General features: G+C 31.3%; 10 protein-coding genes, 1 long non-coding RNA gene and 1 pseudogene across 15 annotated transcripts; 4 read left to right on the top strand and 8 right to left on the bottom strand.

Annotated features, from left to right (window-relative positions):
• Positions 1–3,956: 3,956 nt before the first annotated feature.
• On the bottom strand, positions 3,957–6,609 carry LOC108469160 (type IV inositol polyphosphate 5-phosphatase 6-like). The gene is made up of 9 exons (XM_017770048.2): positions 6,548–6,609; positions 6,357–6,461; positions 5,748–6,231; positions 5,480–5,673; positions 5,275–5,383; positions 5,013–5,161; positions 4,629–4,907; positions 4,410–4,517; positions 3,957–4,322 (listed from the first exon to the last, which is right to left on the bottom strand). Exons 1-7 carry the CDS (start codon positions 6,607–6,609, stop codon positions 4,712–4,714), a joined length of 1,299 nt encoding a protein of 432 aa, XP_017625537.2. The 3' UTR covers positions 3,957–4,322; positions 4,410–4,517; positions 4,629–4,711.
• Positions 6,602–7,414, bottom strand: LOC128279389 (uncharacterized). Its single transcript, XM_053018092.1, has 3 exons — positions 7,100–7,414; positions 6,897–6,984; positions 6,602–6,773 (listed from the first exon to the last, which is right to left on the bottom strand). The coding sequence occupies exons 1-3, from the start codon at positions 7,313–7,315 to the stop codon at positions 6,694–6,696; spliced, it is 384 nt and encodes a 127-aa protein (XP_052874052.1). The 5' UTR covers positions 7,316–7,414; the 3' UTR covers positions 6,602–6,693.
• A 23,112-nt stretch (positions 7,415–30,526) lies between these two features.
• Positions 30,527–37,166, top strand: LOC108470241 (protein NETWORKED 1D-like). Of its 2 annotated transcripts, none has more exons than XM_053018154.1 (4): positions 30,527–30,773; positions 31,416–31,555; positions 31,875–35,182; positions 35,821–37,166. In XM_053018154.1, the coding sequence occupies exons 2-4, from the start codon at positions 31,453–31,455 to the stop codon at positions 36,949–36,951; spliced, it is 4,542 nt and encodes a 1,513-aa protein (XP_052874114.1). In that variant the 5' UTR covers positions 30,527–30,773; positions 31,416–31,452; the 3' UTR covers positions 36,952–37,166. The 2 variants fall into 2 exon arrangements, with proteins under 2 accessions (XP_052874114.1, XP_017627016.1); XM_017771527.2 differs by having other exon boundaries at positions 31,267–31,555.
• Positions 37,167–37,545: 379 nt separating this feature from the next.
• Positions 37,546–39,795, bottom strand: LOC108468033 (protein ANTAGONIST OF LIKE HETEROCHROMATIN PROTEIN 1). The gene is made up of 2 exons (XM_017768884.2): positions 39,536–39,795; positions 37,546–38,828 (listed from the first exon to the last, which is right to left on the bottom strand). Exons 1-2 carry the CDS (start codon positions 39,681–39,683, stop codon positions 37,777–37,779), a joined length of 1,200 nt encoding a protein of 399 aa, XP_017624373.1. The 5' UTR covers positions 39,684–39,795; the 3' UTR covers positions 37,546–37,776.
• Positions 39,796–41,950: 2,155 nt separating this feature from the next.
• On the bottom strand, positions 41,951–44,052 carry LOC108468005 (protein LIFEGUARD 2-like). Its single transcript, XM_017768850.2, has 4 exons — positions 43,518–44,052; positions 43,308–43,421; positions 42,440–42,597; positions 41,951–42,330 (listed from the first exon to the last, which is right to left on the bottom strand). Exons 1-4 carry the CDS (start codon positions 43,768–43,770, stop codon positions 42,124–42,126), a joined length of 732 nt encoding a protein of 243 aa, XP_017624339.1. The 5' UTR covers positions 43,771–44,052; the 3' UTR covers positions 41,951–42,123.
• A 14,910-nt stretch (positions 44,053–58,962) lies between these two features.
• On the top strand, positions 58,963–60,958 carry LOC108469438 (chlorophyllase-1). Its single transcript, XM_017770321.2, has 2 exons — positions 58,963–59,334; positions 59,961–60,958. The coding sequence occupies exons 1-2, from the start codon at positions 59,062–59,064 to the stop codon at positions 60,633–60,635; spliced, it is 948 nt and encodes a 315-aa protein (XP_017625810.1). The 5' UTR covers positions 58,963–59,061; the 3' UTR covers positions 60,636–60,958.
• A 666-nt stretch (positions 60,959–61,624) lies between these two features.
• Positions 61,625–62,544, bottom strand: LOC128296263 (uncharacterized). Its single transcript, XR_008286809.1, has 2 exons — positions 62,245–62,544; positions 61,625–61,967 (listed from the first exon to the last, which is right to left on the bottom strand). It is a non-coding gene; the product is annotated as an uncharacterized LOC128296263 (long non-coding RNA).
• Positions 62,545–66,611: 4,067 nt separating this feature from the next.
• On the top strand, positions 66,612–84,840 carry LOC108470058 (protein SPIRRIG-like). Its single transcript, XM_017771245.2, is given in 21 exon segments — positions 66,612–67,371; positions 69,035–69,104; positions 69,187–69,272; positions 70,204–70,339; positions 70,441–70,497; positions 70,792–70,965; positions 71,081–71,272; positions 71,374–71,439; positions 72,787–72,901; positions 73,072–74,234; positions 74,466–75,144; positions 75,227–75,329; positions 75,433–76,547; positions 76,628–78,263; positions 78,406–81,402; positions 81,660–81,968; positions 82,122–82,428; positions 82,558–82,704; positions 82,815–83,161; positions 83,163–83,975; positions 84,469–84,840. Coding segments are annotated over 20 exon segments (10,707 nt in total). The 5' UTR covers positions 66,612–67,159; the 3' UTR covers positions 83,959–83,975; positions 84,469–84,840.
• Positions 84,841–85,769: 929 nt separating this feature from the next.
• Positions 85,770–87,635, bottom strand: LOC108470057 (uncharacterized). 2 transcript variants are annotated; one of them, XM_017771244.2, is made up of 2 exons: positions 87,507–87,635; positions 85,770–86,647 (listed from the first exon to the last, which is right to left on the bottom strand). In XM_017771244.2, exon 2 carries the CDS (start codon positions 86,629–86,631, stop codon positions 86,026–86,028), a length of 606 nt encoding a protein of 201 aa, XP_017626733.1. In that variant the 5' UTR covers positions 86,632–86,647; positions 87,507–87,635; the 3' UTR covers positions 85,770–86,025. The 2 variants fall into 2 exon arrangements, with proteins under 2 accessions (XP_017626733.1, XP_052874404.1); XM_053018444.1 differs by having other exon boundaries at positions 85,770–86,678; positions 87,507–87,627.
• Positions 87,636–98,324: 10,689 nt separating this feature from the next.
• LOC108469695 (peptidyl-prolyl cis-trans isomerase CYP63) lies at positions 98,325–103,755 on the top strand. The gene is made up of 14 exons (XM_017770688.2): positions 98,325–98,466; positions 99,153–99,241; positions 99,376–99,430; positions 99,758–99,846; positions 100,484–100,508; positions 100,633–100,671; positions 100,755–100,872; positions 100,977–101,137; positions 101,226–101,565; positions 101,659–101,798; positions 101,995–102,148; positions 102,237–102,581; positions 102,961–103,041; positions 103,122–103,755. Exons 2-14 carry the CDS (start codon positions 99,164–99,166, stop codon positions 103,474–103,476), a joined length of 1,980 nt encoding a protein of 659 aa, XP_017626177.1. The 5' UTR covers positions 98,325–98,466; positions 99,153–99,163; the 3' UTR covers positions 103,477–103,755.
• A 1,736-nt stretch (positions 103,756–105,491) lies between these two features.
• Positions 105,492–107,664, bottom strand: LOC108469696 (histone H2A variant 1). Of its 3 annotated transcripts, none has more exons than XM_017770689.2 (3): positions 107,541–107,664; positions 107,249–107,372; positions 105,492–106,294 (listed from the first exon to the last, which is right to left on the bottom strand). In XM_017770689.2, exons 2-3 carry the CDS (start codon positions 107,360–107,362, stop codon positions 105,998–106,000), a joined length of 411 nt encoding a protein of 136 aa, XP_017626178.1. In that variant the 5' UTR covers positions 107,363–107,372; positions 107,541–107,664; the 3' UTR covers positions 105,492–105,997. The 3 variants fall into 3 exon arrangements, with proteins under 3 accessions (XP_017626178.1, XP_017626179.1, XP_052887636.1); XM_017770690.2 differs by having other exon boundaries at positions 107,249–107,362; positions 107,541–107,655; XM_053031676.1 differs by lacking the exon at positions 107,541–107,664 and adding an exon at positions 107,509–107,530.
• A 20,384-nt stretch (positions 107,665–128,048) lies between these two features.
• Positions 128,049–131,380, bottom strand: LOC128296524 (uncharacterized; annotated as a pseudogene).
• Positions 131,381–144,179: the final 12,799 nt, after the last annotated feature.

The following is a 144,179-nucleotide window of genomic DNA, read 5'->3' as shown; positions in this document are numbered from 1 at the left end:
TAGCTTAATAAACGAACATAAATGAATGTTATACAAACGCTTCACGAACAATTCATCGAACGTTCTATTCATTTATACCCCTAATGTTAGATCAAAGAGTAAACTAGTATTTCCATTAAAATGTTCATCAATTTTTACTGTTAAAAACAAGCCTATGTATGTCAATATGAAGTACATATGACACGCCATGTGTCAATGTCTAATTATCTATTAGCTACACCAATTTTTAACAATACAAATAAACAAAAAATTTTAACAAAAATAATAAATTAACTTTTTAATCTAACAATAAAGGATTAAATTACTATTTTTAGGTATACCGAAAGAATTTACCCTTTCTACTTCTAGTCTCTCAATTGGCTGACATCATGTGTCCATCACGTGCCAGAGATAACATTATTATTAGAGCATGGGTAAATAAGCAAAACCGGTACGGGTTGACTCAGAAGTGCTTTCATGTCCCTCCAAAGTTGACGTTTGAAATAAATTATAATTTTTATTTTAATAAAACGTGAAGGTGTCAAGCTTTGTAAGGTGCCATCTGTTCCCCTATATCCAGCAAAATATAAAGATGTTTGGTCTAATAGTGATTTTAGTCCCTATACTATTCTAAAATTTGAGATTTATTTCCTTTTAAGATAAATTAACATTTAATCCCTAAACTTATCAACTTTTCTAACCGTGGTTCGTTTACATTTTTTTTTACCACATTAGTCTTAGAATTAAAGTCTTGTTCAAAGATCAAGTTTTGGGGCTAATATGGACAAAATAAATTCAAGCGCCAGGTTAAAAAAAGTTACCAAGTTCAAGGAATAAATGTTGCTTTGTCTCTTTTTTGTTTTTTTGTCTAAGATCCCTCGGTATCAAATAGCAACATTAGGTCTTGATTAGCGGCGAAGTCGAAAATTTTGTTTAAGGGGCTGAGATAAAATTATAAATTTTAGGGGGCAAAGCTAAAAATATTGTGTTATAAAATACTTATATTAAATTATTTATTTTCTAAAAGGGATAAAAATTTGAATTTTTTTTCATTTAACTAAAGGTTTAAAATGCTTAAATTTAATGTTTGACTTTTTTGAAGGCCTAAAATAGCAATTATACCATTTGGCTAAGGGGCTAAGGCCCTTGTCCCCTCTAGCTAGCCACTACCCCTGACTAAATCTGAAGTTGAGCTAGGTCGGATCTCTAAACAAGGGACAAATTCTCTTACTATTGTTTTCTCAATCTGCAAAACTCGAATCTAAGATTTTATTTAAATAACATTTAGTAATCTTTACCACTCACCCCGATAGACCTCGGTTCTCTTCTAGTTTATTTTAGCATAATTTGATCATTCTATTTTTATTTGTTATTAGTGTGTATGAATTTATAACACTTATGATGAACAAATCTTTTACTGTTATTCAATCGTGCAATGATGATCATGTGAGATCCAATTAACAATGTTCAATTAATAATAAATTTATATGTCATCCTAATATTTAAGTCTATTTTCAAAAAAAAATGGTGGCACTTCATATTGTTATTGATTTGTTCCTATTAACAATATGATAAAAATTGAGGACTAAATTATGCAAAATTCAAGAGAGATGTTCCACAATTTATCAAAGGTTACTTTTGAAAAATTTGAAATGTTGTTTTATTTTCAGTAATTTATGTTCAATTGCTAATATTTTTTTAAATTTATTACTATGATATTTTGAAATAAATAAAAAAACTCACTTAATAGTCATATAATTAAAAATGAAGTTATAATTAACCTAAATTTAACTAAAAATAATAATGTTAATAATTTAACTTAAATTTTAAAATTTAAAAAATAAAATAATTAAATTCTAAAATTTTTAAAATTAGAGAGATTTACGGCATATTTTAACCTATATAAAATGTACCTAAAAATAATATAATCCAAAAACAATGTTGACCGTCAATTATCAAATGGATTGGCATGGAATTCAAGTATCTAAGACGGTGAAAAGATGTTTTAAAGACAAATTAATCATCAATATTTGAATTCAACGTCAAATTAATTTTGATTACCAATAATTTAATCAGAAAAAATTAAAATATTTTTTTAAATGGAAATAAAAAGGTGAAAATGACAATTTTAGGTGAATAAACTAAAGAAAAAAAAATCTGCAAATGGTGAGAATTGTTGGTCCCTAAGTATAGCATTCCATGTGAATCCTCGTAAATATATAATTATTTTAACATTTTTTAATTTTAAAATTTTAATCAAAGTTTTCGGCTGTTAATGGGGAACACTGTTAAGCTAATTAACATGACAACATGAGCTTTAAAAAAAAAAAACAACATTAAAAAATGGAAAGTTTTTAAGGAACCATTAAATCCATGTCCAAATGTTCCAATAATATATGAGACATGTTCAAGTTGCCTATACCGTCCAAATTAATAATGGTGGCTAGTGAAATAATTTAAGGCATAATTAGGGAAAATTTAATGATGAATTACTGCTTAATTCATGCACTAATTTTTTGGTTTTTTTTTTCAAGGTTGATTGATTTGATAGTAAAATGTTAGAAATATTTTAGTGAAGATGAAAACAACTTTTGAAAACAATACAATGTATATAGCGGTTTAGGGTTTAGACCCTAAAACAAATTTATTGGAAATAATTTGGTTAAATCTACAACTTGATGGGTTTAAGATTTGCATATTAGTCCAACGAGAAAATACCTAACCTAACCTAACACTTGCAACAAAAATAATCATTGAAACTACATTATTGGAGAGGTAACTCAACTGTTATATACGAAAGGTTTAAATTATTATTTAGGGTTTGAATTTGATAGTTATTTTTTATTGGGGCTGGAATTGTTTTTTTGTTCAAATTAGATCCTAAATTATGGGTGAAACTAGAAAACTTTTATTGGGAGGGTTAAAATTAAATTGTATATTTTTACTATAGTAAAAATATAATTTTATCATTTTAATAGTCTATACTTTATAATTTTAAAAGATTAAATCAAAATTATTATTTTAAGGGGTCAAAGTGTAATTTTATCATTATCAATTTAAAATTTTATAAATTATAAAATGATTTGAATAAAAAAAAATTCATTTTAGGGGTAGGACCCCTACCAGCTCCTCTGGTTTTACCACTATCCTAAACTTGACAATTATTCTCACATTAAGAGCATAAATTAAAGAATTATTTTCGTTATTGGTACTTGTTAATCCCCGAATTAACTTATTTTACATTTCAACTTTATTGTCCATTATTTTTATTTAATTTTATCTTTCGGTTTTTATTTCACTTTAGTGTTAATGCTATGCACGTTAAGAGAACCGTGGCCTCGAAAGCTTCGACTCTAGGGTTTCAACTTTTCATACATCCTTTTGTTTTATAAAATTTTAAAAATCAGCCCTGATTTTTCGAACATCTTTTAACTAAATTATAAGAAGATGAAAAAACCCTAATAATAACAATATTTAAAAAATTACTTTAATTATTAATAATTTTATGTAGAATATACACATGATTTATGAAAGGTGTGAGTACTCGAAATATGGACAACTATGCTTTAAAACCATGATAACCAACATATGAAGACGCCACTTGGCTGAATTTGAACACGACTTCATTTTTCATTAACGAAATTGAAAAATATCTTTCCACTTTTGTCCGTCCCCAAAATAGGAACTCTTCAGTATTTCATCACTCTCCTTTAGAATGCGTTTAGAACACGATAAAAATTAATTCCAAGAGTGAAACCCACGAGCACTTAATGCTATTACGACAGATCAGAACAAAGAAAGGCACTGTGGTTCAGAAAAACTGGAGAGCAGATTAAGATTTGACAAAACTCACAAAAAGCAGTTGCCTTACGAGCGTTTCACTTTCGGTTTTTTGTTAGGTTTAACTTCGTTCTCAGTCCCTGTACTCTTTAAACCTTTTTAATTTAATCCTTATGCTTTTTTAATAAAAGTCATCCTTCTCTTAATTCCAATAAACTTAGAATTAAAATTTATCCATTGAACATAAAAATTTAAATGTTTACAATCAAATCCCCAGGCATTTTATACATCTTCCCAAAAATGGAAAAAAATTACAATTGAATCCATTCTCTTTCTCTCTTTTTTTCCCCTCTTCAAGAAAAAAAGAAAAGATACATTAAAAAGCCCTCTGATTCTTCTTCTTATTTTGCTGCTGTAAGTTGTTTCAATGGAATTTCGACAAGAAACAGACACGTCTTTGTGAATTATTGTTCTGCCATGGATGGCTTTTCGAAAAAGCTGTATTTTACAATTTTGGCTGTTGGGAAATACAAACTTTTTGTTGTTGTGAAGCCAATTTTACCCTGAAAAACAATTTTTTTTTTGCAGATGTAAGTTTATTGACAAAAATATACAACCTTGTACCTAAATGAAATTTTGGAAGAACCAACCTTGTTTTTCTTCGAACAATAATCGATATGACAATATATGTCTTTATCGCCACCATTGTCTGGTTTTCATGCACCACTACCCCACATGTAAAAAAATGGGGGACCAATCTGTAAAAATTAAGAATACGAACAATAAAGAGATTTTTCTCAATTTGAAAGAAAAAAGATTCTAACAGGGGAAAAGAACAGCAACAGTTTCCGAAATGATTTGAATTTTACCTGATAGATCGAGAGAAATCAGGGCTCGATTCCGAAATGAATTACAGGTCCTTGATGAGAGCTTTAGTGTGCTATAAACCGATTTACTGTGGTAACAGCTCTTCAACCTCGACCCTGGTTCCGGAACAACTCGTACTTTTCCGAATTCGACTACGATTAATTGATTCGACCTTGGCGGAAAATACACTGTAAACAGGCCTATGATCGGAGAATTTGGACTCCCCTCGAACATAGGATAACTGATACAGACCTGTTCCGTACCATAGTATCCTATCACACCTTCACAAATATCGGTTAATTAGCTTTTTGTATGAAAGCAAAATCATTCGACAATGTATCGGAAACTCGATTATTACAAAGTACTAGGTAACCATAGAGATTTACCATGCCGGGGTTCTTCGTTTCTCCTTCGGGTGCCTATCTTCCACGGCGTACCTGTCGGAATTGTATGAATACTTGTATGTGGGAGGGAAATATATTTTTCCTTCACTCCATCCCTCGAAAACTCGGCCTTGCTTCTGCTCGATCCGAAGCTGAAAAACAACCAAGGCGTTTCAGATTCTCATGTAGGCACTTTAAGAACAAAAGATATATATATATATATATATGTATATACGGAATCAATCAAGAAAGGGTATGAACATGCCTGATCATTCTCTAACAGTGCTTTCCAATCGCGCATCTCGACTAGAGCCTTTGCATATCCGTATGAAAGAGCAATCCGATAATTCAAATCCCCAAGCCATATAATACGACTGTGCCAAGACATCGAAAAGTTAAGAGTTTTATGGTTATCTTAATCCGACAAGAATGAACAAGAGTCAAAATTAAACATATATACGAAGGCTTACTCATGGTCTAGAATCGTTTGTGGAGATTTCTCATCTTTCACGCCATGAACCCTGGGAAACCTCGTCTTTTTAAGGATCTCCATAACATCGGAGTTTCTTCGAAGCTCATCACCGTCCTTTTGTCCTGAGGTTAAGTGACTACACACGAAGCAAAAGCTGGTTTGATGCAAAGACATGCTAATTGAAATGGAGCCCTGAAAAAAACCCAAGAAAGATGAGTATATGGCTACTTATTTTGGAACCTAATGTTTCATAGGCAAAATTATACCTTGTTTCCGAGATAACCCATCAATCCTCGCCCGACACACGACACTTTCATGTCCCGAACATTGTCTCGAAGATCATTCTTCACCCATACGGTAAGAAATATGCCTACCATTTGCTTGCTAGCAGCCAAACAATACCTCGAATGCCCGTTCTGGTTATCGGTTTCCTCCATGGCAAAAGATTCACCGAAAGACTGCATGTTCACTGGTGAATCTGTTTTCGGTGAATCTGTCTCGTCATCGGATTCAGAGGAACCCCATCTGGAATTAGTGTCACAATCACTAGGACTCATGGATTGAAACGAAGTTTTCCGCCTCATTGATCCTTCAAAGTCCGCATCAAGTTCCACGAGCGGGTCAGTGACCGGTCTGGTACCCGGATTACTATTCAAAGTCTTCCTAATGAGAGCTAACCATTTCTTTGCTGGACCGTTGTCTTCGGTCCCCAAAACATTACCAGCATTCAAAGGAACAATCTCTTGAAACCTTTAAAAACATATAAACCAAATAGATCAAACAACAATCAATCAACGTCGTCGTCATCATCATTCGAATTTTACTAGAAAAATTCAAGTAATATTGAACAAAATCCAGGTTAATTTCAGACAAACCCGAGAACATAAATATCAGCTGGTGGAGATGTATGAAGCCAATCTTCAAGATCCAAACAACTTGGAGGAGATTTACCAGCTACATTCCATGTTGCAACAAATACCCTACACACCACACATATACAAATAATAATAAAAAAGCACTGAAAAATCAAATCAAAATCAACAAAATTTCAAACACATATACATACCTATAATCATGTATGTCTTTAAACTGAGAATCTGAATATTTCTTGTTCAATCTCTCTACCATGATCCAAATAAACAAATTTAGAGTTATATATATGAAAATATGGTCCAAAATGAAGCAAATTAATAAAAATGGAATCTTTAAATCCTAACCTGTTTTGCTTTTCTTTATATTAAAAGTCTCCCTCTTTGAGAATTTGTGTTTATGCTTCCAATCTTCATCAACACCTAAAAGAAAAAGAAAATTTATAAAGTTGTTAAATAGAACAATGCAATCTAAAATCTGGGTTTTTCTTTTTATAATAAAAAACTCAAGAAAATAACAGAAAAAAGTTTTTTTTTTTTTTTTACCTCTATAAAGAACATCATCAGCATGAAAGTCCTGAGCTTTAGTCTTGGTATTGAACCATTTCTTGACCAATGTTTTGGGCCATGGAAGCTTTTCATTCAAAAGGAAAATAAAACACTTTTAATTAAATCAACAATCCTAAAAAAAATCTAATAATTTACATAAAATGAGTGGCTTGTTTTAGATTAAAAACAAAAAAAGAAACCTTGTTCTTCTTGGAGTTTTCAAGTCTCATTGTTTCAGAGCTTTCATATAAAAGCTTAAACCCAGATTTGGAAGCAATTTTTTTGAAGGAAAAAAACAGAGGGAGAATTGAAAAAGGAAGCAGAGAAGAAGAAGAAGTGAAGCGTGGAAGTAATGGTAGGAAATACAGAGGTTTGTAGGACATATAAAAGAGAGACAGTGACAGTGACAGAGACATACAGAGAGAGAGAGAGAGAGGGAAAAAAAAGGATTTATTTTTTATTTTTATTTTTATTTTTTAAAATCTTTGAGTTGGGTCTCCATTGAAACAAAAACCTCGTTCAGGGTACAGGAGAAAAAGTATCGAATCTGAAGAGAAAAAAAGTTGGGTTAAATTATTATTTGGGTCTGAATTAGTAATTAATTTTATATTGGGGTCTGAACTCTTTTTAGATTCAAATTAGTACTTGTATTGGGATATTGTTTCCACGTTAGAGCTTAAACTAGGCAATTGTTCTTAGGTTAGGGCTTGAACATTTTTTTATTCAAGTTAGTTATTGAACTTGACAATTATTTTTACATTGAAGTTTGAACTTTATGGTTTTAAAGAAAATATCAAAGTTTAACTTTGATAGAAAAAGTTTAGGTTTTAATATGAGAACAATTGTTATGTTTAGGGACTAATTTGAACAAAAATAGTTCAAGCCTTAAAGTGAGAATAATTGTAAAATTTAGAGACAAGCTTGAAAAAAAATAAATCTAGATCTCAATGTAAAAGTAATTACCAAGTTCAAATTTACACCTCAAAACGTTATTTAACCCTAAAAGCATTACCTACTTACCCTCTAAAAACCCAAGACCTATGTGAAAACTAAATGGAGCAAAAGCTTTAATAGAAATATTCGTGGGTCACTCGTATAATCTAAGCTTTAATCAAGTTGAGTCAATTTGGATCGAGTTAAATTTAAAGTTTTAAAATATTTAAATAATTTTAGATTGAATAAGTTTCAAGTTTGAATTACTTTGAATTCTATTCCTCTTGAATTCAAGTTTATTTGAATTTAATTTATTGACTTCTTATAATTAAATCATTAAGTTTTGATTCGAATAAGATTTAATAAACAAACAATGAAAAATATAAATGACACACCACGAGTGTAGCAAAAGTATCATAAAGGTGTGACTAATGGAAATTTCAATGAGCAAATCAATTTTTTTTTGAAAATTTTATCTATTTTTATTATTAAAAATAGGTGTGACTGATGAAATAACTAGATAGTTATACTTTGTGAGCCACGTGTACTTCCTGTTAATGTACAAAAATCAATTTTGAACAGTATAAATGGATAAAATTTTTAACAAGAGAACCAATTTGCTTTTTGATCTAACATATAGGTTCTAATTTGACCATTTTCTGAGTAGAGGGGCAAAATACAATTTGACTCATAGTATAAAGGTCTCCATTGTATTTTTACCCACCAAATGTTAGGAACCAAATTCAAACTTTAGAAATGAGTCTGTAAAAAGAGGCAATCACAACTTTTAAAAAAATTAGTCCCTGTGGACCTTAAAAAAATTTAACCAGAACCACAAATTTACTAATTTCATCAAAGAATTAATCAAATTTAATCGTTTAAAATGGGATTTTCTTAGCTTTCCTAGTATTTAAAGGGAATTTTGTTGGCAATGAAAGCTGCCATCTCCAAAATGTCCAAAAATGTTGGGTGTCTATAACTTTAGGACCATTGAAACTCCCTCAAAACCTTCATCTTTGTTGCATTTTTGTAGTCAACATATTAAATTGTAAATGCATGTTAACCAATTTGGAAGCTCTTTTTGACTCAATCTAGACTTATGTCCATTACAAAACAAAGCAATATTGTGCTTATTTTTATTAGCTACTTGGTGCCATAAAAGCATGTTTCAAGCATAGATTAATGTGATTCCTATTTGGTGCTTGGAGAGAGCTCCCAAAACTTAACTTTTTTTACTTGTAAATAGGATCTTGTTAGGCCATTAAGGGTCCCTAAAAAAAGACTAATCTAACATGCTTTCGGATAACCCATGCGATATCTTCTAGGGTTTTGTGCAACTTAAAATGAATAATTTAATTTTCTTTTTAATTTAGTCCCTAAATTTAGATTATGTTAAATTTGATGATATGGCAATTTAAAGTGATACGTATAATCATTTGAAAATTTAAAATATATAAACTCTAAAAAGTACAAAAAAATAAAGAAAGAAATTATATATATTTTTTAGTTTTAGGAAATTTACAGTGCATGTTTTGTTTAATTGAATAATCATAAAACCCACATGCTACATGTGGGAGACCGTGTCTTATTTCCCTAATCAAAGCCCCTTCATTTCCCATTTCTCTAGGCTCTTACAATCTCTTTAAGTGTGTGTTTATTTATTTGGTTAATTGAGTAGCTTAGGAAAGTATTATTAAACTAATTAAGTTGAGGGTAAAACACTCCAAAAGAACACTTGACTTGTTCCTCCAAAATAGGGACCATACAAAAGGTCCAATTCTGGTTTTAGACCCCCTATTATGACGAAATATGTGATTTTTAATATTTTACTTTATTTTAGCATAATTTGGTCCCTCTTCAAAATGATAAGACCGTTACTTGCTACGTAGAATTTTTTTAAGACAATCTTAATTAGTATTCATATGACATATAAATTTATTATCGGTTGAATATGATTAATTAAATTTAAACATACACTAATTATGTGATTGAATAGTAAAAGAATATTTACGTTGACACTTTAATGACAACAACAATGTTTATCAACTTGTATCTATTAGACATTATTAAATAAAAGGACTAAATCTTAAATTTGACTATAGTGGAAGGATTACAACTATAGCAAAGGGCTTGTTCCCCCATCAAACATTTAAAGGTGTCGAAGATCTGGCCGTCAAGTCATAGTTGTCGAGCCCTACGACGTGGCAACCATTAAGTATTCATGTTTCCCATCTAATCATCCATTTGTGGAAAGCTCTTTTTTTCCATCGTTTGTCCTCTTTTATTATTATCATCTTACCAAACTAAATTATTTTTTTTATAGAAATATAAAAGATGTGGAGTTTTATAAGTGTTTAAATGGGCGATATATTTATTTGCAGTTAATGTAAAAATAGTGGTGACAATGAGATTAGATATTATAATCATATTATAACATAAGACAAAAAATAAACTAAACGAATTACACCACACCCTATCACTATCACTTACCCAAACCGACCTTGAATTTATATTGTGAGGGATGCGAAGTGCCATTGCAATTAGAGTAGCTCATTAATAAAGAGGGGATAAATTTGAAGTAATGATGGCAACGAAGGGAAGCAGGGGTACTTGTACCATTGCAATTACAGTACCTCATTAATAAATTTTAATTTGCTTAATTCATATATATTTATGGGAAGAAATTCATTCACACTTATATAAAATTAAAGTGATTTTATATATTTTGTAATTCTTTATATTATTATTATTTTAATAATTTAATCGTTAAATTTATCAATATATTTGTATTTGATATACACATAATTTTTAATCAATCCAATATTTCTATCTTATCTATTTAAAATATTGTTTATATCTTATACATATATATATTACAAGGTCTAAGATCTCGACTAGTGTGGACATTTGTTTTCTTTTTGACTTGTGACATTTTCATTTTGTTAACATTTGGTAATTTTTATACAACCAATTTTAACCTTACATCAACTAAAGAACACTCCCATATAACTTACATTTATCATATAAATAAGTGTCAATTTAATCACTATTTGCATAAACTTTTAAAGTTTATCCCTTTAAATAAATTTATGAAAAAGAACTCATAATTTAAAAATATTTATATATTATTTATAGTCATATATATATATATATATATATATATATATATATATATATGTATATGCATATTTGAAAGAGAGAAATAACAACATTTGTTCTTAAACAACTTAAAACTACATCTTATTTTTTAAAGTGATGATTTTATTTTAATACTAATTAGAGAATACACATATAACTTACTTTTTCATTATTTTTATTAAAAGTTAATTATAATCACACATTGATTAGAAAATGTTTTCATACTTCACTTCTTTACTATTTTAATTAAAATTAATTTTAACCTTTTAAATTCAACTAGTTAGAGGATACTCTCATGCTCAGACTTATCCTATAAATAAGTGTCAATTTTTCACTATTTTCAATAAAAGTTAATTTTAATCTCACATTGTTTAGAGAATACTAATATATAGCACATTTATCTTATAAATAAATGAAATTTTTCACTATTTTCGTTAAAAATTTAATTTTAATCCTATATTGACTAGAGAATACCTTCATAGCTCACTTCTTCACTATTTTTATAAAAAGTTAATTTTAATCCCACATTCACATGGAATATAACGATTGAATTGTTAAAATATTAAAATATTGATCGTATAAAAATTACAAAATAATATAAAACCATTTCAATTTACACCAATATAAATAAATCTCTCTTATCTTTTATATATAATATATGCATTAGACCATTAGTTTTTTGCTATCAGAACTTTTAGTTGAGCAAGTAATAGTTATATAATTTAGGATAGTTCTAGAATTAAAATAATTTAGGGTTAAATTTAAATAATAAATATAAAAAGGAGTAATTTCGTAAATATTCAAGGCAATGTGGATAAATATAACTTTCACTATTTTTCAAATTTAATTCGATCCCATCCATTTTAATTTTAATTTTAAAAAAATATCAATTATATCAGATCGAATAAAATCGAAATTTATTAGTTCTTAAAATTTTAAGGTTAATTTCTATCATTATATCTTATCCACTGCCAGGTTGCCAGGTGGAATTTTTTTTTGGTTAAATGCCAGGTGGAAATTTAGGTGCTGCTTCTGTGTCAGAATTATTCATTTTATTTTAAAATTTTGGAATATTAGGACAACCATTTGTTATTTACTTATAACTGTGCTTTACTGTCACACTTAATGTACTTAAATGTGAAAATTAATCAACAATGTCATCAATTTTTGAAACAAAGCCAAAATATTTCTTTTATTTATTCATAAACCTGCAAAAAGCCCAGTAATTTAAATTAGTGCAGGAAATTTATTTAAATATTCAGACCGACCAGTCACATGAAGCTTGCAATCACCATTCTTTAATTAATTAAATAAATATATAAAAATTGTTTAAAAGAAATTATTTCAATCATTGTCGATAAGATGTTTTAAACTTTTTAATAAATAATAACACGTATTACTTAAAATATAGTTAAAAATAAAAATTAATTAAAAATTAAATATATGATAATTTTTTAATAAATATTTGTTATACACTAATAATCACCAACTCAAAACCTAAATAAGATCTAGGTTGCCTACCCACAACCCGATCAAGCACCACCAGATGGATATGTGCAGGCATACAGTGAGAGGACAGCCAGGGGAGCTCGTGATATTTGCTCGCACGAGCCAAGGGGAATTCACAATCCTAGATCTCCTATACCCGAGGAGTTCGCATGTAAGAGGTCGCAAGGTCTAGCAGGCGATCCAGAATGGTACACGTGTTCAACATACCGAAGGCCTACTCAGAATGTCAGTCCAATGAATAGTGGGGTTAAATCCATGAACTGTGGAATCAAATCATGAATATAAATATTTGAATATTCTCTTTAATAATACACACAAAAAATTACTCAAAACTAAGTTCTTTTTTTAATCACTTTATTAGACCACTATAAAATGGAAACCCTCTTAAGTCTTAACAACTATTATTATTACAAATGATGTCTTAACCACTATATTAATTAATTAAACTAAATTCTGATTTTTAAACATGTTTATCATTGAAATTATATTTCAACACATAAAAAAAAAAAGAAAAGGAAATAAGCACTTTTGTTAATAGTTAGATGAGACATATAATATTAGAGAATGATTATGCATTTTAACTCATTCGAGCTAAGTTGATGTGTTTATGTTATCCTTTAATTATAAATAAAATTACTTACATTTTTTTTAATTGGAAATTTTTTTTCAACTAATTAGAGACGGATACTTTTGGGTATCATTTGGGAAGTAACATCCTTGCCTAAGAAAAATGTAGTGATAATCTATGTTTATTGGGTTGAGCAGTAAAAATTTTGAAAATTTTTAATTGAGGTATCGAATTTGTTATTTGTGAATGAAAAGTAGAATATGTTTTCTGTGTAGGGGTTTGATTCGGTTTGACTTCAAATTTTATCGGGACTTAATAGATAAAAATATCACGGAGATCCTTGTAGTTCAATAGGATTTTGTCAATTTACTTTAAAAATAAACAAATTAATCATTGTATGTTAAATCAAATAGTATAATAGTCATTTCTGTTAAAAATTTTATCTATATATACTGTTAAAAAATGATGTGGTTGTTGAAATAACTAAACATTTACGCATGAAGTGTCATGTACACCTCATATTGATGTATATGGATAGTGGCATATCTAGGAGGCTGGCAGGGGTTCCGGTCCCGCTAAAATAAAAAATTGTTTATTTATTCCCTTTAGAAATTTTAAAATTTTAAATTAGTAAGGTGAAATTACATTTTGTCCCCCAAAATGATAAAATTTTGATTTAATTATTTAAAATTATAAAGATTTAGGCTATTAAAAGTACAATTTAATTTTAGTCCCTAAAAATTATCTAGCTTAGCCCTTATATATAGATTAATTTTAATAATAAAAATAGATGAAATTTTTATCTAACTTATAATAATTAATTTATTTATTTTCTAAATAAAAATAAAATACATTTCGATTCCTAATACAAAAAGTATCGAGATTAATATTGACAACTGAATATTATTATTAGCATATATCTTTCAATATCAATTAACTAAAACTCAACAGGACTTCATATGCATCCACACGGAGAACACAAGGTTGGGAATTGATGTCTTTAGTGGCAAAACGAATACAGCAATGAAAAAGGCAACAAACGAAGATGTTTTTCAATAGGAAGTTACCAAAAATAATACAACCTTTTTTCTTTTCTCGTACACCTTAATACCTTGCAAGAGAAAAGAACATTCAAAGAAAGTGACATCATTTTCTTTTTCACATTGATGTGAACCCTTCAAGGTTAAAAGAATTGTAGTTTTTTAAAAATTCAGAATTTAGTTTTCGTGCTTTTATTTTTATAAATTTAATTTTTTTTATTTTTATTTTAAAAATTAGATTTAATTGTTAACATTGTTAAGATTTTTTTGTTAATTTGTTGATGTAATATTTTAAAATTAAAAAAAGTTATTTGATAGTTATGTAATTAAAAAATAACATTATAATAAACCTTAATTTAATAAAATAATTTTAACAATGTTAATAGTTAGACCTAAATTTTAAATTTTAAAAGACTAATTTATTATAAATAAACGTATAAAAACTAAATTATAAAATTATAAAATGTTTGATGAACTTGTTACATATTTTAACGTAGAAGAAAATGTAGTTAATGTTTGTCATTGTCATTGATGCCATTATCTTTTACCCCATTTCTATAGGTTTTCCCTGACCCTGGAATTTGATGTATGTGCCCCCACATGAAATCATGAGTGCCACCTCATTTGTAATTTGTGAACTAAAACACCTCCATCTGGCATTCTTCTAAAGTTTACATTCAAGTTTCTAAATCATGTATTGTTGGTTCTTGTTGTTGTTTCAAGTCAAATGATGTATAATTTAATTTTAAAATTCAAGGAAGAATGAAAAGAGATTTTAATTTTAAGATTGACAATCTTGTCTTCACCAAACTCATCATTAAAGATTAAGGTGGGTCTAGATAGTTCGGGTTTAAATGGGCGATGCATTTATTTACAATTAATATAAAAATAACAATAATAATAAAATTAAATATTATAATAATACTATAATATAAGACAAAGAGTAATCTAAACATATCGCACCCATTATATCTAAACTCATCGTAAGATATCAAAGGCAAACTTAATTCTAAAATTGAATGGAATGTGCTGGCAACCATTAAACTCCACAAAAACTAATGAAAACCATTAAAAGAATGTCTTATTTTTTACAATAAAAATATAAAAAAAATTGTGTTGAGAGTTTGAAATGAATTAAAAAGTTTGGTGGTAAAATACAAAATTATCATTATATTATTTTGGATTTAACAAAATTTCAAAAAATTAAATAATAATTTTATTTTTTTTGGAGGGTCAAGACTTCTGCATATCTTTTCTCTGCGTCCTTGTTTGAAAATTTTAATATTTTAAGGATAAACGGTGGAGCGTAGCAGAGATCCATAGGATTATGGTCTCCCTTAAAATAGTAAATTTTTAATTTAAGTCTTTTATAATTTATAAAATTTTAAGTTAGTAATGACAAAGTTATACTTTGCCTGCTTTTAAGAATGATAAAATTTTGATTTAACCCTTTAAAAATTATAAAATATAAGCTAATCGCAAGCTATGCATGAATTTTTTTTATTTTCCGTTCATTATACTTTATATTGGTTTAATTCTACGGTGTAGCTAGACTTGATCACGAGTCGAGAACTCGGGCTGAAGGCCCACCTAAAAAGTGGGAGAGTTTGAGCAAAAATATAGGCTCAAAAAATAAGACTTGTTTCTTAAACAGGCCGATTCTCGAGTAAGTTTTTTACCCGGGCTATGTTTGGCCCGAATTTGAAAAAGGAAATTGTTGTTGTTTGCTGCTATTTTGCCACTGTTTTGCTGTCATTTTACTATTATATTGTTACTATTTTGTTGTTATTTGGATATTGTATAACTATTGTTTTATTGTTAATGTTGTTGTTATTTTAGAGACATTTGCTTGCTGGGTTGGTGTTATTTAAGTATAAAGATTTTTTTAATTCATTTTTAATTTGTTGGGAAATATTTATTTTAATATTTTTAGTATATTTTTATATAAAAATAATTTTTTTTTAATACAAGTGAGTTAGGCCGAGCTCGAGTTCTAGCATTTTTTATCTGAGTTGAACTTTAATAAGATTTTAGACTGGATCGGATCTATGCCTAAAAAATGAACCTAAAATTTTATCTTGATCCAACTTGAACTCGACTCAGCCCATCAGCCCATGATGAATTCTAAATGTAACTGATTTGACACATATTTATACTAATGAATTTACTATTTGTAACAATAAAACACTAAAATCTACAAGGTGGCAAGAGATGGATGGTTGAAGGAGAAACTTTTTATCTGCAATGAAAGTTTAATACTTATCCTCATTTCAGAGATTCCATTTTAGTTTTATCCATATTATAATTGTTGCTATCTTTGATTACAATTACAAAAACTTGCCCTATTTTAAAAGAAAAGTTTTATCATTTTATTTTTATAACTTAAACTTCTGTTAATTTTTTTAATTATTATAAACTAGAGGGAAGTAGATGGATTTTTTTGGACGAAATTAAATTTTAAAATTTAGGTTTAATTTTTAACATCATAATATTTTTTACTAAATTTGTTTGGTTTGACATCAGTGCTGGAGTCAAGGGGTTGGCAGGGACCCCGACCCCCTAAAATGAAAAAAATTTTATTTACGTCTTTTATAGTTTAAAAGAAAAGAGGCAAATTCTCAAAAATAAAAGTATATAGACTAAATTCTTAATTTATAAGTAATGCAATGACTTATGACATATTTTAATCTAAAATAAAACTCAAAAATATTTATTTATTTTTTCTAATTTTAAAATTAACTAGTCAATAAAAATAACTCACATTACTACTTTTTTTTAGCAATTAATCACTTGTTTTATTTTTATTTATTTTTTGAATTTTTTAAGTTCTTATCCTAAAATAATTGAAATTTAGGCATATAATTTTATAAATTAAAGATTTTGGGCTCCTTTGAAGGATTGAAGTGGGCTGAAATGAACTTTGTAAGCTTCTGGAAATGGCTAAGGAATGGGTCATCTTTGGGCTTTAGTAAAACCCGTGAAATTACTTTTTTTATTGGTGTTAATTTTAATTAAAGATATTTTTAAAAGGTAAATTTTTAAGAAAAAGTAAAGAAAATTAAATAATAAAATTAATGAAACACGTCACAATTTTTAATGCAGCTTGCAAAATTAAAACAATTACACTTGCTAATGTATTAAAACCAACTTTTTTAAAAGGATATTTATATATATAAATTACAACAAACTGCTAGAAAATATACTGAACTTAGTTATTTTTATACAATATATAATTTTATCTATATTTTTATTTTTAATATTTTAATTGGAAAAAATTATTTTTAAATACATTCAATTCACATTCTTATTAAGGCTCAAATTGCTTTTAGAATTGAATTTTCACATGAAAATATTAAAGGCGTGATAACCAATTTACACCTTAATGTTTATATCTTTTGTTAATTTAGTCCTTTTTCTTTTTTTAATTAAATAAGACCTTTAATTTTTAAAAAATTAAATTTTATCATTAATCTTTGCGAAATTGAATGAATTGATTCTTTTTTTTTTATAAAATATTAATTAAAACGTTAAATTTTAAATATGATAACTCACATGTGTTTTATACTATTTTTTTGAATTTTTATGAACTTTATAATTTTTGCAAAATTTAACTTTTTAATTTTAAAATTAGTCATTGACGTAACATATGAAACAAATAGTATCATGTTAGTATAAAGTACATGTGGATTGTTACATGAATAGTCACGTCAACATTGTTAAAAATTATTTTAATCAAGTATTTCATTGAAAAACAATTTTAACTCTTTTTAAAAAGTTAATTTTAAATTTAACTAAAAATATAAAAAATTAATTGAAAGTTAAAAAGGATCAATGCTATTTTTATGGCTTATATAACAAATAAATTATAAATATAATAAATAATAATTTTAAGAAAAACAACAAAAGCTTTGTAAACTCTAAGACTCCTTTTGGTTTTAAGAAATAAATGTAGTAAACATTGAAAAAACGTGTTTGGCTCAAATTTTTAAAAATGAAAACATATGAAAAATAAGACAAAATTATATAAATGTAAAATTTTTAATTTTATTTCAAACATTTTGTTACATAAAATAATTACCAAACATGTTTTTAGGTATTAAATTTTTAAAAATATATTTTTTTATTGAATTCATTTTTAATTTTTCAAAGTAAAAAATAAAAAGTATTTTTAAAATGAAAATAAAAATATTTTCATAAACAAACCAACCTAAATTTCATACTAAATATTCAAAAAAAAAAAAAAAAAAACAAGTTCATTGCTCTCAACAACCATTAAACACTTGCTTATACTTCATCTAACAATAGCATCATAGTAATCATATCATATATATTACACTTAATATAATATTTGGTATCTAAATTTGTCATTTTTTTTAATTTGGTACCTAAATTTTTTGGATCAAGATCAGTACTTGAACTTGACATTTTTTACTAACTTGGTACCTAAACTTTTTTTTAGATTCAATTCGGTACCTAAAATTATTAAATATTATAAAAATTACGCAAAACAATAGCGGTGTTGAATTTTTTTTATTATGCTACATAAATGTGGTCAATTTTAGAGAAAATTCATGTTAAAAATAAGTATTGAGCTATGCTTAACGAATTAATATTAAAAAAAAAGATTGATACCAAATTAGGAAAAAGAGTCAAGTTCAGGTACCAAATTGGACTTCAAAAAGTTGAAATACCAACTTAAAAAAAATGTCAAATTTAAATACCAAATTAAAAAAAAATATCAAGTTTAAATACCAAATTGAGCTAAAAAAATTTTAGTTAGTAAATTAAAAAAAAATCAATTTCAAGTACGAAATGTTATATTCAACTTGTATAATACAACCCAAGCTCATTGGGCGGGGTTGAGTGAGTGCATGCATGCATTATGAATTATACAATTTTTAGAGATTTGAAATTAATATTTAATGTATAATTTTATATATTATTGATAAATTAGATTATGTTTATCTGAAATAAGATTATTTTAATTTTAAAATTAAATATTAAAACAAAATTTTAAGTAAATTTAAATGCAAAAAAAAAATAGAAAACCCAAAATATAAAGTGTCATTCATGCACTCTTGTGCCCATTTCTATAGGATGTCCTCAACCGTGAGTTTGATGTACATCAAATCATGAGTGCCACCACCATTTTTCATCATTTTGTAATTTGTGAACCAAAACACCTCCATCTGGCATTCTTAGAAAGGTATACTTTCAAGTTTCTAATCATATGATGTTGTTGTTGGTTGAATTAAAAAAAAGAAGTACAATTTAATTTTAAAACTTAATGAAGAATGAAAAATATTTTAATTTTGACAATATTCTCTTCGCCAAAAAATTAAAAACAATTTAACCGAAATTTAAGAAATAAAAATTGAATGATAAATTTGAAGGGTAAAGTACAATTTATGTTACCAAATTTTAAGAGATTAAATAACAATTTTACCATTTTTAAGAGGTAAGGCCCTTGACTAATATCGAATTCAACTAAATACATGCCAGTATAAAAATTCAGAAAAATTTAAAATTTAAAAAGGGTTTCTAAAATCTTAATTGTTAAGCCACCAATTTAAAATTTTTAAAAATATGGGGAGGGCCTAATTTTCTTAAATTTGAAATCAACAAGGACATAGGAGGTATATAAACAAAAAAGTGGGAGCCAGGTTTCAATTTGTATAATTCAAAATTAGCAGGAACCTAATAGGCATTTAAACTAAAAAGGTTCGGGGGATGGGGAACAACGCTCGATTTGTTTAATTCTAAATTAGCAGGGACCTAAGAAACAATTGAACCCAATAATGGGGGTGAGGGGGAGGAGACCCCTCTCACCCTTCATTTAGTTTGGTCTTTAGGTGAAAGTTAAAAAAATTTGTGTTGAAATGATTTAAATAGAGTTATTATTTTTTAGGAGCCAAAGATGTTTTTTTTAATTTGTATATTTAAAGAAATAAATGTATCGATTTATTTTTATATTAAATAAATATAATTATTTGTATACGCGATATATAAATTTAAAATGAAACTATATCGATGATTATATTAATCATTGGTGAAATTTAAATCAAATAAAAATTTATATATAAAATTACACAAAATTAATATATACATGGAATAACTTACATTAGTATGATTCTAAAACTAATGTTTATTTTGCCACATTATCAAAATTTTAAAACATGAAATTATTATTATACACTCATCCATAGAGAAATTATTTTATAAACCCTTCCTACCACATTATTTATGGTCTCTTTTCGATTATTTAATAGCGTTTCAAAAAAAATTTCCATGCTATTGACACATAATTTTGGTAATTTTTTTACCCTGAACTCGAAACACATAATCCTGAACCTTTGAATATTGAACCTCAAACTTATAACTCGTAACCTTAAACACTTGAACCCTAAACTCAAAGCCTAAACCTTAAATCCCAAACCTCGTGGCTCAAGGTTTAAGATTTGGAGTTCAAATTCAAGCTTCGATTTTCTGAGTAAAAAAAAAATTATCAAAATTATGTGTTGATGACACGAAAAAATTGCACAAAAAGTACTAATTTTTTTTTAAAATTGGTTTCACAAAATAAAAAAAATATTAACTTATGAAGAAAAAACAAAATGATTAAAATCTCTAAAAGAAGAAAATATGTGTATTTATAATTTTAAAAATAATTATTTTAAGTAATTTAATTAAAGATAATTAAAATGGAAAAATATTAAATATAAATGAATATATAATAATAAATTGTTATTTTTAAAATTTAACGACGTGACACTATTTTATTAATGTCTAAAAATAATACTTTTAAAATAATTCTAATATAATTTATTTCCATTCACATTAAATTAAAACTTCTATAAAATTTAAAATTTTAACCTTTCTTTTTACGATTCTTTGAACTAAAATCTACCTATGATAAGAAATGGGCGGCTAAAGGAGAAATTGATTACTTTATCTTTTATCTGCACTGAAAGTTTATACTTATCAATTTGGCGTTATCCATATTATTAGCATTAATGCTATTTTTAAAATATATATAATTTATAGTTTTTTATTCTTCACAAATTTTAAAGTTAATCTATTTACTTTTATTTTTAGGAATTTAATTATTCTATTTTTAAATTTTAAGACTTAAAATTACTTTTTTTGTTGTACTTATCGATGTGACATTTTGAAATAAAAAATATAACTAAAAAATAATGTTGTAATAAACATGAATTTAATAAAATAATTTTAATAGGATTAACAGTTGGACCGAATTTTAAAATCTAAAAAGTAAAAAATTAAATTCAGAAAATAAAAGTATATAGACTAAATTTTAAATTTATAAAAATACAACCCAAATAAAAACCTACGAAGTGCTCCATATTATTAATATCTTGACAAACCTTCCAAAACTTTCACTATCTTAAAATAATTAATTAATTTTAAACTCTAAATTTTAAATCTTATCATTTTGTTTTTTAATCTAAATTTAATATTTTTATTAATTTTATTATAGATTTTTATCATATTTTTCTTTTTATATTATGTTTAGAACTATCCATAGTCCCTTCCCAACCCTTAATAAGAGGATAATGCGTTTTAGCACACTTGAACTCACATTTTCCTACATTGACCAATTAGTAAATTTAATATATTTTAAACATTACTAAATTGAGGAAAGAAATTAAGTTATATAATTCGATAACTTTGATTTATGATGATAATTAAACAATAATTTATCATTCTATGATTTTATTGGCACCTAAATTTAAATTAATAATAAAATAAAACTAAAAATATTTAAATCTTTTAATTTTAAAATTAACTAGTCAGTAAAATTACTCACATTACTATTTTTATTATTTAAAAAATATATATTTAAGTTCTTATCCTAAATTAATTGAAATTGAGGTATATAATTTTATAAATTAAAGATTTTGGGTTCCTTTGTAAGTATTGAAATGGGCTTAAATGATTTTATAAGGTTCTAGAAATGGTTAATGGATGTACCATGTTTGGGCTTTACTAGTTCATACAACCCATGAAATTACTAGTTCATACAACCTTCGGTGGATGGACCGAGTAGGAGTGCATGCATCATGAATTATATAGGGTTCAAAGATTTTCGACTGAAGGCCTTTAAGTGTTTTATGTTTGGAGTTGATGGATTATTTAATGTGTTTAGTATCATCTTCGATGATAATTTTGTTTCCTGACTCAGTGGATAGTGGCATGCAGATTTATTCATGGGTTAAATTATTTGTCAAAATTTGAAGGCTCGTTAAAATTTGAGAGGGTTTGAATAAAAATATTATACCCGAAAAATTAATTTGGATAAAAAAATTAGACCCATTTAAAATATGAATTGGGATCAAGCATTGAATGTGTATGGTCCGTTTTTAAAAGTTTGTAATATTTTATATTATGTTATTTTATATATTATGTAATTTATAACACAAAACTTTAAAGACGACTATAAAATTTTTATATATTATGTAATTTATAACATATAAACATTAAAAAAATCTTATGATTATATATAAATTTTAATAAATAAAATAATATAAATATATTTTTAATTTTTTAATATGAGAGGACCTAAAATGGGTTTGGGCTAACCATTTACAAATATAAGTGGGCTTGAACAAAATTTTAAGCCCATATTTTGGGTTGGGCTAGCTTGAACAAACATAATATGTGTTAATATCATGCCTAAGCCTGATTTGAACCCAACCCGACCCCTAAACACCTCTAGTAGTGTGTGTCCATGAAGTGAGAGCGCCTAGTTAGGTGATTGCTAAGGTGTAAGGAAGTTACCACTCGTTCTTGAATATGGCATTGTTGTGCAAGTATGCTACCACCTATGCCTACATGTTCGATTCATCTTATTAGGCATCTAACGAGGCACTCTATTCTGTGAATTACGTGCAACTTTCGATGGAGTTTGGAGACAAAACTCCATTGAAGACAATACCTAAGATTTTGAAGGGTTTGTCTGCTTTGGGTTAATATTGCATAATTTTATGCACCATTAGTAAACAAGATGATATCACGTCATGGACAATAAAATAAAACAAATTCAACTTAAATATATTTAATTATATGTCATCACGGAATTCATTGATAATGTATAGATTTTTACTACTAATGTATTAAATATAAATCCTTTAAAGAAATTGTTAATTTTTTTTATATTATTATTTATGCTCCTGACTGAGTTAGTGTAACGAGTTAGCTGGACACCAATTCAGTTGAAAAATTAGTAATTTAATCTTAGATATATTTGAAACAAGTTATATTTCTACTAGGGTACTTTTGCCTTTTTACATTTTAATAAAATCAATATAAAATTTACATATGTTGATATTTGAACTTACGCCACCAACATTTATAAAAAAAATTTCTATCACATTAACCAAAGCTCTATTTTAATATTTTGATAATTTCAACGTTATTACACAAATTGTTTGTATATATTGACAATGTTGTTAATTGAATTGATGTGTATTTACCTATTTAAATTTCTCTTTACTCACAATTTAAACTATTTTTATTCTAATTTCGTACATATTGCATATCCGCTATTATTAATTTAAACTTTACGTTTTGTTATTTATTATATATTATTTTTAAATGCACAGAATTTTTACAGCTATACGCATGTGATAAATTTATATATATAATGTGTGTATTTATCGTCTAATTTCGGTTATGATTAATATTCCATTTTAACATTCCAATTAAAACTTTATTTATTTTTATATAGTATTTTTATAAATATATTTTACATATTTTTATATTATAAAATATATGTGAAAAAAAAAAAGGTTTGGTGACAATGTGGGACTATGTATTGAGCCTCTTTTCAGTATCATTGATGTCAATTAACTTGAAAGGAAGATCCATAACATTGAAGCAATGTTAAAGTATTTTACCAAAAATGGCCTTTAAAAACCTTAGAAGTCACATTATCTTTTTATGTCCATATCTGTCCATTGCTGAAAAAACCCTTTTAATAAATTTTGTTACCTAACGACCAAAGCCATCTTTAAACGAACCTACTAATTGACCTTATTTCAATGCCATTTTATATACGTATATTGTTGCATATTTGACCACGTGGTCCAACTAAAAAAATTTAAATAATTAGGTATTGATTTTGATTTTCAATTATTGGGTTATTAGATTTTTTTATAAATAATTATTGAATTACCATTTTTCTATATATAAGTGTAGGGTATAATGGTAATGTATATTTTAAGAAATTCGATTTCAAACTTTAAAAGATGACATTGATGGTTGTGACAACCACGAACTCTAAATGGATTAGTCTGCATGAATTATAAAATGGACATAGAGGATATACATGTTTATAATTATTTTTATGGTATAATGCCAAATTACCCTCTCAACGTTTACATCTTTTGTCAAATTGGCTTTTATTTTTTTAAGCTAAATTTAGTCATTAATCATTAAAAAAAGGGTAAACTACAAAAGTAGTCACTTTTGTTTGTCTCAGATTACATTTAGTCACTTATGTTTGAAATGTTACGTTTTAGTCATTTATGTTATCATTTTGTTACAAAGTGGTCACTCTACCGTTAAACTCTGTTATCTCCCTAACGGCAGTCCTACGTGGCAGTCCAAATAAGTTTTAAACGTCAACTCGGATGTCCAGTTGCTAGGATGAAAATAGGTTTTTAATTAAATAAATTTAATTTGAACTGTCACATAGGACCATCCAAGTTGGCATTTAAGATCCATTTGGACTGTCATGTAGGACTGCTGTTAGGGAGGTAATGGAGCTTAACGGTAGAATGATTACTTCGTAACTAAACAATAACGTAAGTAACTAAAACGTAATATTTCAAACATAAGTGACTAAAATATAATCTGAGGTAAACAAAAGTTACTATTTTTGTAGTTTACCCTTTTAAAAAATCAAATCGCCTTTTTTGTCACATAAATACTGAAATTTTTAACAATGTTGGCATGATAACCCATGTGGTAGTCCATGTATACTTCATACTAACATAACACTATTTTTTTTATATACTACTTCAATAAAAAAAATTTAAAAATTATAAAAAAAAGTTCAGAAAAATTAGCATGAAATAAATGTAGATTGCCATGCTAATTGAAATGTTTAAAAGTTTAACATGTTAGTTTATATCTCCGTTAAAAAACAACAATTCGATTTTTAAAAATGATGTTCAAATTTAAATTTTAAAAAATTTAAGGATAAAATTAAAAAAAACAATTATCAAGTGAATGTATTAGTAAATTTATGCATAATATCTATATTAGTATAACTAGACCAATAATGCACCCAATTTGTGGGTGAAAAAATAATATAAAATATTTAAGCAATTATGAATAAGAAAATAAATAAATAAGTGCTAATAAAATTTTAATTGTATTAATAAAATCTAGATTTTAAATGATTAGTTCTTAAATTGTTTATTTATTTGTATTGTATTTTAAAATTAAAGTACGTAACCCTACTAATATGTTACTTTAATTATATAAATTTGGTAACGCTAATTTATTTGGACATATTTTATTTATAGTACATATATTTTAAATTAAGTTAGTCTCACAAATTAATCAGATATTAATTTAATTAAAAAATTAAAAATCATATATATTAAAAATAATAAATATTAATATAATTATGTTTCTACCTTTTCATATTATTAAATAAAATAGCTAAAAACAGCGCTTAAAATATCTCAATTGAAAAAACTTTATCCCTTCACAAAAATTCATTTAATAAATAATTTTATAACATAAACTTTTTTAAAAAAAAAGAAGAGAGAGAATTGATTGACGAAGGAATCAATGATTCCATCAACACAAATTATAAATTCAAAGTATTGGTTGCAGAGTCCATATAATTATGCTCTCTCCCTCATAATTATTGTGTGAGACTTTTGAATACACGAAATTGATTATTGCAAAAATGCTAATTTTTCTCCCCACTTCCATTTAAAAAAATGTGTGTTTTACCATTCAGTCCAATTAATATTAATATTTTTAAACCATAATCTTTATTCTAAATTAATTCATAAATTTTAAATTATTTTAATTATATCTCTAAATTATTAAGGTTATATCAATTAGGTCATTTCGTTGTTAAAAATCAATAATTTAACTGTTAAATAACTCGTTCAACATGGAGACTATGACAAGATGATTATCCAATCAAATATCTTAGAAGTTGTAAAAGACATTCAAGGAAGTTTTGCTATTCATTCAAATTTTGCTCTGATAAGAAGGATACAACACATTGTATCTCAAGAAGGTTAATGGATTTTACGTTACATTCTCATAGAGCAAAATCAGGTCGCAAATTCCTTAACAAAATTGGCTTTAGTCAATAAAAAGGAGTTGCAATTTTTTTTGCTCTCCCTCAATAGACTTTTTTTATTTGGACAGGTTAAGGGGATTAATCCCTTCTCAGAATACTCTTATGTAATTTAAGTTAGTCATTGTTTTGTTTTTTTCACCAAAAAAATGAAACTTGTAAGAAAGATGTTTTAAGGGTTTTGAAGTTTTTACATAAGTTTTATCGTCAATTTTTTTTAGTTTTTAATAATAAAATGACTTAATTAATATAACATCAATAGTTTAGAGTTGTAATTAGAATATTTTGAAGTTTAAACTTATATTTTCTTCTTATTCTAATTATTAAAATTTTTAATAATGAAAGGACTTAATTAATAAATATTAATAGTTTAGAGTTGTAATTAAAATATTTTGAAATTTAAATTTATATTTTCTTCTTATTTTATTATTAAAAGTCTTAATATAAAAGGACAAGTTAACACGTAGTAGTTAGTAATAATAATTAATGATACAAAAATAATAAATTGTAGTTAAGGCATATGAAGCAATGATATCACATAATAATTATTTAATCAAAAGAAGAAGCTGGTTGCTATAATTGAGCCATCCATCCTTGCCGCCCAACAATCCCTTTTTCTCATATAAATTCCCTTCACCAATATCAAACCGCGTATAGCGGCCGCCGTCACCCCACAATGGATTCAACCCATCGCCCATATCACATCAAAATTTAATAATATATTATATTTAAATAAAAATTATTTGTTCAACTATACATGTCAGTTGAACCGATTGAATCAAAATCGACTTAAATATTGATCTAAAGAGAGGTATTAAATTGGATAGTTAAACTAAATTTTAATATTTTTATTGTTATAAATTTTTATTAATTTATTTAATTGAATCGACGAACCTGGTTGAACCGATTAATTGATGGCCTAATTGATTTAACCATATTTTGAAAATATTAATTTTACAATGTTAAATTCAACATAATTATACAACATGGCATAAGTATTTGGATTTTTATTATAAAGCCTAAAAATTAAATACTAGATTTATTGAAATATAAATTGAATTTTTCATGAAACAATTTAAAGAAAAATAGTAAAAATAAATAAATCCCTTTTTAAAGAAAAGAAAACCAACTCTATTAAAAATTAAAATCATGGTCTTTAGTACACCAACAATTAGTCTAGAGCTCATCATTTTATATGAAATTATTATTATTTATTTCAACAACTTAATTATGTATGCTTTTTATGACATAATGTTTAGAATTAATTATAGCTCTCTCTAACCCATAAATAGAAGGATGATACATTTCAACGCACTTGAACCCACATCCTCCTGTATTGACAACAATATCCATACTAATCGAGTTAAGACTCAATCGACAATTTTATATGAAAATTGTATCTCATTTTTATTTTTTAAAGATTTATTCCTTATATTTGAAAAGTTAAAATTTAAGTTTTCTTACATTTTCTAAATTTAAAAATTTCAGTTCGATTATTATAATCTTAAGTATTTTTAGATTAGATTGTTCTCATATAATGATAGCAAGATAAATTCGTATTTTTAATATATTTATTTTTGGCTATTATCAAATAAAATGCTATTAAATTTGGGTTTTTTATCGGGAATAGAGTTGGTATCTTGAATTCAAACTCTTACAAAGATGGGCTAAATTGAAACAAAAAGTAAAGAGGAGGGTTTGATTGAAAGATTAAAGATTTAAAGATGTCTAGATAAAGATTGAAGGGTTGAAGATTTAAAAAAAAATAGCTGGATAAAGATTGAATGATTTTTGATATTGTTAAAATTTTGTAATTAGTTTAAATTTAATCTCTAATTTAAATTTAATTTTTAATTTTTGATTTATTTAGCGATAATATTTAAGAAAAATCTAACTAAATTTTAGCACTAAAATATATATAAATATCTAGTAACTACAACCAATTAAACACATACTTTAGTATTTGGATTTAATAAATTCTTTTTTTTTCCTTCCAGCGTCATATACTAAGATATATTATTGTTAAAAAATAAACAAGATAAATTATAAATTTTAATAAAATTATAAAAATGATAATAATTAAATTAAAAATATGTAAGGACCGAATTCCGAATTTTATATAAATACATATACTAACAACATATATATATATATATATATATGTATTTTAATATATCAGAAATGGGAAACGATGAAATCAAAGAATTTGACTGCTACGGGAACACTATCTATGAATCAAAATAAATTTTCTTTATAAAAAATAAATTTAATTAAAAATTATTATAAAGTCAAACAAAGAGAAACACGAGGAGCAAGAAAATATTTTTGAAACCTTAACCTAATAGTACAAAATCCACGTTGTCGTTAATTTAAAAAGGAATAATATAATATTTAGCCCCCGAACTTGGTAATTAAATTTATTTTGGTCCTTATATATTTTTTTCACTTTTGGCACATGAACTTGACAAGTAGACTTATTTGGTCCCTGAACTTGAAATATAAAAAAGTTTTATGATTTCGCACATTGAGATTGTTCTACATCATAACTTGAAAATTAAAATATATATATAATTTTTCAGGTGATGATGTGGTACAATCTCAAAATGTCATATTTAGTGTTTTAATATTTGGATTAGTGGTTGAGCAAGTTAGATCATAAGTTCCTGATTTAAGTAGTTTGACTATTGGAACAACAATAATTAATTAACTAATAAAAGTTTCATAAAATTTTTAAAAAATTATTAAACCGATTCAACCAGTTCAATTGTCAATTTTTGTCCCATTTTTTTATTTTTACCAATTTCAAGCAGTTTTCACGGTCTTGTTCCAATAACATTGGTCACATTATCAAATCTTGACAAAATCTAAGTTCGAGACCAAAATAGATCTAGTTGCCAAATTTAAAGATAAAAATGATAAAGATATAAAAATGGACCTAAATGCAAAGTTGAAGAGCCGAAAATTATATTATCCCATTAAAGAAAGTGAAATTTACGTGAAGAGCTTAAGCTTATGATTTAAGATTTATGTAAAAAACTATTTAAAAAAAGAAAAAAAATGAATTACTCAAAACGAAAAAATATAAGGATTAATTGAATAATTTAATCTAAAAGTTTTGTTTGAAATGATAATTTAATGTGTCACGTCAATCTACCATTACACCGTTAACGAAATTAACAGCTCAATGACTAAAATGTTACAACACGTTAACGTAAGTGACTAAAACGTAACATTTCAAAAATAAATAATTAAAATGTAATCTGAAAAAAATAAAAATAATTATTTTAATAGTTTATCCGAATATAACTAATCCATCAAATCTAGTAAATTTGAAAACTATATATTAATATTAATTACGTTATATCTATATGTCATTAATATATTTCCTTCTTTCTATTCAAAGTGAATATTAATTACGAATAAATACCTAAAAGGTAGAAATTTGAATTTCATCTTTTAATTAGAAAAGTTAATTTTCTATTTTAATTTATCAAAATTTTATCTCGTATTTTATAAAAATAAAAAATCTGTTAAATTTAAACAACTATTTTTCACCTTTGTTTTTTACACATAAATAGTTGAATGATTTATTCTTTTCTAATTCATTGCATATAAATTATTAAATTACTAATTTTATGTCAATGATTTAAAAATAAGTTTCAACAATATTATCCAACTGGACTAATTTCTTTGATTTTGTAAAATACGAAAATTAAGTTCTGATCAATTAAAATAAAAGATTAAAATTTCAATTTTTATAAACTACAAAAGATAAAATTCTATTTTCCATTTTTATTTCTATAGTTAATATTATAAAGGTTAAAATATTGAAATTTAATCCTCCTACTTTTAAGTTCAATTGTTAACATGATTAATTTATTTTATTAAATTCAAATACATTATAATGGTTTCGGTTTCCTCCGTGGATATCAAATGGATATTTTAAATATTTCAAAAGGTTTAAGGATTAGTTTCCTCAAAATAAAAGTAGGACTAATTTTAAATATATAAAAATTATAAGGACTTGGAGCACATTTTAACCTATGGAAATATACACATATATAGTTTCCTGTTTTCTTGGTATTTGTCCTTTGCCCGTCATTTTTTGTTTTCATTTCTTCTTTGATGGCCTTTCTAAAGTAGCACTAAAGCAACCAAAAACGTCTGAGAGAGAAAAAAAAAAAAAAGTAAAGGAGAGTTCTAGCATAGAAAGATTATTCAGAAATGGGTTGACACAAGAAAAAAGAAACAGCAAAACCCTCTTTTTTTTCAATAAAAGCTGCTTGCTTATTATCAAACACCAGAACCATACTTCGGTTTTTTATTTTAATTTTATGGTAATCCTTTTTTGCTTATAATTATTATTATTCATGTTCGAATTATCATGTCTGTTGAAGTAAATGGTTTTTTGCATATCATTTTCTTTAGTTCTATTCTTTGTTCTATTAATTTGGTGTGCTTTTCTCAGGTAATTTTAGTTGTTGAATTATGTTTTCTTTGAATAAAAATTTGACTAATTTTGTGCTGATATGGTTCTTGTTGTTGATTTTTCTGCTATGTTGTTGATTGTGAATCTGCAATTTCCTTTTTGTTTTGTTTTGATTGATCAGATTCCTACCTTTCCTTTTTCAATCACCTGTTCTAAATTCTAATCATGTGTTGTATTGATTTTATTTTTTTGTATACATATTTAGGACCTTTGGATTATCTTGATCAGGTTATTTTGTGATCTTTTTTTCATGTTCTTCATCATATGATCGAAGGTGTATTTTTTCCCTTCATGTCAAAACTGAATTCAATTCTTTGGATTTTTTTGTTTGTTGATATCAGGGATAAAGACACAAGCACTGAGAAAATTTTTGAAGATTTTCATATTATTTCTCAACATCAAAAGTTAGTTTGTTGTAGTCAATAAAAAAGCCGGTTCCGTGTTGATCGGTGGCGACTTGTTTTCATAATTAAGATTTTGTTATCGACAGTCAGAATCGGGAAGCAGTGGTGTCGAGGACTGAAGCCATGGCGACTGTTAAGCGTTCGAATTCGAAAGGCATGTACTCGTGGTGGTGGAACAGTCACATAAGCCCTAAAAACTCTAGATGGCTCAAAGAGAATCTAACAGGTATTTGATCCTTGCTATGCAATTCGAAATGGATCCATATTATTGCCATTGTTACAACAATTTGATTTTTGCAAGAATCAATTATGTGATGAACTGTAAGAAGTTAACATCACTGAAAACGAGCATATAACCATGGTTTAGAAGCTTGATAAGTTACGTGATACCATGTTATACCACCATGTAAAGTGTATATTCATTTTTTTTTGGTGATAATGACTGTGTATTTTCCTCGGGTTTTTATAATATGCGTGATTGCGGTATTGAAATTTTCTATCTTTTGCTCCTGTATTTTGACTACTGATATCTTCTGCTTGAACAGATATGGATACTAGAGTCAAGCAAATGATCAAGCTCATTGAAGAAGATGCTGATTCCTTTGCTAGGCGAGCAGAGATGTATTACAAGAAGCGGCCGGAGTTGATGAAATTGGTAGAAGAGTTTTATCGAGCATACCGTGCCTTGGCTGAAAGATATGATCATGCAACTGGGGTGCTTCGTCAGGCGCATCAAACCATGGCAGAAGCATTTCCAAACCAATTCGTAGATGACACACCAGGAGGTTCCGCTGCTGAAGTTGATCCCTCTACACCTGAGATGCAACCATCCGTACGTGCATTTTTGGAGCCTGATGAGCTGCAGAAGGACACTGTGGGACTCTCTTCACATGCTATCAAGAGAAATGGAGCGTTCACTGAAGAATCTGATTCAGCAAATTTCAGAAAGGGTCCTAAACAGTTCAATGATTCGTTTGGTTCTGAAGAAGCTATAAACCACGTCAAATTTGCAGAAGGAAGGGCAAGAGAAGACCTCAGCTTTAATGATATAGAGAAGGAATACAATGGGGGCTCCAATCTCCGAGAACGAGCGAGTAAAGCTGAGATGGAAATTGCAACCTTGAAGAAGACTCTTGCTAGGTTAGAAGCTGAAAAAGAAGCTGGCTTACTTGAGTACCAGCAGAGTTTGGATAGATTGTCTGCTCTTGAGAGTGAGGTCTCTCGTGCACAAGCAGATTCCCGGGGGCATAGTGAACAAGCAAGTAAAGCTGAAGCTGAAGTTCAGACTTTGAAGGATGCACTCGCCAAACTTGGGGCTGAAAGGGATGCTAATCTTGTTCAATACCAGCAGTGCTTGGAGAAAATAAATGATCTTGGGAACAGTATTTCTCATGCTCAAAAGGAAGCTGCAGAACTGAATGAACGAGCTAGTAAAGCTGAAATCGAAGCTCAAGCCTTAAAGCAGGACCTTGCTCGTGTAGAAGCTGAAAAGGAGGATGCTCTAGCTCAATATAAGCAGTGTTCGGAGATGGTAAGCAATCTGGAAGAAAAATTATTGAATGCTGAAGATAGTGCCAGAAGGATGACTGAACGAGCTGAGAAAGCTGAAAGCGAACTAGAAACTTTGAAGCAAGTAGTTATTGAGCTGACAAAAGATAAGGAAGCAGCTGCTCTTCGATACCAGCAGTGCTTAGAGACGATTTCCAGCCTGGAAAAGAAACTTGCTTGTGCCCAGGAGGAGACTCAAAGGCTCAACAATGAGATAGATGATGCGGCTGCGAAGTTAAAAGGTGCTGAAGAAAGGTGTGATCTGTTGGACAGAACGAATCAGAGTCTGCATGCTGAATTGGAGTCTATGGCGCAAACGATTGGGGACCAAAATAGAGAACTAACAGAAAAGCAGGAGGAGTTGGGGAGACTTTGGACCTCCGTACAAGAGGAACACTTGAGATTTATGGAGGCCGAAACTGCATTTCAAACTCTTCAGCATCTGCACTCTCAATCTCAGGAAGAACTAAGAGCTATGGCCGCAGAGATTCAGAATAGGGCTCAAATTTTACAGGACATTGAAACTCGTAATCATGGTTTGGAGGATGAACTACAGAGAGTCAAGGAAGAGAATAAAGGCTTGAATGAAATCAATTTAAGTTCAGCAATGTCCATCAAGAATTTGCAAGATGAAATCTTAAGCTTAAGGGAGACTATATCAAAACTTGATGCTGAGGTTGAACTTAGAGTGGATCAGAGGAATGCTCTTCAACAAGAAATTTACTGTTTGAAAGAGGAACTCATTGACTTTAACAAGAGACACAAGGATATGACAGGGCAGTTGGAGTTGGTTTGCTTAAGTCCGGAAAACTTTGCATCATCCGTGAAGGAATTGCAGGAAGAGAACACAAAGCTAAAAGATATCAGCAAAAAGGACGGTGATGAAAAGATGGTGCTCCTAGAGAAGTTGAAAATCATGGAGGAACTTAATGAGAAAAATGCCCTTTTGGAGAATTCCCTCTCGGATTTGAATATTGAGCTAGAAGGTGTTCGGGGGAAAGTAAAGACATTGGAAGAATCTTATCAATCTCTTTCGGAAGAGAAATCCATCCTTGTTGTAGAGAAGGACACACTCATTTCTCAGCTACAGATTGCTACTGAGAATCTGGAGAAGCTTACAGAGAAGAATAACTTTATGGAGAATTCCCTTTTTGATTCTAATGCCGAACTTGAACAATTGAGGATAAAATTAACAGGCTTAGAAAATTCATGCTTGTTGCTTGGTGACGACAAGTCTGGCCTGATAACGGAGAGAGAAGGTTTGATCTCTCAGTTGGATGTAAGGCAGAAAAGGCTGGAAGATTTAGAAAAAAGATACCAGGGATTGGAAGAAAAATATGGAGGTCTGGAGAAAGAGAGAGAATCAACAGTTCGTGAAGTAGAAGAGCTACAAAAGTCTCTAGAGGCAGAGAAGCAAGAACATGCTAGTATTTTGTGTCTGAATGAAACCCAAATAACTGCTTTGGAATCTCAGATCCATTTTCTACAACAGGAAAGTCAGCGCTGGAAGAAAGAATATGAAGAGGAACTGCACAAGGCCATGAATTCTCAGGTAGAAATTTTTGTCTTGCAGAAATGTGCACAAGACCTGGAAGAGAAAAATTTATCCCTTTTGCTCGAGTGTAGGAAACTCTTGGAAGCTTCCAAAGTATCAGAAAAACTTATCTCAGAATTGGAGCTAGGAAATTCCGAAAAGCAGATAGTGATACAATCTGTATGTGACCAAATTAGCTTACTCAGGATGGGGCTTTATCAGATGTTGAGAGTTCTTGAGATTGATGCTATTCATGGCTATGATGATAAGACCAAACTAGACCAATCAGTTATTGACTGTGTATTTGGCCGACTCCACGAGATGCTAAATTCACTTATGAAGTCCCTAGATGAAAATCAACAATTTGTAATTGAGAATTCGGTTCTTATTGTACTGCTCAGGCAACAGAAACTAGAGGCAGAAAATCTTGTTACAGAGAAGAAAAAAGAGGTTAAACTTTGGGAAACTCAGGCCATTGCATTGTTTGGTGAGCTACAGATTTCGGCTGTCCGTGAAGTATTTTTCGAACAGAAGGTTCACGAGGTCATTAAGGAATGTGAAATCCTTGAAAGTAGAAGTATTTCCAAAGCTGCGGAGTTAGAAGCACTGGAAAGAAGTGTTCGAATCATGGAACATGAGAACGGACGGATTGAAGCTCAGCTGTCAGCATATAAATCCACTATTGTTTCTCTTTTGGACAGCGTTACATCTTTGGAGACTCGAACTCTCTTGCATCCTAAACTTCCAACAGATTGTGATGAACAAGTAAAGGTAATAACTACAGACTGTATGTTTGCATATGACTTCATAATCTACTTTATAACTTTTAATAAACGAAAGCAAGATTGCCTTCTTCGTGCTATTTGATTGAATGCATAACCTCAGTTCTAATCCAACTACATATTCTTGTGACTTGTATGAGCATCCAATGGTTTATTTAAACTAGCAATTGATATTGCTGCTTTCCATGGTTTTATATTCAATTTTTGACTGCAAATATAAGTCTCTAGTTCTCCAAGTTCGCATCAGCATGCATTTATTAGTATGATTTTATAAAACTTCTTGTTTCCAATGAGAAAGCTATTTAGTATTTATGTTGAATTAATGTTGAGACACCACTTTTGCTGTTACTTTTTTGGGGCCCTGTTAGTCACTTCTGTGCAGTGAATTTCACATGCTTTTTTAAGTACTTGTTTTCTTGATCTGTATTAATGGAATATGTGGTTTCAAGTTTTTTTTTTTTTTTTTTGCTTCTGCAAGGCCTAGATATTGCATATAGTATTACCGAGATGTTTTGCGATATAAATGGAGCCTTCTTGTCTGTAAATTATTCATTTGTGTTAGTAATGCCATGGATCTTGGATGGTATCAGCTGTGATGCTCGTACTTATAATTGTCTTGTTTTCCAGGATTTGAATCTGAGGACTGACTTGCATGCTGAAAACTGTCAACAAGCAAGTGAAGATCAAATTGCCTTGGTTCCGGATGGCTTTTCGGACTTGCAGGGTATCCCTACGAGAATTAGAGCTATTGAAAAAGCGGTGATGGAAATGGAAAAGGTTGCAATGCTGGAAAACTCGAATCTCAATTCCAAACTAGAGGCTGCAATGAAACAGATTGAAGAACTAAGCTCACGTCAAGAAAGCATCGGACCAAAGAAGCACATGAATGCTAGGCGAGAAGGGAGGGAACTTAGCCATGGACTCGGTAACAATGTCAGAATGCCGAGACCAACAAGTGAAATATCTGAAGAGGACAATGATATGATGACAAAAGACATAATGCTTGATCAGATATCTGAGTCCACATCCTATGGGTTAAGCAGGAGAGAAACAGAAGAGACGCTCGAGTCATGGGAAACCAACAAACATGATGTTAGAGCTGACTCGAAATTTGGCAAGGCTCGGAAGGGACACAAGGGCAAAAGTCCTACTGAATCACTTGTGAAGGAGTTGATTGTAGATGAAGAGGGTTCTAAGAGATTTAAAGAACCGTATCGACAAGGAAGCAAGAGGAACATTTTAGAAAGACTCGATTCCGATGCACAAAAGTTGGCTAACCTTCAAATAACCGTACAGGATCTAAAGAAGAAGGTCGAGATAACCGAGAAGGGCAAAAAGGGGAAAGGAATTGATTATGGTACAGTCAAAGAGCAGCTAGAAGAAGCTGAGGAAGCTATCATGAAGCTTGTTGATGCCAATCGCAAATTAATGACGCAAGTTGAAGATGGTTCTCAATACCCTGATGGGAAATCAGCATTAGAATCTGATGTGAGTGGTAGTGTTAGGAAACAAAGAGTATCAGAACAAGCTCAAAGAGGGTCTGAGAAGATCGGGCGGTTGCAGTTAGAGGTACAGAAACTACAGTTTCTCTTACTGCAGCTCGATGATGAAAAAGGAAACAGAGGACAAGCCCGAGTCACTGATCGGAAAAAACGAGTTATATTGCGGGACTATCTTTACGGTGGGGTAAGAAACATGCAGAAGAAGAAGAAAGCTCCCTTTTGTGCATGCGTTAAACCCGCAACTAAAGGAGATTGAGCAATGGTTCATATAAGTAGAGAGAATTTAACTGCATTGTCCATAAATATATACCTTTCTAGTTTTGTTGTTTCACATATTTCTTTAGTTGCAGAGGCTTCGTTCTGTACTTCATAGATTCTACTGTATATTTCAGGCACCATCTAACAGAAACAAATTGCACTTTTATAGTCTACAATTTCTGTTAAAGTTTACAAGTTATACTATATCAAGAAGTTCATTTCAGGTCCTATATGTTTGAAAAGCTAATATTTTAGTTACACGTTAACCTTCTCATTAATAGAATGTTATGACTTAACAGTGATTGACATGACATTAAGTTAAATTAAAAAATTTATTGGTCTTGAAAATAAATGAAATGACATAATTTAATGATAATTGACGTGAACCAAACCAAAATTGGTTTTTTAATTTAGTTTAATTTAATAATTGATTTAGCCAAGTGATTACATTAACATCAAAATTACTGTACAATAACTAAAATATCAAATTTTCAAACGTACATAGACTAAAAAGTTCATTTTAATAGTACAGGGACTAAAATAAACTTTATGATATGGTACAAGGACTTCTAATAAACTTTTAACCCTAAAATTTCTTAAATCTACCTTTTATACCTGGATTTTTGTTTGATATCAATTTGCCATTGTGGTAAACGATACAATTTCATCTTTGCAGCTGAGCTATTACAACAGAAAATAACATTAAGACATGAAATACGAGTCATAGAACAACCATTAGCATGACCAAAATCTGCTCTAATGTCTGCAAAAAACAATGGCATTTTGTATGTGAAGGATACTTCATATTGTGAATGAAAAAAAATCATAGACTCTTCTGTTTACTTTGCAACAAGTATTTGGCTAGAGTTTCCCGCACAGTTTCACCCATTGGATCAATCTGCTTACAGCATTGCTCGCCGTAACCAGAATCGTGGTGACCAGATAAAGCAACATCAGGATGTAACTGATCTCCATTATCAATGATGATATTATGAAGCAAACAACATACCAAAATGATACTTGGCAATTTCCGTTTATCCGGTCTCCACATGACTTTGTTAAGAATTCTCCAGCTACCCTTCAACTGTGAAAACGCCCTCACCCCGAGGGACCTTGCATCTTCATGCTTGGCATTAAAATTAGTACATATTGAAGAAGAGAGGTTATCGTTTTCGTATGGGGTTATAAGCCAGGGAAGAAGAGGATATGCACCACCACCGACTATGAATTCTCTCGTTTCTAGTCCTTCTGATAATGTCCTTATACTTCCATTCAAACGATCCCCGGCTTCACAGAGCCTGAAAAATCCTGAACATTTGAGTAATCTAGACACACTCATACCACCAGGCCAACCAGTTACGATATCGAGAAACCGCATCTCGTGGTCAACGATTCCCTGCAAGAACATACTGTAATTGCTCTCTTGGTCACACCAATCATCTGAAGTTTCAACTGCCGGTAAAGTCATGATAATATGTGTTGAATCTATAGCTCCACAACAATTGGGCAACCCAAATAAAGCTTCGAATTTCAATTTAATTTCCTCCATTCTATCAGAATTAGGCCATATAAGATGGTGCTTAGCACGTTCTTCTAACGCTTCAATGAATCTCCAAGTCACTTGAGAAACTGTAGATTGACCAACACCAAACGAAGCTCCAACCGATACCTGTGACTCGCCGGATGCTAACCTTCGAAGGGCAATTGCAACTTGTTTTTCAACACTTAAAAGTCTTCCTTCAATGTTAATAAGCCCTGATGGTGGCCTTGACACAAGGTCTTCTCTCACAAGGGAACAAATGTAATCAAATGTCTTCTTTGCAACCCTAAAGAAATACTTGAACCCTTCTTCCTCATTTGATGGAATCAAAAGATCTGCCATAAAAAAAAAAAAGAAAGAAAAAAGAACATTTCATTTCTCATTGAAAATCAGAAAAATATCAAATACTAAAAAAATATTTTGAGTAAATTACACCCAAAGTAACTAAACTATTAGGAATTTAGATTTTGATCATTCTAACTTCAAAAAATTACAAAATAGTTGCTGACCTACTCTTCTTCCTCCTCTTCTACGGTTCAAGTTACTCTTCTTCCTCCTCTTCTACGGTTCAAGTTTTTCCTATAGACCGTCGAGCCAAAATTCAAACAATTTTCTTCTCTAATCTCCAACACAGACCATCAGATCGACTTCAACTTAAGATATGTTATTTTACTTGTCAATAGTATCCCAGTTACTTAAATAAAAATTCTCAAATAGTTCAATTACCATTTTATACGGTTTGGAAGTTGGGTAACGAAAATGTAACCCAAAAACTTTTCACTATTGCTCAAATATAATCCCTAAATTTCATATCTTAGAACCCATTTTTCAGCTTCAAATAAATGGGAAAAGTAATGCAAGCTGAAAATATGATACGCAATTCAGCTTCAATCTCACAATTAACCATGTTAAAGATGAGCAATCTAGCTCTAGGTTGTTAGCATCATAATGACATGAAACTAAAGCTATCTGCAAAATTAAATGAAATTGGAAAAACATAGAGCTTGTTTTTGGGGGGTGTTAGGTTGAAATTTTTTTGAACCTGGAGTAGTAGAGTTCTTGTGCCAAAAACTATCCCACCAATCGGGCTCGTTAACTCTGGGTTCCACTGGAACCACGGAAACGCTTTTGTTTTTCTTCAATTTCTTGGACGATTTCTTCGTTTTCTTGGATTTTTTGAGCGGAGCCATCGGTTTTTCTTTGGCTAAATTGTGTACTGAAGTTAACAATGACTGGGTTTCACTGTTTCAACTGACGTTTGGTGCACGAGAAAGTGACAGGAAAATATGTCGACCTCAAGCAAACTACTTTAAATATTTAGATTTTTAATAATTTTATAATTATTTCTAGATTAAAATCTGCCATATGTACCGTTTATTAAATCGAAATTTAATTTCTATAGTTTTACTCTAAAAAATTTAGTTCTTAATTATTTTCAGTTTTAAATTTTAGATAACATTATTAAACTTATTTTTGTTAACTTAAAAGTTAATTACTTTTATTAATTATATAATTACTAAGTAATTAAATTTTAAAAATCACACTAATAAATTTAATAAAAATATATATTCTATTATTAATAATTAAACTTAAATTTTAATATCTAAAATTCTTAAAATAAAAGTATAAAAATTATTTTTAAATTTATGAAAAATATAAAATGTACATGTTTTTAATCAATCGAAAACTATTTTTATAACATTACAAAGAAAATTTCTCAAAAAGTAGTTCACGAATTACATCAGTCCATTGTATCAATTTAATTGGTTTCTACAACATTGTAAAATAAATTAATTAAATTCGCAAATTTAAAGTGTTCTTAGCGTAAGTTGGATTTGAGAGGATGAAATTGAGTTTTATATACATTATTTTTCCTTCATCACTTACAAGTATCACATAACTTAATTATAATTATCATTATTATTTGAATAAATAATCAATATAATGGTTTAAGTTGCGTTCGATAATTAAATTTCAAAAATTCGAGATGATCACTAATGTTATATTTATTATATTTATTATTATTATATCCTTTTGCTCTTTTCCTTTTTTTTTTTTTTTTCTGTTCTCCCTTCCATAACCCTAACCAAACTCGAAATAAGACAAATCAAAACAGACATAAATTTCCGGAATTTTAAAAATTTGAATTGACCCATCCAAAGCTGATACCACCTGAATTATGCAAATCATATTAACTTATATTACATTTTGTACATATGCAGGCTAAAGTCGTCTCTGTTTATACGAATAAAACAGGACAGGTATCCACTGCTTTAGTCGAGCACAACACATAATTCCACTAACATCGTAACCATCCGTGCCTTTTAACTTTAGAAGGCGATTTTGAAGATGAAGAACAAGCATGTTGCTGGGACTTTCACCAAAATGAAAGTGAGTTCATTTTTGTTAATTTTTTACACCAAGACAATGTTGCAAAGAAACTTTGGATTGTACAGGAAATGGTAAATAACTTTTTTTGGGGGGAGTTTCAGATGTGGTTTTGGAAGTGGGCAAGGACATGCCAGCTTAACCAGGAAGAGTAAAAGTACCATGAAGGCCCCTATACTGGGGTCAACTTACATTTTGCCCCCTTTACTCAAAAGATAAGTAAATTAGTGATTTTTGTTAAAAATTTCATCCATTTCTACGATTAAAAACTGGCTTGACGTGTACCTCATTTTGACATAAGGACTAGCTTTTAACAGTAAAAATTGATAGAATTTAAAAAAAAAAAAGACAAGTTTACTCTTTATCTAGAATACATAGACTAATTTGCTCATTTTTTTAATAGAGAGGGTAAAATGCAATTTGACTCCCAGTACAAGATCCTCCACGGCACTTTTACCAACCAGGAAGACTGAAACAAGGGAGCTCGTAGAGTTCGAGTGTAGGATTCAAAGAGAATACAATCTATGGACACAAGGAGTCTCAAGGCTACTGTCAATTGTTGCTGAAAGAAGAGACCAGCTGATAAAGGAATTTGAAGTAATGAATCCCACTTTTGTTCAATATTTTGGATATATAATTCCAAGTGAACAACTCTTCAATCATATAAGAAGACGAAAAGGAAAGCAAGGAATGGCATATTCTAAACTAAGGAACACACTGCCCAACTATTGTTCTAATATAACTACATAGTATATGGTGCAATTGCATTTTCAAATTCTTGCCAGGTTCCTGTATGTACCGTTATGTGAACATACAAATCCACATGCATGCATATAAACCAGTCAACCTACGTTTATACAAGCAAGGAAAATAAAGTACCTTCCACACTTTCCTCTCCATCGCCACTCCTGAATGTGAAAGATATTCAAATGAAAACAACAGTAACTCCCGTTCTTCTGTAGTCAAAACAGTCAAATTAGAACACATGAGCATTGATTTTGATGTCCCATACTTGTTAACAAATAGAAGGAAAGAGTTTCGAGGCAGTGAGACAATGCACAATGAAATGTGCAAGAGAAATAAAATGTTCCATTTCAGTCAACTGTGATATGGTTTCAGCTTTACAAAATAGATTATGGCTGTTTTTACATCATAGACATTTATCACCTAAAGAAAAAGAAAAAAGATAACAGCAACTTTTCAATGATGAATAGGAATTGCTTATAGGCACCGTGGTTTCCTTCAACTATCTGCTGCTCTTAATATAGTAAGCAGTGAAAGGAAGAGATTAATTATGTCCAAATAAAGAGCTATAGCAGCCCAAATATATTCGTCATAAGAGTAACGCTTGATTAAGTTGTCGGTGTCATATACGATATAACCGCAGAATATGATCGAGGCTAAGCCCCCATAGATCATCACCGATAATTTGCCGAGTGGGAAGAAAATCTGCACCCATGAAGACAAAGACATTCCAGTAATTAGTATTCGTTAACTTGTATAAAATGGAGATATATGAGAAAACAATAGCTAAATAAAAATGGCAAGATCAGAGTACCTGGATCAGAGAAAAAACCATGAGAACAATGACAGCACCAAACAAGAAAGGACCAAGGAAGTTGAAATCATGGCCTCTCCTTGCAGCCCAGAAAGTGTAGAGAGTGAGAGCCACAACCACTACCGCCGTAAGAATCACAGATTCCAAAATAACTTTCCCTGGTCACAAACAAAATGCACATAAAGTCAATTAATGCAATGCTACAATCAGTAACATCTAGATAAAAAATTAACTGCACTCGCGAAATATACATCGAGTTTAAACTCCTCCTAATATATATACTTCATTCTTATTGAGATGCAACATATAAATGGCCTTAGATTAGTCACAGATGCTAAGGTAATCCACTGCACTATCCAAATCCATAGAAATAGCAATAACAGCAATTTATTTTCACAAATTGGAAAGAGAAAAATAAAAAAATGGCACAGAGGAAACCCATTGCTTAATCTGTCAATGGCTATTGACGTAAGAAGTTATATACAAATAATCAAATAACCTATCTAACATGAATTCAACATGCTAGAGAATTACTATTGAGGAAAATGAGAAAAAGACCATAAAAGGAAAGAAGTAGTAAAAATGCATACAATTAGATGGAACAAAATCCCCAAGAAATACCACTGGATCACAGAGGAAGCCTTGATTAACAAAAACAACATTCTCAAAATCCACTAAGCATTTAACTTACCATTGACTATAATCTGTTTAAGTTCATTGATTTAATTCTTAAAAGAGGCAAATCTAACAATCTTCTTATGTGAATATACTAGCTCAAAGATGGAGCAATTGCTATATAAATGAAATAAATGATAATAGTAGCTAGCTCGAATTATAAATGAAAAAAAATAACAAATCCAAATCTAACCACTGGTAAAAGCGCACGTCAATCCAACAGCAAACGCCAAAGAAATCGTAAAAACCCCAAGAAGAAGATAATTAACAGGATGCCTCTGGTGATAGTAATACAAAGGACAAAGAGCTGCAAACAGCAGATCGAAAATTGTTTTTAGTCAACCAAAAAGTTAGAAATTAATATAAAGGGGGAAAACAAAAAAAAGTACAAGCAGAAACGCACTGATGAAAGGCGTGATGATTAGGACTATGTAAAGTGCAAATCCAGTTCCAGTGCTGACGAAGAAATGAGCAATCGGATGGACGGTAACCACCGTGGCGGCCACCGCGATTGTGGCTAACAATTGAATGACTACGATTGAGTAAATTTTCCGGATAAAAGCCCATCTCATCTCCGGCCGCTCTAACATCATGGGGTACAAGGGCCTTCCTCCTGCCTCCGCATCGTCGATTTTCCGGTACGCCTGATTCCACATCGTCCTAAAAGGCTTTACAAAATCAAAATTCAAAGGGAAATTTGTGAACTGGGATTGAAAAAGGAATGAAAGGGGATGGATTTAGGGTTATGAAATTTTCGAATTTTGGGTTTTTTTCGGTTGGTTATAAACCCGGCGGTTTTTATGGGGGCGGAAGTCACAGTGATAGGTCTTTGTAACTGCCCGGTGGAACTGAACCTGATGTTGACACGTGGAAATTAGAAAAAAAATCTGATCAAACGTGGACAGTCCGAAATAATTTATCCGAATCACGGTTTGATCCTAAAATGCATTTTAGACCCGAGCTTGGGCTCAGTTCCAGTATAATCGTTTCAAGAACTCGTTTTACTATTTTAAAATATAGTATAATATAATTTTTGGCTCACAATTAGATTTATTTTAGTATTTAATTTTTTATTTTAATTCTTAAATTTGATAATAAAATTATTTTAATTTTAAATTTAAATTCTATTAAAATTTGATGATATGACCAATATTATTAAAATATGATCAATGTTATTTTTATATTTTTAACTTGAGGAACTAAAATAGAATTTAGTTATTAAGTTCTAGTATTAAAAAGAAAAAAAGGTAGAAGTATTAAAATAAATTTAATTACTAAATTTAGCTATCATAAATTATATTATCCTAATAATAATAAAACGTAGACATTCCAAAATAATCTATTAAAATCATAGGTTGATTCTAAAATGCCTTTATCCAAATTTAGGCTTAGCTCGAGTATATTCACTTTAATAATTCATTTTACTATTTTAAAATAATAAAATAATAAAATATATTTTATATTAATGCTCATATTTTACAATTAAATCTAATAAATATTTTTAAATTATTTAATTGAAATTTGACGTCAAAGTTGAGATAAACATATTGGATTAAAGAAACCATTCAACCAATTAACAATTTTACTAATAAATTATTTTTTTTTGGTGGTTTCTAATTAGAGGTGTTCGTAAGTTGAGTTAGTCCCAACAAAAAATTTAAGTTCATTTATTAGGTCTGGGTCTGGTCCCAAAAATGGGCCTAAAAATTTGCTTAAGTTTAGTCTTGATAAAAATGCTAAAACTTGAATTTGGCCCACTTATATTAATTTTATATAATTTTGAAATATGTAAAATACATAAAAAATACTAAAAATATTAAAATAAATATTTTCTAATAAATTGAAAATAAATTTTAAAAATGTGTATACTTAAATAATACTAAGATAGATGCAACATACCAAGCAAATGCCTCTATAATAATAACAAAATTAACAATAAAATAAGTGTTATACAATATCTAAACAATAACAACAAAATAGTAGTAATATAATAGTAAAATAGTAGCAAAATAGGAAGAAAACAACAAAAAATAGTAAATGTTTTTGTCCTTTTGTGAATTCGGGCCGAGTCGAGACTAGGCAAAAAATACTTTACCCGAGGCTCAACGTGTTTTTTAAACGAGCCTTATTTTTTTACCCAAACCCATTTTTTGAATTTATATTTTTGCTCAAACCTTTTCATTTTTTGGGCTGAACTACAGGTCTATTTCTTATCTTATGGTATGCACATATCATTTTTTTAAAAATATTTTGTGAAATAAATTATAAATTACGATATTTACACTTACTTTTTTAAATATTTGGCGTTTATATTGACCTGACAAGATAAGATGATGGTTGACATTAATTTGATTAACAGATATGTGAGATTTATCATTCAAATTGAAGATACTTAATAAAAAAAAATGAAATATTGACCCATTTTAGATCCTTTCCAATTAACCTACAAGATGTAAGAATCAAAAGAATAGAACGTAGAAACAGGATTCTAGCTTGTATTTTGCTAGTGGATTTGAGGCTTTTGATGGAGAACAATTGTAAGCCATTAGGTGCTTGTGCTATTGCAGGTCCATTTATTATTATACTTGTCAAAGTTGTTGTACAAGTAGAGAGTCCAATAAGAAGTAGGGCATCTAACAAGTCTTTGTGAAAGTTGACATTGTTGAAATAAATAATAATAATAGAGAGGCTAATTTGATCTAATCTTTATATGTTAAGCACTTTAACCAAAATACAAATGTTTAAATAAAAGAATAGCATATCGGTAAATTTGTCTATAGGTTGACCTATTTTTACATCATTGTCTCTATTATTGGTTTAATGTTTGAATAAATAGATTAAATAATTCTAAATTGTAATAAAATTAATATTTATTGTATAAACAATTCTAATTTAATTCCAAATAGAATATTTTATTTATAAAAGTATAAAAGATTTTAAAATATTAACCTAGTGAAACAATAAATGATAATTTTTATACACTAATTATTATCTATATTCTAATTTTACATTGTTTGATTATTTTTAATAGTATAGAAACAAAATTAATCCATTTAATAATGAGGTACTAATTTAATTAAATCCCTGCATACAATGTTTTTGTGTTTTTGTTAAAAACTTGTATTTAGAATTTGTGTAAATGTTTGCCACAATAGTATTTATTTTGTAAAATCAAAATATTTTCTATGCTAGTTTCACAATTCATGAAAATTAATTTTTTGAGATTCTTAACTATTTTTCCTAATAATGACGTATGCATGCAGATGGAGAATTCAACTATTAAATTTAGTAATCTGAAGTTATCTTTCAATTGTTTTAAATATATTTTAAAAAGTGAAACTATTTGAAAGGTATAATATAATTTTTGACCTCTAAACTTAGCAATTAGGTCTACTTTGGTACTTGTATTTTTTTTAATTCACTTTGATGCCTGAACTTGATAACTAGATCCATTTTGGTCCCTAAATTTGTATTCCGTCAAGATTTGATAATGTGACTAGTGTTCTTGGAACATGATTGAATTGACTAGTCGGATAGATTGGACCAAGAATTGACTAGTATACTAGTCCAAGCAATAGAGTTGAAAGCCGATTGAATCGGGAACAACTCAAAACCGATAAAAATTGAATATTGAGACAAAAATTAATAGTAGAATAGGTTAAACTAATTTAATTTTTTTATATTATTTTTATGATTTTTAATTATTTATTTAATTATTATCGGTCTAGCAATTGAACTGATCAAACTGATTGAATCATGAACTAGTTGTCTGACTAGTTCAACCACTAGTTAGGTTATTAGAACATTGTATGCGGTACTCTAAGATAGTACCACATCATCTCCTGAAGATTTATCTAAATTTTTAATTTTCAAGTAATGATATTACGTAATCTCGAGTGCTACATCATTAATTTTTATATTTTCAAATTTAGATACTAAAATGAATCTTATTATCAAGTTTAAGTACCAAAATGGGTAAAAAACTATAAATACTAAAAATAGACTTAATTACCAAATTTAGGACCAAAAACTATATAATTTTTATTTTATTTTTTACAATAAAAATTATGTAACCCCTATTTGAAAATAAAAGGGTGGCATTTCATCGGTGGGTGTTATGGATTAACAAGGCCCTTTGAAAGTGATATCAGCAGGTGAGCCCAAACATAGTAAGATCAACTCTCAACCATGGGCCATTTGGTAGAAACCATCTGCACTGTTGGAGTTTTTTAAGTTAGATTGGAAATAAAATATTAAAAAAAATTGAATTTGATTTAATTATTTTCAAGTCGAATTTTTTTTGGTAACAAGAAATAAAAGCTTCAATTACAAGCTAACAATGTTGGATATTGTAACTTGTTTGTTTATTCGCAATTGATCATCAACCTGTGGAGGAACATCATGGAATATTCTTGAGCTTATAAGAGAACTTTTCATCAATCCAGCTAAAATATCAATAGTCGAGTTCACCTCTCTTAGTACTTTTTTAAAGAGCACTCTCCATTCGCGATTGTAAAATTTTTGAATGCGCACAATCAAATCTCTTTTAGAATGCCCTCTATATTTTTCATGAACACCTTTAATAGGTTGCGCACTATTTATCTCAATAATAATATTAGCCCATTTAACTTTCCAGGCCAATTGAAAGCTATCATAGATGGCTCAAAGCTTAGCTTGTAGCACTACATCTCTCAATACTTATTTTTATTCCCTACATCCAATTATCATGCTCATCTCCTACCACCACTGCAGACCAAGCAGACCCCAACTTCAGGTTGCGAGCATTGTTAGTATTTTTTTTAAAGAAACCGACGGATGGAGGGGCCCATCTTTGGTTTCTTATTTGATTCCCATTACTCCCTCTCGAATTTAACTGTCGATGCTTAATGGACCTTGCCCCTAACCATGAAAAATGAATCACATTGGTTATGTTGTAATGGCCATCTTGAAACACGCACGCATTCCTCTGTTTTCAATTTTTTCAACAAACAATTCCAAACAAATATGACCAATCTGCATCCTGGAGAGTGACCTCAAGTTTGTTTACCAAGTTAATGGACAACCAATCCTCCAAAGAGTAACTGAAAAACCGATTTGAAATTCTCAATAGGATTAATTGATTCCACACTTCTTTGCCTTAGGACAATCATGTAATACATGGAGGCTAGATTCTTGTAATAATATATCAATTATTGAGCTATCTGAATTCAATTATCTTAATATTAGATTAGTTATTAAGTTATTTGAATTCAATTATTGTAATAATAGATCAATTCAGGCACTTCACAAGCATAATCAACAGTGACAGATATTGACATTGAATTTTAAGGGATCTAATCAAAATTTTTAGAATTTTTGAAGATTTAATTAAAATTTTTAGAAATTTTAGAAGGGTTAATGAGAATTTTTAAAAAATAAATTAGAAATTTTAATTCAAAAATTCAAAAATTTTAAGAAACTTGATAAGAATTTACCAAATTATTTTAGGCCAATGGCCCTAACTCTTATAAGTGTTTGTCTCTGATAATCAAGCCTTTTTAATCTTAAATTTTTTGTGGGGGTGTGCCTCGCATTTATCGGACTCTTTGCAAGCACTTAGAAAGCTGATTGATGAGCAATTGAAGAAGGGCCAAAACAAACCCGAAGTCATGACGAGGAGCGTCGGGATGACGCAATGGAACCCTAATATGAACGTGGCATTGATGTCAACAATGAGAGCATAGGTGTATGACGTCATGACATTTTTTCAACTTATGCAACCGCGTTTTGGCAGCTCAGCAGGACTCCTTCTCCCAGTCGAACTCTGATTACTCCAGGGATATTATAGTATGATTATAACTCTATTCTTAGCCTATTCAAAGGGGCCATTGTATTCCTATTTTGAGAGGCCAATCAAAAGGCAATTAAAAATGTAGTACTACAGGGCTTTTCTTTTGGGGGTAACAAGATATGGTCGCAGATGAGTTTTGGTGAGAGTTTTTATGGTAATTATGAAGACAATTTTGTACCCCTTTTGAGAGAACTCTATGAGAATTAAGGTTTTGTTTTCAAGTTTGCTCTATGAGAGTTAGGGCTTTATTTTTGGGGTTTGAGTTTGTACGTTTAGTATATTTAAGTTTATTTTCTCCATATTATACTTTCGTTTGTTTACTCATTTAGTGACACGTCAAAATCTCCTTTGCCTGTAGTTTTTGTCCTCTTCGAAGAAATTTTTTATGTAAAATTTATGTTTAATCTTCTCTGTTTTTTCTATTTCGTTGTTTATATGAGTCGATCACCAACATTTTTAATATTTTAATATTAAATTATTATTTTACCAAAAAAATTGTATAGGAAATAAGTTTGATCTGGAGTTTGAATATATAAATCGTGTTAGTGACCTTAATTAAATTCAAATAGTTTGATTTTTATTTTGAGTTGAATTTAAACTTACACAATAATATTTTATTTTGTATGATGTAATATGTTATGGTTAAAATAGGAAAACAAATTAAGAATACCATATAAAAATTATTTTCAATAGAAATATATGTGTGTATATGTATAAAATTATTTATTATTATTTATTTACTTGGAAAAATATTTTTTATAAATATTTATGAAAATTATTTCAAAACTTTACTGAATAATATGCAAAAGTCATAAAATAAAAACTCCACAAGTTGTGTTAAAATGTGATCTATATCTTTATATATATATATATATATATATATATATATATATTTATATATATATATTTAATATTTTAATTTATTTTACTATATTATATAAGACACACATGTTAGGGGATCTATACCCTCAAAAGAAATAAGGAAAATTATAATTTAGTTTCTTAAAAATGATAAATTCATATGTTAATACATAGTAAAATTATATTTTGGCACCCAAAAATGAAAAATTCTATTTAGTCCCTTTAAAATGACAAAATATAAATAAAAACATGATAAAATTATGTTTTGACCTCTAAAAATTTACAATTCAATTCTTCTTCCCTAAAAAAAAATTTGGATTCGCTTCTGCACTTGTCGAATCTAAAGCTCCATAACTTATGTAATGATGTGAAAGCTTGAGATTAAATTTTAAGAACCCGTTCAGTCACCTCGAAATTTATGTTCAAATTTGAAAGTTTCCAACAATACAAATCAATGGAAAAATAAATAACTAAAGAAAAGAAACAAAAGATGATAAAAGGTGAATAGTGTTGATGACAAATAATTGAACAGATAGCCTAACCTCTTTTGGTAAACTTGCACCAACAAAAACTATATTGACTTTTAGTTAAAAATAATGAATATGCAATATATAATGTTATTATAGAAGACAAAGTGTGATATATATATATATATATATATATATATATGTATATATAGAGAGAGAGAATAATCTTACTATTTAAGTTAGATTAAAATAACCATTCATAATAAATAATTTCTTAAAACAAAAGACTAAATAAATACATTATTGGGATTATATATAATCAAATTTAAGCATTTGAATTGAATTTAATATAATTAAGAAGCTAAAAAGTTTAAGACTCGTAATTCACATTTTAATCACATCTAGAGAATATTGTTCACACAATTTTTACTGAAACGACCATATCTTGAGCTCTCAAAGTCGAAATGAGGTGATTAACAGTGTATTTTGAAGATAACAGACAATACTTTTATCAGTAAAAAAACATCTCAATCTAAAAATGTCAGAATCTCATTCAAAATATATTTTGGCCCTTTAAAATTTTTAATATTTTAAATTAGTAAGAGTAAAATTACACTTTAACTTTCTTACAAATAATAAAATTTTAATTTAATCCTTTAAAAATTAAATTTATACTATTATAAAAATTATAATTTAATTTCAACTCCTAAAATTTTTTCTAACTTCATCTCGTTTGTTTTGCAAATTTTTCAATTAAAAATTAAAAATATGGAACTGAAACGATTGATAATATGAAGGTGAACACATATTTCTTATCATCATGGAACCAATAAGAAAAATGTGGAACCAACAAGTAATTTCCACGACGGAGAAATGTCGAAATATTTCATGAGTATATCGTTCTTTTCTAATATATTAAAAATACTTAAAACTACTATGTTTTATTTAAATAATTTCTTGTATCATCTTTTTAATTAAATAAATTTTAAATCTAAGATTTTTATTAAGAAAATTAGTATTGTATCAGTGAATATATATCATTTCCTGACTTGATACAAGTACGTAAGGAGACTAACATATTTATATATTATTTCGATTTTATTGATTTTTTAATATATTTTTTCACATATATATTTATAGTCTAATTTTAGTTTCTTAATACATATACAAATATATTTCAATTACATCCATATAAATATAAATTTTAAAATTATTAATTAATTTAATTTAATTTAATAACTATTAATTTTAAATGTAATTGTAAAAAAAATTTAAAAGTTGATTTAAAATATCAAAATTTTGTAGCAACTGGTACGGGCCATTAAACACTGGTGCAAATCAGTATTGACCAAAACAGGCTGAAATACATTGAAATAGTCGAAGCACACCAAAATTTTGACTCGAACAAAACATAAACTACTTGATATTGGTTTGGATCGGGACGATACTTACCATCCTATATAATTGATATCGTTACAGTATCAACTACCATAATTCTTATCCATGAAAACTTTTGATTTTAATATTTAAGTAAAAATATTTTAAATTTCTAATTAATTTACATTTAATGTGATGTAAATTTAATGATAATAATTTATTAAAAAATAAAACAATATTTTAAAATATCTTAAAAGTGCTTATATACATAATTTAAATAGTTTAAGAGGTTCTTTAAAAGGGTATAGTACTTTAAGGATTTTATATCTCTAGGTAAGATGATTTCACCTATTTCTGGTAATTTAATTATTTAATTATGTTTAATTTTTTATATATTTTATAAGTTTTTATACAATATTAAAGATAGAAAATGAGATAATATAGTTTGAATTAAGTGCTAAGCAGATGATTGACAATAACTTTAACTATCGCTCCATTCAAGTTATACTGTAATTTTATTTTCATGAAACATTAACCATTTAAATTTTTTATCATTAACAATGTTATTTTTTAAGTCAAAATCAAGTATTTATCGTTGGTGACAGTGATTAATCCCTCTACTATGAGGCAAAATCGGAAAAATATTTTATAAATTTTAAATGGATTTCCTATTTTAAGATCGCTCTTGTTCTTGCTTTTGTCATGAGCACTATAGATAAATAATTAGTTATAAAATGTATCCTATGTAGCGACATAAAAATTTTAGCTTGGTCGCTAATTGTGGCGATTTATTAAAAATTTAGAAATCGAAATTTGATTTTAAAATAAACCGAGAGTCGCCACCGATCCTTTTTAGAGTGTGATCAGACACCTATTTGATTCCTTTATTTTTAAAACAAAAAAGAAGGCTAAGTTTAGGTCCACGTCAAAATCTAGAGACAAAGTAGGGCTCGGGAGTGGGTTACGCGCGAGGAAGGTATTAGCACCCTCGCGACGCCCAAAATTGGTATCTTTTAAACATGTGTTGTCTTGATTTTCAAAAATACGAGTTCAATTTAAATTCCAATCGTGATCTGATTTAAAAAACAAGAACTTTCAATTTTTGATTTTTTAGGAGGATATATCGTTTTAACACGAGCCGACAAATTCCATCCAACATAGTGATGAAATTTACGATTTCATGTTAAATCGATATGTTCCTCGATTATTAATTAAAACATAAAAATATTCATGAAATAAGAATTTAAAATAAGTCAAAGATGCAAACAATGACAATATCAATAAAAATGTTAACATAATATTAGAGCATTAGCAAAACAAAATAATAATATTTAAAGAGAAATAAAAACCAAACATGAACAAATATAAAGTACATTTAGTAATAATAATATAAGGTAATATATACATAAGATAATATGCAAAAATATAATATATGACATATATACATGATGTATGAACCTATAATGCCTAATAAACATATATGTGCAATATTACTAAATATATATCGTACTAGATACAAGTACACATAGTATAAATGAACATATGCAATAATATTAGGAATACTATGGACAAGGAAAATACATTTATACTAATAATAGTAAAAGATGTATGTACACCAAGTAATGATATAATAAGTAGCAATAGTGAAAATAATAAATACAAAATCAATAATCGACATACACAAATAATAAAAATAAAAAGGTATATATATCGTATGATAAAATAAATGTATTAATATTAATAATAAATACAATATGGATAAAATAAATATATACATGATATATACGTAATGTGGTATTAAGAATATATATATATATATATACAATATAATATTAAAATATATACACAAGATGGTATAAAAATAGGTACATGGAAATGTATAAGAAATATATGGCTAGTAATATTAAAATATATATAACATATATAGAACATATATAATACATACATGCCTTAGAAATGATAATAATATCAATAAAATTATTTTGTACACTACACACATACTTACACACACACATATATATATATATAAATAATAATATTAGAAATATACAATATAATATTAGAGATAGACATATAATAGTATAAAAATATATAACTAATAATATTAAAATATATATAATAATATATATAAAATATAATATTAAAACTCATATACATAACATATATAAAAAAACATATGTAATATAATATTAAATCATTTACATAATATATACACATATGATTTCAAGGTTAAATACATATTAAAATAATAATAATAATATTACATAAAATACACTTATATATATATATATATTAAAGTTATGTACATATATAGTAAAATACATGAACAATACAACATTCAACATATACACAATATATAATAAAATGATAATATACATAATATATAAATTACATATATAACAAAACATGTAATATGGTAATAATAATAATAATAATAATAATAATAATAATAATAAGGATAATATCGAAATATAAAAGAAACAAATATAACATTAATAAAATATTAAAATAAAGTGAAATAAAAACATTGAATATGAAAATATATATATATACACGTGTAAAGCAAGAATATATAATAATAATAATAATAATAATAATAATAATAATAATAATAATAATACTAATAATTCAAAATAACAATAATATTTAATAAAGATATAAGATAAACGAAAAAAAAGGACTAAAATTAAATTAAAAATAAAGTTGTGGGGCCAATTTAAAAAGAAAACAAAAAGGAAAGGGCCTATTTGAACACGCGAGAAAACAGTGAGGACCAAAAACGCAATATTCTCTGTTGTCCAAAACGTAGCGCAGTGCAAGGGACTAAATTGAAAACCATGCAAAAACTCAGGGCCAAATTAAAACTATCGCAAGACTTGATTATAAACCATTTAAAAATCGGAGGGGTTAAACGCGCAAATAGCCCCTCCGCTAAAAAGAAACACGCGAATCCTGTTGGAGCGGGTCGGGTCGACCCGACCCGGGGCCTAAAACGACACCGTTTTGTTTAAAATGGGGGGACCAAAACGGTGCGTTTTGGTCCCCTATATCGTTTTGGTCCCCTATATAAGTTAAATTTTTTTGAAAAAGCTCATTTGTACCGGGGGGAAAAGAAAAAAGGAAAAGAGGGAAGGAGAGAAGAGAAGGGAAAGGAAGGAGAAACTTGGCAGGGGCCATCATCTGACTGCTAATAGGAGGCTCATGGCCATGGCAGTGTGAGGTATTTTTCTAATTTTTTTCTCCTTTTTTTTGCTTTTTTTATTATTTATTATATTTTTGTATGTATAGGTGACTAAAATGGGGTTTAAAACGAAGTAGAAATATAAAAAAGAGAAAGGAAAAAAAAATCACCTCTCGGTCTTTTTGACTTCTGATTCGTTGATCTTTTGTGTTTTTTTGTTTGCCTGTATGCTATTTTTATATTTAAATGATGATTGAATCACTATATTGGCTCTGAAATTGAATGCTTTACTTCTCGTTTTTTATTTTTCCTTACTACCGAATCTGGAACCCTCCATTTGTTGTTTGGATGGCTTTATATAGCCTAATTTTTACATACTTTATTATTATTTTCTATTATTGCTTCTGTTTTGCTTGTTTACAGAGCATGGTCGATGCTACAGAGGGGTCGGTGGAGGACATGACCGGTGGGGCGGTGCTGCAGTGCTGTCAGAGGGTAGGTTCGGTGCTGCAGGTTAAGGGTACGGGTGGCTAGGGTTTGGTTAGTGGGTCTGATAGGTTTAATTGGGTTAGGGGTTTTGGATAATTTTAAGTATTGGGCTGTAGTATTGGGTTAGTGGGTTAGTTTGTTTGTAATGGGTATTGGGCTTGATGGGTTAAAGTTGTAAACGGGCCTTTTGTAATGATATTAGGTTAGTAGGTCTGAAATTGGGCCCCAAAATTGGCCTGTACATTCTATTTTTAAAAACGAAATGAAAGACTATCACACCGTACAACTGCATTTTTTTTTCATGGGACCATTTGGCAGAAATCATGTGATCGACTTGGTTTTTTCCCTTTGTAGTTAACGCTACAAATTGATGGTGGTTGTTTGTTTTTGGTACAAAAAGACAAATTGATGGTTGATGAATGTTTAGTACTGAGCTTATTATTCTCGTGGATTTGTTTTTTAGCAGCCCCTTAGGTTTGTTCACAATGAAATCTTACACGAGTTTTGCATGCGATTTAATTAAATTAGACAGCTCCGGCGGTTCGCTTTTTATTAAGGAAATGGAATGATTGGTGAACATTAATTTCTTATCATCTTGGAGAAGGTGAATATTCTATACTATCGTGTTATTTATATATTTTATATTAATAATTTTATAAAATAATTTATTAAATTATTAATATATTAATAAAAAATTGTATTTAAAAATTCAGTTGACACCCACAATGGTCAATGGATCCACCACGTTATTGGGCAAAGAAATCATAAATGATAAAACACAAACAAATCAAATGTATTTATTTGTACTAATACATATATATATTTATATATTTATATTATTTATGTTGGTTTTAAGATATATTCAAATTTAGAATTTTCTATTTAGTAATATTATTTTTAAAATTGAATTTATATACTCTTTTAAACTTACCATAATTATTGAAAATAAATTTTAATTACATTGTAGCAAATCTAAGTCTTTTTAATAAAAACATAACAATTGAGATAAACATTTAAAAAAAAAGAATAGGGTAATCTACAAAAATAGTCACTTTTGTTTGTCCTAGATTACATTTTAGTCACTTATATTTGAAATATTACGTTTTAGTCACTTATGTTATTATTTTGTTACAAAGTGATCACTCTACCGTTAAGTTCTGTTATCTCTCTAACGGTAATCCTACGTGGCAGTCCAACTAGATTTTAAGTGCCAACTTGGATTTCTAGATGAAAATAGATTTTTAATTAAAAAATTTAATTAATTAAAATTTTTAAACCTAAACCTTAAGTAAAAAAACTGTTCATCTCATCTTTTTTATTTTTCTTTCATCTTTTCTTTTTTCAATGATTTTTTTTTCATTTGACTGGAAAAATTATTATTAAGTTCAAAATAGTTGAAATCAAATTGACTGCTTCATAAAGATGGATTCAATGGAAGGTTCAGGTATGTCTTCTTTGCATTCATCTATCTCTTTCATTCAATACTGAAAAATAAAAGAATAGATTTTTTATTGTTTAATAAAAACCCTAAATTAAAATTTTTGAAGGAATTCAAGTGGATTACCAAAAAATCTAAGAATTTCTAACTCAATCGTAGCCCTGCCATCCAACTGGAGAAAAACATTAGACAAGAGAAAAGTACCATACATTTTCAAGCTTAAACATTGATTTCACTGTCAATAAAGTGACCTGAAGTCAAGAAGAAACCGATTTTTAATTTCAAGAATTTTAATTTAGGGATTTCATTAAACAATAAAAAATTCAATTTTTTGTTTTTCAGTATTGAATAAAAGAGATAGAGGAATGCAAAGGAGACATGCCTGAACCCTTTATGAAGAGGTCAATTTAATTTCAACTATATTGATCTTAATAATAGTTTTTCCAGTGAAATAAAAAAAACCATTGAAAAAAAGAAGAGACAGAAGAAAAATAAAAAATAGGAGATTGAATAGTTTTTTTAGTTAAGGTTTAGGTTTAAAAATTTTAATTAATTAATTTTTTTAATTAAAAATCTATTTTCATCCCATTTAGAAATCCAAGTTGGCACCTAAGATCTAGTTGGACTGCCACGTAGGATTACCGTTAGAGAGATAACGGAACTTAATGGTAGAGTGATAACTTCGTAACAAAATAATAACATAAGTGACTAAAATGTAAAATTTCAAACATAAGTGACTAAAATGTAACCTGGGACAAACAAAAGTGACTATTTTTGTAGATTATCCAAAAGAATATGATAACTTTTATGTTATTTAAAAAATTAAAGTACTTTTATCGATTGAGTCTTAATTAGATTAGCATGGACATAATTGTCAATGTAGGAGGACGTGGGTTCGAGTGCGCTGAAGCGCATTATCCCTCCTGTTTATGGGTTGAGAATGAACAATGAGTAGTTTTAAACATTGTGTTAGAAAAAACAGATATTATCAAAATTTATAATGAGATTATTAAAAAAAATTAGGACACTTTTACTTTAATAGTGATATTACTACCTCAAATGACATATTTATTATGTAAGTTGCACATGTCACTTACTTAAAAATAACAAGGATAAATTGCATTTAAGGTAATTAAATTATTAATAAGTCTACGCTTTGATCACTCAATTTTAAAAAGTTAAATGATCATTGAACTATTCTAAAGTTTTCATTTAAAATATGGCATTATCTATTTGCATCGTTTGCACTAATCAAAATATTTCATTTATCTTATTTGTACAGTTCAAGCTTTTTTCATGAACCAATTTTGAACGTCATGAATCTGTGAATCAAAATCTAAACAACTTTCTTTCTCAATCACTGACATTGATTGTCAAATTGATTTGGATCTAATGTATGTTCTCCTTCTTGTCGATAGGTACTGTTTCATCATATCGATCATCGAATTGTCGCTTGAAACTTACAAGTCAGGTTTTAAAAAAAAAAATTTAATAGCCCAGTAATTTAAATGATAACTTTTGAATAATTTAATGACTATTTTATAACTTTTTAAAATTAAATGACTAAAATATATATTTCTAATAATTTAGTAATTTTTAATCTACAAACGCCACATTAAGGAATCACTGTTAAAAGAAGTGTCCTAATTTTTTTTCTAAAATAAGAAATTAAAAAAAAATCGTATCATCCCGCCCCCCAAACAAAAAGGATACTCAATTGTCCAAATAATTAAAGATCATCTTATTTTTTAAAATATGGGTAAATATAAAAGTAGTCTCTTTTATTTGTCTCATATTACATTTTAGTTATTATGTTTGAAATGTTAGGTTTTAGTTACTTAAGTTACAGTTTTGTTACGAAGTTGTCACTTTACTGCTAAACTCTGTTTCCTCCCTAACTGTGGTCCTACGTGACAATCTAAATGAGTTTTAAATGCCAACTTAAATGTCTTACATGACAGTCCAAATTAAATTTATTTAATTAATAACTTATTTTCATCCTAACAACTAAACATCTAAGTTGACATTTAAAACTCATTTGGACTGCCATATAGGACTGGGTTAGGGAAGTAATGGATTTTAACGGTAGAGTGATCACTTCGAACCACGTAAGTGATTAAAACGTAAAATTTTAAATATAAATAGCTAAAATGTAATATAAGTCCGATAAAAATATATATATTTTTTTAGTTTGCCTATATCCTTATAGAAAAGATAACAAATCGGGAGACGAAAATCAGAGTATAAATACGGAACCCATTACGTAATTTTCGTATCCCAAGTTGTGATAAAAGAAGTACCATCATGGCACAGCTATTGAAAACGAAGCCTGGTTCATCAACAGTGTTGCCGGTTTTCCTCGCCGGAAAATACCAGACACAAACCATATCCGTGGATTCATCATCAAATTCAACAACCCAATCTCTACCTCCAAAGCCATTGTTGATCGTCACACCTTCCGGTAAAGGCACCTACCCTGTCATCTTGTTCTTCCATGGCTTCATGCTTCGCAACATCTTCTACACTGACCTCCTCAACCACATATCTTCCCATGGTTTCATTCTTGTCGCTCCTCAGGTACTCCCTTCTCTCTCTCTAAATTTTGAATTTGTGTTGATTCAGGTTTAAGTAAATTTTGAGTTTAGACTTTTTCTTTTTTGGGTCATCTAGGATTCGATCATTTTCAAGTTTGGAGGTTGGATCATTTTGAGTTCCTTTTATTCAAATAATTTTGGGTTGATTGTGTTTGGGTTGCTAATGACTATGGTATTGCGAAACCAAAAAATTTTGGTTGAGGTATATATATAAATTGTTGCGGTAAACATACAAATTTTGTACTAAAAGGATTAAATTGAATTAAAAAACTTTAAGAGGGTCTATAATCAGAAATAACCACTTTGTTCAATCGGCTGAATTTTTTGAATTTGGGTTAGAATTATGCATATACTTAAATATAATATAAGTAAAAATATACTTTAAACTTTTGTACTCTTTCTAAATTTGGACCAAGAAAGAAAAAGAGATAATGAACCTCAGTTTAATTAAAAAAATTAATTATATTAACAATTGAACTTTTCATTTTGAAATTTGAAAAAAATAAAGGGATTAAATTTTAAATATAAAAGAGTACAGTGACTTGGAACTTATTTAACCTATATTATATATATATTTCTTTTAACAGTGTTGTTGATTTGGTTTTTCAGCTGTATAGAGTGCCTCCCAAGGGAATTAGGGACGTTGAGAGTGCAGCACAAGTGGCAAATTGGTTACAATCAGGCCTTCAGTCTGTACTCCCTGAAAATATTGAACCAAACCTAAAGACTGTTGTTCTTTCAGGCCACAGTAGGGGTGGGAAAATAGCATTTGCGCTCGCACTCGGATACGGTGACCCGATCCAAAAATTTTCCACACTAATTGGCATCGACCTTGTTGCTGGCAACAATTTTGGCACTACCACCCCCCACATCTTAACCTACAAACCCAAATCTTTCGACATCCCATTTCCGATAGCTGTCATCGATACTGGCTTAGGTCCCGAGTCCAAGAGCTTGATGTCATGCCCTTACGCTCCTAAGAAGTATAACCACGAGGAGTTTTTCAACGAGTCCAATCCCCCACGAGCTCATTTTATTGCCAAAAATTATGGTCACATGGATATGTTAAATGACGATCTGTCAGGACTTATGGGGAAAATGGCGGATTCTACGTGCGTAAATGGGAAAGGTCCTCGAGATCCCTTGAGGCGATGCATCGGTGGTATCGTCATTGCGTTTCTGAATTACTATTTTCAAGATAATGAAGTGGATTTTAATACTATAGTGAACGAACCTGACGTTGCTCCCGTGGTACTTGATCAAGTTCAGTTCGATGCTTCTTAAGGCGGAACTTGGATTTGGGCGTGGTAAGATTTTATTATGTAGGCCTCCTTTAGATCTTTTGTTTCCTTTTGGGTAGTATACGCTTTTATGTATGATAGAATAAATATTGGTCAAAATATGGTTTTGGTCCCTCTATCATACTCGGAATTAGTGATTTAATCTCTTTAAACCACAATGCTATACTTTACTTTGGTGTAATTTATTCTATCTACTTTTACAACGTTACAAATGGTATTCCTTTCAATTAAAATGTTTATGTGAATTTTTAAAAATATTCCTTCAAACATTAAATTCAATTAAAATGTTTATGTGAGTTTTAAAAATATTCCTTCAAACATTAAAAATTAACATATAAGCATGATGAGTTGAAATGAACGATTTTAAGATAAACTTATGTTAGCATTACTTTACTACTTGCACATTTTTTTTTTGTTCATTTTAATACTTGAACTTAATAATTATATCTATTTTGGTACTTGAACTTGAATTCCGTCAATATTTGATGATATGATCAATATTTTTAGAACATGATTGAATTGGTTGGTCAGATTGATTGGATTGAGAATCGACTAATATACTAGTCCAAACAAAGGAGTTGAAACGATTGAATAAAAAATTACTTGAAATTGATAACAATCGAAAATTGGGACAAAAACCAATAGTTGAATAGGTTGAACAAATTTAATATTTTTTTTTACATTTTAAAGTTTTTTGTTATAAAATTTCAATTATTGTTAGTCTAGTAGTTTAATTGATCAAACTAATTAAATCCAGAACTAGTGGTCTGACTGGTTCAAGCATTGATTTGATTATTAGAACATTATATGTGAAACTCTAAAATTTATCATGTCATCATCTGAAATTTTATATAATTATTTTAATATTTAAGTTATGATATGACATAATCTTTGAGTGTTACATTATTAAAATTTTATATTTTCAAGTTTAAAAATCAAAATAGACCTAATTATCAAGTTAAAATGCCAAAGTTGAGTAAAAAATATATAAGTATCAAAATGAATTTAGCTGTCAAGTTTAGGGGCCAAAAATTATTGTAAGGCCCAAATTTTGCCCGAGGCCCAATAAAACCAAACCTAATTTCAACCTTAGCCCGAGCCCAAATAAAAAAAAATCCAAAAAAAATAATAAAACAGTCCAATTAATAATACATGGCCCAAATTAAAACCCCCATCAGGCCACAACCTAAACTAACCCTACCAGCCCACAATCTCAAAAATTTTCAGCAGACTACAAACTCAACCCCCACGTCAGCACTCCAGACAGGATCCCCGTATACCCCGCTCCATGTTTTCGCCCATGTTTCTTCAACACCTACAATTGGAGCAAAGAAATAGGTAGAAAATGTATGGTTTTTGGCTATAAAGCCTTCAATTTTTCATAGTAAAGGGGGGATCCAAAAATTGTATCACTTACGTATTTTTCAAGGAATCAAACAAAAAACACACAGAAGGTTGATCTCCGATTTTGTTCTCTTTATTTTCGTTTTTCGTTTTCTTGCTTCTTTAATATTTCTTTTATTTTTTATACAAATCTATTAAACAAAGATACAAAAAAGAAAGAAATAAAAGGAAAGAGGAAGGATTCTCACCAAATCCGGCCCCGTCGCCGCGTTATCGGAGCCTTCCCCTCCGTTTGGCGTGGTTGAGTCTAAAAAGGGGGTTGAACCCTTGTCTTTTCATTTTTGGAACTAGCCTCCAACAAGTAAAAAATGAGAGAGCTAAAGGAGCCCATTTTGGTATATCGCCGGCCACCGAGTGCGGTGGTGGCGCGGCGGTTGAAAGGCGCCAATGATGGGTTTCTTTGAAACCCTAGCAGAAAATAAAAGAGAAGGGAAAGGGGGAGAGAGCAAGGAAGCTCTCTGTTTTTTTTTGTTTAAAATTGGGGGAAGGCTGGTAATGGAATAATAAAATAAAAAATAAAAAAAGGAAAAGTTGGTAATGGAATAAAAAAAAAGGAAAATTGGCAATGGAATAAAAAAAAGAAAATTTTTTTTTTTTGGTTTAAATGATGATGATGAAATGGCGTGTTTGGTGGAGTGGAGTGTGCATCATCCCTAAATGGGAGATTTGCTAGATTAGTCCTTCTCCTTTGCAACTCTATTCGACCAGGCCCCATTTTCTGTTTTCTTTTGTTTTTTTTTTAATTTAGCTCTTAGATTTCATTTGGGTTACATCTGGGTCCTTCGAAACACTGCACATAAAAGGCTAAGAATATTTTCCAGCTAGTCCCTCGTTGTTTTAGCGTGATTCATTTCGATCCTTGATGGCCTTCTTTTCATTATTTACAATATGAGTCCCTCTTCCCTTACATGTATCTCATTTTAGCTCAAATTCTAACTTTTTAATTTATCCCTTAAAGTTCATTTCTTTTTTATTTTCGGTTCCTTGACTATTTAATCTTGTTTATTTTTCATTTTTTATTATTTTCAATATTCGGTTTTATTTTTATTTTCTTTAGTATTTTATTTACTTGCTCTTTTAAATTCAACCCTTATATTTTATTTTATTTTTATATTTATTAATTTACCTATATTTTAGGCCTTAGACTTCATTATTTTATGTTAATTCAAATTCTTTTAGTTTCCATTTTGTTTTTTCTTTATTTTTATTTCACCATTATTTTGTACTATTCTTTTGCCTTTATTTTTACATTCATAGCTTATTACAACTGCTCATTGTATTATTACTATTAATATCCTTACCATGTTGTCCTTTTTGCTCCATCAATATTATTTGTTATTTTTGTCTTATTTGTTCTATTTATTTTATTTTCTGTTTATAATTTCAAACTAAATTGTTTTATTTATTATCTTGTTCATCTACTTATTTCTTTACTCCTTTAACTTTTTATACTAAAAGTTCATTTATTTATGTTTTTAGATACTCTTGATTTTACTATTATTATTATTATTATTATTATTATTATTATTATTATTATTCCTAATATATATTTCATGTATACACATTTAAATATTATATCATACCCCATATTATGCATACATATTAACATTATACCGTATATGTATTTTTTATAAATATTATATTTATATATTTTTATATATTATATATTGTGTACATGCTTTGAGTATTATCATGTGTTCATTTTGATATATGTATATATCTATGTAATATCATTAATATCTTTTTATTATTTTTTAGCATGTATATACTATGTAAATATTTCAAAGATTGCATTTTTATTATGTATATATTTTTTAATACGGGTACATTTTGATATTACGTGTATATATCTTTTAATATTGCATTTTATTGTTATGCATATACCTTAATACTACATCATTTATACATTATTATTTCTCATACTATCTTATGTTCATGTTTTTTTTTAAACTATGCCATGTATATACAAGTACTATATATCTATTTATATAGTTATTAATAGTTGTTTTTTTATGATTATTTCTAATATGCATGTATTGTGTATTTACCTCTAATACTATATATATTGTATATTCTTACCATTATCTTTGCTATATTTATTATTATTAATCTTTATTATTTGACATATTATTGTTATCACTTTTTCTTTCTTACTATCATTGCATTATTATTATTATTATTATTATTATTATTATTATTATTATTTTTATCATTGTTTGTGTTATTTATTTATTTACGTATATATCATTTACTTAAGTTTTTATTTTACTTTTCGTTATATTTGATCTGTGATTATTTCGCTTGTTAGCTAATTTTGTTATTCTCGTCTCTTATTTTATTTTATATTAATGCATCTATTATGCTCATGTATATTATCCGTTTTTATTTTATTTGATTTACAAATATCACTTTATGATTTCTAATTCTCTAAATCTAATTCAAGTTAAATTAGTGTATTCCAAGCGGTTTATAATTATTCGTTTAAAATTCTTTAAAACGGAGACGATGTTCGATGTTTAGCAATTCGGAGAATCATGCCCTATCGTGCTGGGTTGCAATTTCTTGTTTGCCCAAAATAATCGGATGTCTCTTTAGAATTTCGTTCATGTTTTCTAAAAAAATTTTAAAACGAAGGAAATGTTCGACGTTCGACAATTGGGAATCGTGCCCTATCGTCTTTGGGTTGCAATTTCGTTTGTGCAAAATAATCGAATATCCCTTTGGAATTTCATTCACGTTTTCCAAAGCGAGACAATGTTCAACGTTTGGAAATTCGAAGAACCGTGCCCTACCGTGTTGGGTTTCGATTCTCTCGTTGGACTAAATAATTGGCATCCTTTTGCGGTTTTCAACATATAAATTTTTGAAGTCAAAATTCATCATGTCCTATCGTGCTGGATGTGATACTATATTCCTCTTAGGCAAGAGAATTTTGATGACTAACTTGAGTTACTCAAATGTTATCAAAAAGGAATCACATTTCAAAAACATTTTTTAAAGCTTAGACATAAGGACAGTACTTAATCGATTTGGTACCAATTTTGGACGTAACGAGGGTGCTAATCATTCCTCATACGTAACCGAGTCCCGAACCTTTTTCTCAAAATTTCGTAGACTAAAATCATTATTTTAGTAAACCAAAATGTTTTATTAAAACAACCCAAATTTTTTGGTGATCCGATCACACCTAACAAGAAAAGATTAGTGGCGACTCCATTTTCGCTTTCCGAAAAATCGATCCATTATTTTTAAATCGAAATAAAAAAATAGTTTCGACAATTATATTATTCCTTTATTTTCATATATTCTTCTCATGCAAAAACTATGCTTGAAATTATTACATATTCATATTTAGTGTCAATATTTGATGCCCTTATGGGCGAAGACAATTAGCTTCCAAAAGAAATGATAAATTTGTCGATTAGACCCTTTAAATTTTAGAAAATTTTAAGTTAACATAATAATAAAATTGTACTTTATTTCTTAATAATTTTATGAATCATCTTTCATCTCTTTAAAATAATTTTTTGACTTTGCTCTTGGAGTAAAAAAAAAAAAAACAATTCCGTAAACAAGGTGTCTTATTTAGAAATAAAAAAACTTAAATTTTATTATTTTATTACATTTTAAACTAGTATGTGTTACGACTATACCTTGCTTATGGTATTTTCAAACTTTACTAAAATGTATAAAATATTTTTTAATTTTAAAATATTAACAATTCATATAAATATAAACATTACAAATTACATGCTCTATACATTTTTACATGTCCTATTAAAATTATCAATTATAATCGCTATATAAAATTAAAAAATTTAAATTGGGTATCGTTAGGTATCAATCGGAGAATGATATTAAATTGATTGGATAAAATTTAAATTTTAATATTTTTATCAAACCGATCAAATTAAGAACCAATGATAAGACCAATTTGACCACTCTAATTCTTAAAATATTAATTTCTTAAAAATAACATAACTCTTCTTATGGAGTTAAAAGTTTTAGCGAATACAAAAAGCTTAATACTTTTTATGAGAGTTAATATTTATTACACTAATAATATATTTGTTTATTCCAAAAATCGTCTTAAAAAATTGCCACATGTATCTTTTAATTGTTTTTAATATTTTATTATATTTCAGAATATTTTTAATGCCTAACCCTGCTAGTAGGGACGTAACTAGGGAGTTTGGTAAGGGCCCTTACTTCTTAAATTGGAAATTTTAAAATTTTAAATTAATAAAAATAAAATTATATTTTAGTCCCTAAAATGATAAAAATTAATTTTATTTTTAAAAATTATAAAAATATAGACTATTAAAATGATAAAATTATATTTTTATAATCGTAAAAATTACAATTTAATTTTTAGCTTTAAAAGAATACTCTAGCTTCACCGTATTTACTTGTTTGTGAAGTTTAAAACTAGTAGTAAATATTTTTTTATAAATATATTTTATTTTATTTTTGATTTCTGAGTAATTTACGCATATTATTATAGATATTAAAATAAATAAATGAATAAGCCTTAATTAATTAATTAATTGGGAAATTAAAAAAGAAAGGCTGCAGAGAAGAAAGATATATATGGCGAGAAAAAAGGCGCGAAGTGGCCGTCCAAAAAAACACCAGAGAAAAAGAGAGAGAGGGAGAGAAAAAAAAAAGAGAGTCGTTTTTGAGAGATGATGATGATCATCATTTTCTTTTTCCTAACCGAAATCTCCTCTGTTTTAGGGTTAAAAAATACCAAGTTCACATTTCCTTCGAAAAAACAAACGACTGCAAATTTGAAAATTAAGCCGACCAAAGGAAAACAGAAGAAAAGAGAAAAGTATAGATTAATCGCGAATTTCGTTATGCTATTTGGATCGATGCGTTAATTGAAATTCATTTGATTTCTTTTTGTAATTATTTCATTCTCCAAATTTTGATTTGATTTGCTTTGGATTTGATTTTTTTTATTTTTTTTAAAACTTTTTTGGTGTGGAGTTGGATTGGGGGGAATAATCGGAGGTGGAATAATTGTAGACGTGATTTCTGGAACGTAATGATCTGGCGTTTACAGCGGCGTAGGATGAGAGGAGGGAGGCGCGATCGTAAATGATTCAAGGATCGGAAAGGAAAACGATGAAATGGGCATCATTGCTTAAGGACATCAAGGAAAAGGTCGGTTTACCTCCTCAATCTTCTACTGCTGCTTCCATTGCTTCCACAGTTGCTGCTTCTTCTTCTTCGTCTTCTTCCCCTCCTTCCAATCGTGATGCCAATGCTTTCTCAACTCATTACGACTTTGCTTATTCCTCTTCTTCCAGGTTTGATTTATTATTTTCATCTTTTTGAATAATTTATATTGTTTTTTTTATCTGTTTTCATTTTCATCAGCTAATGATGATTAACTTATGACGTGAACTGGTAGAATCATAGTGGTTTGCTTTACTTATTTTCATTTTAAAAAAGAAATTCTGTTTGCTTTACTTGCCGTTGACCGCCTTTAACGTTTATCTCCAATTTATTTCGGGCAATTAGAAGTATGATTTCAGTTATGGCGTGTGCTTTATTAATTTATTTAGTTTCTGATAAAGTAAGCCTAGGCTCCGATGAGATTTTCTTGTATTTTGTTGCTTTTTCTACAAGGAAGAAAATTTAAAGATATAAATTTTGTTGGAAGAGTTTTTTTGGTACTGTTAGATGTATTATTATGCATGGAGGAACCTAATTTTAAGGTGCTAATGTGTAGTCTTGTGGTATCTAAGTATTGCTGATTGTAGGCTAGTACTGTATCTGTTAGAGCAACTATTACTCCATTAATAAAGTTGGTGATCGAGCTAACTCATGCAAGTTCTGGTAGCTCTGATTAGCTGCTTCTCCTAAAAGATCAAAAGAGACCAAAAACATATGATGAAGCAGAAAGGAAAAATAGGAAAAAGATGAGCTAGAAATGATCTTATTGAAGTTCTCGGAGCTACATACGATGTGTTCTATTAGAAAAATGAATAGCTAGGTGTATTTTAACTGAGGATTGGACCAAGCTTGTGTTGAAGGTCTTATTAATGTAATGGGAGGAGCTATAGGAATTTAGCTGGCAATTATAGAATATAGGATGAGTGCCTGAATAGGATAAATGCTACCTCTCTATTTACTAGTTGGGGGATTTTCTTTCTCGTCTTTTTTTCTATTCTCAGGAATCTGAAGTTTTGTTGTGCCTTTGCTAAAGGTTCACTTACTCCTGAAGTCCATTTGTAAACTCCATTCCCTGGCATTTTGAGAAGAGTTGACACTTCTGGTGTGGGATTTAAATGATAGGTGATTTTGAAATTAGTCTTAGGTGTGAGCTTGCATTTACATTTTGGAGCAGTGTGGATGTTTGGTTTGTCAATGCATGGATGTTTTATTTACTGAAATTTTAAGTTTAAGCAGTAATAAAACAGAATGTTAATATCATCTATCACAGGGATCAAAGATGTTGGGATGCTCTTTAGTCACAAAAAAGGTCCTGCAATTTGTCCTTTCTCTCTCTCTAAAAAAATTGTTTTGCTTTAGAATCTATTGATAACGGAGCAAGATCCTTTTTTGTGCTACTGCATCCTGTTCTCTTTAAAATTGGGAGTTTAATAGTTTACTGGTAATATGCCTTTTTGTTAGTCCATTATACCAATTTGTAGTGTACGAGATTATGTAAAATATTTGGTGTTCAAGATTTGGTTTAACTTTCAATTGTTGGGCTACTTTTTCTTTTGTTTTTCTAGTTGTGCAACATCTAATCATATAATAATACTTGTAAATTCCCCTCTATCTGATTATGATTTAAGTGGATACATTTGTTTCTTATGTTTTATCGTGTCTATTATTTAATTACATTTTTAAATTAAAAAACTGTGATAATGTATCTTCTTTTTCGGATTCCACTTCTTTTGTTCTATGGATGCAACATTCCTTCCAAAGTGACATTACCTTTTTTCCCCCTTGTTACAGCAGAGACAAACATGAATTGGAATTGGACTTTAATAGATTTTGGGAAGAGTTCTGCTCATCCAATTCTGAAAAGGTTCATTCTCCTTGATATTCTAATTCCTAGCAGTCTTTTATGTACCATTACAAATTCCCTTATGTTTGTATTGTCTTTGCAGGAGAAAGAAATGGCCTTGAGTTTGACTGTAGATGCCTTTTGTAGATTAGTCAAGCTGCACGCTAACGTAGCTCAATTAGTCACCCAGTATGAATGCTCATTGTCCTGTCTATTCTCTTATATCACATGGTTTATTTTGATAAAGTAGTTGTCAACAATTCTTGCTGTTTTCTGATCATCGAGCAAAACTTTCCCTTTCATATTCACATTGTTAAGCACTGTTGCCACAGTTGCTTTGTTCTCTCCAGTGCTCATCAACTTGTTTGAGTTATTAAGAAACTCCACTTCAGTACCATTATAACCTTACATGTTCCATCATAAACTATTTTGATGTGGAGATAGCCATACTCGACAAAGTTTGGGCATCTAAATTCATGCTCCTGTTATTTATGTTGCATCGCATCTTCTGATATTTGGTCATACTTTTTTGATTCGTTCTTGTTGTGACTTGATCTGGTTGCAGTTAGAATAGTTTTGTTTTTCTATTATCTTACTTGATTTATGCTGGCTTTTATTATTAGCTAAGATCCATTCTAGGAAATATAGTAGAACATTTGATTATCCAAACTATATAGACGGTGGCCTTTTAGTCGATACAGTTTTCTCCTTCCGAAAACTTATCCAAACTATATAGACGGTGGCCTTTTAGTCGATACAGTTTTCTCCTTCCGAAAACTTACTTCTTATCAAGATTTTTGTAATTAAAGTTAGTTCTTTGTAAGTGAAGTTTTCATTTGCTTCAGCTTCAGATCCCATAAAGAAATCATCAATTAATGATTTTCTTTGTATCATTTGAATAATATAATGAATAATATTAATCAATTTTGCATTTCTACTTAGTAAATAGTTTGATTATTTCTGTATGTGCTGTTTTCCTGGTTAGTTATTAGCCCTGTACTGCACATCTCTAGTAGTATGAATTGATTGTCTGTATTCTTAATTCAAATAGTACTGAGCTTTCTGACTTTCTCCAACTGTGAGCATGTTGACCGACATTTAGAGGTTTAATTCATTACAGGTTAGTAGAAACACATATCTTCTCCTTCGTTGTGGGAAGAGCATTTGTAACGAATGTTGAAAAGTTAAAACTTAGCAGCAAAATAAGATCTTTGGATGTATCAAAAGTAATACAGTTTTTCTCTGAAGTCACCAAGGTTTGGCTCAGGGATCTAAGTGCTTTATATCTCAATGTATATTATCCATATTGTTTTCCAGGTTTCTCTTTTGCAATTAGCTATTGTACTCTGATTTGCAGGATGGCAGCAGCACCGGATCAAATTTGTTGACCGCTGTTGAAGTCCTTGTGTCTGGGGTATATTTCATTCATCTTTAATAACATAATATGATACTGTAGTTGGAACCTTGTCATTAAATTTATTGCTTGTGAGAAGCTTATGTCATTTCCACCTGAAGATAGGTAGTCCAACCTCTAATGATTATTGAATTATGTTGTAAAATAACTAACCTATACACTTTGATCTTTTGAAGTAATGTGATTGATATGGATGAGTGTTTGTTATAATTTTGCACCACACTTGATATCCCAAATTCTGTTCTTTTTTATATTTAAACTGTTAATTGTTGTTATCATTTCTGTTGTTTGCAGCCTTTTGATAAACAAGCTCTCCTTGATTCTGGGATATTTTGCTGTCTCGTTCAAATTCTGAATGCACTTTTGAGTCTTGATGAGGCTAATCAGAAGCCAAAAATTACTGATTCTGAGGAATCATTGCCAGCTGAAAAGGATTCAGTTGCTGATGGACAAGCCTGCCGACTTGAGGTGGTTTTTGTATGAATATCTACAGCAGTATCTGTTCACAAGTTGAATATTCTGAACAGAGGTGACTTGGATAATGTCTTTTGGATTGACTGTAAACTTATTGCTATTCATTCAGGTAGAAGGAAGCATTGTGCATATTATGAAAGCATTAGCAGGTCATCCTTCAGCAGCACAGAGTTTAATTGAGGACGATTCTCTGATGTTGCTGTTTCAGACTGTTGCCAATGGATCTTTAACTGCTTTCTCAAGGTATAAGGAAGGTTTTGTTTCAGTGCACGTCATACAACTTCATAGACATGCTATGCAGGTAAGCTATTGTGTTTTAATATAAATGTTCATAACCATAAAGAGGTCCTTACAAGCTTCATTTGCCAAATTTTAACTGTTATAATTTGCTTGTCCCATCAGATCCTTGGACTGCTTTTGGTCAATGATAATGGAGGCACGGCCCAATACATACACAAACATCAACTGGTATGCCTTTGTGGAAAATTTTAAAAGCATATCTGAAGAACATAGGTTGCTTGCTGCATGCTGTGTCTTTTCTTTCTTCTTCTTTAACAATAGTCTCCTCTGCTTTAGAGAATCTTTAGTTATTGGATCACGTTCTTGTCTGTGCATTTAAGGCTTGTTTACAGTTGATTATGGGTGAAACAGTGATGAATTATACAGGCAGCAAGATATGAACTATTCACCAACTTGGGTATTTACTAGAGCAATTTAGGCAAAAAATTGGAAAGCAGTGAATTCCATGATTTAAGTGAGGGTAGAATCTCTGTATTGACTAAGAGTGGAATCGTTGAGGCGACTTTTTTTGGGAGTTACTGCAGGATGCTTCCTTAAGTCTCTTTGTCTGGGCATCAACTAAAGTGCAGTGGCAATGGTCAACCCATTTAACAGGCTTCTTCACTGTTTTAGAGTTTTAAGTTTTTTGTTAGTTGGAATAACTGTATCTAAGACATTGATTTATCAGACAGAAAGATCTTGGTAAGCAAAGAGCAATGTTGATTTGTGTCTAGTCACATTATCTTTGATGTTAGTCCATCTAAAGACAAAAACTTAAGGAAGCCAGAAGGATTTAAACCTTCACTACCTGTTTAAATTTATCTTTTTTCGAAAGATCATACAGTTAGAGTGCTATTTCTTCCTCTTATTCTACTTACTTTCTGAATCTTCAGTACATAATTTCAATATATTGTTGATTGCTTACATTACATGTCATTCTCTTATTGCCCACTTTTTGTTTAATTGCTGCATCTTGTTGTATAACTTCTATTAAATATTATTATGAAGGATTTTTTTATTGTAATGTCTTATATGATGGTTTTGAGAATAGTTCATCCTGTACCTGTGCTCTGCATTTTAACTAAGCAGAATAGTAAAGCTTTTGCTAAGATGCAGTGGGTGACTTGTGAGACTTTGAGATATTTGTTTTTGACAAGCCTTAATGCAGTCTGTTATGTGTCTTCTCTCTCTCTCTGTTTCGCTTTCTGCATTATGTGGATTCCTTTTTTATGACTATAGACAGAAACAGTTCACATTCATCTCACCTGGGTTAGGGCCACTGTAATAATGTAATCTTAGGATTTTAGACACTAGCGAAGGCATGTCATTGGAAGCCTTATTTTTACCTTTGATTTGTGATGACATCTCTTATTCTCACAATGCAACCAAGTTTAACTGTTAACTTTGTTTTGTCTTGTTCTGTTTCTTTCAGCAATCTTCTTATTTATATTTTTCTCAGCTATGTATTTGTTCTATTACTTGTTTCCTTTTCATTATTAAATATTTCCTATATACACTACACATCCTTTTGTGCAGATAAGGGTTCTTCTAATTGCTGTCAAAGATTTTAATCCAGATTGTGGGGACCCTGCCTACACTGTTGGCATTGTGGACTTGTTACTTGAATGTGTGGAGTTGTCATATAGACCAGGTAATTGGTTCGTGATTTTCCCTAGTTGATTTCTTTAAGAAGAGTATGATTACAGATTTTGTTTATGTATCATAAAGTTCTTTGGTCTTGGCTCTTCTGTTTAATGATTCTTATTCGAGATTTTACTTTGTCATGAGTTATTGTTGATATCATGCAACTTTGATTTGTAGAGGCTGGTGATCTCAGTCTTAGGGAAGATATACATAATGCCCATGGTTATCACTTCCTTGTTCAGTTTGCTTTAGTTCTTTCCTCCATCCCACAGAATCAAGGCATTGAATCTATTTATTTGAAGCACCAGGCTGACAAAGATAGTGATTCAAATAGTGCTCAAGTTTTTGAGGACACAGCAGAAAAGGATTCCATAGGAAAGGAGGACTCTTCTTCTGAAAATGTCTCACCCACTTTGAGTAGGCTACTTGATATTCTTGTTAACCTAGCTCAAACAGGTCCTCCTGATGAAAAAAAATCCAAATACTCTCACACCAAAGCCGGTGGCCATGACAGAACCCGAACTCTATCTACAGACAGTCTTGGTGATGAAATTTGGGAACAGGGAAATACTAAAGTTAAAGACCTTGAAGCTGTCCAGATGTTGCAAGATATTTTTCTCAAGGCAGAGAGCAGGGATCTGCAGGCAGAAGTATTAAACAGAATGTTTAAAATATTTTCAAGTCATCTTGAAAACTATAAGTTGTGTCAGCAAGTGAGGACTGTTCCTCTCTTGATCTTAAACATGGCTGGATTTCCTTCATCATTGCAAGAGAGAATCTTGAAAATTCTTGAATATGCTGTGACCGTAGTGAATTTTGTTCCTGAACAGGAACTGCTGTCTCTATGTTGCTTATTACAGCAACCAATTACATCAGAGTTAAAGCTCACCATCCTTTCTTTTTTTGTAAAGCTCCTCTCCTTTGACCAACTATACAAGAAAGTCCTTAGAGAAGTAGGTGTGCTGGAAGTCTTGTTGGATGGTTTGAAGCAACATAAGTTTCTTTTAGGACAAAACCAACATGATGGTAATGCCTATCAGTTGGAGGAAAAATTCAGCTCTAGCAGCTTGAAGAAGCACTTCGACAGTGAGGGTCTTATTGTTACTTCGCCCAAGTTTGTGGAATCTGGTTCAGGGAAGTTTCCTATTTTTGAAGCTGAGTATACAATCGCAATTGCATGGGACTGTATGGTTTCCTTAGTGAAGGATGCTGAAGCTAGCCAAGCTTCATTCCGATCTGCCAATGGTCTGACCACTGTTCTCCCCTTCCTGGTGTCCAATGTTCATCGTGCTGGGGTCCTTCGGACATTGTCATGTTTGATCACTGAAGATAATGTGCAGGTTTGTTAAGATGCATGTTTTTCTGTTTGATAAATCTAAATTTTGATAGATTTTACATGCAAGAATGTTGTTTCTCCCCTGTTTGCCTTTTCTCCCCTACCATTATGAGAATTCGTGATCTTCACTTCCAGTGGTGTAATGCTAAATGTCCTTTTTCCCTTGCATGCTTTTGTGCATGAGTGAACTGCCTGTACAGCTGTTAACACCAACCGGATACTCTTTCCTTTCCAGGGTCATCCTGAAGAATTAGGAGCCATTATTGAAGTTCTAAAGAGTGGAACAGTTACAAGTTTTTCAGGACATCAATACAAGCTTCAAAGTGATGCGAAATGTGATACAATGGGAGCATTGTGGCGCATTCTAGGAGTAAATAGTAAAGCTCAGAGAGTCTTTGGTGAAGCCAGTGGGTTTTCTCTTCTGCTGACCACCCTCCACAGTTTTCAGGGTCATGAAGGACGCTCAGAAGAATCTTCTTTGTTAGATCACATCAAAGTGTTCAAATATTTATTGCGCCTTATGACAGCTGCAGTGTGTGGTAATGCCATTAACAGAACAAAGTTACATGCTATCATATCATCACAAACCTTTAATGATCTTCTCTCCGAGTCTCAGTTGCTGTGTGTGGATTATGAGAAGCAAGTGATTCAGCTTTTATTGGAACTTGCTCTTGAAATTCTCCTTCCACCTTTTGTAACACCGGAGAGTGCCACATCAGCAGATATGGCTGAAAATAAGTTCACTAGTTTTTTGGTTAATCCTGATAAGGAACGAGTACACAATGCTGGTGCCATTAGAGCTCTGATCCGTTCATTGTTGCTTTTTACTCCTAAGGTGCAGTTAGAAGTGCTGAATTTTATTGAGAAGCTTGCTCGTTCTGGCCCCTTCAATCTGGAAAATCTCACCTCTGTAGGTGAGATGGAATCTTCTATTGCCTTTATAGTCTTGATTACTAGACATTAGCTTCTTACTATTTGCTTTTCCAATGTATTTAGGTTCTGTGGAACTTTTACTGGAGACAATTCACCCCTTCCTTTCGGGCTCCTCACTCTTACTGTCTTGTGCTTTGAAGATAGTTGAGGTTCTAGGGGCATATAGGTAGGCTTTGTGTTCATGCCTAGGAATCATTATATTTACTCAAATTATTTGATTTTTCTGTCTTCTGTTATTTCTCAAATGAGGCTTGTATTTCTGGTAATAGATTGTCTGCATCAGAACTCCGAACACTTTTAAGATATATTCTACAAACGAGGTTGATGAAATCCGGTCATACAGTTGTTGATACGATGGATAGGTTAATTCTCATGGAAGATATGGTTTTGGAAAATGTTTCTTTGGCTCCATTTGTTGAAATGGAGATGAGCAAGGTTGGGCATGGTTCGTTTCAGGTGTCTCTGGGAGAAAGATCTTGGCCGCCTGCTGCTGGTTATTCGTTTGTCTGTTGGTTTCAGTTTAAAAACTTCTTTAAAACACAAGCAAAAGAAACTGAGCCTGCCAAATCGGGTATTCCCAAGAAGAAAACTGGCTTAAATGGGCAGCATCATGATCAGCATGTTCTCTGGATATTTTCTGTTGATGCAGTTGATGATGACAGCACTTTCTATGCTGAACTTTATCTTCAAGAGGATGGTGTTCTTACCCTTGCGACTAGCAACTCTTGCTCCTTATCATTTTCCGGATTAGAACTGGAGGAAGGCCAGTGGCATCATCTTGCTATTGTTCATAGCAAACCAAATGCTCTTGCTGGATTATTCCAAGCTAGTGTTGCTTATGTTTATCTTGATGGGAAGTTAATGCAAACGGGAAAATTGGGATATTCACCCTCTCCCATGGGAAAACCTTTGCAGGTAAATATTGGGACTCCAGTTACGTCTGCAAGGGTTAGAGACTTGACATGGAGACTCCGTTCTTGCTATCTTTTTGAGGAAGTGCTCACGCCAGGTTGTATATGTTTCATGTACATCCTTGGTAGGGGGTATAGAGGGCTTTTCCAAGACGCAGATCTTCTTCGTTTTGTCCCCTACCAGGCTTGTGGGGGTGGTAGCATGGCTATCTTAGACTCCTTAGACGCTGACTTGTCTGTACCTCCTGGAACACAGAAGCTTGACAGTGCAAGTAAGCAGGGAGACCCTAAGGCAGATGGAAGTGGAATTGTTTGGGATTTGGATAGATTAGGAAACCTTTCATTCCAGATCTCAGGTAAAAAGCTCATATTTGCATTTGATGGAACTTGTACAGAGGCTGTTCGAGCATCTGGGTCATCTTACATGCTGAATCTGGTTGATCCCCTGTCAGCTGCTGCTTCTCCCATTGGAGGTGAGTGCCAATTTCTCACTTTACATGTAATCGTAGTGAAAATTAGTTATCTTAATTACTCCTTTTTGCTGTCTATGCAGGTATACCACGGTTTGGACGACTTCATGGGGATATCTATATCTGTAGGCAATTTGTTATCGGTGATACTATCCGCTCTGTTGGTGGGATGTCTGTCATTTTGGCCCTTGTTGAGGCAGCTGAGACTAGGGATATGCTCCATATGGCCTTGTCCCTTCTTTCCTGTGCACTTCATCACAACCCTCAAAACATAAAAGAGATGCAAACAAACAGAGGATACCATTTGCTAGCTCTATTTCTGCGTCAAAGGATGTCATTATTTGATATGCAGTGTCTTGATATATTTTTACAGATAGCTGCATGTGAAGCTTCATTTTCCGAACCAAGTAAATTGGAATGTATTCAAACTTTTGCATTACCTACTGACTCAATTCATGAAACTAGCTTTGAGGATCTTAATCTTTCAAAGTTCCGTGATAAAACATCTTCAGGTGGAAATCAATTTGACATGGATGATTTTTCTTCCCTGAAGGATTCGTTCAGTCATACTTCAGAGCTAGAAAATGCTGATCTGCCAGCTGAAACCTCAAACTGCATTGTCTTGTCAAATGCAAATATGGTAGAACATGTTTTGCTGGACTGGACACTGTGGGTAACTTCCCCAGTTCCCATTCAAATTGCACTGTTAAATTTTCTAGAGCAACTTGTGTCTGTTCATTGGTATAGGAATCACAACCTTACAGTTCTTCGTCAAATCAACCTTGTTCAACATTTGTTGGTGACTTTGCAGCGCGGTGATGTTGAAGTTCCTGTTTTGGAAAAATTAGTTGCAGTCCTTGGGGTTATATTGGAAGATGGGTTCCTGGCATCTGAACTTGAAAACGTGATTAGGTTTGTTATTATGTCATTTGATCCACCTGAGATGAAACCACATCATCAAATAATGCGTGAGCCCATGGGAAAGCATGTTATAGTTAGGAATTTGCTTCTGGAGATGCTTGTGGATCTTCAAGTTACCATCAAATCAGAAGAAATGCTTGAACAGTGGCATAGAATTGTTTCTTCTAAATTATTGACTTATCTTCTTGATGATGCTGTTCATCCTACTAGTATGAGATGGATCATGACTCTCCTTGGTGTACGTCTGGCTTCTTCTCCCACTTTTGCTCTTAAATTTCGCACTAGTGGAGGTTATCAAGGCCTTATGCGTGTGCTTCCTAGTTTTTATGATTCTCCTGATATATATTATATCTTATTCTGCCTCATATTTGGGAAGCCAGTTTATCCAAGATTGCCAGAAGTTCGTATGCTGGACTTCCATGCACTCATGCCAAGTGATGGGGGTCATGTGGAGTTGAAATTTATAGAACTATTGGAATCTATAATTGCCATGGCAAAATCCACCTTTGATAGGCTGAGCATGCAGTCAATAATTGCTTGCCAAACAGGAAATTTTTTCCAACTTGCGGCAGAACTGGAGGAAAATGCAGACATGACTGCGGAGCTTCAGGGTGAAGCTCTCATGCACAAGACATATGCTGCACGCCTAATGGGTGGGGATGCATCTGCTCCTGCTGCTACAACTGCAGTTCTGAGATTCATGGTTGATTTGGCAAAGATGTGTCCTGCTTTTTCAGCTGTTTGCAGACGGACAGAATTTCTAGAATGTTGTGTTGACCTCTATTTTTCTTGTGTTAGGTTTGTCTTGAGATACATTCTCATTATATGCTTCTAATTTTCTACAATTTTATTCACATTAATTGTATATCTCATTATAATGCTATATGTTCTCTAATATGACTTATAATTAATATTGTTCTGTTTGTATTTTGGCTTGCAGGTCTGGTCACACAGTGAAGATGGCAAGAGAGCGTTCAAAAGAGACAGAAGAGAAGAATTTGAATGATTGTGATGATGCTAGTTCGCAAAATGCGCCCTCTAGATTCCCTGTGGAGCAGGAACAGTCTGACAAAACTTCTATTAGTGCTGGAAGCTTCCCTCAAGCTTCAACTTCTAAAGATAAGCTTGTCTCTTCAAATTCCAGTGCCGAAGATAAAGAAGAGATGAAACCTAATACATCCCAAGAGGAATCGAAGAAATCATTGCAGGAAGATGTCCAAGTTACTCAGAGCAAAGATGGTGATAGTGTCAATCAGGTTACTGGCTCAAGCACAAATGAGTTCACCTGCCATAATACCGACAATCTGGCTATTCAACCACCAGATTCACAGAGTTCTGTAGCTCTTGCTAGTCCAGATTCTTGTATTTGCTCTGAGAAATTAAATTCCAAAAGCCCCCTCGCTCCTCCATCTCCCATTATTGCTTTGACTTCATGGTTAAGTTCAACTTCAAACCATAATGAATCCAAAAACCCCATGGAGCCTTCTACGTCTACAAGTGTTGATCAATCCTCTGACTTGAAGTCTGGTTCTCCAGGATCAACAACTACAAATACTGCCTTTCCAGTTATTCCAAAGCTTCTTCTGGAAATGGATGATTCTGGCTATGGTGGTGGCCCTTGTTCAGCTGGGGCAGCTGCTATGTTGGATTTTATAGCTGAAGTACTGGCTAACCTTTTAACAGAGCAAATAAAAGCAGCACAATTTGTGGAGAGCATCTTGGAAATGGTTCCACTATATGTTGAAGCTGAATCTATGATGGTTTTTCAAGGTTTATTTCTAAGCAGACTAATGAACTTCATTGAAAGGCGTCTCTTGCATGACGATGAAGAAGAAGAGAAAAAGTTAGATAAGACCAAATGGTCTTCAAACTTAGATGCATTATGCTGGATGATTGTTGATCGTGTTTACATGGGCGCTTTCCCTCAACCTGCTGGTGTATTGAAAACTCTAGAATTCTTGTTATCAATGTTGCAACTAGCAAACAAAGATGGTCGAATTGAAGATGCAGCTCCTACTGGAAAGAGTCTTTTGTCTATTACAAGAGGTAGCAGACAACTTGAGGCTTACGTACATTCAGTTCTTAAGAATACAAATAGGATGATACTGTACTGCTTCCTACCATCATTCCTGATTAGCATAGGGGAAGAAGATCTCGTTTCCTCCTTCGGTCTACTAACAGAACCTACTCAAAGATCACTCACAAACTCTTCACAAGATGATCCAGGAACTGATATCAGCAAGGTTTTGCAGTTGTTAGTTGCTCACCGACAAATAATATTCTGTCCAACCAATCTTGATATTGATCTAAATTGCTGTCTTTGTGTAAATTTAATTTATCTTATTCGTGACCAAAGGCGAAATGTACAGAACCTGGCAATTGATGTTGTCAAGTATTTACTGGTTCATAGAAAATCTTCTCTGGAAGACCTGCTTGTCTCTAAACCTAACAAAGGACAGCGCCTAGATGTACTGCATGGTGGTTTTGACAAATTGTTGACTGGAAACTTATCTTCTTTCTTTGATTGGCTTCGGACATCTGAAGAGATGATAAATAAAGTACTGGAGCAATGTGCAGCCATAATGTGGGAGCAGTATGTTTCTGGCTCAGCAAAATTTCCTGGAGTAAGAATTAAAGGCATGGAGGGCCGTCGTAAGAGGGAAATGGGAAGAAGATCACGAGATACGTCAAAGTTTGAACAAAAACACTGGGAGCAAGCGACTGAAAGGAGATATGCAGTGGAGGGGCTTCGTGATACAATGTCTACCGAGTTGAGAGTTGTCCGTCAGGATAAGTATGGGTGGGTTCTCCATGCTGAAAGCGAATGGCAAACCCATCTCCAACAACTTGTACATGAACGAGGAATATTCCCAATCCGTAAACCCTCTGCTTCTAAAGATCCTGAATGGCAACTTTGCCCCATTGAGGGTCCATACAGGATGCGCAAAAAGCTTGAGTGCTGTAAATTAAGAATTAACAGTATCCAAAATGTTCTTGATGGGCAGTTGGAATTAAGTGAGACGGAGCTTTCCAAGGTAAAAAATGAGGATGGTCCAGATGTTTCTGATTCTGGTTCCAAAGCTATTTTCAATCTTTTGAATGAAATTGAACTATATGATGAATCATTGTATAAAGGATCAGATGACGTGAAGGATGTAACTTCTGTTAAAAATGGCTGGAATGATGACAAAGCTAGCAGTGTAACTGAAGCTAGTCTTCACTCAGCCCTTGAGTATTGTGCAAAATCTGGTGCAGTTTCTGTTCCTATGTCGGAAAGCATACCAGGAAGATCTGAAGTTGAATTTCCTGGGCTGTCACCTTCTGTTAGGATTGATGAAATCAAAATTACTGAGGATAAATTAGATAAGGCGCTGCAAAATGATAGTGAATATTTAATCAGACCTTATTTAGAACAACAGGAAAAGATTCGATTCAGATATAACTGTGAGCGAGTAGTTGGTCTGGACAAACATGATGGTATATTTCTGATAGGGGAACTTTGTTTATATGTAATAGAGAACTTTTACATTGATGATACTGGCTGCATATGTGAGAAGGAATGTGAAGATGAGCTCTCTGTAATTGATCAGGCATTGGGTGTTAAGAAGGATGTTACTGGCAGTATGGACTGCCTATCAAAAGCAACTTCATCCTGGGGCAGAACACCAAAGGCATTGATAGGGGGAAGAGCCTGGGCCTACAATGGTGGTGCATGGGGAAAGGAGAAAGTGGTTGCCAGTGGTAATTTACCTCACCCTTGGCGTATGTGGAAGCTTGATAGCATTCATGAGATTTTAAAGCGTGATTACCAGCTACGTCCTGTTGCTGTTGAGTTGTTTAGCATGGACGGATATAATGATCTCCTAGTGTTTCACAAAAGAGAAAGAGATGAAGTATACAAAAATTTGGTTGCCGTGAATCTGCCAAGGAACAGCATGTATGTAATCTAGCACTCATCTACTTTTAGTTCTGTTTTTAAGGTAGCTTTATGGTGTGGTATTAGCTACTTCTTGAAAATGAAGGGCGATATAAAGGTACAGAAAAGGCTGTATCCACTAGCCTCATCTATCTTTGCCAATGACAACTGTGCCTTGCTGTGCTTATGCTTCATTATTTTAAGTGCTTGTCTTTCTTCCTTTACCTTCTGAATCTTGAAAAAGATTGTTTACTTTGTAGTTCTTTTCCTTGCATCAGGTTGGACACAACAATTTCAGGATCAACAAAACAGGAAATCAATGAGGGTGGTCGTCTCTTTAAAATAACAGCTAAATCTTTCTCAAAGAGATGGCAAAGTGGAGAAATCAGCAATTTCCAGTACCTCATGCATCTCAATACCTTGGCAGGACGTGGATATAGTGATCTTACTCAATACCCAGTCTTCCCATGGGTTCTTGCTAATTATGAGAGTGAAAATCTGGACTTGTCAGATCCCAAAACCTTCCGCAAACTTGAAAAACCAATGGGCTGTCAGACACCAGAAGGAGAAGAGGAATTTAAGACCAGGTCAATCCCAATATTTATTCAAGATCATACTATTATATGAATGATCATATTGATGCATTTGTGCTACTTTCTTTAACATGGTCTTTAAAATGCATGTATTAGGTTGTGTATCTATGCTATGCTTTACCATTGCCATTCTCTTTTATTTTTCAGATATGAGAGCTGGGATGACCCAGAGGTCCCAAAATTTCATTATGGTTCTCACTATTCTAGTGCTGGCATTGTTCTTTTTTATCTCCTTCGCTTGCCACCATTCAGTGCGGAAAACCAGAAGCTACAGGGTGGCCAGTTCGATCATGCTGATCGTCTTTTCAGTAGCATAAGAGACACTTGGTTGAGTGCTGCAGGGAAGGGTAACACATCAGATGTGAAAGAACTGATCCCAGAATTCTTCTACATGCCTGAGTTTTTGGAAAATCGCTTCAGTCTTGACTTGGGTGAGAAACAGTCAGGGGAAAAGGTCTGTCTTGGTTAAAAAAATTTTAAGTTGTATAGTATGATCTATAAATTCTTCTTTGTAATTTGCCAAATTTTGTGGTTCGTTAAGACTTACAAACTTCTCATTTTCTCTTGTTTCATATTTCCCTAGGTTGGTGACGTTCACCTTCCTCCTTGGGCTAAAGGAAGTGCTAGGGAGTTCATTCGGATGCATAGAGAGGCCTTAGAATCCGATTTTGTTTCGGAAAATCTTCACCATTGGATAGACCTCATTTTTGGATATAAACAAAGGGGGAAGGTAGGTACTGGCATTCTCTTGAAGCACATTTTCAACACTCAAAAACACATTACTTGAGAAAGATGTTGAAAATTCTTAAGTTTTCCGTATATTGTTGTTACAATTGACAGGCTGCTGAAAAAGCTGCTAATGTTTTCTACCACTACACATATGAAGGGAGTGTGGATATAGATGCAGTTACAGATCCTTCAATGAAAGCTTCCATTCTAGCTCAGATCAATCATTTTGGACAGACACCTAAGCAACTATTCCTGAAACCACACGTGAAAAGGCGGTCTGATAGAAAGCTTCCTCCTCATCCACTGAAGAATTCAACTCTTCTTGTTCCACACGAAATACGGAAAAGCTCTTATTCCATTACTCAGATCGTCACTTTCCAAGAGAAAATTCTTATTGGCAAGGCAAACACTAAGCTTAAACCTCGAATGTATGCCAAATATGTCGCATGGGGTTTCCTGATCTCAGCTTGAGATTTTGAGTTTTGACCAAGATCGACTCCTTTCAACACATGAGAATCTTCATTTAGGAAACCAAACTCAGTGTGCTGGTTTTAGCCATGATGGTCACATTTTGGTCACTGGCGCTGAGGATGGTCTAGTTTATGTTTGGAAAATCAGCGAGGAGCATCCGCGTGCCTCCAATCGTTTGATGTTAGAGAAAGTGCTTTGTGCTCACAGATCCAGAATCACATGTCTTCATGTCAATCAGCCTTATATGTTGATCGTGAGCGGATCAGATGACTGCACTGTTATCATATGGGACCTCAGCTCCTTAAGATTCGTTAGGCAACTTCCCGAATTCCCAACATCAGTTTCTGCAGTCTATGTGAATGATTTAACTGGTGAAATTATGACTGCTGCTGGAACTCTGTTTGCTGTTTGGAGCATCAATGGATGCTGTCTAGCAGTAATTAGCACATCCCAGGTGCCATCTGATTATATAATCTCTGTGACAAGTTCAACCTTCTCTGATTGGCTGGACACAAACTGGTATGTAACAGGTCACCACGATGGGGCTGTTAAGGTCTGGCATATGGTTCACTGTACTGACATAGAGACGATAAGTAATTCAACTAGCGTTGGAACCACAGGAGGGTTGCCTTTGGACGAGTCACCAGAATACAGATTGCTCCTCCACAAGGTATTGACGTTTCATAAGCACCCTGTTACTTCGCTTTTCTTAACTACTGATTTGAAGCAGTTGCTGAGTGGTGATTCTGGTGGCCATTTGCTGTCGTGGACGTTACCGCCCTGAAAGATCTTGCAAATCAGGTGTGCTAATTTAAAATAAAATAAAATAAAACACTATTGAATGATTTTGGTAAAGTACTATGGTGGCTCTATACTAAAAATCAGATTGCATTTTGCCCCCTTTACTAAAAAAGGGGCAAATTAGTCCTTGTACATTAAATTAAATAGCAAATTGATCCTTTTTATTAAAAACTCTAGCCATTTATAAAAACTGACATGGCTAACAAATTAACTCGACAATCACGTGTACCTCATATTGAGGGATATGGATTAGTTTTTAATAATAGAAATAGATGAAAATTTTAATAAAAGGAATAATTTGCTTTTTTATCTAATGTGTAGGGACTAATTTGTCAATTTATTGAGTAGAAGGAACAAAATGTAATTCAACTCTTAGTATAAAAGACTTCCATGATACTTTTACCGACGATTTTCATCTACAGTATCAGTTCCTAATTTTATGTTTGTGTTAAAAACACCTTATCTTTTAACAGATTCCGATTTTTTGTAACAGAATTACAGATTCTCTCTTCATGATAGCATGAAAAGCCAAAAAGCAAAGACAACAAAAGCAGCTTGGATAGACTTTATAGGGATTATAAAGGTAAAATCTCTTGAAACCTTCCCATATTTACAAGCATTGAGGCTTTTTTTATTACAATGCATTTGCATGGTGGCTTCAACTCTCTCCATTTTGGATGTGGGAATGACAAGCTATACGTTTTTCTCGCATGTTTTTTTTAAAAGTGGAGGATATATGGCTTTTGAAAAACATAGCCTCTACTGGGTTTGGCATGTACATAGAGATGGATTTTGCTAACTGTTTGTAATCAAGTTGTATAGCTGAAAAAGAAAAAGTGCATCGCACCCAAAATCATTTTTGCTATTGAGTGTTCTAATAGCTTTTTTTTAAAAGTTAACTAATTAGGTTTATAATAATACCACTAAATTAAATGAAACTTTTTTATAACTATTCAGCATGTATAACATTTCAGTGAAAGTTTAATTGCCTAACTATTTGATTGGTTTCTCAATTATGGAAATTAAATTAAATTAATCTTTCTACCATTAAATGAATCAGCTTAATTTTTGTAAAAAATTCATTTATTTTCCAAAATTATTATTTTGAAAAATTTTATGCTTTTGTAAATGAGATATTTTATTGAGTTTTGAGCTACAAATGAAAAACATCATATCATTTTTAATAACTCTATTATAATTTGGCTTTATTTATTTAATGATTCATAGATTATATTGATTTATTTAATAGTAGAGAGTCTAATTTGATCCAATCCGCATGTTCTTCACTAAAATTTAACAGTATTAAAACCTAAATTTCTAGAGCTAATTTCTCATGGCATATGCTATTGCAAAATACAGTATAATTATTTCTAGCCCAAAATGTTCTAAATTTTTTACAAAAATCATGAGACTTTAGTTTTATAAAATAAAAATTCATGTTTTCGACGTACGGAGCATTATTTTGTAAGAAAATAAAAACTAAAGCGCAAAAGACATCCATAACAATGGTCACTAATATACCTGCAAAGCTCAAGTGCTTAGAAAATTATTATGTATTTGTGAAAAGCATGCAGTTGGAACCTACTGCCGAAATTTGTTGTGCACTACTCGGGTCATAATATGGAAGAAAATGAGAAAGTTAAGATGCTATATGCCTATATGGGCACAGTCAAAGGTTGGCCATTGCTTATATTCTGCTGAAAGAACCCATCTTTCGAATACATTTCACCTTTTTGAAAATTGGGATTTTATTCCTGTGCTATTTCTTATTTCTGTTGAATGTTGTATCCAAAATTCTTTAAAGGGTCTCTTTTATTGTATGACAAAAGTTAACATATTGTGTATGCATTTCTAAAATAAGATGTCTCTAAATTCTACCCCGAAATTCAAAGCCAATGTTCATGTTAAAAAACCTCTACAAATTGTCAACAAACAAAATTTAACATACCTTAGCCTGGTGTATTGCTTATTACAACAACCAATTGTCCACTTTAGAATTACCACTGCTTAAAAATAAAACCCGACTGAAACTTCGGACCCATGTGACGGTTCACATTTGAAGTTGAGAATCATGGCCCAAATACTGACTAGCTCTGGAATTAGTCACACTTGGTTTGGACCCTCCCAAATTATCCGACCCGATAAAATAGACCCATTTGCTTTCCTCCGGTAACGATGCTGCGTGTACCATCCTCTCAACCCATTTATTCATTATCTCCTTCTCCCCTACTGCGATTCTCGCGTTCAAAAACGGCGTTGTACACTTTGCCTTGGCGAAACAGACGCATTTTTCCTTAGCGGCAACCAAACAAACTTCCATTTCGATATCTTCGCACCGCTCTCTTTTGGTTAAGTCCATTGATTTCCAACTAATCAGGGACTGCCACCAAGCGGGTTTGCACTTGTTGGAAGCAGTGATGGCGCACCCAATTCGTGCGCCTTCCTCGCATTGAAATATGATTTTTGATTCGCAAGATTTGTAAGCGGCGGCCCAAGAAGCAAGGTCTTTGAAGGCAAGGATGTATGGACCGGATGATGGGTCGTTCAAAGTTCCAGCCGGGATTGGACCACGGAGTAATGGGAGGGGGCACACGAATTTTATGGTCGTCAAAGAAGCGGAATATTCCTCCAAGTTTTGGGGTAACGAAGGGTCCATGCCTTTAAGAGACCGACTGAGAAAAAACTCGAGTGAAATTGAAGGTCCTAGAGTGATACCAAAATATTGAACAAAAGAAGAAAAAGAAAAAGAAAAAAAAAACTAAAATTGTAAAGTCAAATCTTTTCAAGTTCATATGAGCCAGATAGGGATAAACTCGAGCTTAAACTTAATTCTTTCTTAAAATATAATCCAACTACTTGAGCTGATTTAAGCTTCGATAAAATAGTCAAGTTACACCAAAATGTTCATAAAATAGTCCAATAGATTAATACATAACAAAAAAGAAAGTTCACTTTTTGATGCATGTGGAACATAACATACAAGCTTCTTCAAGAACAATTCTTTCAACAAATTTTGTGAATAAAATTCCCTATAGAAGAGCCCTAAAATTTAAAGATGTGTAAACTCCAGATTCACTCACATAAACCCTTTCAAGCTACAAGCGATGCATATCCTCTAAAACAGACCAATGCTACGAATATGATATGCATTCGCCAATCGCCACTGTATTTATTACTAAAAAACAGTCTAAATTACAACTAAATAATGTAGCATTTAACAATGTAGTTAACGCATCGAGACAAACCTAATGTAACCGCAAAAACCCTAAATCTTAATTTTCACACTCAAAAACTCTTGATATTCTTCTTTAAGGAGAAAAGAAGCTTGAAATTTAACTGAAATGCTTAAACTTGGAAGGTTTAAGATAGCTATTTACTGAGCAGAAAATCAGAACGGATCAAACTGATACAGAAGAAAAAGCCTAAAAAAACAAAAAGATACAGAGTATTGAAGGAAGGCAACAGTTGGAAGAGCAGCGAGTCAAGCTGAGTAAACTCGAGCTAGAGTTCGAAAATGGCGGCGATAATTACCGATTCACCGAAGAAAGTGTTGGCGCGTGCTGCACTTCTAGCTGCTTGCTTATGCTTAGCTTCTTTGTTGAGAAATTCGCCCCAGTGCCACTAGTTTCGCAAATATCTCCTTTTCGAGCTTAACAACTATTGATGAGTTTATTTGTTTTATTAGTAAATTGATACCTGAACTATATTCAATCCTCAAATTAGTCCTTAATTTTTTTGCCAAAATCATACCTAAATTATCAATTTTGTCTCAGTTTACCCCAAAACAGTAACAACCTTGGACAGTGTACACTTTAAATGAAGAAAGTAGCAGGACTTAATTTTTAAATTTTTAAGTAAAATGATTAAATTTCAATTTTTTTCAAAGAATAAGGACTAACAACAAATTTCACAAAAAAGAAAAGTTAAAAAGACAGAAAAATAATTTCCGTTACTGAGATTTGAACCTGTTACCTCAAGTGAGAGCCGCGTACCCTAACCACCTAGACAATAACAGATTTTGGCTAGTGCGAACACCTACTGGTTTTTCTACAATAATGAAATAAGAAAGGTTACGGTCTGACTATAATTAAATTAAGGTTAAAATATGTCATAAATCCCTATAGTCTTAGTAAATTTATAATTTAGTCCTTGTACATTCTTTTCTAGAAATTTAGTTTCTCTACTTTTCAGATTTCAAAATTCAAGTCCAATTGCTAACACTATTAAGATTATTTTGTTAAATTTAGGTTCATTATAATGTTATTCTTTTAGTTACATTGCTACTAAGTGAATATTTTTTTTTAATTTCAAAATATCATACCAACAAATTTAACAAAGAACATAATTGTGTCAAGAATTGTAACTGAATTTTAAAATTTGGAAAGAAGAGGAACTAAATTCTTAAAATTAAAAATATAGAAATTAAATTTTAATTTAAAAAATACGAAACCTATGACATATTTTAACCTTAAATTAATAGAATAAATAAAACTATACAACCATTCAATTCAAATCTTTTTATATATATAATTTTAATTTATAAAATAATAGTTCAAATTTATTGAGAATTATCCTTACTAAAATCCTTAATGTTCTTTCCAAAAAAACAATAAATCATGTTTAGTACCTTGCAATTTTTAATTCTTAAGGTTTTATCATGTTGGCGGAAAAAAACACGAAATAACAATACTGGTTAATGCCAAAGAAATATTAGAACCGCTTGCTGTTGGTTGTAGTGCCGCTCTCTGTATGTGAAAATCCATTGGATGGTAGCCTGTTCGCACCTATAGTTGGATATACATTAAGACAGTACAAATGTCTTCCCATAACGACTTTATCTTCCAGTGCAAGATGGCCTGCCTAGAGATAACTGAAGCCCATTTTTTATCAGTTCTTCTCCATGGGTAATTTGGATCGATTCTAGTTTTACCTGGAGGTGGTGTAAAAAGCGTAGTCTGTCGTGGAACTTGGAATCCGTATGTAGACACATACCCATGATGAGAGGGGTTGAATTATCTGGCCTTGTTATTCCAATGCCTCCGGCTAGGATTCTCTGTAACAGCCCGATTTTGACCCTAATTGGAACGTTGGTTTTGGGACCAAGAATCCGAGTCAGAAAAATATTTAAAAATTATTTTTTGTGTTTATTTTGTGTGAATTTATATCTCTGAAATTTTCGTGATTTAATTTTGTAGTTTGAGTGCCCGATTAAATAAAAGGACTTAATCGCATAAAATAAAAATTAGGTGATTAATAGTAAAAGGACCAAATTGTTGAATGCCTTTGTAATATGAAACCTTTATGTTGTAATTGGGCCATTATTAATGTAAGTGGACGGCTATGGGCATAATATATATGAAAGTGTAATAATTTAACTAAGCATAATATATATGAAAGTGTAATATTTTAACTAAGGTTAAAAGTGCAAATTAAATGTTATGTTAATATAATATATTATATATCATAAAACATAAAGAAATAAGCCATTTATGTGTCATATTTTGGTGTTCTTGCTGAAACAAGAGAAAAGAAAAAGAAAAACCTAGTTCGACACTTTCAAGCTCAATCAAGGTATGTGTTTAGCTCGGTTTTTAATAATTTCTATGTTTTTGAGATCGTTGCTTCGAGTATTAGTAAACCCATGCTTGAATTTTTTATTTTGGTAAATATTTTGAGTTATGCCATTGTTGTGAGCTTGTGATTTTTGTTGTTTGATTATGAAATATGAAAGATATGTTTTAGATTAACATATTTTGTATTGGAGTTTTTGATGATTTTGAGTAATTAGGACTAAATTGCAAATATAATAATTTGGGGACTAAAATGTGAAATAAATGAAATATATGGACTTGTATGAACACTAGGAACATTCGGCCTAACATGGGTATGTTGAGATTTTGCATATTTTGTGTTTTGTGCAATAGGGACTAAATTGTAAAAAGTGTAAAATGACAGGGGTAAAATGATAATTTGCCTATTTATGTGTGTTTGGATTTAATCAAATGAAAATGTGTTTGAATGAGTTTAAGTTGAATATATTTAGATCAAGAACCAAAGAAATTGGATTTGGATCGAGGGAAAACTAAAGTTGTTGACTAGTCGTCTCGTCCCGTTTTACATCGTCCGAGGTAAGTTCATAAGCATATGGATGTTGTTAACTTTTAATATAAGTGATCTATAAATAATTGTAGTAAATAGTAGTAAATTACAAATCAGCATTGAGTAATGAAAATAATCTATGTTTAATGATAAAGTAACGAATAAGTTTGGTATTTGAAGTAATGACATGAACTATTCATGTTAAAGTGTTGATTATGTGTATAATAATTGCAAATTTAAATTCGGCTAAATGATATATGTATATGATATTAAAGTGTGAATCATGAGTATATAAATATATATATTTGATTGTATGATGATTTTGTGACCTAGAAAGTGAATAATAATATTATTATTGAACATATTCGTGTTTTGGCCAAGTTTAAATTGATACATGGATATATATATATATATGGGACTTCAACTTGTGATATGTGATTCCGATATATGTGTGTGAGTAAGACCACGTTTAATACGTTGGCATCGATATGTGATTCCGATATATGTGTACGAGTAAGACCCTGTATAAGACAGTGGCATTGTTATGTAATTACATGTAAGACCACGTCTGGGATGTCGGTATTGTTCGATACGTGTGATTATCCAAGTATTCTATTCAATTCCGAATGGTTCAACGGACAATGATAAGTTATGATCGAATGTGTAAAATGAGTTAAACGATTAGGTATGATGTATTTGATTACCTAATTGAAAGTAAGTTAAGTTTGTTATTTGATATTAAATGCAAATTCTATATATGATAATAATGTAAATGTAGGTGGATTCATGAAGTATTTTTGTAATGACTCAAAATTCACGGGCATCGGAAAAGTACATTAACAGGCCTTCGTCTTAGTAAATCGAGTTCGAAATAATTACTAGAAATATTTATGAGTTTAGCGATGTGTTTGATTAGGTTTAAATTAGGTGAATTTAGCTTAATTTAGAGTAATTAGTAAAAATAACTAAATTGAATAAGGAATAAAAGTTTAATTATAAATTAGTAGGAAATAATAAGGACCAAATAGGAATTAAGCCTATTTGGGAAGATAAAGCGACAAGGAGTAAAAAATCTAAGATTTTTACTTAGTGATATAGTATAATTTTGACAAGTGGATGGTAAAATAAATAAATAATAAATAAATTATTATAATATATTATTAGCAACTAAAACAAATAAAATAAAGAAAATAAAGTAAAGAACAAAGAAAAGAAACAGAATTGGCAAACGAAAAGCAGGGGAAGGAAAGAAAGAAAGAAGAAAGAAAAGAAAAAGGGAGAATTAGGGTTTGAAGGTTTGAAAGTTTAATAGGTAAGTTAATTTAGCCCTTTTTACTTAATTTTAATGTTTTAAAAGCTTTAGAACAAAGTTTTGATGAAATTAAATTAATATTTTGAAAGTTATTAGAATTCTAAATATTGTTCGTGTTGAATAAAAAAAAATGAAATAGGGGTTTAATTGAATGAAATTCAAGTTAAAATAGATATAAGGATTGAATTGCAAAGTAAGCTATAAGTTTTGTGTTTTAGAGACTAAATTGAGGAAAATTTCGGAATTAAGAAAATATGTTGAAAATTTAATAGTTAAATTTGAGTTTAAATGGAATTTGAATAGACATAAGGTGTGAATTGGTGTTATAAATTTGGTTATTAACATTTTACATCAAAACAGTTTTGGGAAGTAGCAATGGTCTGACTTTGAAAATTCACTAAAAATTGTATAAATTGAACTAGAGGATGAAAAAAATATGTAATTAAAACTTATTGAGTCTAGTTTCTTATAGTATAAATAGTGTAAGCAATGAATTGATGAATCAAGAGATATTTGAAATTTTGTAAGACTGGTTTGGGGTGATTTCGAGATGCCCTGTTTTAACTTTGGAAAATCATTATAAATTATACAAAAATTATTATGGAGTGTAATTTATATTTGTGAACTCCTTAATGAATCTAGTTTCAAAATAAGTAAACAAGAACCTTATTCGAGTTCTGTACAATGAGATAATTTATTTTTAGTAGAGAGAGATCAGAACTGTCAAATAAAATAACAGGGGAGTATTTAATGAATAAACTGTACTAATTGGCTAGACCAAAAATTCTGAAAATCTTATGGTGAAAAGATATATGAGTCTAGTTTCAGGGAAAATTAGTGGATCTTAATTTGGAGTTTCCTAGCTCAAGATATAAATAATTTAGTAACAATGACTCAAGTAGACAGCTTAATGGTGAAATTATATATATACATTAAAAATGGTTAAATTTGCATGTTTAGGCTCATGGATTAAATTGAATTGTGTTATATTGATGATTATAAATTATTATTATTTTCGTAGTTAACAAAGAACCCAAGACATCGGCGCACAAAGGAAAGGAGAAAGCTATCGAGGATTAAAACGAGAAATTCACGGTTTGTATTACTATAATTCAAATTACTTTTTATTAAATGCTATATATCAATTCTATATTTAATAAGTGAATTATAAGGTAAGTATTGATATTGGAGTTGAATGAGAATTGAATTGAATGGTGAATGTGTGTATAATTGAATTGTAAATTGATTTGAATGTGAAAATTTTAATTGAAAAGTAATCTTGGAATGTAAATGAAAGTGAATTGAGAATTGAGAATTGAAATACCCTATTAACTAGTCGGGCTAAGTCGGATATAATTGGCATGCCATAGGATATGGAAGTGTACGGATTTGCGGCTTTATCGATCGTGCACTTTATGTGTCGTATTTCGAGCACCTCGTGTGTCGATCGGGCACCTCGTGTGTCGATCGGGCACCTCGTGTGTCGTTTTAGGCACTTTATGTGTCGATATCTTGATCAGTACTATGTACCGCTTTAGGTACAATGTGCCGTCTTGGTGTGTTTGGGTTGGAATCCGTGTATCCGTTAAAGTCCGAAATGTTAATAGGGTGAATAATTGAAATGAGAAGTTCAAATGAATTTGATCGATTGTACTAGTGAATATGAAAGAAATTAAAATTGTGGACTGAAAATTTAGATTGGAAATGAAATGCATGGATTTAAAATGATTGTGGTGATTAAAACACGTAAATGTGATTTGTAACTAAAATTGAATAATAGCTAAAGATTGTTTATTTATTGTTATTTAATGATAACTAAAAAAAGAATTGTTATTTGATGCTGAGTTCTTATTTTATTTATTTTTAATTGCTATTGCAATTTGAATTATGGTAATACCACTTGAGTATGAAATACTCGGCGTCTGATTGTTTCGTCATGCGAGTTAATAGAAGTCTAGTGTCTGGTCCGACATCCGAGTGATCCCGACTTCAATGAAAAGATTTTGGGTGATGTTTTCTTTCTTAATTGAAAGTGGCATGTACTAGGTGTTGTATAAGTTATATAGATATACTTGTAAAGTTAGTTATAAGAATGGTATACCATATTTTGTTATTAGTTTGATAAAATGGTAAATATTATATTATATAATTTGGTATAAGTTGGAATGAAAAAAAATGAATGAAGTTATTAGTTAATTTGGATTAATATTATGAATGTTTAGTTATTAAATGACTATGTTAATGAATTGGTTATGATTTAGATATATTTAGGTTTAAATTGTTTTTGATTGTGCCATTGGTTTTGGATTAGGTGGTTTTGGTTTGAATTTGCAGGGGTTTTATGTAAAAAAATTAAGAAGAAATCTCTGTCGAAATTTTTGTAAAAATATATATATATATATTTCCGAATACTCGAACAAGTCCGTTTCATTCCACTTTAATACTTGTGTTGGGCTTGAAAGTCCATTATAGGGACATAATTCTTCAATTATACTATGAATGTTATAATAATTGTAAAATATCCATAAGTTGTCGATATATCCGTAATGCCTCGTAGCCTGCTTAAATGACGGTTTGGGGTTAGGGGTGTTACAATTTTGATTATATGCTATGTATAAGTATGAGTTTTAAAGTTGGATTTATGAGTATATGTATATTAGTCTATGAACATTCGGTTATATGGTGTTAATATGCCTTTGAAATCGACTGATATTTTGAGTATATATATATGTACATTCGGTTAAGATAAGGTTTATTATAAAAGCTCAGAATATATATATGAAATGTTAAATGTGGGGTTAAATGTAGCTATGATAGTATATTACGGTTTGATTTAGATGAATTGATAATGTCTTGAATTGTTATTTGCTTATGACTTACTAAGCTATAAAAGCTTACTCTGTGTGTATGCTCATTTTTGTTTTATAGATTTTGGATTAAGTTACGAGCTCGGGAATCGTCAGCACAGTCCATCACACTGTCTACGGTTTCGGTATTTTATAAGTTAAACTCGATCTTATGACATGTATAGGCTAGCCTTGGTGTTAGTTTATTTTGGATGCGTATGTATATAAAGTAATGCGAAAATGGTTTGATCCTAGTGCTAATGTTTTAATGTTTAAGTAACTCTGGTCATGGGTTATGTGTATATATATATATATATATATATATGTGCAAGTTAAACTTAATATATGGGTGATGAATGTGTTTTGGCTGTGGTTTACTATTGACTTATTTAGGATGTGTGATTTGCCTTGCAAATCGGTTCGGAGTAGTAAATGACATGCTTCTATATTCGGTTTGTGATAGATGAAATTCATACATATGCTTGTGATAGGCTTGTTTGTGGTTTGGTATTTAAAGGTTAAGTCGTTATTGTAATGATTCAATTGTGTCTTGTATTTAATAATAATATTGGTTAAAGTGGGTTAACGAGTATATTTGGTTAAATGTTAAATTTAGATAATGAATATATTTGATTGATGATTCGACATTTGCATATATAAATAACAAATGCTTATTGAGTTATAATATGTAATATATTAGATAAGTAAAATGCAAGTCATATATATATGGTGTGTTTTGTATATGTTTACAGTTTAAATTAATAATATGTATAGCTTGTGATTATTCAATATGGTAAGTTTGACAAACTTGATATGTTTTGAATTTTATGATTTAGTTTAATCAAGATAAACACGGTTATTGGATAAGTAATATATATATATATATATATATATATATATATATTAGTTGTGATTAAATATTGGCATATTAGAAATATATAATTTGTATCATGAATAGTCCAAGTTAATAAACTTAATATGAAGAATATATGTTTGCGATCTTTGTTGTATGATTCGGTAAAAGAGTAATATTAAGTACATTATGTATTCGGCTATGTTACTAAATTGGTTTTAGAAGTATTTTTATGGGATATTTTATGTGATGGATTAGTATGATTCTTGTGTAAATATATTTGATGATTGAAATTATGATCATTTGAATAGTAAAAAGAAATACTAAGTAAATATCTATAGTCGGCTATCACAAGTAAAATAAGTGTTTCCACCAATAGTATGAACATGTGTACTTGGTTATGTGAATATTAATGGTGTATAATAATTTGCATGCGAGTGGGGTGTACAATGGGTTATTCTGTGCTTATTTAATGGTTCATAGTGGTATGCTAAGATGTGCAATATATATATATTGCTTTAAAGTTAGGTTCGGCCATATAGTAATAATATTGAGGTTGCATATATGTTGGGACTTGAATTGGCGTGTAATAGTATGTTTGGCTTTTACCATGCACACATGTAAAGTTATTTAAATAATATGTTTGAAATTTATTAAATTAAATAGATATAATAACATGTATTTAATATTTGGGTTTGAATGTTTTAAGGTATGCACATGAAATTTATTATGTATTAAAAATTTGATATAAAAAAATCATTTAAATGCTATAAAGGAAATGTACATACGATTTCTTAAGCTGTGTATAGTTTGGTAATACTTCATGACCTTAATCCAACAATAGATACAGGTTAGGGGTGTTACATTCTAGTAGTGCGATTCACTTACTATTGCATCTACTCTTAAGATTCAACGACGAGTTTATCTCAAAAGTTTAAATGGTATTTATTGCCAATTTACTCCGGACGAGGTGCCGGTGTTTGCTTATTTTTGAGAGTCAACTTTTTGAAAAGTTGATGCCCTCAACAATTATATTTGTTTATGGGTTGAACCGAGTGATCCAGTCCAAAGGCCTAACTAAAAAATGGGAGAATTTGAGCAAAAATATAGACTTGAAAAATGAGTTTGAACAAAAAATAATAATGCTTGTTTTCTAAACAGGTTAGGTCTCGAGTAAGCTCTTTCGGCCTATGCTCAACTCGACCCGAATTTGCAAAAAAAAAAAATACTGCTATTTTGTTACTGTTTTACCGTTGTTTTTTTTTATTATTTTGCCATCATTTCGCTATCGTATTGCTATTATTTTATTGTTATTATTTAGATATTGTTTAACTCTTGTTCTATTATTAATTTTGCTACTATTTTAGAGGTATTTACTTGTTAAGCTGCACTAATTTTAGTGTTATTTAAGGATTTTATTTTATTTTTATTTTTTCATTTGTTGGGAAACATTTATTTAAATATTTTAGTGTATTTGATGTCTTATATTTTAAATTTTATTTTATATAAAAATAATATAAAATATTTTAAAACGTCTTGGATCGGGCTTTAATTTTAGTATCTTTATTTGGACGGGTTTGAGCAAAATTTTAGACCTATTTTTGGGCCTAACCTAAAAAAGCAGACATAAATTTTTACTCAACTGATCCAACCAATGAATAACTCTACCAGTATTTTGATGGGATCCTATTATTGATCACGAAATATGCCTTATAATCTTATTTTATATATAAAAAAGATTTGAATGGAATGGTTGTATCATTTTATTTATTAATTAATTTAAGGTTAAAATATGTTTTTTTAAATTTAAAATTTAGTCTCTGTATTTTTATTTTAGGAAATTAGTTTCTCTACTTTTCAAATTTAAAATTTAGTTCAATTGCTAACACAATTATTTTCTTTGATAAATTTGTTAGTATGATAATTTGAAATTATATATATATATATATATATATATATATATATATATATATATACACTCATTTAGCAACAATGTAACTAAAAGAATAACATTATAATGAACATGAATTTAACAAAATAATCTTATTAATGTTAATAATTGGACTTGAATTTTGAAATCTGAAAAGTAGGGGAACTAAACTCCTCGAAATAAATATACAAGGACTAAATTCCAGATTTACTAAGAGTATAGGGATTCATGACATATTTTAACGTTCATTGTTTAAACTTTTTTTATTTCATTATTCTAGAAATATTAATTTCATGCTTTTCAAAATCTGTTGTAGTCTAGGTGGTTAGGATACTCGGCTCTCACCGAGATCCCGGGTTCAAGTCCCGGCAACGGAAATTTTTTTACGTCAGTTTTACTTTTCTTTTTGGTAAAATTTGTTGTTAATCTTTATACTTTGAAAATAACTAAAATTTAGTCCTTCTACTCTCTTCATTTAAAAATCTCAGCCATTCATTAAGATTACAAGTATTCTCTACCAACATTTATCAATTTGGCATGTTAATTAAGTTATCAAATATATAACTATTTTCTCACTTGGTTTATAATCATTAAGATTATAAATATCTTTCATCAACATTTATCAATTTCACATATTGATTAAATTATAAAATATATAACTATTTTCTCACTTGGCTTAAAACTAATTGTTGTTTAAATATTTTCAATTAGTTATTTTAATTAATGTGCATGGAAAATTGATATATATATATATATATAAATTAATTATAATCCCACAAAATAGTGAGAAGATTAACACTTGGGCAGTTGGGTACTTGAGGCACATGATTTTAAAATAGGAAGCTGAGTGTCAATTAAATAAATAATTCGTAACCTTGTAATATTTTATATATATTTGTAATTTGTTATTATTAAAATGAATCGTATATAAATTTAACAAAAATCTTTATTAATTAAATCTTAAATTTTAAATCAAAATAGCAAAGGATTAAATTATTCCAATCAAACGTAAGAACTAAATTTCAAGGGTTAAAAGGCAGAATTAGACCTTAAAAACCATGGTTTTATTCATAAAAGTAATCCTTGAACTATATTTTCAAATGAATCCTTAAATGTTTTTAATAAAAATATGGTACATAAACTATCAATTTTGTGTCATTTTACCAAAAAAAAAATTACAGTGTCCAAGGTTTACTGTTTTGGGGTAAATTGAGGCAAAATTGATAATTTAGGTATCATTTTGGCAAAAACAATTAAGGACTAATTTGAGGATTGAATATAGTTCAGGTATCAGTTAACTAATAAAGCAAAAAAATCATCAATAGTTGTTAAGCCCGAAAAGGAGATATTTGCGAAACTACTAGCACTAGGGCAAATTTCTCAACAAAGAAGCTAAGCATAAGCAAGCAGCTAGAAGTGCAGCACGAGCCAACACTTTCTTCGGTGAATCGGTAATTATCGCCGCCATTTTCGAACTCTAGCTCGAGTTTACTCAGCTCGACTCGCTGCTCTCCCAACTGTTGCCTTCCTTCAATACTCTGTATCTTTTTGTTTTTTTAGGCTTTTTCTTCTGTATCAGTTTGATCCGTTCTGATTTTCTGAGCAGTAAATAGCTATCTTTAACCTTCCAAGTTTAAGCATTTCAGTTAAATTTTAAGCTTATTTTCTCCTTAAAGAAGAAGATCAAGAGTTTTTGAGTGTGAAAATTAGGATTTAGGGTTTTTCCGGTTACAGTAGGTTTGTCGCCATGCGTTAACTAAATTGTTAAACGCTACATTATTTAGTTGTAATTTAGACTTTTTTTAGTAATAAATACAGTGGCGAATGCATATCATATTCGTAGCATTGGTCTGTTTTAGAGGATATGCATCGCTTGTAGCTTGAAAGGGTGTATGTAAGTGAATCTGGAGTTTAGACATCTTTAAATTTTAGGGCTCTTCTATAGGGAATTTTATTCACAAAATTTGCTGAAAGAATTGTTCTTGAAGAAGCTTGTATGTTTGATATGTGAGAATGAAGTAGAATTTTATGTGCCACATGCATCGAAAAGTGAACTCTTTTTTTTTTTTTTGTTATGTATTAATCTATTAGACTATTTTATGAACTAACATTGTGGTGTAACTTGACTATTTTGTAGTTTGAGGAGCGATGAGTAAAAAAAAAAACCCTATGGTATTCTTCGATGTTTCAATTGGTGGAGATCTGGTGGAAAGAATTATTATCGAGGTAAGCCAAAAACCAGCTACTGGCTTTTTTTACTCCGTTTTTGTTCCCTGTTTTTTGTGGGAACATTTGGAAAGTATCTGAGTCTAACTTCATTTTAAGGATAAAGATAAAGTTCTTTTTTTCCAAATTTACAGCTTTTTGCAGATGTTGTTCCTAAGACAGCTGAGAATTTCCGGGCACTCTGTACAGGTATTCCTGAAAATGTTCCATATTTTTGTTAGTGGCAGGTGACTTAATTTTGGTGCTTGCACTGATTGTCTTCTCTTTGTTACTGTGTATCAGTATTGATGAACCTATTATTAATTAATAGTTTCTGGTCTTTCTAGATTCTTTAAATGTCTCCTGTGTCATAGTCTACGAAAGCAAGATTTAATTATCCCATGAATATTTTTTCTTTGACTAGGATAAATCACACAAAGCCTTGCTTCAAATTTTATCGTCTTATAAACTAATTGTCTGTATTTGCAAACAAGTTTGTCAGGGTTTTTTATTATATTGAACTGTGTTAAACTATAGGTGAAAAGGGCATTGGAAAATCTACCGGGAAACCCTTGCACTATAAAGGAACTTTTTTGCATCGAATAATCAAAGGATTCATGGCCCAAGTATGTTACTCACTCTTTCTACAAATCATTTTAATTAATCAGAGGAGTGTTTGCTATGATGATTCTTGTTTCATTTTTTTTTCTCCTATGTCCTACCTTTTGCCGTGATGCAAAGTTTTTATTTCTAAGCTGTAATTTTAGTTTGATTAACATCTTACTTTTCTATCATAATATCTTATTCGGTTGATAGGATTCAGATTTCTTGTATCTGCAGTCAATTAAACATGTATCTCTTTGGTCTAATTGTATATAATCATTCTAAATGACCTTTATCTGAAACAGTAAGGTCAGTACTTAAACTTTGGTGCCAATTAATCACTAGGAAAATATTTCAGTTATCTTTAAATGAGTAAGTTCTCTGCTGAGTATTAATTGATAGATCTTAGTGCTGTAACCTGAACTTTTTGAGCCTTGTTTTCACCTCTTTGGTGCTACTGCTTGTTGTTGCTGGTGATTAAACTGGTTAGTCATCATGGGTGTCCACAGAGTGACTAAAATTAGAGAAAAGCTCAGTACTTTTATTTTTTTGCTTTGTAGGGAAGGTGAGGGGAGCTAGTATCTATTAATTTTACGTGTAAAAGCATGTACTCAACGGCGCTAAACTTTTCCATTTTGTATGTTTTACTTTTTTCTACAGGGTGGTGACTTTTCAAAGGGAAATGGTATGCTTGCTCATTCCAATGCATGGAAATTTTGTTCTGTTATTTTTGAGAGATTGCAGACTCTCTGCTTGACATCAAAATGTATGCCCAGACTTGTAAGGAAAGAGCTTTAATTGATTTGCAGGCACTGGCGGAGAAAGTATTTATGGAGGGAAGTTTGCAGGTAGGCCTTTGCATGTCAGCACTTAAGTATCTTACTATGAATCAAGTCAAAACTTAATCATTAAAGTTTATGTTTCCTTGCAGATGAGAATTTTAAACTGACTCATGACAGACCTGGTGTTCTCTCTATGGCAAACAGTGGTCCAAACACAAACGGATCTCAATTCTTTATAACCTTCAAGCGCCAACCTCATCTTGATGGGTATTTAATGTTTGCTTATTACTTATTTACCTGGTATGACTGTAAAGATGGAGCTTTTCTATGTTCCTTAGCAATGGATTTGTCATTTCTTGAATGCTTGGCAGCAAACATGTTGTTTTCGGAAAGGTAATCAAGGGAGTAGAAGTTTTGAAGAAAATTGAGCTTGTTGGAACAAGTGATGGAAAGCCTGTGCAACCTGTAAAAATATCCGACTGTGGTGAAACCTCCGAAAGTAAAATTCAGGATGCTCTTGGAAAAGCAAAAGGTACTGTTGAAGCAGTCTTAACCACTACTATGACAATTTCTGGATTTGTTGCCAACTTTTCATTTTACTTTTTTCACTATGGTTTTAGTTTCAGGGAAAGGGAAGGGAAAAATTCCTTCATCGGACAGTTCGGATGATGAACATGCTAGAGGAAGTAAAAAGTCTTTGAAGGATAAAAGGAAAAAAAGAAAGAGGAGATATTCTTCATCTGATTCATACAGCTCTGATTCCGGTTCTGATTCCTATTCTTCTGATTCAGATTCTGATGTCTCTTCATCTGAGTCAAGTTCCTCAAGTGATGGAAGAAGACATAGGAGAAAGAAGTCAGCCAAAAGAGGCAAGCATCAACGTGGGAAAAAGAGGAAGGATGGGCGAAGGGAGAGGAAAAAAGGTCGGCAAGGAAAAAGATCAAAGCGCAAATCCAAATGGTCTGGTTAAAACCTGGTTTCAAGGACAATCCTCCAAATATTTTCCCTTCTTTTTTTTTTTGGTTATGTTTGTTGATAATGGCTTTATTGCAGGAGTTCAGATAGTTCAACTGACAGTGAAAGCGAGGGCACAACCACTAGCAGTGGCAGTGATGATGGAAAGGCCAGTTTACGTCGTAAAAAACCCATCTCCAGATCCCAACCAGCTGAAGATGAATCTCCACAGAATATTGGTAATTCCATCCTTTATTGTTTTAGCCCCTCTCTATTTGTCTTCACATGCATATATATATTCCATTTCTTGATTCTAGCTTTCTTCACGCTATCATAATTGAATCTAGCGGCACTTGAATTTGGGCATTATTAGCACAGGCGACTTGCACCAATATATATAATATAGGGAACAACTAATGGTTGATTCTGATGTAGGACTACAAAGGAATAAGTTGAAGGTAACTGAGGACAACTCACATGAAGAAGGTGAATTGTCACCTAAAAGTGATGAGCTTGCCAACAATGGTCATGGCAACAAGGCTGCTGCTACTAACCTACATACCGATGCAGATGGCTCGGATAGATTGAGGTTTTTATGTTATCAGTTTGTCTTCTCTTAGCTGAAATCTACACTATAATTTCATTGACAATGTTTCCTTTTCCCATATGCTTCACAGAAGTGTGAGCCCAACCCCTAAAAGGGGGCCAAACAACAGCCGCAGAAGCAGCCGAAGCATGAGTCCTCCAAAAGATGATGTTAGAAGCTCTTCCAGGAAATCTGGTGCAAGGACTTCACGTAGCCCATTGAATAGTCCTTCAAGGAAAGCCCCTGCATCCAACCAAGTGCGTATTGCCTCAAGAAGTCCATCTCCGGGTGGCACATCAAAGCGCGTAAGAAAAGGCCGTGGCTTCACTGACCGTTTTTCCTTTGCACGTCGATACCGTACACCTTCTCCTGAACGTTCCCCACCTAGATCCTATGCTTATGGTGGAAGAAATGTTCCCGAAAGAAACCATGATAGGTAAATCCATTCTACTCAAAAAATGACAAAAGTATTCATTGCACATTAGATCAAGAGAAAACCGGTCCTTTTGTTAAAATTTTCATCCTTTTCTACTACTAAAAACTGGTTTTGTATGTCAGCATGAGGTACACATGGCGTGCATCGTGTAACTGTCTAGTGATTTTGTTAGCCATGTCATTTTTTAACAGTAAAAATGGATGAAATTTTTAATAGAAAGGGTGGGTTTGCTTTTTATCTAACATACAAGGACTAATTTATCTATTTTTTGAGTAAATGTCTAGTTATTTCGTTAACCATGCCAGTTTTGATCTAACCTCTGGTACTTTTCCAATGTTTCCCCCTTAAATCTTAATATCATATTATTCTTTTGGTGAAGATACTCTAGCTACAGAAATCATTCTGATCGATCAACACGAAGACGTTATAGAAGCCCGCCAAGAGGCCGTAGTCCCCCCAGGTTCGTTTTCAGATACAAATGCAGATTTCATTGAATTAGACTGGAAAATAGTTTATATATGCTTTTATTTTCATTTGCAGATGTGAAGGCAGAAAAAGTAGGAGTCCTTCGCGCAGCCCAGTTCATTACCGGGGAAGATACAGAGATCGTAGTGAGAGCCAGAGTCCTATTCGAAGTCCTAGTCCTAGAGACAAACGACCTGCCATAAGCGAGGGGTTAAAATCTCGTCTTGGTCCTCGAATCGATGATCAACAACGCTCCCCACGAGAACAAATCAGGGTCCAGACCTCTAGGTCGAAGAGTAATGCGTCTTCACATTCCAGATCTCCCGATATCTCGCCATCAAGAAATCGCAACAGAAAATCGCAGTCTCCAAACACGTCAAAATCAAGCTCACCCTCTGGACAAAGAGGATTGGTGTCTTATGCAGATTGAATCCATGCCTTCCATGACATCATTTACATTTAATCGAAGCATAGCTATTTGTCTTGGTTGTGTTTCAGAGGGCATGCCTTTTTTATACACGCAGTTATTGATCATCATATGCTATTTAGATTGTCGATTTAGAGTTGGCAAATAGTTCTAGTTTTTGTTTGCATGGTGACTTAATACTTCTAGAGCTTATTTGAAATAGCAAGAGGCATGCTCGGTGTTACCTAAATTAAGTAAACTCTGTTTCTTTCTTATGGAATGTTCTATGTGCTTTGTTTCAAATTTGACTCAACATTTGTTATATGCTTTAATCGGATGAATCCCTCTTTTTGTGATGGTTTTCTTTACGTTTCTATCTATTGCGTATATCATAGTAATGGTTTGCTTGAACCATATGGTTTTGAATGGTAAAAAATTGGTTTGCCTGGCTAAAAAGTTGTAAGAACTGGGGTGAAACTATTTTAAATGTTTACTTTTATTATAATTATAAAATATATATGTTATTATTTATTTGTTTATTATTTTTAAAAATATTTTTTGAATTTGTAATCTTTTCAAAAAAATTGTCATGCCTGAACAACAAATCGAGGATGTGACAAGTGTCTTATTTATTCTACAACATTTATCACACCTTAAATCTTTCATGAACAGTATATAAGATAATTAAAATTTTAAAATTTAAAATTTTAAAAATTTAAATATGTCAAAGATTATAACTCTTCTAAAATTTAAATTTTACTTCTTATACTTTATTTTTGAATCATTGAAACCTTGTACTATTTTTTATTTAAAATCATGACCTCCCCGTTAATTTTGCTATTACAATGATTTGATATAAAGCAAGTAAAATAACTCTTTTAGCCTTATTTTTACTAAATAGCGCACGGAATTTATAAAAAAAAAAAAAACTCTTTCTGCTAAATTACGTATCGAGGTAGCCGTGTTACCTGGGGTTTTCTCGTTCTAATTTATTAGCTCATTCATCTGTTAGTTTGATCGAGATTAGCATCTGCCTTTCTTTTTGTTTCCCTCAGGTTGCTGCTTACCACGGACACTTGGCCTAATCCACTACTTCCATTGTAATTAAAATATTCTCCATTCAAATCTATTTGAATTAGATCAAATAATTAATCGAATTAATTAAATAAAAAATCAATCTAAGTTTTAATCCAATTAAAAAAGTTATATCAATTGACATTGAATCAATATCTTCTATTTGTTAAATATCTTCTATTTGTTAAATATTTTTATTTTTATAATTTTTTATGCTTTATTTAATTAAAGACATATCAATCAAGCCAAAAATAGATGGTGTAATCAGTTTAACTCTTGCTTCTATTGGAATCGTATGTTCTGGTTTCAAACAAGTTGCTTTTTACCTATAATGTTGGATCGATTCTGATTGAACAAATGAGTCCTATAAAAACATCACGGGATTAGATGGTTCGAAAGGCCGCGCGACTCACCAGGTTGCCTATGCCTGATTCTCTACCTTTTAATGCCAAGATATGTCCATCTCAGGGATAGTAAACGGAATGGGTTGCGGGAATTTATAGACACATCCCTACTGCTATTGGCACTCAAGGATGGCCTTCATTTAGCTAGAGAGCTTAATATAGATAAAATCATTATGGAGCTTGATGCTACTTTTGTTGTTCATCAAGAATACTGTCATCAATAATCCATTGCTGCAAACGTTAATTCTAGAATGCAAGACCCTCATTTCCTAATTTGAGAAAGACAGAATTCAAAACACGTTTAGGGATGGTAATCGTTGTGCGTATGCACTCGCAAAAATGGGACGTAATGTCTCAATCCACTCGGAATTTGTCAACCGTCACTGGACTGTTTAACCCTATTATTTCACAATGATGCTGAAGGGGTGTTGCGAAGTATCGTGAATACTTTTATGTTTTAGTCTATCTATGCATGCCTTTATGATATATAAGATGCCAAGAAATGTTACATAACATACATTGTTATCTTAAATATCTGATGCATGTTCTGCAGATACGAGCTTCTAAACAACATGCTTGTGTTTACTTCCCCCTTTATTTCCTTTTCAATGTAAGTATACAGAAAATTATTTAATACATATCAGGAAAACATTTAAATTCCATAAGCAAAGTTTAAAGTGTATAGTAATTTTTTTAAAATGACAATATTTAAACTTTGCTTGTGGAATTAAACTGATAATATATCAAATACTAAACTTTTTTGGAATAACTAATTCTTTCGAAAGCTTCTTACACCTAGGAAACCTTACACTATCTACATTCATGTTACAATATTCATATATGATCATATGAATCTTAAGAAATGTTTGCATGGTTAAACATTCCAAAGAAGTACATACAAAACATTAAGAGAAACAACTGTTAAATCTATCCAACAAACATCATTCCTACAATAAACAAAGATCCCAAAGTCCAAAACAACAATCCTACAGACTAACACCACATAGATATAAAAGACAAGGAACAGATAAAAGTACCTCAAATAGTTAAGAATCAGACAAAAGCAATCAATCCTTGGTGGTTTTGTTGATTAGGGACTTGTGAATGTGGGGTATGACACCACCTCCAGCAATGGTACCTTTGATAAGGGTGTCAAGTTCTTCATCCCCTCTAATGGCCAATTGCAGGTGCCTTGGAGTGATCCTCTTCACTTTCAGATCCTTGCTTGCATTTCCAGCCAACTCAAGAACCTCGGCAGTCAAGTACTCGAGAATAGAGGCCAAGTAAACAGCAGCTGTTGCCCCAACTCTCCCATGTGCTGAAGCCCTAGACTTGAGCTGACGGTGGATACGACCCACCGGGAACTAATAATATATATATCAAGGAGAAAAAAAAAATAGAAGTTTAAGAGTCTTTTAAAGTGATAAATATATGATCAAATTATGATTTTGGTCCTTACAATGCCCAAATTTAGGATTTAATGCTTCTACTTCCTAGAATGCTATTAATTAGTAAACAACTAGTATTATTAACTATTTCTGTTAACTTACTGATACATTTTTTTCTTAAGATATCTCTTCTAACTCATCATATTGACATGGATCTTTTATATTAGACCCAAATAATTAACAAACTAATGACATTATAAAAGTACTAGATCAAATTAAGTTAAATTAAAGACAAAGCTAGATTCCAAATTTGAGTATAATAGAGATCCTAAAACCATAATTTGACAGTAAGTATATATAGCTAACTCAAGACCTGGGAAACAACAATGCCTAGGGATGTTGTAGATTTAACAGGAAAAAAGAAAAGATTAAATCCCAGCATTTTCTAAAAGCTGATTCACTGCTATATTTCGATCTTTTAACGATAGTTCTAAAGAAACAGTCTTTCGACATGGAAAAAAAATTGACGAACAATTTGCAAGTATCTCGATCCTAAACCGTAAGTATTTAAAATTCTCAGTATCATTTCTTTAGCATATGCTTACTAACAAAGGGAACAGAAAATTATTTATATTATTATCAGGAAATTTTCCAAAGATCTATCATATTCATGTATGGAAAAACTTGAGCCTAAACATCTCGATCCTCAACCGTAAGCATTTTAAACTTTGAATATCATTTCTTTAGCATGTACTTTACTAACAAAGGGAACGGAAAAAGAATTTTATATTATTATCAGAAAATTCTCCAAAGATCTATCATATTCATGTATGGAAGAAACTTGAGCCTAAACAAATCGACAGAAGATAGATAAAATTAATGACGAACACCTCTTGAAAACCAAGAAAATAATTTTGTTTTGAGAAATACCTGAATACCGGCACGAGATGAACGAGAAACCGGGCGCTTCTTGTCCTTATCCTTGTCCTTGTTAGCTGCGGTTGTTTTCGTCGCCAAAAGCCCCTTTCCGCCTTTTCCTGCCATCTTCGTTCACCTTAGCAGCGAAAAATAACTCTGAATCAGTACTAAAATAATACGATCTGTAATTAGTAAAATCACGAATCTGCTAAACGCTAATCAGAGCTATGTTCAATATTTAAAAAAAAATTAAATCGAAATATTTGAATTACAAAAGAAGAAAAAAAATGTTGTTACGAGAGACCTGAGAGAAACAGGAAGCTCGAAAGCGAAGATTTCTGGGTTTATTTGGGAAGTGATAGGGTTTTCTATTTCATTCTGATCTGTTTGGATATTAAATTCGAGATGGCGGTTATGTTGGGCGGGAAAATTCTTTAATTCCGCTATTTCAAAATTTTTTATTATTACGTAAATACCCTTTTCTTTTACTTGAATTCCATGCCGTACGTGTGACCCCATAAATTCCACGGTTATGACTCAATAGCCATGCTTCCCTGTAACAATAAATGGCTATCAATGAAGATTACATGTCCCAACTGCAAAGCTTCAGCCATGGCCGATGATATGGTGGAGAAATAATGGCTTTTTCCATTAGTAACAAACAATATTTATGTATTCACCTTTTTTTCAATAGAAACAACAACAAAAGATTAAGAAGAAATTCACCAAGATCAGCTCCCAAAACACACTATATTATAGCCATCTCTCCTTCAGGCATTCGATGGATGTTGAGATAGCAAGAGCACGAAGAACAGAGAACACTAATATCACTTGGACGTTAATCCACCTCCACTTCCCTTTTATTTTTACGGTTTAAAATATTAATTTTTTAAGAGGAATTATGTATAATTTTACTATAAATTTATTTACATTAAAATATAATAAAAAATTTAAACCGCCTTAAAAGTAATAGTATTCTATTCCAAATTTTAAGAAACTTTAACACTAAGGGTGAGTTTAGATGGGCGATGATGTACGGTACAATGTATTTAGTTTTTTTTATCTTACATTACAATATTTAATCTTACTATCACTGCTATTTTACACTAACCGTAAGTAGATACACTATCCATTCAAATTCACCCTAACTCTATTCCTTACCAATCAATTATTTTAGTTTAAGAAATTACAAAAATAATTTATCTACACTAAACAAATAATATCTCATTTCACCATTTAATAATATCCTATAGCTATTACGCCTTATCTTATCTACTCAATTATTTCATTTTAAGAAAATTATCTATACCCTAGACAAATAATATAATGAAACTTTTACTTTTCCATTAGTAATCCTTTTACAAATGGAATTGGGAAAACTATCTACTTTACTCATTGAATATATAAACTGAGCTAAATAACTTTTAAGATTTTAAACCTTAGTTTGTCTTAAGAAAAACTAAGTTAGTTTGTCTTAAGAAAAACTAAGGCTTTTTATAAAAATAACTTTAAAAATAAATTAATTATCAAAATAACCCATCCTTTTAATTATGTATAAAAATAACATATTTTCTACAATAAAAAGTGGTGGATCCATATGATATGGCGCCACCACTTTGCCACGTCAGCCAGGGATATTAAAAAATTATTTTTTGGTGGAGCCATGTTGAATGGCGCCACCAAGATAAAATCTAGGAAATACTAAAAATCGAAAAAGCGGGAACTTAAAAAAAATTCCATTTTGGGTGGAGTTATTCTAAATGGCGCCACCACTTTTCCGATTGTCGTGTTCTTATATTTTTTTACTTTTTTACTTTTTACTTTTTTCTTATATTTTGTCTTTTCTTAGTTTTTTTCTTTTTAAGTTTTATATTATTTTCTTAATTTATTTTGCTTATTTAATTTATATTATTAATTTTAAAAATTTGTAATATATATTTAAAATGTTTTATAATATTTTTAAAATTTTAATTATTATTTTAAAAATATTTTTAACTTTATATATATATATTTGTGAAATTAATTTTTATAAATTTTAAAATGTATTTTTAAATTAGTTTTGAAATTATTAGTTTTATAATATTTGAAATGTATGTTTAATATTTTATTAATTTTACATACAATTTTAAATATTATTTTTGAATTCTTTTTATCATTAGGTATATATATTGAAATTTTAAAGTTTAAATTATATATATATATATATATATATATATTTATTATAACTAGCACATCATGTCAGTGATGTGACTATTAATAAATTTAAATATAAATATAAATTTTAAAAATATATATTAAATATTATTTTATAAATATTAAATATATTTTTTCTTTTTTGACTCTTTTATTGTTTTGTTTTTTCTTTTATGTTTAATTATTATTATTAACTTTAAAAATTTGAAATATTTTATTAATATATATTTGTAAATTTTAGATATGTATTTTGAGATTATTTTTTAAAATTTTAAATACAATTTTAAATACATTTAAAAATTATAATTTTTAATAATATAAGAAATCATAATATTTTAAATTTTTTTAAAATTTTATCTTTTCCTTTTTTACTTTTTGAAATTTTATTTTTTCTTATTTTATTTTGTTTATTTATTTTATTATTAATTTTAAAAATTTTGTAATGTATATTTAAAATGTTTTATAATATATTTTTATAATTTTAAATATTATTTTTAAATTCTTTTTTAACATTAGATGTATGTATTTAAATTTTAAAGTTTAAATTAAAATATATATTTATTATAACTTGTCACATCATGTCAATGATGTGACTATTAATAAATTTAAATATAATTTAAATTTAAAAAATATATATTAAATATATTTTTTATTATTTTAACTCTTTTATTGTTTTGTTTTTTAAAAAAAATTGTTATATATACGGGTGGGGCTTGGTCCCCCATTGCATAGATGAAGAAGTTGAGTGAGGGAAAAAAAAAAAGATACGTTTGTTAAAATTTTATTTTTTTGTTTTTATATTTTATAGTTAATGTAATATAATAAATAATTGTATTGTATGTTTATTTTTTTATATTATACATATTTGAAGATATCTTCTGGAGTAAATACGGATCACACTTCATCGATGATCGATTTAAACAGTAAAATTTATTATAAATTAAAAAAAAATTCGGTTTAGTTTCTCAATTTTTTTTTGCTAATCGCTACTCTGTTGAACATGTTTTATTTGCTTTAAAATACTTATCTCTAATTAGTTATTATTTAGCTTCATTGAACATTTTAGATTATTAATTTGATTATACTTTGTAATACTTTATTTTTGTTATAATTGATTTAGATATACATTATTTGTAATTGTATTTGTATACTTTAAAATAAAAAGTTAGTAGCACTCACCTCCAAACATCTAATTTAATCACACAAATTATAATAGAATAGATATATTATAAAAATAAATTAGGATATTTTCATTTTTTAAAATAACTACCCTTAAAATCGACTTACTTAAAACTTTACTCTATTTTTACTAATTTCATACTTAATTTATTAGATGGTATGTAGGGATTAATACATAAAACTATTACTTGACGAGCTCGATTTATGAAAAAAATTCTTTTAATTTTAATATATATATTATTAAAACAATAATAATAAAAGTGAATATATTTGATTATTTACTAGTTAATTTATAAATAACTAGAAAACATAAGTATTTGTTTAAAAATACTTTATGTTTTAAATTTTATCATATAAAAAATATTAGTATTCCTTGAAAACAATTTTTCGCTATTACTCACTTTAAAATTTGAATAAGATATCATAAAATTTTAAAATTAGAAATATATACGTATTGTAGCTATTGGTGTCAAATTGAACTTGCTTGAATCAATCATCTTCTCTTGGGTTGCTTTACGGTTTGGACTTATTTTTTACTTTGGTGGAGTTTGAGTTGTTTTCGATGAATTTCTCTTTTCTTGTAATTTTACTAGTCCCAGTTCATATTCTGTAATTTCTCCCATTCTTTTATTATTAATATATTTATTTTAATTAATTTAATGCTTAACTATGGTTAGGATATAATAATCACATTAATTTCTACGTGTTATTATTAATATTTTATGACAAATTTTCATTCTATTATTAATATATTATTACTTATTTAATTTAACTTAAATAAAAAATACTTAGAATGGTTACGTTGGTAAAATATAAGTGTGATATTTTTGTTTTCTCAACTTTTCAATTTTACTCTTGAATATATTTTTTTTATGTTTAAATTATACAGATAATTGATTTATCATATTTTTATAAAAAATTTACCATATAGGATGGTTATCGGGTTTTGAGGTTGCGGTGTCATTTTCCCAAGTACGATTCAGACGAGCGGATCATGCCATACTTACGATTGGTCGGATTTGGGGACGTCATATTGATCCGGAGGTTTGACTTGAGGCCAAACTTACTATTCGCCTTGGTTGAGCGGTGGTGTACGGAGACCCACACCTTCATCATGTCGTGCGGGGAGTGCACTACCACATTAGAAGACGTCGCTATGCAACTTGGCTTACGAGTTGACGGTGCTATGGTCACGGGTCGAAGCAAAGTGTTGGAACCTTCTGTAGTATGCCACAGACTGCTTGGACGATTCCCTCGTGATGAGGAACAGAATTTCATATGCTTGACATTAGCATGGTTGAGAGCAAATTTTAAGCGATTATCGAAACCCGCCATCGAAAGGAGGTGATGTATGCTCGAGCCTATATTTTGCGGTGATTGGGGGTACTTCGCCGAACAACACGTCTAATAGAGTCCACTTAAAGTACTTGCCTCTATTGGAGGATTTTTCGTCAGGTAGTTACAAGCGGGATCTGCGGTGTTGGTGCATTATACTATGAGCTCTGTCGTGCAACAAAACATGGGGTTAGTAATATGGCTGGTTGTCTGGGTCTACTGCAGTCTTGGTTTCTATATAGGATGTCGTTTCTAGCGGCTGTTAGGCACCAACCATATTCGTGGCCACTTACAAATAGGTAAAAACAAAATTATACTTAACATTTAAAAGTGTGGATAATATTTTTCAAAGTTTAACTGCCAACGTGTTTGTTTCGATTTCAGATGGGCGACGTCTCCGGGAATTGGTGCGAGCCAGACATTAATCATTTACCGTCAAATGATAGAGGCATACGCCAAAGAGAAAGTAATATATATTAATATAGTTTAAGTAACGTTTATTTAACTTATCCACTTACAGTATGTGATGTGAATTGACTCATTATGTTATATTGTGCAGTTCTTGTGGATGCCGTATTCTGCAGTAAACATTGCAACCCTTATTCCTCAGAGGGTTCACGCTGAAGCTCGTATGTGATGCGTTAACACGTCGGTGCTCAACTTCTCAACTGTTGAGTGGTACAACGGTGATCGAGTTATGCGATAATTTAGGTGTAAACAATTTGTGCCGGTCGAGCCACAACAGTTTGCTGATGTCCACGGTAAGACCATGCAGTGGAGACATACATTAGATTGGAGCGTGGAACATCAATGTTATGTAGCACTATGGAATACCCAGTACGACAGGCGACTTGAGATGCACTCTTGCGTGTTTGACTTCAGTCCCTCGACTGAATATATGCAGTGGTACATGAATCGATGGCGAGTTTATTTATATGGTGGACAACTTATGATAGTACCAGGTCACGGCTACAGACGTGGAAATCAACCTACGGTGGAGGTAGAGGATCAACATATGGCGGAGCCCGACTCGGAGAACCAAGTTTTAAACACATCGGGACAATGGGTTGACACTTTTTGTGATAAGTCCCAGAAAAGTTCATATTACCCGGACATAGGTGGTTCGAGTTCATATCACCCGGAAACGGGTGGTTCGAGTTTATATCACTCGGACATGGGTGGTTCGAGTTCATATCACCCGGATATAGGCGGTTCGAGTCCATTTGACCTAGAGCAACCACCGACATCAGTTGATATGTTTGGTAATAACATGTACTCCACCCCGCCTTAGGCCATGATCGACCCAGTTGCCAATCCTTCAGATGTGTACAATACACCTCAACGTCCACCCCGTCAACAAAGGCCCGTAAACCATTATACCCCGAACGATGATACCACTATTGGTTATTTCCAATTTTAAGTTATGTAAATTTCAAGTATTATGTGATGTTTGTTGTATTGGTTTAAGGTTTCACAACTTATATATTAGTGTTTTTTTATTTAATTTATTATAAAATCTTTTAAAGTATTAAAAGTTGCAACTATTAATTTTAAATATAATTTTAACACTAAATAATACAAACTTTATTTCTAAAAGATCATAATATAAACAGACCTCAGTTACAACATTTAATTTCTTTCAGACCGTGAAGATTGGCCAGTGTAGACGTTTCCATGGGGACATTTGCTCCGATTGTGGCCAACTGTTCTACATATGGTGCAACGCTTTGGATCGACTTGTTCTCTTACATCCATGTCGTTTCGAATCCTCGTTATTGTCGGTCTACCTTTGACTCTCCTACGTAGTGACCGATCAGGAAACATCTCGAATGCAGGCGATTGCACTTCCCATGTCGATATATCCCTTAATACATGGATCTCGTTACCCCAAAAACGCAACGTACATTCAAGTGTGTATACATCATCGATATATTGTTCGACATTCAAACTATAGGTAGCACAAGCTGCAACCACATACGCACACGGGTACCGTAGTGCTTGGAACATCTCCACTCACACCGCTTGTTTCAGAGATCAACTCCATAGGACCGTGGCAGGATCCCTGACCGAAAACTGATATACTCTGTCACTCGAAAAGTTTCCAAATTTCGAGAATATAGTTCTACATTCATCAACCTAGCCCTTTGAGTGTTATCTTTCATGGCATCTCTGATTTTTTTGACGTACACGTGTCCTGCCTCTAACTGTTTTGCTTGTTTCAACCCCATTTTTGGCATTAAGGTTGCTAACCTGTAAAATGTGGCTGAAAAAACAGCTGAAATTGGCAAGTGACGCGTACGCCTTAAGACGGTGTTAACGGCCTCAACAAGGTTAGTTGTCATATGGCCATAACGGTACCCCTCGTCAAAACATTGAGCCCATTGCCACGGCTCCATGCTACTCAACCACTGTGTAAGAGAAGGTTTGCAGCCCGCCATATCAGTCTCTAACCTCGCCAACTTATGTCAAAATCGGTGTGGTTCCAGCTCGTACCCTATGTATATATTCCGATAAAATGCGTTAAAATTAGGAAATTGATTAGAAATAATTACAAATATGAATTTAACTACGATATTTTTACCCATGTTGATAATTCATTTACGCCAGTCTTTGTTCTTATACTCATTGTGGAAGTTCACAGCGATGTGATGAATACAATAGACAGACCTCCACGGAACCTCCGATTGCCGAATTACAGCAACAAGACCCTTCGATCTGTCAGATATAATGCAAATGTTGTCTTGTCTGACAACATGTCTCCGTAAGTTTCGAATGAAATATGCCCATGATTCAGAGTTCTCCGACTCTACGATGGCAAAAGCGATTGGTAGTACATTTCCATTACCGTCTTGTGCAACCGCAATCAGAAGTATCTGCGTGTATTTTCCATAAAGCCATGTTCCATCAACTTGCACTACCGGTTTGCAATGGGAGAAGGCCTTAACACATGGATCGAAAGTCCAGAACAGTCGACAAAACACTCTTTTTGTAACGTCCCCTAACCCTTTACCGTCACCGAAACAGGGTTACGAGACATTACCAGTCAATACAGTCCAATTTCAGTCATTAATTAAAATAAATATTCACACTCATCCTAGTTTTAAGATGTCGTCCCTTTAATGGGCCCTCGCGGTCCAATATGGACAGTAAATTCAATTTGGAACTAATTTAGAATTAATACGAATTTTTTTATAAATTTCAAAATTCATACTATATACCGTTGCCAACCATAATTTACTTATTTCATCAATACTTTTACAACCTAAACGACTCTCGTTAAACATCCTAGGTACATGTCATTATCAATACTCAACATACTTTACCTCATTGAATTCGAGATCGGCCTAGAATGCTGATTCAACAGTCTAACCTTAACGTAACCTGCGCACGGAAACAAACCGTACGCTGAGTATACACTCAGTGGTATTTCTATAATCTGAACACTTAAACAATTATAAAACATATTAAGTTATATATATTAAACTATTCAAACTCAATGAGAATTCAAACATTCACTTTCCAACCAATGTTTTGGTCTACTTTAAATTTCAAATCATTTATTATTTTTCAATAGCAATTAATCAATCAGTAATATTCATTAACACTCAGAATAATTATTTATTCAGTAACAGTCAGTTATTCGGTAACAATCAATTATTCAATAATAACCAGTTATTCAGTATCGATCAATTGATCGGTTATCCAGTAACAGTCAATTATTTAGTAAAATCAGATATTCAGTAACTATTAAGTTATTCAATAGCAGTCATTCATTCAGTGACAATCAGTTATTCAGTAATGATCAATTATTCAAGAATATTCGATTATTCAAGAATGATCTAATATCCAAGAATATCAATTATCCGTAATAGTCAATTATTCAGTAATAATCAATTATTTTATACCTTTATTTACCCCTATTAACATGACTCGGACTCAGACGGATACACGGATCCAACCAACACACCAAGATCGACACATAGTGCCTCATTGGCAAGGCGGAACGAATAAAGATAAAGATGGCGTGATGGTACACGAGTACCTCATCGAACAAATCCGAACGATGTGATAAGATAAAGAATAATATTCAACACACAAAGTGCTGAATCGTATTGATATGATAAGAAATATTCGACACACACAAGGTCAATCGGTAATCTGTGATAAGATAATAATATTCGACACACACGATTGTCGAATCGTAATGTGATAGAGAGAATAATATTCGACACACAAAGTGCCGAATCGGTAATGATAGCGATGAGCGGTAATAAAGAACTAGCACATAAGTGCCTAAAATACGGCACATAAAGTGCCCGATCGGTAAAGTCGATAAATCCCGTACTCTTCCAATCCTATGGCATGCCAATTATATCCGACTAGCCCGACAAGTTAATAGGAAATTTAATTCTTATTCCAATTTTACTCAATATTCATATTTACCCCTATTAACAAGACTCGGACTTTGGCGGATATACGGATTCCAACCAAACACACCAGTATGGCACTCAGTGTCTGAATACTTCCAAATCCTATGGCATGCCATCTATGTCCGACTCAGTTCGACTAGTTAAATAGGGTATTCAAATCATTTTTCTATTTCAAATTCGCTTTCAATTCAATCACAATTTCTCATATTTCAATATCCAACCAATACACATTCCAATTAATCATAATTCCATTCTATTCAATTCAATTCAATTTAATTTAATTAAATTCAATTCAAATTCACTTTTCCACTTTCTGATCAGTAGACAATTCAATACCAATATATATTTCAGATATTCACATATAATCATACTTCGGTTCAATTCCAACCACTTTTCAATCAATACACAATTCACATATTTACACATATTCATAATTTATTTTATTTCAAATAATTTAATCAATGCACCTACCATACATAATAAATAATAAATTCAATAATTAAATATTAAGTTCGGGTTATAGAAATACAAACCGTAATTTTTGAGCTAACTCTCGTTGACTTTGTCTTCTCCTTTCTTAGCTGAGATTTTTGGTACTACATTGACTACGAAATTAATACAATTCATAATCATTAATACATTACTAATTTATATCTTGAGTTACAGAATTCTAAATTAAGATCCGTTAATTTTTCCGAAACTAGACTCACAAATCTTCTTACCATAAAATTTTCAGAATTTTTGGTTTAGCCATTAAGCACAGTTTATTCTTTAAATTCACCCCTATTCTGCTGTCTGACAGTTTCGACCCTTCTTCACTAAAAATTAATTATCTCACAGTACAGAACTCAGATAATATTTCCGTTGACTTCTCCTAAAAATAGACTCATTAGGGATTCTAAACATATAACTTTAACCCTCTAATTATTTTTCTCCAATTTTTGGTGATTTTCAAAAGTCAAAATAGGGGAACCCGAATTTATTCTGACCTTGTCTCACAAAATTCATTATATCTCATAATTTACAATTCAATTGCTTAAACTGTTTCTTTTATAAGAAACTAGACTCAATAAGATTTAATTACATATTTTATTCATCCTCTAATTCAATTTCTACAATTTTTGGTGATTTTTCAAACTTAGACTACTGCTGCTGTCCAAAATAGTCTTAGTGCAAAATGTTGATTTTCTACTTTTAATTTCAATTTAATCCTAACTAAATTCACTTACTTTTCTATCTTAATTCATACTTTATTTCTACTCAATTTTAACCAAAATTAGACATAATTATCTATTTTTCATCATAAAACCATAATTTTGAAATTCTTTCAATTTAGTCCTTAAAGCATAAAACTTATGAATCACTTTACAATTCAATCCTTATTTCATTTCTAACTTGAATTTCTATCAATTTAGCCCTTAATTCATCATTTTACTCAACATGAACAATATTTAGAAATCTAATAACTTTCAAAATATCAACTTAATTTCATCAAAACTTTGTTCTAAAGCTTTTAAAACATCAAAATTAAGTAAAAATGGCTAAATTGACATACCTATTAAAGTTTAAAGCTTCAAAACCTAGATTTTCCCTTTTCTCCCTTTCTTTCTTTCTTTCCTTTCTTTCTCCCCTGTTCTTGTATTAATTTATCACCTTACACTTGTCATAACTTTTATTTATTTAATTAATTAATATAAAATAATATTAATATAATATACTTTAATTATTATTATTTTACTTATATAATAAGTAAATACACATGTATAATACATGTGTACTATTTATATTTGTACACATTTAACTTATTTTAACCATACATTTGTCACCCTTTTGGCTTATTTCCTATTTAGTCCCTGCACTTTTCTTTATTCTATAATTAAACTTTCACACTTAATTCAATTTAATCATTTCCACTAATTACTCTTAATTAAACTAAATTTACTTAATTAAAGTCTAATTAACCACTCAATTGACTTCGTAAATATTTTTAATAAATATTTACGAATCTATTTTTTAGAAATGGAGACCTGAAAATTCACTTTCCCGATAACCGTAAAATTTGGGTCATTACACTTTTTTCCAATTCCAATTCTCCATTAGGGCCTCTATATGGCAACGTTTGCAAGTCGACGACAGTTCCTGGGACATACTCTACCATTGCTGAAATCCAACTTTGAATTTCATTGTATGACTCATCCCAGTCGCCGTACAATTGTTGCATGGCCATTTGTTTCGCCCACCACGCTTTCTTGTATGACACTCTGTACTGAAATCGAGCTTGCATGTCTGCAATTAATGTCGACACAGGAATGATTGGGCTATCTTTCACCAGTGGCATGATGCAGTTGCAAATACTTTTGGCATTCAATTTTCGGTGGTCTTGAGACATGCATGCGACAGTACATGTATGACGCCCTTCTAATTTTCGTATTTGCCACTATTGAGTCTTCTGTATAAATGCAGCATGAACTCGCCAGCCACACCCATCGTCAGCTCTCCAACATTCCCCAATGTATAATGTCGGTGTAGATTTGGCAACCTTGTAATCAATTGGCAACTTCATGCTGTATTGTTTGATGGCAAACACACAATCCGCCTTGTTCTCGAACTGTTGCCCAACGAACAACTCTTCGAACTGTGAATTTAACGCCAATCTATGAGCAAGTACTATATTAGCGTACTCAGGGAACTCGGATGCATGCGCTGCATCTGGATCTACGTTTAACATGTTGCCCCCAGGTTTATTTCGTAAAATAATACCATGACTCGGGTTACAGAATGAAAGGTCGTGAACATCTTCAACCTCCTTCGGGCCTTCATCATCGATATCGTCCGGAACCTCATCAACATCGGGGTCACTAAAATCTTCAATGTCTTGATCAGAATCTTTACCATTATTGGTCATTTCTCTGACATTTGTCTCAGTGCTTATTATCACCTCCGGATGTATTTGTAGACGGGGACCGAGGGTTGGGTTGTTGTACAAACTCCCATCATAATTAGGAATTTTGGGTATCTGCGACGTTCCACCGCATTCTAATTGGCCTGTCCATCCAACATTAAGATCAAAATCAAATTCGCGATGTTGACTTATTGGGCTAACATTCTCAACAGGCTCTAAGTCTGCTAACTCAGCAAATAATTCAACTGGTTGGGGGTTCACACTCCCAGTGGACCACCATATTTCCATCATAGTGCCCAAGTCATCATCATCTAATAGTTGCATCTCACAAAATTTGAACGGATCTGTAGAGATCGCCCTTCCACAATGGATAGCTATTTTCACACTGATCTCCTTCTCATTTCTGCTAGCTTCACATTTTTTTGAATCGCAAACCTACTCTTTGCCAGCCTTGAAATACACAGCCAATATCACCTTCTACAATGTCACCATAAAAAACAACATACACCAAAAACACCTCATTATTCATTTTTAACAAATTTTTTAAACTTTTCCACTTAACACAACAACTACACCACTCTATATATAGAAGAGAACCAAGAGGTGGAGCCATAAAGAATGACTCCACCAAAATACTGTGATTTTTTAGAGTATAAGGGGTCCCGTAGCAATTTTGCCATTTGGCGCCACTAGTTTTCAAGTCTGGCAGCCAACTTATTTGTTTCAGCCTTTTTTTTTTTTTTAAGTTTTGACTTTCTTTTTTCTTTTTTCTTTTTTAAGTCCTTATTTTTTTTTATTTCGAAAAACTTGAAATGTATTTTTTAAAATGTTTTATAATATATTTTTATAAATATTAAAATATATTTTCAATTTATTTTTAAATATTAAATATATTTTAATATTATAAAACATTTAAAATGATTTTAAATATTTTTAAATTTTACATAGAATTTTGAAATTTATAATCATAGAATTTTGAAATTTATAATTTTATTTATTTTAAAAATATTTAACATTTTTTAATTTTTATACAATTTTTATTTAAAAATTTAAATGTTTAAATGTTTTATATTATTAAAAATAAAACAAATAATAAATTTGAAAGATCATATCTTTAAATTATTTTAATATTTTATATTATTAAAATATGGTTAATATTTAAAAATAATATTTATAATTTTCAAAAATTAATTTGAGAAATATACATTTAAAATTTAAAAAAATTTAAAACTGATATTTAAAATTTTAACAAATATATATTATAGAACATTTCAAATATACATTACAAACTTTTAAAATTAATAATAAGAAATAAATAAATTAAAAAACTAAAATAAAATAACAAAAATTTATAAAATCTTAATTTAAAAATTCTATGTAAAATTAATAATATATTAAACATACATTTCAAATATTATAAAACTAATAAACAAAATACAATAAGAAAATAATATAAAACTTAAAAAAGAAAAAAAATTAAAGAAAAAGACAAAATCTATGAAAAACTAATCTAAAATTTAATTTGAAATGTATAATAAAAATAAATAAAATAGATAAAAAATAAAATAAGAAAAAATTAGACTTCAAAAACTAAAAAAGAAAAAAATTATTTTTTAAAATTTTAAAAATTAATTTGAAAATATATTTTAAAATTTATAAATAATTAATTTCACAAATATATATATAAAGTTAATTTTTTTAAATAATAATTAAAAATTTTAAAAATATTATAAAACATTTTAAATATATATTACAAATTTTTAAAATTAATAATATAAATTAAATAAGTAAAATAAATTAAGAAAATAATATAAAACTTAAAAAATCTAAGAAAGAGACAAAATATAAGAAAGAAAGTAAAAAAGTAAAAAAAGTAAAAAAAAAAATATAAGAACTTGACAAATAGAAAAGTGGTGGGGCCATTTAGAATGGCTCCACCCAAAAATGGAATTTTTTTTTAAGTCCTCCGTTTTTCCAGATTTTTTAGTATTTCCCTAGTATTTTATACTGGTGGCGCCATTCAACATGGCTCCACCAAAAAATAATTTTTTAATACCCCTGGTTGACGTGGCAAAGTGGTGGCGCCATATCATATGGCTCCACCATTTTTACTGTAGAAAATAGGTTATGTAGCGACGTAAAAATTTAGCTTGGTCGCTAATCAGGGTGTTTGATTGAAAATTTAATGACCGAGGTTTGATTTTGAAATAAAAGGAGAGTCGCCACCGATCCTTTTTATAGGTACGATCGGACACCTTGTAACACCCCTAACCCGTATCCGCTGCCAGAACAGGGTTTCGGAGCATTACTACCATTTACAGATCACTAAAAAAAATTTAAATACTTACCGATTCAATGCATCATATAAATAAATATATTACCATTCAATCAACAGTTTGACAGTTGTATAAGCATCAAACAGCAACATTGTTAGTATACTTGCACATATCTCATATAAATTCAACACTGATATATCTATTTTCTCGACATATCGCACTTGAGTTTAATAATAGTCTCAATTACATAATTTCCTTGTATCAACATATCAAAGATAATCATATATGTACATGTCATGAAACATATCATGCTCTTACCGCTTTCTTCATAAGCATATATCATTCATTTCATTATATCAATATTTCATGCTCCATCATTTCCATATATTTTATGTATATTTATTCCGGTAATAGCTTATATCAAACTTAACATAAATTATATTTCATGTACTTATACTTATTTCGTTTATCTATCTTCATAATTATTTTATATAACCATTCGTCATCTGATACATATTACCTGAATATCAATTGTTCAACAGATGCTAGAGCGTTTCCCATCCACGGTCTTATTTATCTTTGACATGATGCCATAGTGTCTTTCAACTATGGTCTTACTCATTTTCTGTCATGTTGCCATGGTATCTTTCAACCATGGTCTTGTTCATTTCATATCACGTTGCCATGGTATCTTTCAACCATGGTCTTACACATTTCATATCAGGTTGCCATGGTATCTTTCAACCATGGTCTTACACTCAGGTTGCCATGGTATCTTTCAACTATGGTCTTACACTCAGGTTGCCATGGTATCTTTCAACCATGGTCTTACACATTTCATATTAGAGAGCACACTCCCGCGAACCTCATCCTTGCAGCAGGATTACCAGTCCAGGCTAAATCCCCTGCAATATAAACTCATAGAGTATTGTCGGGATTACCAGTCCAGGCTAAATCCCCTGCAACGACAATTACTCTAATGAGCTTGGATCTGAATTACCAGTCCAAGGCTAAATTGAGACCCTAATTGGATTACCCGTCCGGGCTAAATCCATTTTACACATATTCTTCGGGAGGGCTATATCAGGATAGGATCACCCGTCCGGGCTAGATCCTTTTTACCGTCAATTCCTTTTCAGAGATCCATCGAATTTTCTTTTCATTCAACCGGGATTTCTTCCCATTTTATCAAATATATCAATGTTTTATAAATTTTCATACAATGAACATTCAAATCATATTCACATCAATAACATACAATCTCAAGCATTTGAATATAATTCAAGTTACACGAACTTACCTCATTGATTGCTCGTGTTTATTATTTCATTATTCGATATATTTTCTTTCCATGATCAAGTCTCGTATTTGTGTCGTCCGGATATTTATAAATAAATTTGATCATCATTTTCATTCATTTCATATTCTAATACATTTAATTAATGCTCTAGGCAAAATTACCATTTTTCCCTAAACTTTTAATTAATGATGATTTCATCCTTAGGGACGGAAAGTAAAATTCTTGCAATTTAATCCTTATTTCCAACTATTATTCTCATATATATTGATAACAGTCCATGAATTCTATAAAATATCAAAATTTTCCATAATTTCAACACTTTTCAATTTAATCCCTAAAACATGTTTTCCCGATCTTGAACTAAATTGATAATTTCGTTAAATTTTTGTAATTTAAATAATAAAATAATCTATTTCATGCAATTTAGTCATTTCGACATTTTTACAAAATTGCCCATAAAATTTTACTTTTATTCAATTTAGTCCCGAGCCTAAAACATGCAAATTAGCCATGCTAGATGAATATTCATACATATTTTCCTCCTCCTCCTCTCCATTCCACATCCTTAATTTATATTACAACAAGTAACATTATCAATAATTTCACTATTTACTTATATGTACATTCAAAACTGTCCATTTGCGTCATAGTCACTAAATTATTTATATATTAAGCTAAAGAACTCGAAACTAAGATCCGCTAATTTTTCATGAAACTAGACTCACATGTATTCTTATCATAAAATTTTCATAATTTTTGGTTTAGCCAATTAGTACAGTTTATTCATTAAAGTCACCCCTGTTCTGCTGTCTGACAGTTCTGACCCTTCTTCACTAAAAATTAGTTATCTCCTTTTACAGAATTCAAATGATGTTCTAGTTTGTTTCTAATAAAACTAGACTCATTCAGGATTCTATAAATATAAATTTAAGCCTCTAATTATTTTTCTTCATTTTTTATTATTTTTCAAAGTCTGAACAGGGAACCTGAATTCATTCTGACCTTGTCTCACAAAATTCATTTTATATCAAAATTTACAAATTCATTGCTTACACTGTTTCTTCTATGAGAAACTAGACTCATTAAGATTTAATTCCATATTTTTTTCATCTTCTAATTCAATTTATAAAATTTATGGTGATTTTTCAAAGTTAGACTACTGCTGCTGTCCATAACTGTTTTAGTGCAAGATATTAATTACCATGTTATAACACCCTTATTTTCTTTTTCTACACCATTTCTCATCACTTTCTCTTATTTTCTCTTCACTAACATATCAAGAACATAGGACCTTATGTAATAAAACTCTACTATAACATTATTTACATGTATACCAATGAATAATACGATAGTAATACTAATAAGAAGTATATATATACGTGTAATAAAATATATGTACCAACATTAATAATAAATATAATAGGAATAAAATAAACGTGATAATACTATATACACAATATGGTATTAAAATATACATATATATATATAATAATAATAATAATGTTTAAGAATATACACATAAGATGGTATAAAAATATGTACACGGAATAGTATATAAAAAATATAACTAATAATAATGAAAATATATCTACATAATATATATAAACATATACGATATATACATATACATTAGAAATGATAATAATTTTAAAAGGACTTATTAATACGCTACATAGATACGCACGTATATATATAAATAATAATGATGTTAGAAATACTTAATATATATAATATTTGAAATATATGCATAAAAATATAATGTTAGTAAATATTCATAATAAATACATATTAAAAATAATAATAAAACTATTGACAATATTTCAAAATATATAGGTATACACTAAAATGCACATAATTATATTGAGAACATACGTTTTTAATATATGAGAAATATATATAGAATACAATATTAAAATATTTACATAATATACATTTTAAAAGAACTAATAATAATGTTTCATAAATATATAAATATATTAAATATATACACATATATGTACATAATACAATATACACCACGACATATATAAAATATAGGAAATATAAAAATATAAAGATTATAATTAATAATAATAAATAACAAAAATGAAAAACAAATAACTTGAAAGTAAAGCATTAATCTAACAAAGAGGACTCAATCGAATTAAAAAACAAAGTTTGGGGCTAATTTAAAAGAAAATAAGGGAGGGGAGGACTTTTTAGAATACTCGTGAAACAATGGAGGACCAGATAGGCAATTTTACTAAATCTTTAAAACACACCGCATCAAATGAGACTAAATTGTAAAGCGGGTTGAATTTCAGGGCTAAATTAAAAATAACGAAAGCTTGATTTTAAAATCCCAGAAAAGCGGAAGGACTGCGCGCATAAATAACCCATTCAAACAAAAACACGCAAATCTCGAGGCAGTCCGGCCTGGACGGTTGGTCATGCTCAAAACGACGTCGTTTGGGGTTAAAGGCGACCCCAAAACGACGTGCTTTTGGAGGGCTATATAAGGCCCTAAATTGACAAAAAATCATTTTGTGAGGAGAAGAAAAAAGAGAGAAAGAAGAGAGAAGGGAGAGGAGAGGAGCTCGGCTGTGGGGAATCGGGCCGGGGCCTGGCCACCCACGATCGTCACTGTCACGGCGTGGCGCCGGCCACCGTACACGGTGGCTAGAAAATTGCAAGGTATGTTTTTTTTTTCCTTTTTTTTTATATTTTTGTGTATTATACTTTATGTATTTAGTATTTATTTAACATATATTTGTGCAAAAAATAAGTCTAAATAGTAGTTAGAGTAAAATGAAATCACCTCGGGTTTTTACCACTTTTGATTCTCCAATCTTTTGTGTTTGTTTGCTTGGATGTTGTTCTTGTGTTTAAAATGCCGATTGAATGGTTATTTCTCTGGAATCAAATTTTCTTATTGTTTTTCTTAAAACTGCTGAAAAGAGGAACCCTTTTACATTTTTTTTCATGGCTTTTATAGCCTTTACAAATCTATTTCTCTGTATTTACTGTCTTTTCATCTTTACTCCTTGCAGGTGCAGAGGGTGGGTGAACGGTGGAGCAGGTGGACGGTGGTTGGTGTCAGAAGCAAGTGGGGAGGGTGGTTGCGTCGAAAGGAGATAGGAGTTAGGGTTTCGGTGATGTGTTGGGTTAGTGGGTTTGGGTAATGGGCTGTTTTGGGCTTCTGTGTGTTGGGTAAGTGTAGTTGGGTAGTTTAGGTTTTATTTGTTAGGTTTTGTTTTAGGTTATTGGGCTCCGGGGTAATAGTTGTAAATGGTTTGGGGTATTGGGTTTTAATGTATTGGGTCTTGGGTAGATAGTTTTTGTAAAATGGGTTAAGGGATTTGTAAAGTGGGTTAAGGGGCTTGTAAAACGGCCCAAAATTGGCCTGTAACAGCTGCCCCTCTTTGCTTATTGTCGTGTAACGGGAATAGAGCAAAGACACAAAGAAAGGCCAATTTTGCCCAGTCTTGCTGAGTTTTGACTTCTTTGGTGCTCTTCTTGTTCAGATAGTCTCTTTCCAGTCCACCGCATCTTGTAGCTTGGTTCAATCCACTGCATCGTCTGATACATGCCTTGTAGCTTCAATCTACTCCAATGTAGCTTCAAGGATATAAAATTTGTGTCTTCGATCTGCTTCAATCTGTTCTTCTATTGCTTCAGTGAGATAAGGTTGGTGATCTTCTCTTCTGTAACTTTAGAAAGGCAAGATTTGATATCCTTGATTAGCTCCACTGCAACTCTAGAGAGTTGGACTTGCAACTTGACCTGCTCCACTGCAACTTCAGGGAGGCAAAATCTGGTGTCTTCAATCAACTTCAATCTTTATTCTTGCTCGGCATGTGATCCTGAGCTCAACTCATTTCTCGCAATATGAATTGACTCTTTAAAAAAACATAAACTAAAAAAAAACAAAAATTAAAAATAGCTCAGCACGTGAGCCAAAGCTCAACTCACCTCTCGCAATATGAGTTGATTTTTGAAAAACAGAAATTAAAAAGCTCAACTCACCTCTCGCAGTATGAGTTGATTTTTGAAAAACATAAATTAAAAATAGAAATTGAAGATGTCTCAGCATGTCCTGAGGCTCAACTCACTTCTCGCAATATGAGTTGATTTTTGAAAACATGAATTAAAACAGAAATTAGAAGAACAGAAATTGAAAATACCTCAGCGTGTCCTGAGGCTCAACTCACCTCTCGCAATATGAGTTGATTTTTGAAAAGCAGAAACAGAAATTGAAATTACCTCAGCGTGTCCTGAGGCTCAACTCACCTCTCGCAATATGAGTTGATTTCTGAAAACAGAAATAAAAACATCAGAATACCAAAACCTGTCATTTGGTAGAACTCAGGTGTCTTTTCCTTTGATTCAGTACAACTATCATCATATCTTCTTGCTCTGCTGGAGTACCTATATATGTCATGCATGATGTTATCATGATATGCACATGTTCGTCTTAAATGCCCTTATGCCTACATGATTATGCAATGCGCCTTAGGCATGTTTGTCATATGTCCCTTTTCGTCACGATTTTTGAGGATCTGCGTTCATTGCTTTGATTCTTGACTTTCTCTTCAGGCTTTGTACCCGTCTCCAAGTTTCACGAGTAATCTGTGTTTCTCAGATATCACTCTTTTGCCCCTGGTTAAACTTTGTCCTTGCTTTGAAGCTCTTGTACTTGTCAAATTTTCATCCAGGTAATGCTTAACATTTCTTTTGTTTAGAGTATGTCATTTCACTATTTATTATGTAAATAAACACATAATGAGATGCGTGAAAATGGTTAGGTAGGGACAAAAAGGCTACCTCACATTTATCTATTTCAAATGTAGCAAACAAAAAAGTTAATCAATGATAGTAAAAAGTGTCATTAAGAGAAAAGGGGTTGCATTCAACGAATACAAATGCTCTAGATATTCAATGCCTGAACTCTTCCACGTTCTTCAATCAGGAATCTTTTCAAGTATAGCTTCTTGCGTAGAAGATTTCGAGCTTTCAAAAAAAAACTTCAAATACTATAGTCTTGCTGTTTGACCCACTATTCGACCGCCTTATTCTTTAAGCCCGGGTTTCCTTCATTAGAACGCCCTTTCGGGTTTTTATCCTAATCTTTTGTGTTAACCAAGACGCCCTTTTCGGGTTTTCGCCTTGATTCTTTTTTTTTTAATATGCCCTTTCGGGTTTTCATCTTGATTTTTTTTCAAGCATAATATTTCTTCACAGCATCTGAGTTCACTAGATTCGGTAACTCCTTCCCATCCATCTCAGTGAGAATCAAAGCTCCACCCGAGAATGCCTTATTTACGATATATGGTCCTTCCCAATTTGGTACCCATTTTCCTCGGAAGTCTTTTTGTATTGGGAAAATCTTTCTCAGCACGAGTTCTCCTTCGTGAAATTTTCTTGGCCGTACTTTCTTGTCATGGGCCGCGATCATTCTCCTCTGGTACATCTGTCTGTGACAAATTGCCTTTAGACGTTTTTCTTCGATGAGGTTTAACTGATCATATCGAGCTCAAACCCATTCTGCTTCCTCTAATTTTGACTCCATTAAGACTCGTAGAGAAGGAATCTCAACTTCGATAGGTAGCATAGCTTCCGTTCCATAGACCAGAGAGAAAGGAGTTGCCCCCGTAAATGTCCGTACAGATGTGCGATATGCATACAAAGCAAATGGTAGCTTCTCATGCCAGTCTTTATATGTCTCGGTCATTTTTCCAATAATTTTCTTAATATTCTTGTTGGCCGCTTCAACAGCTCCGTTCATTTTCGGGCGATAGGGCGATGAGTTATGATGCTTTATTTGAAATTGTTCGCACACCTCCTTCATCATCTTGTTGTTCAGATTCATGGCATTATCTGAAATAATTCTTTCAGGCAAACCATATCGACAAATGATTTCCTTTTTCAAAAACCTACAAACTGCAATCTTCGTCACATTGGCAAACGAAATGGCTTCTATCCATTTTGTGAAGTAATCAATGACCACAAAAATGAATCGGTGTTCATTAGAAGCTTTTGGGGAAATTGTCCTTATAACATCCATGCCCCACATAGAAAAGGGCCACGGAGAAGTCAAAACATGAAGGGGCGAAGGGGCTACATGAATTTTATCACCATAAATTTGACATTTATGACATTTTCGTGCAAAACTAATGCAGTCACTTTCCATCGTTAGCCAATAATAACCGAGTCTCATAATTTTCCTGGCCATAGTGAAACCATTGGCATGTGTCCCACAGATTCCCTCATGGACATCCTCGAGTATTTTTCTGGCTTCAACAACATCCACACATCTCAAGAGCACCTGATCTTTTCTCTTTTGTACAGAATATCCCCATTAAAAACAAATTCCGCTGCCATCATTCTGATTGTTCTTTTGTCGTTCTCATTCGCCTATTCGGGATACCTTTGAGTCTTAATATATTCTAAGACATCATGGAACCATGGCCGTCCATCTGGCTCTTTTTCAATGCTGAAACAATGTGCGGGGGCTTCATATATGCTCATTTGAAAAGGCATTATTTATGTTTCTCTGTTTGCTTTGAACATTGAAGCCAAAGTGGCCAGGGCATCAGCCAATTGGTTTTCTTCTCGTGGGAAGTAATTAAAAGTTATTTCTTTGAATTCTTTAATCAGTCCTGCCACTAGATCGTTGTATTTGACTAATTTCGAATCTCTCACTTCCCAATCTCCACGTATTTGGTATATCACCAACGCTGAGTCTCCATATACCTCTAAAGTTTGGATGTTTCGTTCAATTGCTGCACGAAGTCCCATGATACAGGCCTCATATTCCACTATGTTATTGGTACAGAAGAAATTCAACCTGGCAGTGAACGGATAATGGTTCCCTTCTGGTGATACTAAGACTGCTCCAATCCCATGCCCCAATGCATTCGATGCACCATCAAAGCTCATCTTCCATGACTTTTCTTTTGATAACTCACATTCTTTTTCCATAATGCACATTAAGTCTTCATCTGGGAAATCAAATCTCAATGGCTCGTATTCCTCTGTTGTTCGAGTTGCTAAAAAGTCTGCTATTGCGCTCCCTTTTATCGACTTTTGGCTCACATAGACGATGTCGTATTCTGATAGTAAGATCTGCCATCGTGCCATTCTTCCTGAGAGTGCAGGTGATTCCATCATGTACTTTATTGGATCCAACTTTGAAATTAGCCATGTCGTATGATACAGCATATATTGCCTAAGTCTCCGAGCTACCCAAACCAGAGCGCAACAGTATTTTTCTATGGACGAATACTTTGCCTCATATTCAGTGAACTTTTTGCTGAGGTAGTAGATCGCCTTTTCTTTCTCTTTTGACTCGTCATGTTGCCCCAGTACGCAACCCATTGAATTTTCGAACACTGTCACATACAAAATTAATGGTCTACCTGGAATTGGCGGTACTAGTACCGGGGGATTAGACAAATACTGCTTTATCTTGTCAAAAGCCACTTGGCACTCCTCGTTCCATTCCCTGGGATTATGTTTTCGGAGGAGTCGAAAAATTGGGTCGCATTGGTTGGTAAGTTGAGCGATAAACCGGGCGATGTAGTTTAATCTCCCTAAAAATCCTCTGACTTCCTTTTGCGTGCGCGGGGGTGGTAACTCTTGAATGGCTTTTATTTTATCTGGATCAACCTCGATACCTCTTTCAATGACAATGAAGCCTAACAACTTTCTCGAGGTAACCCCAAACGTACATTTGGCTGGATTAAGCTTTAACTGAAACTTTCTCAGCCTTTCGAACAACTTCTTGAGGTTCACTACATGCTCTTCTTCCCCTCGGGATTTAGCAATCTTATCGTCGACGTAGACCTCTATTTCTTTATGCATCATGTCATGAAATAATGTCACTATAGCCCTCTGATATGTTGCCCCAGCATTCTTTAATCCGAACGGCATTACCTTATAACAGAATGTTCCCTACATTGTTATGAAAGTAGTTTTCTCCATATCCTCAGGGGCCATCTTGATCTGATTATAACCCGAGAATCCATCCATGAAAGAAAACAACGAATGCTTTGCTGTGTTATCCACCAATGTATCAATGTGTGGCAGGGGAAAATTATCTTTAGGACTTGCTCGATTCAGGTTACAATAATCCATGCACATTCGTATTTTGCCATATTTATTTGGTACCGGGACTATGTTAGCCACCCATTCTGGATATTTGAAGGTTTTTAGGAAGCCAGCATCAAATTGTTTCTTGACTTCCTCTTTTATTTTCGACAATATCTCAGGTCTCATCTGTCTTAGTTTTTGTTGAATAGGGTTGCATTCTGGTTTTAATGGGAGTTTATGGACTGCTACATCTTCATCCAATCCTGGCATGTCTTGATATGACCATGCGAATACATCTTTGTACTCGCGGAGCAAAGCAATCAAATTATGCCTGGTGTCCTCTGAAATAGAGGTCCCAATTTTCACTTCTTGCTTCTTTTCTTCAGTTCCCAAATTTATTGCTTCAATAGATTCTTGATGAGGCAAAATCTGTTTATCTTCTTCCTCCACCATTCTTAGCAAGTCAGGAGACGAGACATATTCTTCGGCATTTTCTTCGACTTCAAATTCTCCTAAACAAATAGCCTTCTCAAAATCAATTTTAGGACTCGTAATGTAACGCCCCATTTACCCGAGACCGTCGCTGGAGTCGAGCACGAGGCATTACTAAACTTATTTGAGCACTTAAACAAATTCAAACAATTTATATCACACTTTCCAGACAAGCTGTCCAACTGCGTTACAGACGCAAAAAAAATCATATCTTGAGTTACAAAACTCAAAATCCGAATCCGTAAATTTTCCCCAAATCTAGGCTTATATATCTACTTACTTATGTTTTTCTAGAATTTTTGGTTGGGCCAATTAGTACAGTTTATTAGTTGAAGTCTCCCTATTTCGTGGTTCTACTGCTTTCGACCCTCGTGCACTACGAACCAAATTCATCCATGTACAGAATTCAAATAACTAAGCCATTTGTTTCTATTAAAAATAGACTCAATAAGAATCCATACATATATAGTATGACTCCTAATTAATTTTTTACAATTTTTAATGATTTTTACAAATCAGAACAGGGGAGTTCAAAATCACTCTGACCTTGTCTCACAAAAATTCAAATATCTCCTGATATGAAAGTCTTTTACTTACACCGTTTCTTCTATGTGAAACTAGATTCAATAAGATTTAATTTTATATTTTATTCAACCTCTAATTAGATTTTCATGATTTATGGTAAATTTTCAAACTCAAACTACTGCTACTAACCAAAAACTGTTTTAGTACAAAATGTTGTTAACTAGTTTATAACATCTTTACTTCATTTCATTTAAACTCTATACATGCCATATAAATCTTCAAACATAAAACAAAAGCTACTGGAATTGATCTGGATAGTGTACTTTGTTGTGTTGATCCGATCTACCCACTTCACTTCAAGTCAATCTACATAAAAATATTAAACACACACAAGTAAGCTTATTGAAGCTTAGTAAGTTCATAGGTTTAAAAGTAATGCTTACCAAACATAATATTTCCAAACAATACCAAAACATTTACTAAAGTTTCCTGCGATTCACAACCATTGTTATAATAATTCACATAGTTGAGCTCAACAAGAATAACTACTCAATCTCTTTCATTTGGATCACTTCTCTTTATTTCTTATAATCAAATTAGGAAACGGCTTTAAATTGAGTACGTCGTTGCTCAATGCCACGATTCACAACTCAGTATGGTTTTCCTCATTGAAATACCATACCTACATTTTCAACTCGATATGGGAAATGCCATACCTACATTTCTTAACTCAAGATGGATTTGATAATACCATACCTACATTTCACATTTCAAGATGGATAATACCATACCTACATTTCACAACTCAGTATGGATGATACCATACCTACATTTCACACTTTGCCATGGAACAACCATGGTCTTATTAAATCAATTCATCACACGTCACGATACTTAACGTACTCAATCCTGCGCTTTTTCCTAATTTGCATTTCCACATTTATTCTTTCATTAACAAAATCTACACAATCCCACAACAAATTGTATATAATAACACATTATATACTTCAATAATTCACAAATAAACATCTAAATTCAACCATATAAACTTACCGGCTAATTTGTAGAAGATATTGAAATTTAGGGACTATTCCGTAACTTTTTCTTTTCCTCGTTCTTCTTTGGATTCTTGATCTATAATATAAAATATTCCTACTCATTAGCATTTATTTGATTTCTATTTCACTTCAAAATTTATGCTGTTCAAATTTCGAAATTGCACTTTTACCCCAAAATTTATAGTTTTCACAATTTAGTCCCTGCTCAATTCACCCATCAATTGAACTAATTTTTCTCAATTAACACTTTATTTTATCATTATAAACTATTTCAAAACCTTTTATATTCTGAATTTCAACAGCAACCTTCAATTCACAACTTTTTCACAATTAGGTCCTAAATATCATTTCCTATCAAAATCACTTAATAAAACCACCTTAATATGAAATTAGAACTTAAATTTCATAATAATTCATCATAAACTTCCCTTATCCATCCAGGGTAACTACAAATTTCACCCATAAAATCAAAAACTAATGAATTCTATAAGTGGACCTAATTGTAAAAGTCATAAAAACATAAAAATTATCAAGAAAAAGCAAGAATTAAACTCACATGATGTAAAAATATGAAAAACCAGCTTTCTCTAGACCTTCTATGGCATCTTGGCTGAGAAAATATGAAGAAATGTCTAGATTTTTCAATTACATCATTATTTAATTATTAACTTTTATGCTATTTCCAATTTTGCCCCTTGTTCACATTGTTTTCTTGCTTATTTCATACCTAAACCGTCCAGCCATTAACCTTTGGATCTAATTGCTCTTTAAATCCATCTTTTTAAATACTTAAGCTATTTACTCACAATTTAACAAATTTTGCGCTATTTTCAATTTAGTCCTTTTTAATTAATTAGCCATCCAAACGTTAAAATTTTCTAATGAAACTTTAATACTAACTCAATGACACTCCATAAATATTTATAAAAATATTTATAGCTCGATTTTCAATTTTGAGGTCTCGATACCTCGTTTTTGACCCGTTTGACCTAATAAATTCTTTTAATTCACTAATTTCACCATTTCACAAATTCTTCTAAATTCTTACTTGACTTATAAATATTAAATTACTATCTTGTTCAATCTTATTTGTCGAATTTAGTGATCTCAAATCACCATTTCTGACACCACTGAAAATTAGGCCGTTACACGTAACGGGTTTATTCATGCTGTTGATATCTGAGCACCTGAAAGTTGAATGGAAAAGGAAACTATAGAGGGGCATCCCAGTACTGGAACCAACACACGAAATGTTATGGCATGTTATGAGGCAAATGTACAGATAGGCTATGAAATGAGAAGATGATTATGAAATTAGTGATAATGCGAAATATCGTGACAAAATGCATCTTCATTGATATTCATTTAAATGATAAAGAGCGAATGCAAGCTCTTACAAAAGAATTCTATTACATCTAAGGACACAATAGAGGGTTAATGTTTGAGCATTACTCTGAAGACTTATAAACTACAAGAAGGTCCTCGGCAGTCCAATTGTTCAACATGAAACCAGGAGGACAAGGGTGTATCGTTAAAACATCTTTAATTGCCTCACTTCCTTTGTCAATGACATTTATACTGACATTCTGAAAACCCCTTTCAATTAATAACAGCGTGCTTTGTATATTATCCTGTCCGGGGTATATCATCCCTGCAGATGTAAATGTTTTTGACAAAGGAGGGTACGTTATGGGCTCCCATTCCAATTCTCGGCCTAAGGTTCTTGCGATCCTTCTTTCTTGATCCTTCTTCCATAGTTTTCTTCTTTGACGCATGTCCAGCTGGAACCCCAAACCGTATCGGGCCTTGTGGTGCACTGGCTTTAGAGCCCTGACTATTCCTTGCTGAAATTTTCCCAAACATTTCCTCACTCGGGCTCCTCTCCCCACAGTCAGCTTGATACCCATCCTGGTATTTCTTGACAATTTTGGTACGGGAATTCTATTTCCCTCAGCGACGAATATGGAATTGACGAATTCAAGGGATCTGAAGGAACATTCCACTGCGTCTTTGCTTACTTCAAGGTATGGCGCATTAATAGAGATAGATGCGACAATGTCTTATTCTCCCTCGACGGTAACCAAACAGCCATCCATGATAAATTTCACCTTTTGATGGAGGGATGATGGGACTGCTCTAACAGAATGGATCCAAGGTCTTCCCAAGAGACAATTGTATGATGGTGTAATGTCCATGACTTGAAATTCAACATCGTATATATAAGGACCCACTTCTAGAGGGATCTCAATCTTCCTCATGACTTCACGTTTTGTTCCATCAAATGCCCTTACTGTGGAATGGCAAGGCCTTAGATAGGATAAATCCATCAGAATTTTGGAAAGTGTGGCCAAAGGCATGACGTTGAGTGCCGATCTATTGTCGATGAACACGTTCGGTATTATATAGCCCTTACAATAGGTTGTGATATGCAATGCTTTCACTGAGCCTCTACCATTGGGTGGTATTTCATCATCACTGAAAGAAATGAAATTATCCGCATTCAAGTTATTCACCCACCTATTCAGCTTTTCAACAGATATATTGTTTGCCATATAAGCTTGATTTAACACTTTCAGCAGAGCGTTCCGGTGTGGTTCTGAATTTAACAGTAGAGATAATACTGAGATTCGTGCTGGCTGCTTACTCAATTGTTCCACAAAATTATACTCACTGTGCTTGATAAATTTTAAGAATTCCTGTGCTTCCTTTTCGTCCACAGGCTTTTTAGCTTCTTGCTCAGCCACAGTTTCATGCTCATCTTCGGTCACACGTATTGGTGCTTTTCCTTTCTGTTTCAAGTCGCTATTCTTCTTTGCCGGCTCAATCTCTTTCGAATAACATCTACCACTACGAGTGAAATGACCTACTTCCCCAACACTTCCAGTCATGGCTTTGGGTTTTTCATCTTCAAGTGTAACGATATTGACGTCGCATTTTCATGGTACTACTTTATTATCCTTATAGGGGAAAGGAGATGGTACATCGATTATCAATTTTGGTTTCACCGGCTCCTTCTTCACGTCGTAATAAATTATTAACGGTCGGTCGGGCTATACGAGAAACCTGATGATTGATGGTCAGAAGCGCATATTTCTCCTCCATCGGCCTCTTCGTCTTTATAAAAGATCTCAACCTCCTTATTATCCATCATGTTTTGAAGTAACCTTTTAAATTCCTTACATGACTGAATGTTGTGCCCTACAATTCCATAGAAATTGCAAAAACCTTGACTTCCTTCTCTGAAATTTCTGTCGGGGCGACAGAGCAATTCCTTCTTAACCAGTACCTCCCAAATTTTCTGCAGAGGCATTCTTATTTCAGAAGCCCTTCTTCTACTTTACCGCTTGTCCTCTTCTCCCACTACCCTCACATTCCCTTCGGTGTGATTTAGGAATGGGTTTTCAGTCGTACCACTAGTACCATCAAATCGCAGAATACCCGCATCGATGAGTCCTTGAACTCTCCTTTTGAAGGTAAGGCAATTCTCCGTAGAATGCCCCTGGTTCCCGGCATGGTATGCACAACTAGCATTTGGATCGTACCATTTCGGGTATGGAGGCTTAAGGGGTGCCATGTAATAGGGAGATATTAATTGCTTCTCTAAGAGTTTTGGGTACAGTTCCCCATACGACACAGGGATAAGGGTAAATTGTGGTCTCTCGGGATTGTGCCTTGCTGGTCTTGGTTCATTTCTTGGTTGGCTTTGAGAGGGTAGAATGTTTTGTAGAAATGTGGTGACAGGCCTTTGGTTGTTCGTGGCGTATACGGGGTAGGAATGAGGTGGTGCTTAGTAGTACGGGGTCTGAGGAGGATAATAAAAATTCGGAGGAGGATAATTTCAAGGTCGGGGTTGGTTTGGATATGGATTAGGGGTATAACGGCTTCCCATTCCCACCATATGGTGTTCTGGTTCTTTCTTCTTCATGGACGCTGTCCTTTTTGAACTTTCTGAACCTTCCATCCTCCCACTTTTGATGGCATTCTCAATAAGTTCTCCGGATATTACGATATCCGAAAAATCCTTCGTAGCACTTCCCACCAACTTGTCATAGAATGGTGCTCTCAGAGTATTGATGAAAATGATTATTATCTCAGTCTTAGTCAGTGGAGGTTCTACTTGGGCTGAGATATCTCTCCACCTTTGCGCATACTGTCTAAAGGTTTCTGCTGGTTTCTTTTCCATCATTTGTAGGGTCATTCGATCAGGCACCATATCCGATACATGCTTGTACTACTCACAGAAGGCTGACTCCAAGTCCTTCCAAGATCGGATCTTTTCTCTACTAAGCTGGTTGTACCACCGAAGAGTCGATCTTACTAGACTATCCTGAAAACAATGTATGAGTAGCTTGTCTTCATTCACGTAACCAGTCATATTCCGGTAAAACATGACAAGATGCGCCTTTGGACATCTCGTGCCATCGTATTTTTTGAAATCTGGTACTTTAAACTTCGGAGGCAGAACCAGATCGGGCACCAAACTGAGCTCTTTGGCACTCAGTGCAGAGAAGGCTTCAGTACCCTCTATTGCTTTAAGTCTTTCCTCTAAGCTCCTATACTTCTCTTGAACCTCGTGATCACCGATTTTCAACTTGGCTATTTCTTTGGATCGTCCAAATCTGAAGCAGTGGATCGCAGGACTAGCCCCGGGTTTGATACAAACATTCCTTGCCCTATGTGAGCAGTGTGGCACCGCCTGTTGCTCAGTGTCGTGGGTTCCCTTGGGTGTACCCTCTTTGTGTTGCGTGGGCGTGCGGCGGAGTGAATCATGGGGGATAGAGCGGATCTTGACTGTGATTAACTCTTGACCGAGGTTTCTCGACGTCAGGGCTCTGCATGGGTCCCTTTCCCTTAACTAAAGCTGACATCATTTCCATCATCTTGGCCATTTGATCCTTCTGTTCGAGTGATTCTTTTCGAGATCTCACCATTAAATCTCTTGTCCCTTGCTGTGACTTTGCCAACTGCTCTTGTAATTCCCTTTGGACTCTTTCCATTCTTTCGATTCTTTCATTGAATTCAGCCTCCATTGCTTTAGCTTGTCGATGCGTTCTATACGAATGACGTGGTTCCAGTCTTGTGGTATTATAACTACGAATTGTATGTTTTAACCTCAGCGAACGATTATAGGATATGAAATGAATGAATAAATGAATGCATAAATGTCAAATGAATGTTAGTCATGAAAGAAATGCAAGAAAATGGTGTTGATTTCAAGATAGCCCCTATTTAGGCATTTCATTCATCAAAAGAGTTCATTACAAAATATTTTTCCATTTTCAATTCAGCCATTATACAAACTTCCTAGCTATATCGCCATATTTCTTTACTCGTGCTAAGAATTTTGATATGTTCGATCTTCGACTTGGAGGGAATTGGCAAATGAGAATTTCAGCTTCTTCCGATAGTTATACCACGTGCATGGCTACCCCACGAATTTCATTGATCAAATAGCTAAGTTGCATTTTTTTTTCTTGGAGGCCCTCTTCTTAAGCACAAATATCTCTATCATATTGACTATTCTTTTCTTCCAAAACCTTTAAGAGAGTATCCAGCTGTTGTTGACGATCTTGCAGCATGTCTTCTAACTCTTGTATCCTCTATTTTAGTTCTTGACACTTAGATCGACTAGTCATTACCTCGGCAGACACAGCTTCATATTCGGCGTTATTCTTCCTTAGCTCCATCATAGCCCGTGCAGCTTTTTCCTCCTCTTTCTTCGCTTTTCCTTTCCAAAATTCCATCCCACCTTTAATGTTGCTTATTTCTTCTTTCCATTCTACCGACGACTTGCCCAGCCCACTATTCTTTATTGTGCTTCTTAACTTCTTATTTTCCAGATGAAGATCTCTTAGGTCATTTCTTACGACTTCAGCCTCTTTTTGCACTTTCTCGGTTCTGGATCTTTCAATCTGAACGTCGATCTTCAATTGGTAGTTTTCCTCTTGAAGAGCACTAAAGTCTTGAGACATCTTGGTCTTTTCTCGTTCAAATTCTTGTCTTGCCATTTCTAGTTCAGACGGTATTTCCTCCGAGAAAGGATTCTGAACTGTGTAGTTTGTTGACGAGATTTGCTGACTATTCACCCGTTGCTTCCTCCAGATGTCGTAATCTTGGGTGAGGCAGCATATAAGGCCAATTCCATCAGATGAATTTTCTTCCAATACTTTGCAGTGTCTCAGACCTTCTTTATATACCCTTCACCCGCAAAAGCGAACTCGGACTATGCTAATCCTCCAGTGGCGGGTATGAATTGTCGCGAAGAAAATTACCTTTGGACTAATAGCGGGGCATATCCAACTCCTCCCTATAATCCGAGTAGTGGTACCCAATCTTGATTTCCAACCTTGTATAACAGAACTGAATGGTGGATCCATGGTGCTCTCCAGGTTACATCTTCAGCTCGAAGGTTCTGAAAAACTGAAACCCAATGTTCTTTAGTGATATCCTTTGGCCATTCTCTCTCAATATAGGCTTCCAATGGGGCGAAAGTTTTTGAAAACATATGGTACGGTGTGCGCTCTATTTTCCAGAAATGGCTCAAAATCCAAACATTCAGCAACTGTGCGCATCCGATAAATCGTCCTTCCCCTTTTCTCTGACAATTACTCAGGGATTTGAAGGTCTCGGCTAGGATAGCCAGGACAGGGTTGATTCCTTGTTTTAATTTTTTGAAGAAATCCACCACCGCAACTTCTATTTGTCCAAGGACTTTCGGGAAGATGATCAAACCGTAAATGGTCAAAGCGAATAGATTTACCCTTTTCAACATGTCAGGATGGTTCAGAACCAATTCTCGTAGGGAAGATCATGGAATGCAAATGGTTTCATTCTTCTTTTTTATCTGTTTTTCAGCCCATACGTCAGTCATGTCTGTCAATCTTACTAACTTCTTCTTAAAGGTCATCGGCTTAGGCTCCTTCACATATACTTTATAGAATTACACGTTTTCAACACGAAGCAAAGCAACATACTCCTCTATAGTCGGAGTCATATCTTCTCGATTGAAGGTAAAATATTAGTAAGCCGGATCCCAAAATCTGACCATGGTTTGGATCAATCGTTCGTCTACGTTGACAGCAATCAAATTGGCTATGTCCCCATATCTTTCAATGAAGATACCCCTAGTGTCTGAGTCCTACTGATTCCAAACCCGAACCAAATCTTCAAGGTTATTCTGGCGAACATTCACAGTTACGTGCATAGGCAGATTGGCAATACATCCCTCCACTAGACTATCCCATTTTTTCTTTTTGAGTTTTTAGAGACCAGTCCCGAACCACGGCATTCTTCTCGGTTGTTTGTATAATTGACTCTTCCATTAGAAACCCGTTTTTTGGCAACCAATCTCTAGTCAACACCTTCCTAATATGATGCCTATAATGCATGATGCAAAATAAGAACACAGACAAATATCTTGGTTAGTACAACAAATATGAATCACGGAAAATCAAAATAGAAAGTGTAAATGTCAAGGAAATAAAAGGTAAAAGGCGTTCCTCCCATGTACTTATTTTGGTATCTATTAACGGACGGAGGTTCGGCATGGCTCTAATTAGGTGGCTCGTACGGTTCACTATATGTGGTTTCGGTTCTAGACAAGTACTCGAATTGTTTGTACTATCGTCTACTAAGACTAGTATGAAGCCTCGGTCGTAGCTCATCACAGGCTCACGAATTCAATTCGAGGGATTACATTTACTTATGCCTATGCGGAGGGACAAGTTAACTCACGAAAGCATAAGTCATATGTAACCCAAAGTATTCACTAGCTTGCATGGAGGACGAGTTAACTCACGAAGGCATAGCGTTTACTTTCACTTAAACGGACGGAGCCCGGGTATAGAGTTCATGTTATGTAAGAATGCACGTACGCGGTGTGTGGGGAGAAACTCACAAACCTTTATGTTTTATTTAAAAACTAAACTACAAAAACTTAGAAAAAACTTAGAGCTAAAAAAAATCAACGAGGTAAAACGAATTAGAGGAATATTTACAACATGATGCAAATGCACGATTTTTGAAAACAAAATTTGAGGATCATGACTAAATATTAATTTGAACAAGGAAGTTCAAAAATTTTGACAACACGTGTTCAATTCGACTTGACTCTCAAAAACTGTTCCCCAGCGGAGTCGCCAGCTGTAGCGACCAAGCTAAATTTTTACGTCGCTACAGGTTATTTTTGTACATAATTAAAAAGGTGGGTTATTTTGATAATTAATTTATTTTTTAGGGTTACTTTTATAAAAAAGCCAAAAAATAATGGAGGTTAATATAATAAAGCTCGAGGTTATTGGAAAGGGTTCTTATGAGTAGTGCATTTAGTGAAAATCGTAGCTCTTATTTATAATCAAATTTATGCTGTAAAGTCTGACAACGAAAAATACTCTTCTTTCCTACATAAGGAAGAATGAATCCTTCGAAAGTTTGTCAATTGTATATTATTCAATGTTATGGCAGTTTTACGAGTGTTGAGCAATGACAAGGAGAAGTTTACAATATGTTCTTTGAAGAAAATGGATTGTATGGCATAAAAAGTTAAAAATCAGGAGGAAAAATCTGATTTATCATTATTGGAAAGAGATAAGGATGACGTGGAACGTTCGTTGACTAGGCTCCAAGCTAGAGGTAGTTTGTTAGACTTGATGAACAAGTATGGTGGTAAAATCCTAGAAAAAGATGTTAACAGTTATATCCAAATGATGTTGGAAGGGCTTTTGGACGTTCATGAGAAAGGATTCATTCATTCTGATCTACAACCAGGTAATAGTCTAAATTTCTCTCCTGAACATTGTGCCAATTTACCTACTCTAAAGATTGTCGATTTTAGGTTAGCTAAACAACAAGGGGTAAAAGATACAAGGTTTGGGTTTCAAGGTACAATGTATTGCATGTCTCCTGAATCATTGTCGAGGAAGTTAGTGGTGCATTGGATAAATGGTCGTCAGGTTGCATTGTGGTTGAAATGATTATGGGAATATTGCCATGGGACACTCACGATCGAGATGATTTAACAAACAAACTATTGATGGGAGAATCACCCAACATCCCAGAAGACATGTTGAAGCTAGAAAAGAGTTTCTTGAGGGAATGCTTTACTATTGATCCAAACAAAATGTGGAGTGCTAGCAAGCTACTATGTCATCCGTATCTTTTTCTACTAGAGCACATGCTTCTCAAAAACCATCAACTATCTTTACCATGTTTTTAATAGCAAAAAGTATTAGAGTCTCGAAATATTCCACCACCACTAGATTTTAACATTCCTAATAAAATCTAATTGGAAAGGAGAAAATTTTGGAGGAACAAAGATTAAAAAAGATGATTAATTCCTATGAGCAAGAACAGCAAAGAAAAACTAGTGGATACTTGTGTGTTTACTTCTATGTAAAAATCAATATGGAAATCTCTTTGAATTCCATCAATTCTAAACTATATACGGTCGACATGAATTATAATTTTATATATAATTGCAGTATAGTATTGTATTTTTATTTACAATGGCTTGACTTATAGAAAACATCTTTCCATATATAATTATTGTCCTTTATAATGATTAGATTTGTGTACTTTTTTTGTCTATTTATAATCTGAGTTTTGGTTGTTAATCTTTTAAAAATAATAATAATACAAAAAGGATAATGATGCATGGTTTTTGGGGTTTTATTTTATAAAAGAAAATTGTTCTTTTTTGGGTATTTCTCTTGGCCTTTTTATTTTTTATCGTTTTTTTCATTGTATTAATTAAATAAAGTTATAAATTACAAATTTTAAATATATTAAATCACCTACAAGGCATTAATAAAAGAATGAAAAGAATAAAGAAAGATACATCTGTTAACTTACTGAAAGAGATAAATAGTAGGTTGAAAAAAAAAAAAAAGGAAAACTAAGATGATGAGTACACTGATACATAATCCAAGAGCCTATTTATATAGGCTTTTACATAACATAAAAACTAAAAATAGGCATTAACAATTAGAGAAAAAATCTAAACAAAATACATTCATAATTTTCAACCACTAAATCTTTGATGTGCAACTATTTGCCTAAAAATAAGGAAAACAATCCGATTTTATTAACAACTAGATTTTATTAACGATATCTACTTTCCTTTAACTTTTTTTTTTTCCATTTTTTTTTATCAATGGAACTAAAATTGATCTTAGAGTAAGTTTAGATGGACGGTGTGTTTAACTACAGGTAGTATAAAATAAACGATGATTGTGAGATTATATATTATAACAATAATATAACATGAGACAAAAGTAAACTAAACGTACCCTACCGTCCATCCAAACTCACCCTTGTTCTTTCTATCGATTACGTTGAAAATGGTATACAAATATATGGCTTAAAAAAAGCCACCTTTGTTTTTTAAAAAAGCCACCAATATAGTGGTGAATTTTTATTTTGGTCCCTATATTCTGCTTAAATTTAGTATTTAATTCATTTAGTTTAATTTAATATAATTTGAACTCAATTTTAATTAATTAAGAGACTATAATTAAGAAAATCTACACAATTTACATAAAGTGGGACTTAAAATTTCAAGGCCTCAACTTGCCATTAAGCCAAATAAGTAACATTATTAATTATTTTGATTAAAATATTAATATAAATTTTTTAAAAATCATTTCTAACCATTGTTTCCAATATCGTTTGTTCTAATACTTGTGTCTATTAATATTAATCCGTTTTAATATATTATTTCAAGTTTTATTATATTTTAAAATTCTTTTCTATAATTTTATATGGATATATAAATTTTAATGATTATAAAAAATAAAAAATAAAAATATTAAAATCTTATACCAACCTAGAGGTGTGCATGGGCAGGGTGGCTACCTACCAAGGCCCGCTTCTAAAAATGGGAGGGTTTAGGTAAAAATATAGGCCTGAAAAATGGGCTTGGACAAAAAATGAGGCCCGCTTAGAAAACGGGTCGGGCCTCGGGTAAGATTTTTTTGGCCCGGGACAGGCCCGACCCGATTTTATTATTAAATTATTTTTAAAAAAATTTTTATTTTTAATTTTAAGTTACTTTAGTACTTTTACTTTACTCTTTTTGTTGTTTTTAATGTTATTTTGATATGGTAAAACTTTTGTTATTAATATAATTTGGTTCTTAATTTAGTTCTAATTTGTTTCAATTTTTAATTTTAATATAATTACTTTTT

This window comes from Gossypium arboreum, chromosome 8 (assembly GCF_025698485.1).
Source record: "Gossypium arboreum isolate Shixiya-1 chromosome 8, ASM2569848v2, whole genome shotgun sequence".
NCBI classification, from domain to species: Eukaryota; Viridiplantae; Streptophyta; class Magnoliopsida; order Malvales; family Malvaceae; genus Gossypium; species Gossypium arboreum.
Note: the sequence above shows the minus strand (reverse complement) of the source record. Positions and strands in the feature narration are given on the sequence as shown.

What these genes read in the sequence shown, in the direction of transcription:
- LOC108469160 (XM_017770048.2), bottom strand. Translation starts at nt 6,609, where the DNA reads ATGGTAGAGAGATTGAACAAGAAATATTCAGATTCTCAGTTTAAAGAC. An exon ending in AAAGACATACATGATTATAG is followed by an intron (nt 6,462 to 6,547) that starts GTATGTATATGT and finishes TGTGGTGTGTAG; the next exon opens with GGTATTTGTTGCAACATGGA. An exon ending in TGGGTTATCTCGGAAACAAG is followed by an intron (nt 5,674 to 5,747) that starts GTATAATTTTGC and finishes GGTTTTTTTCAG; the next exon opens with GGCTCCATTTCAATTAGCAT.
- LOC128279389 (XM_053018092.1), bottom strand. Translation starts at nt 7,315, where the DNA reads ATGTCTCTGTCACTGTCACTGTCTCTCTTTTATATGTCCTACAAACCT. An exon ending in AAAACTCCAAGAAGAACAAG is followed by an intron (nt 6,985 to 7,099) that starts GTTTCTTTTTTT and finishes TTGAATGAAAAG; the next exon opens with CTTCCATGGCCCAAAACATT. An exon ending in TGATGATGTTCTTTATAGAG is followed by an intron (nt 6,774 to 6,896) that starts GTAAAAAAAAAA and finishes TTTTTCTTTTAG; the next exon opens with GTGTTGATGAAGATTGGAAG.
- LOC108470241 (XM_053018154.1), top strand. Translation starts at nt 31,453, where the DNA reads ATGGCGACTGTTAAGCGTTCGAATTCGAAAGGCATGTACTCGTGGTGG. An exon ending in GCTCAAAGAGAATCTAACAG is followed by an intron (nt 31,556 to 31,874) that starts GTATTTGATCCT and finishes CTGCTTGAACAG; the next exon opens with ATATGGATACTAGAGTCAAG. An exon ending in ATTGTGATGAACAAGTAAAG is followed by an intron (nt 35,183 to 35,820) that starts GTAATAACTACA and finishes CTTGTTTTCCAG; the next exon opens with GATTTGAATCTGAGGACTGA.
- LOC108468033 (XM_017768884.2), bottom strand. Translation starts at nt 39,683, where the DNA reads ATGGCTCCGCTCAAAAAATCCAAGAAAACGAAGAAATCGTCCAAGAAA. An exon ending in CAAGAACTCTACTACTCCAG is followed by an intron (nt 38,829 to 39,535) that starts GTTCAAAAAAAT and finishes TTTTTATGGCAG; the next exon opens with ATCTTTTGATTCCATCAAAT.
- LOC108468005 (XM_017768850.2), bottom strand. Translation starts at nt 43,770, where the DNA reads ATGTGGAATCAGGCGTACCGGAAAATCGACGATGCGGAGGCAGGAGGA. An exon ending in AATCATCACGCCTTTCATCA is followed by an intron (nt 43,422 to 43,517) that starts GTGCGTTTCTGC and finishes TGCTGTTTGCAG; the next exon opens with CTCTTTGTCCTTTGTATTAC. An exon ending in GACGTGCGCTTTTACCAGTG is followed by an intron (nt 42,598 to 43,307) that starts GTTAGATTTGGA and finishes GTTTGTGACCAG; the next exon opens with GGAAAGTTATTTTGGAATCT.
- LOC108469438 (XM_017770321.2), top strand. Translation starts at nt 59,062, where the DNA reads ATGGCACAGCTATTGAAAACGAAGCCTGGTTCATCAACAGTGTTGCCG. An exon ending in TCATTCTTGTCGCTCCTCAG is followed by an intron (nt 59,335 to 59,960) that starts GTACTCCCTTCT and finishes TTGGTTTTTCAG; the next exon opens with CTGTATAGAGTGCCTCCCAA.
- LOC108470057 (XM_017771244.2), bottom strand. Translation starts at nt 86,631, where the DNA reads ATGGACCCTTCGTTACCCCAAAACTTGGAGGAATATTCCGCTTCTTTG.
- LOC108469695 (XM_017770688.2), top strand. Translation starts at nt 99,164, where the DNA reads ATGAGTAAAAAAAAAAACCCTATGGTATTCTTCGATGTTTCAATTGGT. An exon ending in TGGAAAGAATTATTATCGAG is followed by an intron (nt 99,242 to 99,375) that starts GTAAGCCAAAAA and finishes CCAAATTTACAG; the next exon opens with CTTTTTGCAGATGTTGTTCC. An exon ending in TCAAAGCGCAAATCCAAATG is followed by an intron (nt 101,566 to 101,658) that starts GTCTGGTTAAAA and finishes GCTTTATTGCAG; the next exon opens with GAGTTCAGATAGTTCAACTG.
- LOC108469696 (XM_017770689.2), bottom strand. Translation starts at nt 107,362, where the DNA reads ATGGCAGGAAAAGGCGGAAAGGGGCTTTTGGCGACGAAAACAACCGCA. An exon ending in CATCTCGTGCCGGTATTCAG is followed by an intron (nt 106,295 to 107,248) that starts GTATTTCTCAAA and finishes ATATATTATTAG; the next exon opens with TTCCCGGTGGGTCGTATCCA.